Here is a 144,179-nt window from a genome sequence, read left to right as displayed (position 1 = left end):
TCAGTAAACTATCGCAAGAACAAAAAAACCAAACACCGCATATTCTCACTCATAGGTGGGAATTGAACAATGAGAACACATGGACACAGGAAGGGGAACATCACACTTCAGGGACTGTTGTGGGTTGGGGGGAGGGGGGAGGGATAACATTGGGAGATATACCTAATGCTAGATGACGAGTTGGTGGGTGCAGTGCACCAGCATGGCACATGTATACATATGTAACTTACTGCACATTGGGCACATGTACCATAAAACCTAAAGTATAATAATAATAATAATAATAATAATTACAATAAAAGAAAAAAATAAATAAATAAATAAATAAATAAAAAAAAAAAAAAAAAAAAAAAAACCAATCCTAGCATGATCGGACCCTGTCTGCCACCCTCTATTCCTTTCCTCTTGCTCATTGTGCATCAGGCATCTGGGCTTCTTTTCTGCTTCTGTAAATGCCAAGTGGTTTCCCTCTTCAGGACCTTTGCACATGCTCTCCCCTGCCTGAAATGGACTTCCTATACCTCCTGCCATAGCTGGATTTTTCTCATGTTTCAGACCTCAGCTCACACATCATCTCTGCAGAGAAATCCTCCCTCATCCTGTGAAGAGGGAATCATCGTCCTTTTCATTGCCTCGTCCTGCCTGGTTCTTTCAAAGCAGATATCACACTAAAAAATCAGCTTGTTATTTATTGAACTGCTTGTCTGTATGTCCTCCTCCCAAACGCACGGCGAATCAGAACAGAGACTCCCTATGGCAGGAGTCCCATCTTGTTCATTCTCAGAACCTAATATAGTACTTGGCACATAGTAGGCACACAACAAATGTCATTAGAATGAGAAAGTATCAAGGGGCCAGGCGCGGTGGCTCATGCCTGTAATCCCAGCACTTTGGGAGGCCGAGGCAGGTGAATCACCTCAGGTCAGAAGTTTGAGACCAGCCTGGCCAACATGGTGAAACTTTTGTCTCTGCAAAAAATACAAAAGTTAGCTGGGCATGGTGGTGCACACCTGTAATCCCAGCTACTTGGGAGGCTGAGGCAGGAGAACCGCTTGAATTTGGGAGGCAGAGGTTTCAGTGAGCCAAGATTGTGCCACTACACTCCAGCCTGGGTGACAGAGTGAGATTCCATCTCAAAAAAAAAAAAAAATGAATGAATGAATAAGTATCAAGGAAGGGAGATTTTGTGATTTGCCACCTTTACATGGAAAGCCTACTTAACATTGACATTTTCTATTTGATGGTATTTTTATAATAGGAAATTGAAACTGAGCTAATTAAAAAAGAATAAGGCTGGGCATGGTGATTCATGCCTGTAATTCCAGCACTTTGGGAGGCTGAAGAGGTAGGATCACTTGAGGGTAGCAGTTTCAGACCAGCTTGGGCAACATACAGAGACCTCTGTCTCTGTAAAAATAACTTTTTTTTTTTTTTTGAGACAGAATTTTGCTCTTGTTGCCCAGGTTGGAGTGCAGTGGCATGATCTTGGTTCACCAACCTCTGCCTCCCAGGTTCAAGCAATTCTTCTGCCTCAGCCTCCCAAATAGCTGGGACTACAGGCATGCACCACCACACCTGGCTAATTTTGTATTTTTAGTAGAGGTGGGGTTTCTCCATGTTGGTCAGGCTGGTCTGGAACTCCCGACCTCATGTGATCCACCTGTCTCGGCCTCCCAAAGTGCTGGGATTACAGGCATGAGCCACCTCGCCTGGCCAAAAATAACTTTTAAAAAATAAACCAGGTGTGCCAGGCACAGTGGCTCATGTCTGTATTCCCAGCACTTTGGGAGGCTGAGGGGGCCGGATCACCTGAGGTCAGGAGTTTGAGACCAGCCTGGCCAGCATGGTGAAACCTCATCTCTACTAAAAATACAAAAATTAGCTGGGCGTGGTGGCAGGCACCTGTAATCCCAGCTACTCAGGAGGCTGAGGCACAAGAATCGCTTGAACCCAGGAGGCAGAGTTTGCAGTGAGCTGATATCAAGCCATTGCACTCCAGCCTGGACCACAAGAGTGAAACTCTGTCTTGAAAAAAAAATTAACCAGATGTGGTGACACACGCCTGTAGTCCCAGCTCCTCCAGAGGCTGAGGTGGGAAGATCACTTGAGCCCAGGAGATGGAGGCTGCAGTGAGCCATGATTGCCCCACTGCACTCCAGCCTGATCAACAGAGCTAGACCTTATCTCTAAAAACAAAAAACAAAAACAGAAAAGGGTCAGGCGCAGTGACTCACACCTGTAATCCCAGCACTTTGGAAGGCTGAAGTGGGTGGATTTCCTGAGGTCAAGAGTTCAAGACCAGCCTGGCCAACATGGTGAAAGCCTGTCTCTACTAAAAAATACAAAAATTAGCCGGGCATGGTGGCAGGCACCTGTAATCCCAGCTACTCAGGAGGCTGAGGCACAAGAATTGCTTGAATCCGGGAAGCAGAGGTTGCAGTGAGCAGAGATCATGCCACTGCACTGCAGCCTGGGCGACAGAGCAAGACTCCATCTCAAAGAAAAAACAAAACAAAAACACTAAAAGGAACATTTCAGCTGCTTGTCAAGAGACTGGACATGGAGGGGCAAGAGTTGGAGCAGGACATCTGGTGAGGAGCTGCCACATCAACATCTTTTGATCACTCCAGGCCACGTTTTGAGTGGGGCCTCCGCTAGAATGTGGCCCAGCCTCAGATGCCTTAATTCTGACACTCAGTGCCGGTAGAGGCCCTGTGAGGTCACACTGTGGAGGCTTCTTGGGAAAGTGTTGGCTCTAAAATCAGCATCTTGGTTCATTCCTTTGATGCTGGAGACAATGACCTGTATCTCCTCATATGTCTGCTCAAGACTGTTATAAACAGGGTGGAGTGTCTCTTAGTCTAGGAGCTTGGGCTGCTCTGGAGTTTGCACAAATACAAATAATCATCACATGCTCTCAGGCCACGTGTCTTGGTTATGACCCAAAACAGCCCTTCAGCAGTGGACGTCTACATAGTGGAAGTTCCCAAACACCTCTTTTTTTAAAAAAAATATAGAGACAGGGTCTCACTATATTGCCCAGGGTGGTCTTGAATTCCTGGCCTCAAGAGATCCTCCTGCCTCAGCCTCCCAAAGTGCTGGGATTACAGGTGTGAGCCACTGAATCTGGCCCTTTTTTGTTGTTTTTAGACAGGGTCTTGCTCTGTCACACAGGCTGGAGTACAGTGGCATGATTACAGCTCGCTGCAGTTTCAAATTCCTGGGCTCAAGTGATCCTCCTGCCTCAGCCTCCTGAGAAGCTGGGACCACAGGCATACAGCCACACCCAGCTAAGTAAAAAAAAAAAAAAAAAAATTCTGGAGACAAGGTCTCACTATATTGACCAGGCTGGTCTTGAACTCCTGATCTAAAGCCATCCTTCTGCCTCCGCCTCCCACCTTGAACACCTCTTTTCCCCAGTTTGAAAATGAAATCCACACTTTGAGAAGAAGGAACAAATGGGGAAGACAGGAAGCCAAGAAGCCAACCAGGCTTGCCTGGATAAACACTAAATCCCTTACATTGGTTTTACTTCAATGATACAGCTCATTAAGAGTTGTTGATTTTGTTAAGTTCCTATTTGGCAAGTGAACAGTTTCTTCCTCGGTAAATTCGAACATCAAGTGTCTATTCTGTGATTGAATGAAGCAAATATTTTACACATGGGAAACCACTGTTAAATCATTGTATTATAGAAAGGGATGAACGGGACAGGGGCAAGGCAGGGGTGGATGTCAGTGCCTGTGTCCCTGTGCTCCCCACCCACCTCCTCTGTCCCTGCTTCCCATGGTGTTTGTCAAGGGGCACAGTGTGCTGAAGATGGGGTTACCAGGTGGCATATCCAGAAGACATCATTCTCAGCTACATGGAATCCACTTACTTTGATCTAACTTCTTTACTCATAAAATTCATTAAACATTCACATCAGCAGCTCCTGAATATCTAAGCCAATTGTTAAACATAGTGATGTTACTGGATTCTTAAAACAAGCTGGAGGCTGGCCGGGCACAGTGGCTCACACCTGCAATCCTAACACTTTGGGAGGCTGAGGGTGGATCATCTGAGGTCAGCAGTCAGAGACCAGCCTGGCCAACATGGCAAAACCCCATCTTTACTAAAAAAAAATACAAAAAAAATTAGCCAGGCATGGTGGCAGGCCTGTAATCCCAGATACTCTGGAGGCTGAGGCAGGAAAATCGCTGGAACCCTGGGGTCAGATGTTGCAGTTAGCCGAGATCGCACCACTGTACTCCAGCCTAGGTGATAGAGCAAGACTCCGTCTCAGAAAAAAGCAAAACAAGTTAGAGAAGGGTTTTTTTTTAGCTTCATTTTGAAATTGTGAAGACAGGCAGTGAGAGTGAGTGAGTTGTCCAAATTCAGGCCACAAGCTGGAGAGCATGCGATTCCTGGCCTTTTGCAGCCAGAGTGTGTGGGCCAGCTGTGTGGTGGTGTGCACTCCCACCTCCGTCTGCCGGCACTACCATGTACCACGTCTGGCCTTGTCACCTGGAGACCTGGGAGTCTTCTTTTGTTTTCCCTGACTTTTGTCACCAGATCTGCTTACTTGCAAGTCCTGTTGGTTGTGCCCCTCCCCGCCTTTCTCGTCTTCCTCCTTTTTATCTTGGTCATTATTTCAACCCAGCTAGAATCATATCTGGCCCAGATTACTGCATTAGTTCCTAGTTGGAGTCCTTTAAACTCTCTTTTTTAAACAAAGATGGCTGAACAGGTGGCTCATGCCTGTAATCCAAGCACCATGGGAAGTTGAGGCAGGAGGATCACTTGAGGCCAAGAGTTCAAGACAAGCCTGGGCATCAGAGTGAGACCCCCATCTCTACAAAAAAAATTTAAAATTAGCTGATGAAGGAAATAATGTATACAGTGGTCCATTTCCAAGACAAAGTGCCTTAAATCAGATTAGGTCAGCAAACTACAGAAGAAACAGGGTATACACGGCTCGGTGCAGTGACTCACGCCTGTAATCCCAGCACTTTGGGAGGCCGAGGCGGGTGGATCATGAGGTCAGGAGATCGAGACCATCCTAGGTAACACGGTGAAACCCCGTATCTATTAAAAATACAAAAAAAAAAATAGCTGGGTGTGGTGGTGGGTGCATGTAGTCCAAGCTACTCAGGAGGCTGAGGCAGGAGAATGGCATGAACCCAGGAGGCGGAGGTTGCAGTGAGCCGAGATTGCGCCACTGCACTCCCACCTGTGCGACAGAGCAAGACTCCATCTTAAAAAAACAAACAAAAAAAACACCTAAAGCCCCTACCCAACAACCAATAGGTGATGTCCAGAAAGATTGTGACCCCATAGTACTCAGCCTATGTATGAGGAAACGGGAGGGACCTGCACACAAGAGGATAAATTGCTTGTTGAAACTGTTCTGAGTGTGCCTACCTATCAGACACCCGATCCTGCAAGACTATCATTAAAACTCTTACTTTCGCTGTTCTCTGGGTACCTGAGTCCATTCTTTGTGTTTGGACAGGTAAGTTTGTTTCTCACACTGGGCGTGGTGGTGCAACCTCCACCTCCCGGGTTCAAGTGATTCTCCCTTCCTCAGCCTCCTGAGTAGCTGGGATTACAGGCACCCACCACCATGCCCAGCTAATTTTTGTGTTTTTAGTAAAGACAGGGTTTCACCGTGTTGGCCATGCTGGTCTCGAGCTCCTGATCTCAGGTGATCTGCCTGCCTCGGGCTTCCAAAGTGCTGGGATTACAGGTGTGAGCCACCGTCCCTGGTCCAGTTGTGAAGTCTTATACAGAGTATCAATCAGTCTTGATTGTATTGGTTTTGAATGTATTTGTTTTACTTAAAGAGTAAGTTGCTGGGCGCGGTTGATCACGCCTGTAATCCCAGCATTTTGGGAGGCTGACGCAGGTGGATCACTTGAGGTCAGGAGTTTGAGACCAGCCTGGCCAACATGGTAAAACCCTGTCTCTACTAAAAATACAAAAATTAACCAGGCATGGTGTTAGGTGCCTGTAATCCCACCTACTCCGGAGAGTTTGAGGCAGGAGAATCACTTGAACCCAGGAGGCAGAAGTTGCAGTGAGCTGAGATCATGCCACTGCGCTCCAGCCTGGGGGATAGAGTGACACTCTGTCTCCAGAAAAAAAAAAAAAAGGGAGGGAAGTTGTATCTAGAGGAATTAAATGAAATTTGATGCTAAGAGATAAAGGGAGAAAATTGAGAGTGTGAAAAAGCAACATTTAAAGAGTTTAGCTGGTGTTTTTATCAGAAATAGTGTTTCTTGGACTCTTCTCCATTAAAAAAGTGGCCAGGTATAGTGACTCATTCCTGTAATCCTAACACTTTGGGAAGCCAAGGCAGGAGAAAAGCTTGAGGCCAGGAGTTCAAGACCCAGCCTGGGCAACGTAGCAACACTCCATTGCTCCAAAAAGGATTTTTTTCAGATTAGCCGAGTGCAGTGGCACACACCTGTAGTCCCAACTACTTGGGAGGCTGAGGTGTGAGGATCACTTGAGCCCAGGAGGCAGAGGTTACAGTGAGCCAAGATCTCACCACTGCACTCCAGCCTGGGTGATAGAGCAAGGCCCTGGCTCTAAAGGAAATTTTAAAGATTGCCCTCGGAATTAAGATTAATATGTATTCCCTGTGGTTTCCAGGGTATCAAAAAAAAAAAAAAAGGAGGCAGAAAGAGAAGAAGAAAAGGAAAATTCGAGCAAGAATGGAAGAAGGGCTGGGCGTAGTGGCTCATGCCTATAATTTCAGCACTTTGGGAGGCCTAGACGGGCGGATCACCTGAGGTCAGGAGTTCTAGACCAGCCTGACCAACATGGCCAAACCCCATCTCTACTAAAAATACAAAAATTAGCAGGTCATGGTGGCGGGTGCCTGCAATCCTAGCTACTCGGGAGTCTGAGGCAGGAGAATCTCTTGAACACAGGAGGCAGAGGTTGCAGTGAGCTGAGATCATGCCATTGCACTCCAGCCTGGGCGACAGAGCAAGACTCTGTCTCAAAAAAAAAAAAAAAGTTTTCTGAGCCCGGGTGCAGTGTTTCATGCCTATAATCCCAGCACTTGGGGAGGCACTTGTTTCATGCCTATAATCTCAGCACTTGAGGCAGGCAGATCATTTGAGGTCAGGAGTTTGACACCAGCCTGGCCAACATGGTGAAATCCCATATCTACTAAAATACAAAAATTAGTTGGGTGTGGCAGCAGGTGCCTGTAATCCCAGCTACTTGGGAGGCTGACAAAGGGAGAATCACTTGAACCCGGGAGGTGGAGGTTGCAGTGAACCAAGATTGCGCCATTGCTCTCCAGCCTGGGCGACGAGTAAAACTCTGTCTCAAAAAAAAATTAAAATAAAAATAAGTCAGTAAAATAAATAAATAAAAATACAAAAATTAGCTGGGCGTGGTGGTAGGCACCTGTAATCCCAGCTACTTGGAAGTCTGAGGCAGGAGAATCACTTGAACTAGGGAAATGAGAGGTTGCAGTGAGCCAAGATCGCTCCATTGCACTCCAGCCTGGGCAACAAGAGTGAAACTCTATCTCAAAAAAAAAAAAATATATATATATATATATATATAGTGAGAGAGAGAGAGAGAAAGTTTACCTCTACTTGATGAGCCAAGTCTCTTCAGTGTGTGAAAAATAAACGCTTTTTTTTTTTCCAGCCACCCCAGACTTCTGGGAAAGGACCCTGGAGCTGTGCCCAAGCATCCCAGCCTTTGCCCTCAATTGCAAACAGAGTGGAGTGTCTCTTAGCTTAGAAGTTTGTGCTGCTCAAGAGTTTGCACAAATACAAAGTTGAGAAATACTCCTTGCTGAAAGGGGTGTAAAAGGCAAAGGACAAACCGGTTGTCCTCTGAAGTGGAGACATTTCTATTCTATGTTGGGCTATGATCTTGGAGGATGCAGGCAAGGAACGAGTTTTGCTGGTTTTTCAGTGACAGACTCCTTGTAGTAAGAGAGGCTCTTCTCTCTCTACCTGGTGAGTTATTTCATCTCTTTGGTACCCATTTCCTCATGTTTAAACTTAGGAGTGAAACCACATGTCCCCTAAGATCCTTTTCTCTTAGCTGTTCTGTGAGTTAATTAATGAGATTTGTTTTCCCATTAGCATACATCCAAAAAGGTAATCAGCGTAGGTTTTCCATGTTTCCTGGAATCTTGTAATTGCCCCAAATGAAGTGGGAGTATTTGGAGGAGAAGCCCTTCCTTGCTTCCTTTATTTCATTTTTAGAGACAAAATCCCTGTCACCCAGGCTGGAGAGCAGTGGTGCAATCCTGGCTCACTGCAACCTCCAATTCTTGGCCTCAAGTGATCCTCCCATCCCAGCCTCTGGAGTAGCTGGGACAACAGGCTCACACCACCATGCCCAGCTAATTTTTAAAATTATTTTGTAGAGACAGGGTCTCTCTATCTTGCCCAGGCTGGTCTCAAACTCCTGGCCTCAAGTGATCCTTCTGCTGCAGCCTCCCAAAGTGCTGGGATTACAGACATGAGACATTGTGCCTGGCCCTTCATTGCTCTTTAATAACCTTAATTCTTTTGAATATCTTTAGAACTACAGTGGTTTTGTCTTTTGAGGCTAGAGTTGATTTCCATAAATAGTCATTTTGAGCCAGGTCTTTTGAATAAAGTGAGTGGCCAGAGATGATGCCACAACTTTGGCTAACACAGTTTCCCAAGGATCACGCCATGAACTCTAAAATGCTGTGTGCTGGTCACTGGGCCACAGTTCACTCTTCTTGCCAAATTCAGAATTGCAAATGAAAACTTTATTTTATTTTATTTATTTATTTTTTTTAGACAGAGTCTCGCTCTGTCACACAGGCTGGAGTGCAGTGGCGTGATCTCAGCTCACTGCAACCTCTGCCTCCCGGGTTCAAGAGATTCTCCTGCCTCAGCCTCCCATGTAGCTGAGATTACAGGCATGTGCCACCATGCCCAGCTAATTCTTGTACTTTATTTATTTATTTATTTATTTATTTACTTATTTATTTATTGACATGGAGTCTTGCCCTGTCACCCCGGCTGGAGTGCAATGGTGCAATCTCAGCTCACTGCAACTTCCATCTCCCGGGTTCAAGCGATTCTCCCTGCCTCTGACTCCTGAGTAGCTGGGATTACAAGTGCCCACCACCACACCCAGCTAATTTTTGTATTTTTAGTAAAGACAAGGTTTCACCATGTTGGCCAGGCTGGTCTCAAACTCCTGATCTCAAGTGATCCACCTGCCTTGGCCTCCCAAAGTGCTAGGATTACAGGCATGAGCCACTGCACCCAGCCTAATTTTTGGACTTTTAGTAGATACGGAGTTTCACCATGTTGGTCAGGCTGGTCTCCAACTCCTGACCTCAAATGATCTGCCTGCCTTGGCCTCCCAAAGTGCTGGGATTACAGGCATGAGCCACTGTGCCCGGCCGATTTTTTCTGATATCAAAGGAATCACCAGGGTCTTCACTTTTGATTCATTTATTTTCTTGGTTCTGAAATATTTTTTTAAAATATGGAATGCTTCATGAATTTGTTTGTCATCCTTTCACAGGGACCATGCTCATCTTCTCCATGTCATGCCAATTTTAGTATATGTGCTGCCGAAATAAGCACTGGTTCTGGATTGATTGATTGATTTGTTTGTTTATCTGTTTTTGAGACAGGGTTTCACTGTGTCTTCCAGGCTGGAATACTGTGGTATTATCATGGCTCACTGCAACCTCCGCTCCCCAGGGCTCAAGCAGTCCTCCTGCCTGGGCCTCCCAAAGTGTTGAGATTACAGGCATGAGCCACTGTGCCCAGCCTGGAATGTTTAACTGCTGACTTTGATGCCTGGTTTTGGTTGTATTAGACACTCCCACTACTTTTTTCTTTAAAAATTACTGGTTTCTTTAGCTCCTTAAAAAGATCTTTGGTGAAAACTAGCAGAAGGCAAGAAATAACTAAAATCAGAGCAGAACTGAAGGAAATAGAGACACAAAAAACCCTTCAAAAAATTAATGAATCCAGGAGCTGGTTTTTTGAAAGGACCAACAAAATTGATAGGCCGCTAGCAAGACTAATAAAGAAGAAAAGAGAGAAGAATCAAATAGACGCAATAAAAAATGATAAAGGGGATATCACCACCGATCCCACAGAAATACAAACTACCATCAGAGAATACTACAAACACCTCTACACAAATAAACTAGAAAATCTAGAAGAAATGGATAAATGCCTCGACACATACACCCTCCCAAGACTAAACCAGGAAGAAGTTGAATCTCTGAATAGACCAATAAAAGGCTCTGAAATTGTGGCAATAATCAATAGCTTACCAACCAAAAAGAGTCCAGGACCAGATGGATTCGCAGCCAAATTCTACCAGAGGTACAAGGAGGAACTGGTACCATTCCTTCTGAAACTATTCCAATCAATAGAAAAAGAGGGAATCCTCCTTAACTCATTTTATGAGGTCAGCATCATCCTGATACCAAAGCCGGGCAGAGACACAACCAAAAAAGAGAATTCTAGGCCAATATCCTTGATGAACATTGATGCAAAAATCCTCAATGAAATACTGGCAAACCAAATCCAGCAGCACATCAAAAAGCTTATCCACCATGATCAAGTGGGCTTCATCCCTGGGATGCAAGGCTGGTTCAACATACACAAATCAATAAATGTAATCCAGCATATAAACAGAACCAAAGACAAAAACCACACGATTATCTCAATAGATGCAGAAAAGGCCTTTGACAAAATTCAACAACCCTTCATGCTAAAAACTCTGAATAAATTAGGTATTGATGGGACGTATCTCAAAACAAAAACAGCTATCTATGACAAACCCACAGCCAATATCATACTGAATGGGCAACAACTGGAAGCATTCCCTTTGAAAACTGGCACAAGACAGGGATGCCCTCTCTCACCACTCCTATTCAACATAGTGTTGGAAGTTCTGGCCAGGGCAATCAGGCAGGAGAAGGAAATACAGGGTATTCAATTAGGAAAAGAGGAAGTCAAATTGTCCCTGTTTGCAGATGACATGATTGTATATCTAGAAAACCCCATTGTCTCAGCCCAAAATCTCCTTAAGCTGATAAGCAACTTCAGCAAAGTCTCAGGATACAAAATCAATGTACAAAAATCACAAGCATTCTTATACACCAATAACAGACAGAGAGCCAAATCATGAGTGAACTCCCATTCACAATTGCTTCAAAGAGAATAACATACCTAGGAATCCAACTTACAAGGGACGTGAAGGACCTCTTCGAGGAGAACTACAAACCGCTGCTCAATGAAATAAGAGGATACAAACAAATGGAAGAACATTCCATGCTCATGGGTAGGAAGAATCAATATCGTGAAAATGGCCATAATGCCCAAGGTAATTTATAGATTCAATGCCATCCCCATCAAGCTACCAATGACTTTCTTCACAGAATTGGAAAAAACTAGTTTAAAGTTCATATGGAACCAAAAAAGAGCCCGCATCGCCAAGTCAATCCTAAGCCAAAAGAACAAAGCTGGAGTCATCACGCTACCTGACTTTAAACTATACTACAAGCCTACAGTAACCAAAACAGCATGGTACTGGTACCAAAACAGAGATACAGACCAATGGAACAGAACAGAGCCGTCAGAAATAATGCCACATACCTACAAGTATCTGATCTTTGACAAACCTGACAAAAACAAGAAATGGGGAAAGGATTCCCTATTTAATAAATGGTGCTGGGAAAACTGGCTAGCCATATGTAGAAAGCTGAAACTGGATCCCTTCCTTACACCTTATACAAAAATCAATTCAAGATGGATTAAAGACTTAAATGTTAGACCTAAAACCATAAAAACCCTAGAAGAAAGCCTAGGCATTACCATTCAGGACATAGGCATGGGCAAGGACTTCATGTCTAAAACACCAAAAGCAATGGCAACAAAAGCCAAAATTGACAAATGGGATCTAATTAAACTCAAGAGCTTCTGCACAGCAAAAGAAACTACCATCAGAGTGAACAGGCAACCTACAAAATGGGAGAAAATTTTTGCAACCTACTCATCTGACAAAGGGCTAATATCCAGAATCTACAATGAACTCCAACAAATTTACAAGAAAAAAACAAACAACCCCATCAAAAAGTGGGCGAAGGACATGAACAGACACTTCTCAAAAGAAGACATTTATGCAGCCAAAAAACACAAGAAAAAATGCTCACCATCACTGGCCATCAGAGAAATGCAAATCAAAACCACAATGAGATACCATCTCACACCAGTTAGAATGGCAATCATTAAAAAGTCAGGAAACAACAGGTGCTGGAGAGGATGTGGAGAAATAGGAACACTTTTACACTGTTGGTGGGACTGTAAACTAGTTCAACCCTTGTGGAAGTCAGTGTGGCGATTCCTCAGGGATCTAGAACTACAAATTCCATTCGACCCAGCCATCCCATTACTGGGTATATACCCAAAGGACTATACATCATGCTGCTATAAAGACACATGCACACGTATGTTTATTGCGGCATTATTCACAATAGCAAAGACTTGGAACCAACCCAAATGTCCAACAATGATAGGCTGGATTAAGAAAATGTGGCACCTATACACCATGGAATACTATGCAGCCATAAAAAATGATGAGTTCACGTCCTTTGTAGGGACATGGATGAAATTGGAAATCATCATTCTCAGTAAACTATCGCAAGAACAAAAAACCAAACACCGCATATTCTCACTCATAGGTGGGAATTGAACAATGAGAACACATGGACACAGGAAGGGGAACATCACACTCTGGGGACTGTTGTGGGGTGGGGGGAGGGGGGAGGGATAGCATTGGGAGATATACCTAATGCGAGATGACGAGTTGGTGGGTGCAGCGCACCAGCATGGCACATGTATACATATGTAACTTACCTGCACATTGCGCACATGTACCATAAAACCTAAAGTATAATAATAATAATAATAATAATAAAAGAAAAAAAAATTCTATCAGGAAAGTAGAATGAAGATATGATTTAATAAAGCATGTCTAAGAATTCTAGGGAAAAAAAAAAAAAAAAAAAAAAACCCTAGAAGAAAACCTAGGCATTACCATTCAGGACATAGGCATGGGCAAGGACTTCATGTCTAAAACACCAAAAGCAATGGCAACAAAAGCCAAAATTGACAAATGGGATCTAATTAAACTAAAGAGCTTCTGCACAGCAAAAGAAACTACCATCAGAGTGAACAGGCAACCTACAGAGTGGGAGAAAATTTTCCCAACCTACTCATCTGACAAAGGGCTAATATCCAGAATCTACAATGAACTCAAACAAATTTACAAGAAAAAAACAAACAACCCCATCAAAAAGTGGGTGAAGGACATGAACAGACACTTGTCAAAAGAAGGCATTTATGCAGCCAAAAAACACATGAAAAAATGCTCACCATCACTGGCTATCAGAGAAATGCAAATCAAAACCACAATGAGATACCATCTCACACCAGTTAGAATGGCAATCATTAAAAAGTCAGGAAACAGGTGCTGGAGAGGATGTGAAGAAATAGGAACACTTTTACACTGTTGGTGGGACTGTAAGCTAGTTCAACCCTTGTGGAAGTCAGTGTAGTGATTCCTCAGGGATCTAGAACTAGAAATACCATTTGACCCAGCCATCCCATTACTGGGTATATACCCAAAGGACTATAAATCATGCTGCTATAAAGACACATGCACATGTATGTTTATTGCGGCACTATTCACAATAGCAAAGACTTGGAACCAACCCAAATGTCCAACAATGATAGACTGATTAAGAAAATGTGGCACATATACACCATGGAATACTATGCAGCCATAAAAAATGATGAGTTCGTGTCCTTTGTAGGGACATGGATGAAATTGGAAATCATCATTCTCAGTAAACTATCGCAAGAACAAAAAAAGAAACACTGCATGTTCTCACTCATAGGTGGGAATTGAACAATGAGAACACATGGACACAGGAAGGGGAGCATCACACTCTGGGGACTGTTGTGGGGTGGGGGGAGGGGGGAGGGATAGCTTTAGGAGATATACCTAATGCTAAATGATGAGTTAATGGGTGCAGCACACCAGCATGGCACATGTATACATATGTAACTAACCTGCACATTGTGCACATGTACCCTAAAACTTAAAGTATAATAATAATAAAATAAAATAAAATAAATACGAAAAAAAGATCTTTGGTGTTTTATATATCAAAATATGCGAGGCCAGGTGTGGTGGCTCATGCCTGTAATCCCAGCATTTGAGGAAGCCAAGGTGGGAGGATCTCTTGAGCCCAAGAGTTCAAAACCAGTCTGGGCAACATAGTGAGACCCCTGTCTCTATAAGAACTAAAAAATTAGCTGGGCACGATGGTGCATGCATGTAGTCCCAGTTCTTAGAAGGCTGAGGCAGGAAGATTGCTTGAGCCCAAGAGGGTGAGGCTTTAGTGAGCCATGATCATGCCACTGCAGTCCAGCTTGGGTGACAGAGTGAGACCCTGTCTCAAAAAAAAAAAAGAAAAAAAAAGTAGATTAATAATTGCAGAAACATTTTCTATGCTGCAGATTACTTTAAAAATTAGACCTAATCTTGGCCAGGCATGGTGGCTCACGCCTGTAATCCCAGCACTTTAGTAGACCAAGGCAGGTGGATCACTTGAGGTCAGAAGTTGGAGACCAGTCTGGCCAACATGATGAAAGCCTGTGGGTAAAAGTAAAGTTGGGTGCAGTTGCTCTCCCTGGATTCCTTGATGCTTTTAATACCCTTAGTCCTCTACCCCACTCTGAGCCACACTGACACTTGTGCACCAAGGTGCGTGGTGTGGCCCCAGTGCCCACGGGATCGCTTGTAAGAACTGCTCCTTCAACCCCTACCTGTGGCCTTTCCTCCAGGGTGCAGTCTGGTTCCTGATGTTCACACCACGCTCCTTCTCACCAGGGTGCACAGGCATCACTGCCTACAAAACATTTGATTGAAACCTGTTCCTGGTGGGGCCACCTTACCTGTCCAGGATGGCTTTCTCTGAAGCCAGTTCTCCCACCACAGTGGAAGTAAAGAAAATTATGAAAATTGGCCAGGCACGGTGGCTCATGCCTGTAATCCCAGCACTTTGGGAGGCCAAGTGGGGCAGATCACTCAAGGTCAGGAGTTCAAGACCAGCCTGGACAACATGGCAAAACCTGGTCTCTAATAAAAATACAAAAAATTAGTCAGGCATAGTGGTGTGCGCCTGCAATCCCAGCTTCTCAGGAGGCTGAGGCAGGAGAATTGCTTGAGCCTGGGAGGTGGAGGTTGCAGTGAGCTGAGATCACGTCACTGCACTACAGCCTGCGTGACAGAGCAAGACTCTGTCTCAAAAAAAAAAAAGAAAAAGAAAATTATGAACACTCTCTCTTGAATATATGGGCATCTCCTGAACAGGGAGGTGGTTGAGGGGCGGTCCTGGCAGGTGGCACAGGGAATCCTGGCAGAGCAGCAGCGGGGACTTCAGTGTATTCAGTGTCTGGACCACAATGGTGCCCTTTGTCACAAGCATCCATCTACATTCACTGACTTATATGGGGGAACCTGGGGAAAAACCAATGATATGGTTTGGCTGTGTCCCCACCCAAATCTCATCTTTAATTTTAGCTCCCATAATCGCCACGTGTTGTGGCAGGGACCCAGTAGGAGGTAATTGAATCATGGGAGTGCATTTTTCCCATGCTGTTCTCATTGATAGTGAATAAGTCTCAGGAGATCTGTTTGTTTTATAAAAGGGCAGTTCCCCTGCACATGCTTTCTTGCCTGCCACCATGGAAGATGTACCTTTGGTCTTCCTTTGCCTTTGGTCACAATTGTGAGGCCTCCCCAGCCATGCTGAACAGAGAGTCCATTAAACCTCTTTCCTTTATAAATTACCCAGTCTCAGGTATGTCTTTGTTAGCAGCATGAGAATAGATGAATACAATCAACTTCAATAGCTTAAGTGGGTCTAGCTACCACTCCAGAAGAGATACAGGATTATAAACCATGGTGGCATCCACACAGTGCTAACTCAGCATATGTGCAGAGTATATGAGCTGTGGGGCTATGGTGGGCTCCACCTAGATTTCTTTCTTTTCTTTTTTTTTTTTTTTCTTGAGATAGAGTCTTGCTCTGTTGCCCAGGCTGGAGTGCAGTGGCACAATCTCAGCTCACACTGCAAGCTCCACCTCCCAGGTTCACGCCATTCTCCTGCCTCAGCCTCCCACGTAGCTGGGACTACGGGTGCCCGCCACCACGCCCATCTAATTTTTTGTATTTTTAGTAGAGACGGGGTTTCACCATGTTAGCCAGGATGGTCTCGATCTCCTGACCTCGTGATCCACCTGACTCGGCCTCCCAAAGTGCTGGGATTACAGGCATGAGCCACCGCACCCAGCCTTCCACCTAGATTTCAAAACATGTATTGAACAGCTGGGAGCCCCAGGCAGAAGTTTGTCACAGAGGTGGAGCTCATGCCTGTAATCCCAGCACTTTGGGAGGCCGAGGAGGGCAGATCACAAGGTCAGGAGATCGAGACCATCCTGGCTAACATGGTGAAACCCCATCTCTACTAAAAAAAATACAAAAAATTAGCCGGGCATGGTAGCGGGCACCTGTAGTCCCAGCTACTCCGGAGGCTGAGGCAGGAGAATGGTGTGAACCCAGGAGGCGGAGTTTGCAGTGAGCTGAGATGGTGCCACTGCACTCCTGCCTGGGCGACAGAGCGAGACTCCATCTCAAAAACAAAAACAAAAACAAAATGTCTGCCTTATATCTGTCCTACCATTGTATTTTGGAAGCCCCCTTTTTTTTTTTTTAAATTTCACAGGCTCACAGCTGTTGCCTCAGAATGAATTGTGCCGTGGGTCTCACCCATATCTGATTTTGATGAGACTCTGAACTTTAAACTTTTGAGTTGGTCCTGAAACAAATTAAGACTTTTGGAGCTATTGGGATGGAATGAATGTATTTTGCAGGTGAGAAGGACATGAATTTGGGTGGTTGGGGCAGAATGCTATGGTTTGAATGTATCCTCCAAAGTTCATGTGTTGGAAACTTAATCCCCAATGCAACAATGTTGAGCGGTGCAACCTTTAAGAGGTAATTAGGTCACGAAGACTTTTGCCTTCAGGAATGGGTTAATGTCGTTATTGTGGGAGTGGGGTTCATTATGATGTGAGCGAGTTCCTTATGAGGGCTGAGTTCCGCCCCCTTCCTGCTCTCTCTCACCATGTGATACTTTCTGCCATTGTCCAATACAGCAAGAAGGCCCTCACCAGATGTAGCCCCTCTACTCGGACTTCCCAGCCTCCAGAACCCTGAGTCAAATAAATTTCTGTTCATTATAAATTACCTGTTATAGCAGCACAGAATGAAGACAAGTGCCTCTGAATTATTCACCTGGTTTAAAAAATGCAGAATTTTTAGTGTCTCCGAGAGCTCTGAATCTAAATCTCTGGATATCTAAACCTCTGGATATGTAATTTTTAACAATTTTCCGGTGATTCTTAAGCATATTCAAATTTGAGAACTGCTGCTCTATGCCCAATATCATTTTAACCTGGAAAATATGCACTCACCAACCATTCAATGTTATTACCTGAGTTTGCCTGATCATAAAGGTCACTAGAGGGCTTGATAAAAAACCAAACACCGAATGTTCTCACTCATAGGTGGGCATTGAACAATGAGAACACATGGACACAGGAAGGGGAACATCACACACTGGGTCCTGTTGTGGGGTTGGGGGAGGGGGGAGGGATAGCATTAGGAGATATACCTAATGCTAAATGACCAGTTAATGGGTGCAGCACACCAACATGGCACATGTATACATATGTAACAAACCTGCATGTTGTGCACATGTACCCTAAAACTTAAAGTATAATAAAAAAAAAGAACTAAGAAGTTACATAGTATAATATACCATGAAAGTAAATGTATTTAATAAGAGAAGAAATGGAAAATATCAAATAAAGCAATATAATAATTTCAAAAAATATATATATACACATTCTTAGGTTGCTCTGCTGGTAGAAATCATGAATGAAACAAAGCCCAGGAATTTACATTTATTTATTTATTTGCTCTTTTTGAAATGAAGTCTGTCACCCAGGCTGGGGTGCAGTGGTGCGATCTCAGCTCACTGCAACCTCCACCTCCTGGGTTCAAATGATTCTCTGGCCTTAGCCTCCTGAGTAGCTGGGATTACAGATGCCTGCCAACATGCCCGGTTAATTTTTGTATTTTTAGTAGAAACAGAGTTTCACAATGTTGGCCAGGCTGGTCTCAAACTCCTAACCTCAGGTGATCCACCCACCTTGGCCTCCCAAATTTCTGGGATTCGAGGTGTGAGCCACCATGCCCAGCCAAGAATCTACATTTAAATGCAATTGTTAAATGTTCTTCTAAGTAACTGTGTACACATTTATCTATTTTGTGGAATTACTGGAATATAGATCAGTTAAATTTTGGATAGCTTTAGCCCAATATGATAATTTTAGTTTTTGAATAGCAGTTTATTTTAAGCCATTGCTTCCAGAAGAATTTAATCTGATCCAATGTTGCATTTTTCTTTCACCCATAGAGACAAGAATGAAGATAATAGCTATAGCATTTATTGAACATTAACTATGTGCCTGTCACCATGTAACTGATTCTCCTCAAACCTTCTGAGGCATGGACCACTGTACTACTGCCATCCCCATTTTATGGAGAAGATACTGAGGCAAAGGGGAGTTAAGTACCTTGCCGGGCACAGGCAGTTATTAACGCGGTAGAGCTGGGATTCCAAACCATTCTTGTAAGCAATGCAACACTGCATCTCTGGACTTAATCCAGACCAATTTCTCTGATGCTCAGAAGTTGCCTGCATTAAATGCGCTTTTGTGAAATTCCCTCCTTCCTTCCTTTCTTCCTTCCTTCCTTCCCTTCCTTCCTTCCTTTCTTCCTTCCTTCCTTCTTTTTTTTTTTTTTTTTTTGAGATGGAGTCTCTCTCTGTCACCCAGGCTGGAGTGCAATGGCACAAACTCTGCTTACTGTAACCTCCACCTCCTGGTTCAAGCGATTCTCCTGCCTCAGCCTCCCGAGTAGCTGCAATTATGGGTGGCCGCCACTACACCCGGCTAATTTTTGTATTTTTAGTAGAGACAGGGTTTCATCATGTTGGCCAAGCTGGTCTCCAACTCATGACCTCAGGTGATCTGCCTGCTTTGGCCTCCCAAAGTGCTAGGATTACCGGCATGAGCTACCACGCCCAGCCAAAATATATTTCTTATATAAAAGAGAAAGTTTTCCTTGTGCTGTGTTCTACTCATGGTTAAAAGGTTCCTAAAATGGGCCTTGTTCTTTTCTCTTCTCCTTCTTCTTCTCTAGAGCAGCTAGAAAGAAAGACACTTGTTCTTAACCCAAATAGGCCTCTTCTAAAAATGTTTTCTATATTGGTGAGACTAATTAAACTGGAAAAGATCACCAACTAAATGATGAAACAAGGTAAAGCCTTTTGCTAATTATTTTTGAATAAATTATTCCTGGCTGAGCACGGTGGCTTAAGCCTGTAATCCCAGCACTTTGGGAGGCTGAGGTGGGAGGATCTCGAGGTCAAGAGATCGAGACCATCCTGGCCAACATGGTGAAATCCTGTCTCTACTAAAAGTACAAAAATTAGCTGGGTGTGGTGGCACATGCCTGTAATCCCAGCTACTCAGGGGGCTAAGAAAGGAGAATCACTTGAACCTGGGAGGTAGAGGTTGCAGTGAGCTGAGATGGTGCCACTGCACTCTAGCCTGGCGATAGAGTGAGACCCCATCTCAAAAAAATTATTCCTGGGCTCCCTATGACTTGTTGAGGAATTGCAAGATACTGGGAAGTCTCTAATTAGGGAGTTTTAGAATAAACAGAAGTATAAACATTCATAGGAGTTAGATTTGAAGACAACTGCTTTTAACACACAGACCCACCAGGAAGTGAGCATCTTGGTGGGGGTTATTTATTATGTGTTTTAGTTTGAACAGAGAACATGCACATTCATTAGCTCAAAAGTGTTCTTGTCCTCGCATAGTGAAGGAAATGTGTGCAAGATAAGGATGAATGTGGTATGCAGGGAGATCCAGGCACAGCTGGCGTTTGGCTTTGCTGATGGCTGCAATGTGGACTGTGGACTGTGGGCAAATTAACTCACCACTTTTTGAATGGCCTTTAGAGAGAAAATCCTAAAAAGATTCCAGGACTTGCAGCAGCCACACAGGAGATTGAGTATTCAAGGGAATAGAATGCTGGAGAACACAGAGACAGTTAGGTTAACTAAAGAAGATGAAAAATTAGGCTGGGCACAGTGCTTCATACCTGTAATCCCAACACTGTGGGAGGCTGAGGCAGGAGCATCACTTGAGCCCAAAAGATTGAGGCTGGCCTGAGTGACATAGTGAGACCCCCCCCGTCTCTACAAAAAATAAAAAGAAATCAATTGGGTACAGTGGCATGCACATGTGGTCACAGCTACTCAGGAGGCTGAGGTGGGAGAATCACTTGAGCCTGGGGAGGTGACACCCTGTCGAGGAGGAAGAGGAGGACGAAGAGGAAGAAGGAGGAGGAGGGGGAAGAAGAGGAGGAAGAAGAAATAGAAGAAGAAGAAGAGCTGGGTGCGGTGGCTCATGCCTGTAATCCCAGCACTTTCGGAGGCTGAGGTGGGCAGATCATGAGGTCAACAGATCAAGACCATCCTGGCCAACATGATGAAACCCCATCTCTACTAAAAATACAAAAATTAGCTGGGCGTGGTGGCATGTGCCTGTAGTCCCAGCTACTCGGGAGGTTGAGGCAGGAGAATCACTTGAACCCAGGAAGCAGAGGTTGCAGTGAGCTGAGATTGTGCCACTGTGCTCCAGCCTGGTGACAGAGGGAGACCCCATCACTGAAAAAAGAAAGAAGAAGGAGAAGGAGAAGGAGTAGGAGAAGAAGAAGAAGAAGAAGAAATGGTCTCTGAGCAGCCATGAGGAGTAGGAAGATAACCCAAGCTACCTCTCACTGGGTCTATGGGGAAAATATTGATTAAGGCAGAGCAGGTCTTCAGAGAGAGACTAGGTTTGGTGAGTATGAGATTCAAAAAGCTAGAAGGGAATGAGGATATTTAAGTTACTCTTATTGCATAATATATAACCCCAAAACTTTAGGCGCTTAAAATAATCTTTTTTTTTTCATGGTTCTGGGAGTTGACTGGGTTCAGGTAGGTGATTTTCACTCGGGGTGTCTCATGCTGTTGCAGTGGCTGGGGCTGGAGTCTTCATAAAGCCTTCTTCAGTCCCATGTCTGGCAACTGATGTTGGCTGTCATGTGAAACCTGTGCTGGGACTGTTGAATGGAACATCAAAATGTGGCCTCTCCCTGTGATCTGGGCTTCCTCACAGCATGGTGGCTGGGTTCAAAGAGCAAACATCCCAGGAGGACCACGGAGAAAAGTGTCCCCTTTCATGACCTACCTTGAATCACTTCTGCCAGTCACAGACCTTCTTGAATTCAAGGGAAAGGAGCACAGACCCGGCCTCACCATGGGAGCAATGTTAAAGTTATGTTGAAGAAGAGCACATGCTATTATTATTATTATTATGTCTTGCTCTGTCACCCAGGCTGGAGTCCAGTTGTGCAATCTCGACTCACTGCAACTTCCACCTCCCAGATTCAAGTGATTCTCCTGCCTCAGCCTCCCGAGTAGCTGGTATTACAGGCACATGCCACCACACCCAGCTAATTTTTGTACTTTTAGTAGAGATGGGGTTTCACCATGTTGGCCAGGCTGGTCTCAAACTCCTGACCTCAGGTGATTCACCCGCCTAGGCCTCCCAAAGTGCTGGGATTACAGGTGTCAGCCACCACACCTAGCACATGCTATTAGTAAAAAGTCAGAAAACAGTCAGGTGAGATGGTTCACGCCTGTAACCTCGCACTTTGCGAGGCTGAGGTGGGCAGATCACTTGAGGTCAGGAGTTCGAGACCAGCCTGGGCAACATAATGAGACCCCCATCTCTATAAAAATAAAAAATTGAAAGAAAACAAAAGATGTTGGCGAGGATTCAGAGAAAAAAGGAATGTAAATTAGTACAACCATTACAGAAAACAGTAGGGAGATTTCTCAAAAAACTAAAAATAGAACTGCAATCCAACCAGCAATCTCACTACTAGGTATCTACCCAAAGGGAAAGAAATCAATATATCAAAAAGCACCTGTACTCATATGTTTATCACAGCACTATTCATAGTAGCAAAGATATGGAATCAACCTAAGTGTCCATCAACGGATGATTGGATAAAGAAAATATGGTACATGTACACCACGGAACATGACCTAGCCACATGAATGAAATCATGTCTTTTGCAGCACTGTGGATAGAACTGGAGGCCATTCTCCTCAGTGAAATAATTCAGAAACAAAGTCAAATACTGAATGTTCTCACGCATGGGAGTTAAACAATAGGTACACATGGGGAGCAACAGATATTGGAGACTCCAAAAGATGGGAGGATGGGAGGAGGGTGAGGGGTGAAAATTTCCTATTGAGTACAGTGTTCACTATTTGAATCATGGCTACACACAAAGCCTAGACCTCAGCACTCCACAATATATGCATATAGCACTCCACAATATTTGCCCCTGGTCCAGTTGTGAAGTCTCATACGGAGTATCAATCAGTTAATGTTCTCCCTTGGCTTTGAATGTATTTCTTTCACTTCAAGAGTAAGTTGTCAGGCGCGGTGGCTCACACCTGTAATCTCAGCACTTTAGGAGGCCGAGGCGGGCAGATCACTTGAGGTCAGCAGATCAAGACCAGCCTGGCCAACATGATGAAAACCTGTCTCTACTAAAAATACAAAAATTAGCCAGGCATGTTGGCAGGCACCTGTAATCTCAGCTACTCAAAGGGTGAGGCAGGAGAATCTCCTGAACCTGGCCGATGGAGGTTGCAGTGAGTCGAGATCACACCACTGCACTCCAGCCTGTGTGACAGAGCTAAAAAAAAAAATTTTATAAAAATAAAAATAAATAATTTTTTAAAAAGAAGAGCACACGGGATGGCAGAACTTGTTGCAGCCACCTTGGAATATAGAATCTGCCACAGAGGGCAAGTAGAAAGTATGTCAGAGTTTAAGATTTCAGAAATCTAGCCATCCAAAAGGATCACAAGAGCCATTCCTGTAGTGGCTTTGGGGAGTGGAAGCAAAGGTCATTAGAGCTGAGAAAGACGTGGGATGATGAGTCAGGCGAATTGCATGCTCATCCACGTGGACGCTGACATCCTCAGGAAAGCAGAAGGACTTCAGATAACAGAGGGCAAAACACGATTTCATTCATTTTTTTTTTTTTTTTTAGAGACAGGGTCTTTCTCTGTCACCCAGGCTGGAGTGCAGTGGCGTGATCATAGCTCACTGTAGCCTTGAACTCCTGGGCTCAAGCAATCCTTCCGCCTCGGCCTCCTGAATAGGTAGGGCTACAGTGTGTGCCACCGCGCCTGGCTAATGTTGTATTTTTATTTTTTGTAGAGATGAGGTCTTGCTATGTTGCCCAGGCTGGTTGATAACTCCTGGCCTCAAGCGATTCTCCCACATTGGCCTCCCAAAGCATTGGGATTACAAGCGTGAGCCACTGTGCTCTGCCTCAAAACACTCTTTTAAAAGCTTTTGTTTTTTTTTTCTGGAGTGGTGAAATAATTAATCTCTGTGGTGAGGACTTCTTTTTTATTTGGGAAAAGATATTTGCTGTGGGCCTATTGTTTCTGCAAAAATACTAGTAGCTAACATTTTTTGAGTGTCCATTCATTCATTCATTCAAAAAATATATATGAGGGCCAGACGTGGTGTCTCACACCTGTAATCCCAAGGCCAAGGCGGGTGGATCACCTGAGGTCAGGAGTTCAAGACCAGCCTGACCAATATGGTGAAACCCCATCTCTACTAAATACAGAAAAAAAAAATAACCAGGCGTGGTGGCGCACCAGGCTACTTGGGAGGCTGAGGCAGGAGAATCAGTTGAACATGGGAGGTGGAGGTTTCAGTCAGTAGAGATTGCATCACTGCCCTCCAGCCTGGGCAACAAGAGCAAAACTCTGTCTCAAATTAAAAAATAAAAATAAAAATAAATGAGGGCTTATGAGGCATCAAAGGTCATTTATAGAATGTTCTTAGCAATTTAATTCATGATAGCTAAAAATGGGGCAGATGTCCATCCGTAGTAGAATGGGCAAGTAAAATTGTGGATATCTAATATAATGGACTATTATACAGTAATGAAAAATAACAATCACTATTTGCAATAGCATGGGTAAACCTCCCAGACCTATTGAAGAAAGAAGCCAGATGATCAAGAGATCTCATCAACTGAGTAAAGGAATCTGCAAGAAGGGAAGCTGCAGGAGTCCACTTAGATTTATTAAAATCATTAGGGATGTAGAGTGAGGTTTTTGTTTTTTGTTTTTGTTTCTTAATCAGTGTGTCACTCTGTCATCCAGGCTGGAGTGCAGTGGGGCAATGTTGGCTCATTGCAGCCTCAATCCACACCCCTGCCCCAAGTCCTCTGGCCTCAATCAGTCCTCCCACTTCGGCCTCCCAAGTAGCTGGAACAACAGGCATGCACCACACCTTGCTAATTTTGTATATATTTTTGCAGAGATCAGGGCTCCCTACGTTGCTCAGGCTGGTCTTGAACTGCTGGCCTCAAGCAATCCTCCTGCCTCAGCCTCTCAAAGTGTTGTGAGCCACCCCACCTGGGCAGAGTGAGGATGTTTTTGAGGACTGTGGTAGATAGCTTCCTCATATTCATGTCCTGTGTAATCCTCTCCCTTTGAGCATGGGCTGGACCTAGGGACTATTTTCGTTTCCTTTCTTTCTTTTTTTTCTTCTTTTTTTGAGATGAAGTTTCTCCTTGTAAGCCAGGCTGGAGTGCAATGGTGTGAGCTCGGCTCACTGCAACCTCCACCTCCCAGGTTCAAGTGATTCTCATGCCTCAGCTTCCCAAGTAGCTGGGTTTACAGGCATATGCCACCACATCCGGCTAATTTTTGTATTTTTAGTAGAGACGGGGTTTCACCATGTTGGTCAGCTGGTCTCGAACTCCTGACCTCAGGTGCTCTACCCACCTCAGCCTCCCAAAATTCTGGGATTACAGGTGTGAGCCACCGTGACTGGCTGGACCTAGGGCCTATTTTCTAAGTAGCAATAGACTACGTAAAAGTAATGGGATGTCACTTCTGGGATTAGGTTTCAAAAAAGGACTGTGATCTCACTCTCATTTTCTTTTTCTGTCTCTTCCTCTTTCTCCTCCCTCTCCCTGGGGTAAGCCTGCCGCTTCTTACCAAGAGGTGCAAGTGGACAGGAACTGATGTCTCCAGCCAACAGCCAGAGAGGACCTGAGGCCTGCCAGCAGCCATGGAAGTGAGTTTGAAAGAGGACTCTGAAGCCTTGAGAGAGCTGCAGCCCTGGCTGACAGCTTGATTGTATCCTCCTGAGAGCCTGAGCCAGAGGACACAGCTAACCTCACCCAGATTCCTAGCCCACGGAAACTGTGAGGGAAAAAAAAAGTTTATTGTTTATTAAGCTGCTGAATTCGGGGCGATTTTTACCCAACAATAGATAATGAATACAAGGATATTGCTTATTACTCAAAATCACTATATAAAGCCCCTGAAAAATTGAAAGCTGCAACCAGGGAAACACTGAAAATCTCCAAGAACACTGTGTTTCTTCTTAAAGACAGTGAGAAAAGCACATACATCTGTTTTCCTTTTAGTTTTGGCCACCAGGAAGCTCAGAGCCAAATTTATGATGCAATTTTAATAACTATGTAAGCCCCTATGGCCTGCTTATCTGTGTTCTTCTTCCTGGCCTTTCATTTTATTCTGACTTTTCTTTTTTTTGTCCTGATTGTATTAGCTCATCTTTATTTTTCTATATTATATGAGTTATGGTAAGCCACTTCAAATTCAGCTTACGGAGAAGCAAGGCATTCGTAAATCTTTTTTTTTTTTTTTTTTTTTTTTTTTGAGACTCTTACTCTATTGCCCAGGCTGGAGTGCAGTGGCATGATCTTGGCTCACTGCAACCTCCACCTCCCGGGTTCCAGCAATTCTCATGCCTCAGTCTCCCAAGTAGCTGGGATTACAGGCGCCCACCACGACACCAGGCTATTTTTTTTTGTTTCGTTTTTTGTATTTTTAGTAGAGACAGGGTTTCACCATGTAGGCCAGGCTGGTCTCGAACTCCTGACCTCAAGTGATCCACCAGCCTCGGCCTCCCAAAGTGTTGGGATTACGGGCGTGAGCCACCGTACCCGGCCTATAAATCATGTTTTAAAAATAGTTTTTAAATTTAAAACACAGTTTTGCACATAAAAAAAAAGTTTTGCATAGGTCGAACAGAGAGTCCCCGGGGGTGGTGGTGGGAAGATCAGGTCATAGGAGTGTGGCTCTGGAGCTCCAAGCATTGGCCAGGGTTGATTTGGATTGGGTCAGAAATATACAAGGAAAAAGGGAAAAAGGATGGCAATTGATTGCCATCCCCAGAGGGAGGGGCCGAGGGTTCGCCCAGTAACCCACAGTGGCATCCTTGCAATGTGCTAGTTACACCGCTCCTCTAAGTCCCTCCCGCACTGGCCCGCTCGGCCCCGCCCCTCTCTGGCCCCGCCCCTCTCTGGCCCCGCCCCTCTCTGGCCCCGCCCTTCCCCGCCCCTCTCTGGCCCGGGCTCCACCCCTCGCGCGCGTCGGGCCGCACCGCCTCAGTCTCCGCCCGCCGATCCGGCCTCCCCGGCGGTTGCGCACGCCACCCCCTCCCTCCGCGCCCGCGCGCGCCTTCCCCGCCCCGTCCGCCTCACTCCTTTCGGGGCGGTTGGGCCGCGCGCCTGTGGGGGCGGGGCCCGGAGCAGGTTACCGAACCAATGGGGCGCGGCGGCGGCGGCGGTGGTGGCGGCGGCGGCGGAGGCGGTGGTGGCAGTGGCGGCGGCTGGGTCGGGCCCCGACGGGCGGCGGCGGCTGAGGTGGAGGCGGAGGGAGGCGGCGGCGGCGGCGGCGGCGGGAAGATGGCGGCGCCCGTCCTGCTGAGAGTGTCGGTGCCGCGGTGGGAGCGGGTGGCCCGGTATGCAGTGTGCGCTGCTGGAATACTGCTCTCCATCTACGCCTACCACGTGGAGCGGGAGAAGGAGCGGGACCCCGAGCACCGGGCCCTCTGCGACCTGGGGCCCTGGGTGAAGTGCTCCGCCGCCCTTGCCTCCAGGTAGCCGGCTTGGGGGAGTGGGCCGGGAGCGGCCGAGCGGGGCGAGGGCGGAGTCTGGGGGTGGGGAGCGCGCGGCGGGAGCTCAGGCCTGGGGGCGGCGGGGACCGGGCCGTTGGGGGACTGACGGGGTCCGGTCGGGGCCGGGCGGGGGGCGGCGGGGCTCTCCTGCCCGGGGGGCGGCCTGAGCCCAGGCCGCGGGGCGGAGGTGGCGGGGCCGCGAGGCAGCCGGGGAGGGATGAGGTGGCAGAGTGCAGCCGGGAGGCCGGGGCGGACGCGGAGCGGTCGGGCGGGCTGGGGCCGGGCTGTGCAGAAGCGCGAGGGGGCTGCGGAGGGTGGGTCCAGGCTGGCTTGACAGGTTTCCTGGTTCTCAGGAGGCGGGCCGGGGGTGTGGGACCTTGTCCGCCGCAGCCGTGAGACCAGCGGCAACCTCTTGTCCCCCTGATCGCTGCAGCCGAGGCTTTGGGGCCGGCGCGGAGACAGGGGGGTTGCGTTTCCCACTGTCTTCCTGGTGCTAGGACAGGTGTTTCCGTGGTCAGGCCTCTTTGTACTCCAGCGCTAGTGAGAATTTGCAGACTTACTGGGACGGTGACATTTGCTGGCAAACACGAATTTGACCCTACTCTGGAAGAAGATACCGGCACTTAACATATCTGATTTCTTGGATTCCCTCTCGTATGTTTCAGTGTGCCAGGAGAAGGAAATGGTGTGAGTTTGGGTCTAGTTTAAGCTTCATTGGAGTACAGAACAAGTATGTTATGTATATGGTGGTGTTTTAGGCATTGGGATGACTTTTAAACGTTGTTGCCTATTAGTATAATAGGATACCCACAACAGATTAAAAACACACCCTTTGCTAAACTGGAGCGATTGGTTTGTGTTACTGATCATTTTAGTTTTTTCTTTAATGTTGTAATTGGTTTGTCTGTTATGTTTTATTTTAATGTATTACATTTTCCTAGGCAAGTTACTTTGAAAAAGGGGGGAATTTACATTTTAAAAGTGGCTGCTTTTTTTTTTTAATGGGGCGATTAAAAACATAACAAAAGTCGAAGGAATGATTTCAAAATGGATGCGTTACCATTTTAATAGAGACTATGTCTGATATTTAGATGTTTGTTAACAGTAGTCACATTTGAGCGATTTCTTCCCCTCCTGTTGATTGGTAAATTGGTATATATCAGAAATGTATAGCTCACTAGTTTATTTCAACTCATATATTGTTGATTACATGAACAAGGTAGCACTGGAGTTTCTCTTGTTATTGGTTACAAACTTCAGGGAGCTGATCTTTCCACTTAGCCTTTTTCATGGACCAGGTACTCTGTCTCATTTGCTCTTAAACCAAAATCCTGTCGCTTTTTAGAGGGTAAATAATTGTCATAGGGCCAAATGAAACATTTTAAAAATGCATTTAAAATGTAGGTATCAGTTTACAGGAGAAAATACATAGATGTGACAAAAAGCTCACATTTGTTGTTGGTTATTCAGAACAAAGTTAATAGGCTGATTAGACTCTCAGATACACTTTGAGAACATTGAGTGTCTTTTATGCAAACACTGTTATGTTATTTCAACTTTCAGAAAGGACTTTTAAACTTACAAGTACCTTCCACCCAAAGTTAGTTGAATGAATAAATATTTAAGGAAAACATTATGCAGCAGCACATTTCGAGTATTTTAACAAACAAGAAGAACTAAAAATGACTTTTGATCCTAGTTTAATATGGAATTTAAGCAGAATTATTACCAATTTTAGATTTTTTTTTTTGAAACAAGTCTATAATAAAATGGACCTTTTAATATTGGGGCATGGAAAGAGTGCTTACTATATGCTTAAGTTCTTTTTTTTTTTTTTTTTTTTTGAGACGGAGTCCTGTTCTTGTCACCCAGGCTGGAGTGCAGTGGCATGATCTCGGCTCACTGCAATCCCCGCCTCCCGGGTTCAAGTGATTCTCCTGCCTCAGCCTCCCGAGTAGCTGGGATTGCAGACATCCGCCATCATGCCCAGCTAATTTTTGTATTTTTAGTAGAGATGGGGTTTCACCATGTTGGTCAGGCTGGTCTCGAACTCCTGACCTCAGGTAATCCGCCCACCTCTGCCTCCCAAAGTGCTGGGAATCAAGCATGAGCCACCGCGCCTGGCCTGCTTAAGTGCTTAAAATTGACTTTTCTTGGCCGGGCACAGTGGCTCACGCCTGTAATGCCAGCACTTTGGGAGGCCGAGGCAGGTGGATCATGAAGTCAGGAGTTCAAGACCAGCCTGGCCAACATGGTGAAACCCTGTCTCTACCAAAAATACAAAAATTAGCTGGGTGTGGTGGCATGTGCCTATAGTCCCAGCTACTCGGGAGGCTGAGGCAGGAGAATTGCTTGAACCTGGGAGGCAGAGGTTGCAGTGAGCCAAGACCACACCATTGCACCCCAGCCTGGGCAACAGAATGAGACTCCATCTCAAATAAATAAATAAATAAAATATAAATAAATAAATAATTTTTAAAAATTGGCTTTTCTTTAAAAAAGTGTATTTAGCATACACTGTAAATATTCTCATATCCTGCAAGAGCTGCATGTTTGTGCATAAAACATCAAGTAGTATATTAAAAGTATGTATAAGTACATGTAAGACTAAAGGTAACTGGATCTCTTTATAGTTTTAAATGTGAATTTAATATGTTGTGACTGAAAGTGATGTTTCATTGTGTAGCTGTGGACATAAAATAGTTTAACTTAGTTGCTTGCCAAAGGAGGGTAGGTAAAAATAAGATTTGCTAATAAGAAGAGTAAATAACTTATTTGCCATGTATACAGTGAAATTAAGAAATTTGTTCAATTTGATCAGCCTGTTTATAAACTACTTGCAAAAATCAAGTAGCTTATAAACTACTCATTTAATAAAGGAATTTACAAATCAACTTGTTTTGCAGGTAGTTTATAAGCAGGCCGATCAAAATCACATATGTATATATACATATATAATCACATATATGTACATATATAGACTCATTTTCTTTTGGAAGTGCGTAGACAAAACATCATTGAAAGTTTTTATTTTGTCAAGCTGAAAGAGACTTTTCTTTTTTTTTTTTTGAGACGGAGTCTTGCTCTGTCGCCCAGGCTGGAGTGCAGTGGCGTGATCTCGACTCACTGCAACCTCCACCTCCCGGGTTCACTCCATTCTCCTGCCTCATCCTCCCGAGTAGCTGGGACTACAGGCGCCCGCCACAATGCCCGGCTAATTTTTTGCATTTTTGGTAGAGATGGGGTTTCACCATGTTAGCCAGGATGGTCTCGATCTCCTCACCTCGTGATCTGCCCTCCTCGGCCTCCCAAAGTGCTGGGATTACAGATGTGAGCCACCGCGTCTAGCCTGAAAGAGACTTTAAATGAAAGCTGATTATTGGACACCTCAAGTTAGTTTCTTTTGAGTAGTGATTGCCGTGTAGCAGTAGTACTCAAATATGTGACTCTTTTAGGAAAAGAAAGTTTGAGCCCAGAGGAAAGTTAACAGATAAAGATTCTGAAGAAAGTCATCTTCCAGGATCCAGAGTCAGCATGTGGTTTTGGATTGCTCAAACTCACTTTATTCTCATTTCACAATCCCTAAATGTCTTAATCCAAACACAATAAGGTAGAGATTAATGAGAGAATCTTGAGAGGCAGGTGCTATCTGTGTGTAAAGTCCTCTATTATTTTGGGGAGGCATAATGATGGAAAGTTCCAGATTTTATATTTCTAAAGAAATATTTCACTGAAATTAGTAGGCTACAATAGAAATGCTGATTTTTCAATTCCACCAGGTACAGGCAATAAAAACAATAACACAACACTATCCCTGTCACCATCATTTCATTTAACAAAAAGATATTTCCATTCAAACAATTTGCAAGAACAGAATCTCTCAGAATAAAAGATTTTTAAATGGAATCATTTAGCTATATGGAAAAGCTTACTTTCAGACCAGCCTGGCCAACATGCTGAAACTCTGTCTCTACTAAAAATACAAAACGAGCTGGGTGTGGTAGCATGCACCTGTAATCCCAGCTACTCGGGAGGCTGAGGCAGGAGAATCACTTGAACGTGGGATGCGGAGGTTGCAGTAAGCCGAGATCGCGCCATTGCACTCCAGCCTGTGTGACAGAACGAGACTCTGTCTCAAAAAAAAAACACAAAAGTTTACTTTCGTGTCCTTACTTTTTCCTGTTTTCCCATAAATCGGTGAAAACTCTGCTGCAAACCTGCACCAGCCTGCCAGCTAACATTAAGTTAGCAGTCCCTGCCCCCTTGGTTTGGTACACTGAGCTCAAATCTAAGGGATCTGGGTGGGCTTCCACCTCTCCCAGTTCTTAGACTTGTGGCCTTATCTTCATGGTGCCTCAGTTTCTTATGTTAAATAGGGATTTTAACACCTACTTAGGGCCTGATGCAATGGCTCACACCTGTAATCCCAGCACTTTGGGACGCTGACACCTGGCAGATCTCTTGAGCTCAGGAGTTTCAGACCAGCCTGGGCAACAGGGCAAAACCGTGTCTTTACAAAAAATACAAACGTTAACCGGGCATGGTGGCGCATGCCTGTATTTCCAGCTTCTTGGGAGGTGAGGTGTGAGGATCACTTGAGCCTGAGAGGCTGAGGTCTGCAGTGAACCATGATGGTGCCACTGCACTCCACCCTGGGTGGTAGAGAGAAACCCTGTCTCAAAAAAAGAAAAACAAAAAAACCTACTTTGCCAGATTAGTGTTATGATGAAAAGTGATACATGTATGTTTCTGAAATAAAGCCTGTCCTCAGTTATAGTTGTTACCATTGATTGGAGATGTTCTTTTTTTTTCAGTTTGATAATAAATGCCTTTAAGTTTCTTGTACATACTTGTTTATACGTTTAAACATTAATTGTTTTAATGTAGTTTTTTGCTGACTTCATGGCATAGTATAAAGACGTGTTCATTTAAAACAATTTTGAAGTTGTGCAAGAGAAACTAATATGCAGAATTTTTTTTTTTTTTTTGAGATGGAATCTCGCTCTGTCACCCAGACTGGAGTGCAGTGGCATGATCTCAGCTCACTGCAACCTCCACCTCCCGGCTTCAAGCGATTCTCCTACCTCAGCCTCCCAAGTAGCTGGGATTACAGACCCACCACCATGCCCGGCTAATTTTTGTATTTTTAGTAGAGACAGGGTCTTGCCATGTTGGCCAGGCTGGTCTTGAACTCCTGACCTCAGGTGATCTGCCTGTCTCAGCCTCCCAAAGTGCTGAGATTATAGGCATCAGCCACTGCGTCCGGCTGTAATATGCAGAATAGTCTATGTAGGTATTTTCTATATATTAGACCCCCTCTAAGAAGGGTTTCTATGTAAGAATAGTACAAATGATCTGGAAAGGTTAATAGGCTTGACAAATCTATGTTTCTTAAAACTGTAAAAATAGTCCGGTTGTCCTATGGTATATGTTCTATACATATACAGGATTTCAGTAAAAACAGGGGTCCTGGAACCAATGTATAGAACATATACCATAGGGGATTGGTTCCAGGACCCCTGTTTTTACTGAAATCCTGGCATACTCAAGTCCCCACTGTGGGCCCTGCAGAACCTGAATGTGAAAATTTGGGCCTCCATATATACAGGTTTCGGTCTGCATTTGGTTGAAAAAGATCCGCATATAAGTGAGCCCACGGAGCTTAAACCTGTGTTGTTCAAGGGTCCACTGCATTTGAAAATCAAGTCCATAAAAAAGTTGCCTTATTTTACAAAATGTTGGATTACTACTTCTCCCATATCTTAAAAAAAAAGTACCATCTATTTACTACCCCATTGAGATAATAAAACTTTTAGAATTAGAATAGAACCTACGGCTGGGCATAGTGGTTCATGCCTGTAATCCCAGCACTTTGGGAGGCTGAGGTGGGTGGATCACCTGAGTTCAGGAGTTCGAGACCAGCCTGGCCAATATAGTGAAACCCCCTGTCTACTAAAAACACAAAAAATTAGCCGAGCATGGTGGTGGGCACCTGTAATTCCAGCTACTCGGGAGGCTGAGGCAGGAGAATCACTTGAACCCGGGAGGTAGAGGTAGCAGTAAGCCGAGATCGTGCCACTGTCCTCCTGCCTGGGCAACAAGAGGGAAACTCTGTCTTAAAAAAAAAAAAAATAGAACCTAGGAGTATTTACTGCTCCTTGCTTTGTCTGAGACTCAGAGGTTAAGATAGCACAGGTAGTAGCAAATTTTGAGACTTGACACCTGGCTTCCAGAGTAGTTATTTAAAGTCCCCTTTGCACCCCCATTTTAAAAATTAAATTCTTGGCTGGACGCAGCGGCTCATGCCTGTAATCTCAGCACTTTGGGAGGCCGAGGTGGGCGGATCATGAGGTCGGGAGATCAAGACCATCCTGGCTAACATGGTGAAACACCGTCTCTACTAAAAATACAAAAAAAATTAGCCAGACATGGTGGCACACGCCTGTAGTCTCAGCTACTTAAGAGGCTGAGGCAGGAGAATCAGTTGAACCCGGGAGGTGGAGGTTGCAGTGAGCCAAGATCGTGCCACTGCACTCCAGCCTGGGTTGACAGAGTAAGACTCTGTCTCAAAAAAAAAAAAAAAAAAAAAAAAATTAAATTCTTGTCTAGGTAATGCATTCGCTGCTTCGGATTTGAAAGATAACCAAGCATGTACAGTGAAAAGTCTCCTTCATATCCCTTCCACCAAACAGACAGTTCTCCCTCTCAGGAGACCGCTGTGAAACTTTTCAGAGCCGTTTGACACATAGACAAACATCCATGTGACCATATGATTCCTCCCTTTTTTTAACATGGGAGTATCACGTATGCGTCCTGATTGATAGCCTGCTTTTTGCTTGGCATTTGTTCCATTGCTCCCATACTTTAAATGCTTGTGTTCGTATTTAGTGAAATGTTAATAACTGCTAGTACGTAAAAGAGAATTTGTTCTAGTAGTTTTGACTAACCAAGGTAAATTTCAGAAATAAAATTCTTAACATTATCATTGTTTCTTGGTATGGAAATTTCAGAAGCAGGTTGAACTGAAAAGAGTCCAAGAGGAATAGAGAAATATCACAAGGAAGTGAATCTGGACTGTAGTAGAGATAAATGTTAATACTTACAGATAATGCTACTATGTGCTAGGCAGTGTTCTAAATGTTTTGCATATATTATTGAAGTCTCTCAACAGTCCCATGAGGCAGGTAGCTTTTATCACCATAAAATGGTGAGAAAACTGAGCCACGCAGACTAACACTTGATCCAGGTAGTACAGTGGCAGGGGCCTGATTCTAACCCAGGCAGTCTGGCTCAAGAGTCCAAGCTCTTTACCACTACTCTGTCTTCCTTTCTTCCCTTCTTTTTTTCTTCCTTTCCCTCCCTCCCTCCTTCCTTTCCTTTCCTTTCCTTTCTCTCTCCTTTCTTTTCCTTCCTTCCTTCCTTCTCTTTCTTTTTCCTTCCTTCTTTTATTTTTCCTTCCATCCTCCTTCCTTCCTTGCTTCCTTCCTTCCTTTTCTTTTTCTTTCCTTTCCTTTTTTTTTTCTTTCCTTTCTTTTCTTTCTTCTTTCATTTTTTGAGACATTGTCTCACTCTCTCTCCCCAGGCTGAGTGCAGTAGTGCAATCATGGCTCACTGCAGCCTCAACCTCCCTGGGTCAAGTGATCCTCCCACCTCAGCTTCCTGAGTAGCTGGGTCTACAGGTGCACACCCCACCACCCTAGCTAATTTTTTCTATTTTTCATAGTGACGAGGTCTCACTTTGTTGCCTGAGTTGGTCTCAAACTCCTGGCCTCAAGCAGTCTTCCTACTTGGCCTCCCAAAGTGCTGAGATTACAGGTGTGAGCCACCATGCCCAGCCTTTTACCATTACTTTAAATTCCATTTAGATCTAACATTGATAGAGTGATAACCATATCAACCAGATTTTTAAAATATGCAAACAATGGTGCCAGTTTCTGTATCTGTGTGACAAAAATATATAGAGTTTGTATTACAGCTTTTACCTGTTTAGAGCACTCTTTGGAAAGGCAGGGAAATTACTGTGAAGGTATTGGTATTCCAGAAGTAAGTTCCTGGAGTGTTTGCCTTCTAAGGTGTGAGGACGTGGTTTGTCACACCCAGTTAGCTAACAGATAGACAGTATAGTGAGCTGTCCGGAAGACTTAGCAGGTTAGCCTAGGGAGGAAGGAGAAAGGGGTTCTGGGCACATGGAGGGAGGGGGAGGGAAAAGAGTTTGTTTGAATCTGTCCTAGGTTGGGGTAGCTTTTTCTGAGAGAGGCCTTGTCATGTGGACCTGCTGCATATAAAGACAGGAGAATTGGACCTGAGGTGTGGGTGCTAGCTAAAGCGCCACACAGATCTGGGAATTTAAGAGGAGTTCATTTCCTCAATCATTAGGAAAAACTTGAAAGGGTAGCAAACTGTGGTCATTTGAGAAGAATAGCAAGTGGTCATATTTGAATGTAACATACTCAACTGGGTTGGGAAAGAACCAGAATCTAGATCTTGCCCATAACAAGTGCAAAACCAGGCGTTCTTGTAAACCATGTACTCTTGTAAACACTGATAAGACATAGCACTGAGTCCTGGGCTTTTCTTCTATAAAGTTACTGTACAGGCTGAGGATCCTTAATCCGAAAATCCAAAATCTGAAATGCCCCTATGAACATTTCCATTGAGTGTCATATTGGCACTCAAAGTTTTGGATTTTGGACCATTTCAGATTTTGGACTTTCAGATTTGGGATGCTCAACTGGTATATAATGCACATATTCTGAAATCTGAAAAAATCCTAAATCCAAAGTAGTTCAGCTCCAAAGTGTTTCAGATAAGGAATACTCAACCTGTACTACATTGTACTAGGCTTGTATTAGATTCTCAGTTTTCAAAATTTGTGTCTCAGAATCCCTGTTCTCTGTCAATGAAACAGGGATTTCATACACTTTTGATTCACATTTTAATGTTTTAAACTTTAAAATATAATAAATGTTTATACACACTCAAATGCGTCTCATGCTAAATTTTAATATATTAGAGACAACTGATTTGTACTGCCAGGTTATCTCAAGAGAGTTATACTGAGTGAAAACAAGTGAGAACCCTAAAAGGTTACATACTGTATGATTGCATTTATGTAACATTATTGAAATAACAAACCTGCAGAGATGGAGAACAGATTTAGTGGTTGCTAGGAGTTAGGAATGGGAGGTGAGGGGTGGTGTGGTTATAAAGTGGTAGCATGAGGGAGCTGTGTAGGGAGGGAACAGTTCTGTGTCTCAGGTGTGATTATACAAAGCTGCAAATGTGATAAAAATTTCATACAACCACACACACACGTACTGCATATAAATCCTAGCAGACTCAAGTCCCATTTTGCATACAAAACTGGTGAAACCTGAATAAACTCGGGATTGGAGGAATTTGGGCGAGGGTACTTGGGACCTCCCTGTGTACTTTTTTGTACCTTCCTGTGATTTATAATTATAGTAATTTTAAAATAAAAAGTTGGCCAGGCACGGTGGCTCATGCCTGTAATCCCAGCACTTTGGGAGGCTGAGGCGGATGTATCACCTGAGGTCAGGAGTTCAAGACCAGCCTGGCCAACATGGTGAAACCGCATCTCTACTAAAAATACAAAAATTAGCCGGGCATGGTAGTGGGTGCCTGTAGTCTGAGCTACCTGGGAGGCTGAGGCAGGAGAATCACTTGAACCTGGGAGGCGGAGGTTGCAGTAAGCTGAGATCATGCCACTGCACTCCAGCCTGAGCGACAGAGCAAACTCTGTCTCAAGAAAATAAAACAAAATAGACTAGGTGCAGTGGCTCACGCCTGTAACCCCAGTACTTTGGGAGGCTGAGGCGGGTGGATCACCTGAGGTCAGGAGTTGGAGACCAGCCTGACCAACATGGTGAAACCCCGTCTCTACTAAAAATACAAAATTAGCCGGGCATGGTGGTGCATGCCTGTAATCTCAGCTACTCGGGAGGCTGAGGCAGGAGAGTTGCTTGAACCCAGGAGGTGGAGGTTGCAGTGAGCCAAGATCACGCCATTGCACTCCAGCCTGGGCAACAAGAGTGAAACTCCGTCTCAAAAAAAAATAAAATAAAAAAGTAGAAAAGAAAAAAAAAAGTGCATTTAGAATATTTGAGAGAAAATAAGCAAAAGGAAGAAAATGTAAATTATCTATAATGCTTACACCCAGGACAACAATCCTTGGCATAGAATGTCTCACTTTGTGTATAGAATTGAAACTTTTAAAATGCCATTTTATTTTTTAATTAAAATTTTTTCTTTCCTTTTTTTTCCTCCTCAGAAAGGATAAAAATGTTATCGATTAGTAAGACTGTAGCTTTATGTTGATATTTTGAAATTTTAGGCTAGTGCTTGTTTGTTCATGTAACATTATATAAGCACATTCAGTACTATTAGAACTGTTGCATTATGCAATAACATGACTGCCTAATGCATGTATCAGGATTAGTACATATTGTAAAGTTTTTATTTTTTACCAAAATGTTTACGACTACCAAGTATTCATTCCTTAACACTGTTATATAATTAATTTAGAAATGTTTTACTTTTAAAACTTCTGGACAGATGTAATTAAATCCTTAGATAACATTAATGTACTATTTAAAAAACACACACAAAACATTATCATTTGCAGAACATGCTTTATCATCTATTCATCTTTGTGAATCAGGTTTTTCTTGATACCATGCCATCAAAACAAAACAAATTTGACATAAGACTGCCCAATCATCCATAATTTAAAGTTGGTGTTCATCAGAAGAATTTTATTGTTCTCATTATACATGTTATATATTTGAGCTTCTTTTTTTTTTTTGGAGATGGAGTCTCACTCTGTCACCCAGGCTGGAATGCAGTGGTGCCATCTCGGCTCACTGCAACCTCCACCTCCCAGCTTCAAGCGATTTTCCTGCTTCAGCCTCCTGAGTAGCTGGAACTGCAGGCATGTGCCACCATGCCTGGCTAATTTTTTTTGTGTGTATATTTTTAGTAGAGATGGGGTTTCACCATGTTGTCAGGCTCGTCTCGAACTCCTGACCTCAAATGATCCACCCCTCCCTCCTTGGCCTCCCAAAATGCTGGAATTACAGGCATGAGCCACCACACCCGGCCACATTTGAGCTTTAAAATACATTGATAGAATAAAACACTGCTTTAATCTTTTTTTTTTTTTTTTTTTTTTTTTGAGACGGAGTTTCATTCTTTCACCCAGGCTGGAGTGCAGTGGCGGGATCTCGGCTCACTGCAACCTCTGCCCTCCAGTTTCAAGTGATTCTCCTGCCTCAGGCTCCCGAGTAGCTGGGATTACAGGCACCTGCCACCAAACCCAGCTAATTTTTGTATTTTTAGTAGAGATGGGGTTTCACCATGTTGACCAGGCTGGTCTCGACCTCCTGACCTCATAATCTGCCCGCCTCGGCCTCCCAAAGTGCTGGGATTACAGATGCGAGCCACCCCACCCAGCCTAATCTGTTTCTTATGTTATAGATGCACATAAAATTTCATTTATAAAAATGTTCTTGTACTACAATATTTAAAGCTATTGAATTATGATTCATAAGTTTTATTTTGTAGTTAGCATCTCTAACTAGGGGAATTTCAGGGACACTGTTGGCTGTCTTGTGATTACCGATCCTTTTAAAAACTCACTGTATTTGAGAAGTAAAGTAGTAGAAAATCTGTGACAAAATCGGGAATTAAATTAGACAGTATACTCAACTCTACTGTGTCTAAAGAGTTTGATTAATTTCTATACATTGTGCCAGTGGTTAAGATCTGGGACTCTAGAGTCAACCTGAGTTGAAATCTTGGCTCCGTCACTTGATCTCTTGTCTCAGTTTCTTCCTCCATAAAATGAGGGTAGTAATAGTGTTAACTCATAGGATTATTGTGAATATGAAGTGTACCAGTACATGTAAATAGTCCTGGTGTCTGGCATAAAGGTACTCATAAAACATAGTTACTATTATTTTAGAGCATGGTTTAGATCTTACTGCATGTTTAATTTGTCTTTTCCTCACTTAACATATCACAGCAGGGTACGGTGGCCATAATCCCAGCGCTTTGGGAGGCTGAGGCAGGTGGATCGTCTGAGGTCAGGAGTTTGAGACCAGCCTGGCCAACGTGGCAAAACCCCGTCTCTACTAAAAATACAAAAATTAGCTAGGCATGGTAATGCACACTGATGGTCCCAGCTACTTGGGAGGCTGAGGCAGGAGAATTGCTTGAACTGGGAGGCAGAGGTTGCAGTGAGCCGAGATCATGCCATTGTACTTCAGCCTGGGCGACAGAGTGAGACTGTCTCAAAAAAAAGAAAATATTACCACTATTTTCCCATGTTGTTAAAAATTCCACCAGTAATGGAAGAGAATATTAGGTGCCCTGTGCCCTTGCCAAATTGGGCATTCTCATTTTTTAGATATTTGCCAATATGATATATGAAAATTGTCATGTTATTGTTTTGATTTGCATTTTCCCCAAGCATCAGCAAGATTTAATGGTTTCACATTTAAAAAATTTATTTTTTAATTTATAATCACCTTGTTTGATAATGAGGTTTTCATGTTTTTATTAACTGTGTTTCTTCTCCTGCCTGGATAAATTTTAGAATTTTTCACATTGATTTAGACGAATGCTAGTACAAAGGTTTTTTCAAGTCTATGATAATTTTAATGATTTTTCTTGGTAATTTTTGTCTGTAGATTCAAGTTCAGACAGGCATTTCCCATTCTGATATCGTGTAAATATATGTAATTTGTTAGTTCTGAAAAACATGACTTCTTTAATCTCCTAGAATGTAGTTTACTGGGTGTTACATGAGTCTACAACATAATTTTTGTACAGACAAAAATTTTGCATTTCTTCTGGATATTGCCTGTTCATACCTTTGCCCATTTTTTCCCTTTCTGGGTTGTTTATCTTTTTTTCTTGTTGCTTTATAGGAGTTCTTTAGATGTCACAATGGTTAATCTTTTGTTATATGTGTTACACATTTTCTCTTCATTTGTTATTTGTCTTTTAATTTTGTTTATGGTGTCTTTATATAGAAGTTTTAACTTAGGTGGTCACATCTTTCACTTAAAATTCTTCATTATTCAACTGGAAAATCTTTCACATATTTATAGTTTTTTTTTTCTGATTTAGCAAAATCTCTACCATCCGAAGATTATCTTTAAAAAATTTTCATATATTTTATGTGAAAAAATTTTTTTCACACTGAGCTCTTTTAGTTTGTATGGAATTTCCTTTTGTGTCTAGTGTAAGGGTAGGGATCTAAATTTTTCCTAAATGGATAGGCTTTTGCCTCTCTCAGTTCATTGACTTGTTCATATTTCAAATGCCACAAGGCTTTCCTGCATACATAAGGCCTCTTTCTGGATGCTCAGTTCTGTTCCAGTGACAGGTCTGTCTGTGTTTATTCCATTGCCACCCCTCCCCCGTGGCTTTTTATAGAAGTTTGATATCTGATAGGGCAGATATGCTCATTTTCAAATTTTTCTTTGCTATTCTCATGAATTTACTGTTTCCGGTGAATTTTAGAATAATTTTGATGAGTTCTAAGACAAATCCCACTGAGATTTTGATTAGAATTGTGCTAAATTTATAGATGAATATGGGAAGGAGTCAGTTCTCACTAGCAGGTCTTTCCATCAAGGAGCATATTGTATCTGTTTATTCTGGAGTTGCCTCTCTGATAATGGTTTTAACCTAGATGCTCATTGTGGCATTGTTTTGTTCTAAACACATGTATTACAAAGATAGTATTAGAGTAAATTAGTTGAGGGAAAAGCCTTATATCATCTATCCTTGTTTTCATTTCTCTTTTCACCTTTACTTTTGGTCTAAAGAGACTTTATCATGATATATGGTATATGTATACTCAGGTTCTTGTAATAATCAGCAGTATATTATGATCTCTTTTTCTTGTAGTCATTAATTTAATGATTAAGGACCATTTAATCAAGTTGATAACTGTACTTAACTCTTATTGTTAGATAGGAAGGGTGTTTCCAGTTTCTGAGGGTACACATTAAGATAGTGCCTTTACTTTTGTTTTATTTGAAAAATGTTTCAGGAGGGGTTTTATTTTTTCGAAAAACACCTTTGAGGTAATACGTAATTGTTGTGAAAATGTCATACAATATTGCAGCACATAAAGAAGAAAGTGCCTTTTGAGAAGGTGAGAGGTTTTTTTTTTTTATTTTAATTTTTATGTTTTTGAGACGGAGTCTCACTCTGTCGCCCAGGCTGGAGTGAGTGCAGTGGTGCGATCTCGGCTCACTGCAACCTCCACCTCCCGGGTTCACGCCGTTCTCCTGCCTCAGCATCCCGAGTAGCTGGGACTACAGGCACCCGCCACCACGCCCGGCTAATTTTTTATATTTTTAGTAGAGACGGGGTTTCACCGTGTTAGCCAGAATGGTCTCAATCTCCTGACCTTGTGATCCACCCACCTTGGCCTCCCAGAGTGCTGGGATTACAGGCGTGAACCACTGCACCCAGCCGAGTTGTTTTTTTTTTTTTTCTGAGACAGAGTCTTACTCTGTCGCCCAAGCTGGAGTGCGGTGGCACTATCTTGGCTCACTGAAACCTCTGCCTCCTGGGTTCAAGTTATTCTCCTGCCTCAGCCTCCCAAGTAGCTGGGATTACAGGTGCACGCCACCACCCCTGGCTAATTTTACGTATTTTTAGTAGAGACGGGGTTTCACTGTGTTAGCCAGGATGGTCTCGATCTCCTGACCTCATGATCTGCCCGCCTCAGCCTCCCAAAGTGCTGGGATTACAGGCGTGAGCCACCATGCCCGGCCTGGAAGGTAAGAGTTTTGTTCTCCAAACTTTCAGTCATTGGAGTGCCTCCTTGTTACTTTTGCCATATGCTTGTATCATCTGTACTGTTAATTCATAACAGTTTTCTTAAAATTTACTAAAGAAACCCAAAAATCCTTAGTGATAAGAGCTGTGAACTCATACATTGATCTATATTAGATAAATACATAACGTTGATATTATGTACATTGCTGTATATTAAAGAAATATAACATTGATGCATATTAAATAAATGAGTTTTTCAAAAGTATTTATACTTTATGACACACTGGCACAGTGAGTGGAAGTGTACGTTCTGAAATCAAGGTTTGGTGGTTTTAGATCCTAATTGTGCTATGTCCTCCCTCAGTGATACTAGATAATAAACTTAAGCCTCCACTTCCATTTTATTTGTTAAATGAGGTTAGTATGCCACCTGCCTTGTAAGGTTATTGTAAAATTAAACAGCAAGTGTACAAGCAGTCAGCACAGCCCTAGTACATAGATGTTGCACAAATACTAGCTATCATTCAATAGAATAATTTGTAAATACCTTGCACCTCCTTCAAAGTTAGTTCTCACACAAGCATCTCATTTTTAAAGTGTTTACATAGTATTCATTGTAAGAATGTATTGTGATTTATGAAACATAGCCTTTTTAAATTTTTTTCTGTCATTTAAAAAAAAAAGCAACAAATAACAGGATTGCTTCCTAATATGTATCACCATATTTCCCTCCCAAAGGACTGTACTAATTTGCTATTCTATCAGTTTAGACTTTATCACTTAAATATTTGGTGAGGGGTGATAGTGGGTTTAAAAATAAAAGTTGTTTTTGTTTTAGTTAACATTTTATTATTATTCACCAGCCATTAAGGAACACATTAATTACTATTTATTCTTTCTGGTTGAATCTGTGCAATTTTCTGAGAAGTAGGTAAACCCCCCCCCCGTGTGTGTATATGTCTGTGTGTGTGTGAGATGCAATTTGTGTGGTGCTAGAAATTGAGAAATTATGGTAATTTCTTATTATTCTGGTCAGGGATCCGTGGAATATCAAAATTGTCTGCAATCTATAGCCACTGTTTTCAAGTCTGTAGGGTCCCTGGGAGAAATATTTATATTAAATATTTGCTCTGACAAATGGACAACAAAAGGACTCTACGTTTTATTCTTTACTAGGACTTGGGCACCAAACTCCAGGATAGAAGACTGAAATGAACCCAGCTGGTTCAGGTGGAAATGCTGTTTTTTGGAATCTAGTTAAGCTTAAATTGTTTCAAACTAAAGCAGGCCATGAGATGAACCCTTTTCATCTTCCCAGTTCTTAAACACGCTGAGATCTTCCCCACATTTCACTCCTTTCTGTCAGTTGCCACAGGTCATGTAACCAGAGTGAGCCCATTTGCCCTGGCTGACTGTTGATCTGGCCTTGGACACCTGTCCTGGCCTCTTCTACCCAAGCTGTAGGTTTGACCCTGGCTCTCCCTTACTGCGGGGGTGAGGGGGGTGCAGGGGGGAGTGACAACCTTCTTAACCACTTCAGTCACATGAAAGAAGCAGAAAAGTGAGCTCGCATCTGTGTGCTGACCTTTTAACAGTGATGCTGCCCAGTAGCACTCAGACCGAATCAGTGTTCTCACATCTGCCTTCCTCCTTCCTGAGAATTAGGAGAAAGAAGAGCTCAGCCTTGATTTCTTACCTCAAAAGACAGCACAAAAAAACTTGCAGCCATTCTCAGAAGTATTGGTTTTCTGTTGGGTTGTTGCTTGTGTCAAGTCAGCCAGAAAGAGGTGGAGTAAAAACTGGCCTGCTGAGTAGTACACATAATCCATGTCCCTCCCTAACCCCCCAACTACACATCAACCTGCAGGGAGTGACTTCTTACTCTTGAGATGCTTTTCCTCTTGCTTAATGGTTCGTGACAGTTCTTCATTTTCCTCCTACCACTCTCAATTTTTTTTTTTTTTTTTTTTTTTTTTTTTTTTTTTTTTTTTTTTTGCTGGCTTATTCTCCTGTATCTGGCCATTAAATGTTGATGTCCCACCAAGCAGCCTTAGGCCCTTCTGTCATTCTTCTTTCCCTTAACAGTCACAGCCATGTCCATGGTCTCACTCATGGGTGAATCCAACATTTTTATCTCTACCCCAACCTCTGCTGTTGAGTACTTCATTTGCTTATATCTAATTGCCTACTAGACATCTCTACTTGGATGTCCCAAAACTAGTAAATTCAGTATGTCCAACATTTATTTCATACTCTTCCTCCAAAAATGCTGTTGGCTATCTCAGTGAAAGACATCACCACCTAAGCAATTGTGCAAGTCAGAAACCTGGGACTTGTCCATGATTCTTTCTCTTCTTCCCCTCCCCCACCAAATTCAATCAATCACCAGGCCCCATTGATTGTTTTTCACCTTCTTTTATTGTGAACTATAACATACAGAAAAATCAATGAGCGGTGCATCTTTTTGTTGTTGTAATCACCAAAGTATAACCCTGTAACCAACATTCTGGTCATTAAATAGACCAATGCCAGCACTCCAGAAAGCCCTCCCTTAACTTCCCCCAATCAACTATATGCGTCCCCCTTCTCAAAAGTTACCTCTGTCCTGACTTTTATGAGAATCATTTTCTTACTTTTCTAAGATCGCACCCAAACTCGGTAGTTTAGTTTTGCTATTTGAACTTTATATAAATGGAACCATTTAGTTTGTTTTCTTTACTTGGCTGCTTTCACTCAGTGTCATTTTGTGAGATTCACCTGTGTTTTATGGAGCTGTAGTTTGTGCATTAGTCATTGCTGAATAATACTCTATTATGAATATAACACAATTGATATATTCATTCTCTCTGTTTTTGTTTTTGGAGACTGAGTTTCACTCTTGTCACCCAGGCTGGAGTGCAATGGCATGATCTCAGCTCACTGCAACCTCTGCTTCCTGGGTTCAAGCGATTCTCCTGCCTCAGCCTCCCAAGTAGCTGGGACTACAGATGCACACCACCACACCCGGCTAATTTTTTCTTTTTTTTTTTTTTTCTGAGACAGAGTCTTGCTCTGTTGCTCAGGCTGGAGTGCAGTGGTGCGATCTCGGCTTACTGCAAGCTCCACCTCCCAGATTCACGCCATTCTTCTGCCTCAGCCTCCCGAGTAACTGGGACGACAGGCTCCCGCCACCACGCCCGGCTAATTTTTTTGTATTTTTAGTAAAGACGGGGTTTCACCGTGTTAGCCAGGATGGTCTCTATCTCCTGACCTCGTGATCTGCCCGCCTTGGCCTCCCAAAGTGCTGGGATTACAGGCGTGAGCCACCGCGCCCAGCCCCTAATTATTGTCTTTTTAGTAGAGACGGCATTTCACCATGTTGGCCAGGCTGGTCTCGAACTCCTCACCTCAGGTGATCCACCTGCCTTGGCCTCCCAAAGTGCTGGAATTACAGACGTGAGCCACCACACCCAGCCTTCACTCTCTTTTTGATTGATATTTATCTCCAGTTTGCAGCAATTGTGAGTACTGCAGCTATAAACATTTTTGTATATCTTCAGTTTTACTTGGTAATGCCAGACTATTTTCCAAAGTGGTTGCACTGGTTTAGATTCCTACCAACAATGTGTGAGAATTCCTGTTTATCCACCTCTTTGCCAAGGCTTAGAATTGTCAATCTGTTAAATTTTATTAACCATTCTGGTAGGTACATAATGGGTTTTTGTGTGTAACTGAGGTATATGTCATACACAATAAAAACAAAAATGTACAGCCTGAAGAGTATTTTACCTATAAATGTATCTATAACCATTACCCAGATGAAGATATAGAATATTTCCATCACCCCAGAAAGTTCTTTCATGGTAATTTCCAGAAAGAAGCTGCTATTCTAACCACACTGTTTTGACTTTGGCCACTATACATGTGTTTGGCCTGTTTTTGAACTTCATATAAATGGGCTCAGACAGTAAGGACTCTGCTGTGTCTGGCTTCTTTTGCCCGGCATAATTTTTTTTTTTTTTTTTGCAATTTATCCAACTTGGTGGTAGTATCAGTTACTCTTTTTTTCTCGCTGTGTTCTGTTGTATGATTATATTATCCTTTGTTTATTCATTTTCTTATTGATTGTTTCTAGGTTTTGGCTATTGTGAATTAAGCTGCTATGAACATTCTCGTATGTACTCATTTCTCTTGTGTATATATCTAGGAGTGGATTTCTGGGTCATGGGATAGGTGAGTGTTTAACTTTATTAGAAACGAGAGAACAGTTTCCCAAAGTGGTTGTACTAATTAACACTCCACTTTGGTTTTAATTTGCATTTCCCTGATTACTAATGAGGTTGATCAGCCTTTTATATGTTTTTTGGCCATTTGGATATCTTCTCTGTGAAGAGCTCATTGAAGTCTTTTGGCTAATTTTCTGGTTGGTTTGTATAAGGGATAAATATATTGATCCCCTCCCCTCCCTGCCCCATACCTGTGTTGCATGTATCTATTACTAGCTAGTGGCTGTCCTTTCCTTTTTATTCTCTTAAAGGTGTCTCTTCACTAATGGATTTTTTTTTATTTTTGTTTTTAATTATTATGGATACATAATAGCCATACATATTTATGGGGTAGATGTGGTATTTTGATGCAAGCATAGAGTGCATGGTTATCAAATTAGGGTAGAGTACCCCATCACCTGAAGCATTTATCATTTCTTCATGTTAGGAATATTCCAATTCTAGTCTTTTAGTCATTTTGAAATATAAAATAAATTATTGTTAACTGTAGTTGCCCTATTGTGGTACTGAACACTAGACTTACTCATTCTTTTTAACTGTATTTTTGTGCCCAGTCACCAATCCCTCTTTATTTCCCACTTCCCTTCCTGTCCTCTACTCTATCTACATGGGTTCAATTTTTTTTTCTTTAACTCCCACATATGGGTGAGAACATGCAACATTTGTCTTTCTGTGCCTGGCTTATTTCTCTTAACATAATGTCCTCCAATTTTATCCATGTTGTTGAAAATGACAGGATTGCATTCATTCTGATGGCTGAACAGTACTGCATTGTGTATAAGTGCCACATTTTCTTTATCCATTCATCTGTTGATGGACACTTAGGTTAATTCCATATTTTGGCTATTGTGAATAGTGCTGCAATAAACATGGGAGTGCAGAAGTCTCTTTGATACACCAATTTCCTTTCTTTTGGGTGTATACCCAGTAGCGGGATTGCTGGATCACACGGTAGTTCTGTTTTTAGTTTTTTTGAGGAACCTCCACATAGCAATTGTACTAATTTACATTACCAACAACAGTGTACAAGGGTTCCCCTTTTTCCACATCCTCACCATCGTCTCATCCATTTAAACTGGAGTGAGATGATACCTCATTGTAGTTTTGATTTGCATTTCTCTGATTAACGGAAATTCTTAATTTTAATGTAGTTGAATGTTTCTGCCTTTTCCTTTGTAATTGGGGGTTTTTGTATCCTGGTGTGAAGATAATCTACATTATTTTCTGTTACTGTTTTGCCTTTCTCATTTAGATCAACAATCTCTGGAATTTTTGTGTGTGTGGTATGACATGGGGTCAGTTTGTTATCCTAGATGACATGAAGATGATGATGATGATGTTTAGTTCCATTTATTGAAAAGGCCATCTCCTCCTGCTTTGTAGAGCTACCTTGGTCATAAATTAGGTAGTTGTGTATACCAGAATTTGCCTGCCTCTTCTATTCCTGTTTATCTTCCCCCAGTGACCCATTGTCTTAAGTACTGTATTTCAGCAATTCTCAAAGTGTGGTCCCAGGACTATGCAGGTTTCCTGAGACCCTTTCAGAGGCCAGGTCAAAACTATTTTGATAGTAACACTTGGTTGTTTTTTGCCTCACACTCATTCTCCCTCAAGTGTACAATAGGGTTTTCCAGAGGCCGCATGAAATGCAGTGTTGCAACAGATTGAATGCAGAAGCAGATAAGAGAATCCAGCTGTCTCCCATCAAGCCAAACATTAAGGAGATTTCCAAAAAATATCAAACAGTGCCACTCTTCTCTCTCATTTTTTAAATTTGTTTTGGAAAACAGTTATTTTTCATTAAAGTGTTATTTATGTTAGCATATAATAGATTTCTTGTTATTTTTAAATGAATGAATTGATATTTAAAACTTTCCTGTTTGGACATGGTGTGGTGGCTCATACCTGTAATCCAACAGTTTGGGAGGCTGAGGCGGGCAGATCACCTGAGGTTAGGAGTTCGAGACCAGCCTGAGCAACATGGTGAAACCCTGTTTCTACTAAAAATACAAAATTAGCTGGATGTGGTGGCACATTCATTTAATCCCAGCTACTTGGGAGGCTGAGGCAGGAGAATCACTTGAACCTGAGAAGTGAGCTGAGATCATGCCACTGCACTCCAGCCTGGATGACAGAGGGAGACTCCATCTCAAAAAAGTAAAAATAAATAAATAAATTTCCTGTTTTAATTTCTAATGTGATAAATATAATAGGTATATGCCACTGCACTCCAGCCTGGATGACAGAGGGAGACTCCATCTCAAAAAAGGTAAAAATAAATAAATAAATTTCCTGTTTTAATTTCTAATGTGATAAATATAATAGGTATAATGCATGTTAACTAAAGCATTTTAGAGTCTCAATAGTTTGCAGGAATGTCAAACCAAAAAGTTTGAGAATCACTCGTCTAGTTTTATGTCTTGATATCCAGTGGATAATAAATCTTGGTTATGTGTGGCCCTGGGCCCTGTGCATTTCCACATACATTTTAGAATCAGCTGTGATGTTCCACAAGAATACCTGTTAGGATTTTGACTGGAATTGTGTTGAATCAGTTTGGGAATAATTGATTTTTTTTTTTTTTTTTTTTTTTTTGAGACGGAGTTTCGCTCCTGTTGCCCAGGCTGGAGTGCAATGGTGCGATCTCGGCTCGCTGCAACCTCCGCCTCCCAGGTTCAAGCAATTCTCCTGCCTCAGCTTCCTGAGTAGCTGGGATTACAGGCACCTACCAGCACGCCCCACTGATTTTTGTATTTTTAGTAGAGTTGGGGTTTCACTATGTTGGCCAGGCTGGTCTCGAACTCCTGACCTCAGACGATCCACCTGCCTCAACCTCCCAAAATGTTGGGATTACAGGCATGAGCCACTGCGCCCAGCCAAAAACATTTTTTTTTTTAAATCTACACCTGCTGTAATGGGAATTTGAAATCTTTATACTATTGAATCCTCTGATTCATAAACATTATTTCTCCATGTGTTTTGAACTTTAATTTTTTTTCTCAATATTGTTATACAATTTTCTGTATAAAGGTTTGCACATTTTCCAAACAGAATTTTTGAAGGAAAAAATTCTACTTAGAAATAAATTGGGGCCGGGTGCAGTGGCAGCACTTTGGGAGGCCAAGGCAGGCAGATCACGAGGTCAGGAGATCGAGACCATCCTGGCTAACACGGTGAAACCCCATCTCTACTAAAAATACAAAAAATTAGCTGGGCATGGTGTAGTCCCAGCTACTGTAGTCACCTGTAGTCCCAGCTACTCGGGAGGCTGAGGCAGGAGAATGGTGTGAACCTGGGAGGCGGAGGTTGCAGTGAGCCGAGATCGCACCACTGCACTCCAGCCTGGGCAACAGAGCGAGACTCCGTCTCAAAAAAGAAAAAAAAAAAAAGAAAAGAAAAGAAATAAATTGGCCAGTCATAGTGGCTCATGCCTGTAATCCCAGCACTTTGAGAGGGCAAGGCAGGAGGATCACTTGAGCCCAGCAGTTTGAGACCAGCTTGGGCAACACAGTGAGACCCTATCTTTACAAAGAAAAAGTAAGAGAAACTTAAGAATTAACAAGAAAATGAAAGATATTTCTGAAAAATATTGCAAAACTTTACTGAAGCTCATAAAATAATTGAATAAATGCTAAAACATATTTTGTTCTTGAATAGGATAGCTCTCACATTTGTAAGATGTCAGTATGTGCTCTAAGTTGCTGTATTTTATATTGTTAGAAAGATACTTTTTTTTTTTTTAACCTTTTATGAAAGTTAAGCTACGCCTTAAAGCTGATGACATCTTCCAGGTACTTCTGGCCGTGTGGTAATTATGAAGTTAGGTTAGGAGCATCTTAACCAACTTACTTTACATAACTTTACTTTCATTATAAGCACAAGTTAGATGGGATATGAAAACAGAAACATTTAAGTCTAAAGAAGCTATTTCAATTGGCATAAAATAACTGTGCATCTTACATTGAAAATGTATTAAATTTAGTGAAATAGGCCAGGCACAGTGGCTCATGCCTATAATCCAGCACTTTGGGAGGCTGAGGTGGGAGGATCACTTGAGGCCAAGAGTTGGAGACCAGCCTGGGCCATATAGTGAAATGCCATCTGTGGAAAAAAAAAAAAATATATATATATATATATACACACACACATATATAATTTGTGAATTTAAAGTAATCCCAATTAATATCTCAATAGGCTTTTCAAAACTTGATTCTAAAGTTTATATGAAAGAACAAAAATGAAACTTTTCACAAAAATTATGAAAATCTGTTCATGAAGGAGGTATTAGTGCTGTGAAATACTAAAGTGTATGTTGAAGCCAAACCAATTTGAGCATCAGATCACTGGCACAGAGTTGAGAGCACTGAAGTAGCCTCATCTACAGAAATGTTTTATGTGGTAAACAGTGGTATATGTGATGAAAATAGTGAATTCCTTAGTAAATAGTATTGGATGAACTGAGTAGCCATTGGGAAAAAAAGAAAACTATCTTGCTATCTTACTTCTTTTTTTTTTTTTTTTTTTTGAGATGGAGTCTCCCTCTGTCCAGGCTGTAGTGCAGTGGCGTGATCTCAGCTCACTTCAACCTCCGCCTCCCAGGTTCAAGCGATTCTCCTGCCTCAGCTTCCCAAGTAGCTGGGATTACAGGTGCCCGCTACCACACTCGGCCAACTTTTTTTTTTGTAGTAGAGACGGGGGTTTCACCATGTTGGCCAGGCTCGTTTTGAACTCCTGACCTCAAGTGATTCACTCATGTCAGCCTCCCAAAGTGCTAGGATTATAGGTGTGAGCCACCACGTCCAGCCACTATCTCACTTCTTTTGTTTAACATGTCTATGAGATTTATTTATGTTGTATATTGCAGTTCTTCTTTAGGCTATCATATTTTATCTGTTTTACTATTGATGAAAATTTTGGTTGTTTCTATATTTTGGCTAAAGTGAATAAAACTGCTAAGAACATTTTATACATGTTTGGTAGACATAAATACTCATTTTCTGTTGGAATTGAGTGGGACTGCTGGGTCATAGGTTGTATGTTTGTTTAGTTTTGGTATATATTGCCAGTTTTCCAGAATAATTGCAACAGCTTACACTCCTACCAGCAGTGTAATAGGTTCCACTCCTATCTTCCCCTCCCTCCCTCCCTCCCTTTTCCTCTTCCTTTTCTTCTTCCTCTTTCTCTTCCTGCCTCTTATGATTCTTCATCATTCAACTTGAGACCTTGCATACAGAAAAAAAGTTGATGAATTTGCATAAAAACAGACAAGCTGCTGGGCCTGGTGGCTCACGCCTATAATCCCAGCACTTTGAGAGGCTGAGGCAGGCTGATCACTTGAAGCCAAGAGTTCGAAACCAGCCTGGCCAACAAGGTGAAACTCCATCTCTACTAAAAATACAAAAATTAGCCAGGTGTAGTGACACATGTCTGTAATCCCAGCTACTTGGGATGCTGAGGCAAGAGGATCGCTTGAACCCAGGAGGCGGAGGTTGCAGTGAGCCGAGATCGCACCATTGCACTGCACTCCAGCCGGGGCAACAAAGCAAGACTCCTCATCTCATAAATAAATAAATAAACAAACAAACAGACAACCTAGACATGGCAAAAACTAGTATAAACAAAATTGGGACTCCAGTGATAAGCTGGGAAGAAATAGTTGCCAAGCAGCATGTTCAAAGGGCTAATTTCCTTTAAAAAGCAGGATCGCTTGCTGATAGAAAAGACCAACAACTCAGTAGACAAGTGGGCACATTCAGAGACAGTTCAAAGGAAAGACAAGTGGCTGCTAAATGTATGAAATGATCCTCAGTTGCAGTCAGTGTAAGAGTTAAGCAAATTGAAACTATACTGAAAGCATTTTATTTTTTTTTATTTTTTATTTATTTATTTTTTTAATTTATGAAGTATTTATTGATCATTCTTGGGTGTTTCTGGGAGAGGGAGATATGGCAGGGTCATAGGATGATAGTGGAGAGAAGGTCAGGAGATAAACACATGAACAAAGGTCTCTGGTTTTCCCAGGCAGAGGTCCCTGCGGCCTTCTGCAGTGTTTGTGCCCCTGGGTACTTGAGATTAGGGAGTGGTGATGACTCTTAAAGAGCATGCTGCCTTCAAGCATCTGTTTAACAAAGCACATCTCGAACCGCCCTTAATCCATTTAACCCTGAGTTGACACAGCACATGTTTCAGAGAGCAGGGGGCTGGGGGAAAGGCCATAGATCAACAGCATCCCAAGGCAGAAGAATTTCTCCTAGTCAGAACAAAATGGAGTCTCCTATGCCCACCTCTTTCTACACAGACACAGCAACAATCTGATCTCTCCTTCCTTTCCCCACACTTCCCCCCCCTTCCTTTCAACAAAACCGCCATCGTCCTCATGGGCTCCCGATGGTCGCTGTCTCTTCGGAGCTGTTGGGTACACCTCCCAGACAGGGCAGCCGGGCAGAGGCGCTCCTCACCTCCCAGACAGGGCGGCCGGGCAGAGGCGCTCCTCGCTTCCCAGACGGGGCCGCCCGGGCAGAGGCGCTTCTGGCTTCCCAGACGGGGCCGCCCGGGCAGAGGCGCTCCTGGCTTCCCAGACGGGGCCGCCCGGGCAGAGGTGCTCCTCACTTCCCAGACGGGACCGCCCGGGCAGAGGCGCTCCTCACTTCCTCCCAGACCGGGTGGCAGCCAGGCAGAGGCGCTCCTCACCTCCCAGACGGGCGGCGAGGCAGAGGCGCTCCTCACTTCCCAGAGGGGGCGGCCGGGCAGAGGCGCTCCTCACTTCCCAGACCGGGCGGCCGGGCAGAGGCGCTCCTCACTTCCCAGACGGGGCGGCCGGGCAGAGACGCTCCTCACTTCCTCCCAGACGGGGTGGCGGCCGGGCAGAGGCGCTCCTCACCTCCCAGACAGGGCGGCCGGGCAGAGGCGCTCCTCACTTCCCAGACTGGGCGGCCGGGCAGAGGCGCTCCTCACCTCCTAGACAGGGTGGCCAGGCAGAGGCGCTCCTCACTTCCCAGACGGTGTGGCGGCTGGGCAGAGGCGCTCCTCCCTTCCCAGACGGGGTGGCAGCCAGGCAGAGGCGCTCCTCACTTCCCAGAGGGGGCGGCCGGGCAGAGGTGCTCCTCACTTCCTCCCAGACGGGGTGGCGGCCGGGCAGAGGCACTCCTCACCTCCCAGACGGGGCAGCTGGGCAGAGGTGCTCCTCACTTCCTCCCAGACGGGGTGGCGGCCGGGCAGAGGCACTCCTCACCTCTCAGACGGGGCGGCCGGGCGGAGGCGCTCCTCATCTCCCAGACGGAGTGGCCAGGCAGAGGTGCTCCTCACTTCCCATATGGGGTGGTGGCCGGGCAGAGGCGCTCCTCACTTCCCAGACGGGGCAGCCGGGCAGAGGCGCTCCTCACTTCCTCCCAGACGGGGTGGCGGCCAGGCAGAGGCGCTCCTCACCTCCCAGACGGGGCGGCCGGGCAGAGGTGCTCCTCTTCTCCCAGACGGGGCGGCCGGGCAGAGGTGCTCCTCACTTCCTCCCAGACGGGGTGGCGGCCAGGCAGAGGCACTCCTCACCTCCCAGACGGGGCGGCCGGGCAGAGGTGCTCCTCATCTCCCAGACGGGGCAGCCGGGCATAGGTGCTCCTCACTTCCTCCCAGACGGGGTGGCAGCCGGGCAGAGGCACTCCTCACCTCCCAGACGGGGCGGCCGGGCAGAGGCGCTCCTCACTTCCCATACGGGGTGGCGGCCGGGCAGAGGCGCTCCTCACTTCCTCCCAGACGGGGTGGCGGCCAGACAGAGGCGCTCCTCACTTCCCAGACGGGGTGGCTGGGCAGAGGCGCTCCTCACTTCCCAGACGGGGCGGCCGGGCAGAGGCGCTCCTCACTTCCCATACGGAGTGGCAGCCGGGCAGAGGCGCTCCTCACTTCCCAGATGGGGCAGCCGGGCAGAGGCGCTCCTCACTTCCTCCCAGACGGGGTGGCGGCCGGGCAGAGGCGCTCCTCACTTCCTCCCAGACGGGGTGGCGGCCGGGCAGAGGCGCTCCTCACTTCCTCCCAGACGGGGTGGCGGCCGGGCAGAGGCGCTCCTCACTTCCCAGACGGGGCGGCCGGGCAGAGGTGCTCCTCACTTCCTCCCAGACGGGGTGGCGGCCGGGCAGAGGCGCTCCTCACCTCCCAGAGGGGGTGGCCGGGCAGAGGCGCTCCTCCCTTCCCAGACGGAGTGGCCAGGCAGAGGCGCTCCTCACTTCCCAGAGTGGGCGGCCAGGCAGAGGCGCTCCTCACTTCCCAGAGTGGGCGGCCAGGCAGAGGCGCTCCTCACTTCCCATAGGGGGTGGCAGCCGGGCAGAGGCGCTCCTCACTTCCCAGATGGGGCAGCTGGGCAGAGGTGCTCCTCACTTCCTCCCAGACGGGGTGGCGGCCAGGCAGAGGCGCTCCTCACCTCCCAGACGGGGCGGCCGGGCAGAGGCACTCCTCACCTCCCAGACGGGGCGGCTGGGCAGAGGTGCTCCTCACCTCCCAGAAGGGGCGGCTGGGCAGAGGCGCTCCTCACTTCCCATATGGGGTGGCAGCCGGGCAGAGGCGCTCCTCACTTCCTCCCAGACGGGGTGGCGGCCAGGCAGAGGCGCTCCTCACCTCCCAGACGGGGCGGCCGGGCAGAGGTGCTCCTCATCTCCCAGACGGGGCAGCCGGGCAGAGGCGCTCCTCACTTCCTCCCAGACGGGGTGGCAGCCGGGCAGAGGCGCTCCTCACCTCCCAGACGATGGGCGGCCGGGCAGAGGTGCTCCTCACTTCCCAGATAGGGCGGCCGGGCAGAGGGGCTCCTCACATCCCAGACGACGGGCGGCCAGGCAGAGATGCTCCTCACTTCCTAGACGGGGTGGCGGTGGGGCAGAGGCTGTAATCTTAGCACTTTAAGAGGCCAAGGCAGGAGGCTGGTAGGTGGAGGTTGCAGCGAGCCGAGATCACACCACTGCACTCCAGCCTGAGCACCATTGAGCATTGAGTTAGCGAGACTCCGTCTGCAATCCCAGCACCTCGGGAGGCCGAGGCAGGCAGATCACTCGAGGCCAGGAGCTGGAGACCAGCCCGGTCAACACGGCGAAACCCCGTCTCCACCAAAAATACAAAAACCATTCAGGCGTGGCGGCGCGCGCCTGCAATCCCAGGCACTCGGCAGGCCGAGGCAGGAGAGTCACAGGAGCCCGAGGCAGGGAGGTTGCAGCGAGCCGAGATCATGGCAGTACAGTCCAGCTTCGATAACTGCGGGAGACCGAAAAAAGAAGGAGAGGGAGACCGAAGAGAGGGAGAGGGAGAGGGAGAGGGGGAGGGAGAGGGGGAGGGGGAGGGGGAGGGGGAGAGGGAGAGCTGAAAGCATTTTAAAAATACCCGATTAACATGATTAAGAAGTTTGATTAGCTGTTGACTAAGGTGTAGGAAAATAGCTACTTTCGTATGTTAATGGTAAGATTCTAAACTCTATGGAGAGCAGTTGAATAATATCCATTAAAATTTAAGAATGCACATACCTTGTGTAGTATAGTATGGTTTAGATCAGTTGTGGTGTATTTACACAATAGGATATTATAGAGCAATAAGAATGAATGAATTACAGTTCACCCAACATGAATGACTCACAATCATGTTGGATGAAAGAGCCAAACACAAATATAAATTCAAAAAAAGACAAAATTGTGGTGTTAGAAGTCAGGGTAGTATTACTCTTGGGGAGCTCACTGGATGGAGATATGAGGGGCTTTTGGAGGCTTATAATCTTTTTTTTTTTTTAAATCTCTGTGTTAGGTGGAATTATATTGAGAAAATTCATCAAGCTATGAACTTAAGAATTATGTTCTGTTCTGAATGTATGTATGCTATACTTCAATACACATTTTAATGTAAATAAAAAGTGTGCATACATCAAGTCACACATCACACACATCACACAATCACACATAAAGAATGCACATACCTTTTGTTTTAGCAGTTTCATCCTAGGCATGTAACATATATTTACACACACTCTTGTATATGTGGGGCTTAAAAATAGCATGAAGGTATTCATTGCTGTGTTTATAAGCACAAAAACTCGTGCAAAACCTAATTACCTATAAGTAGGGAACTGGTAAAATAATTGATATAGTCATACAGTAAATTTGTAGCAGGTTTTTTTTTGAGACAGAGTCTCGCTTTGTCACCCAGGCTGGTGTGTAGTGGCACGATCTCGGCTCACTGCAACCTCTGCCTCCTCGGTTCAAGCAATTATCTGCCTTAGCCTCCCGAGTATATGGGTTACAGGCGCCTGCCATCACGCCCAGCTAATTTTTGTGTTTTTAGTAGAGACGGGGTTTCACCATCTTGGCCAGGCTGGTCTTGAACTCCTGACCTCGTGGTCCACCTGCCTCAGCCTCCCAAAGTGTTGGGATTACAGGCGTGAGCCACTGTGCCCGGCCAGGTAGCAGCTCCTAGAAGGAGTAAGGCAGTTGTATATGAAGTAATTTAGAAAAGTCTCTAAGATACATTAAATGAAAAGACCAAAGTGTGTGAACAGTACATGTAGTGTGCCACTGTGTATGGGTGTGTTTTATCTCTATAGGCATATATTTGCAAGCATATATAATTAGAATATATTTGGAAAGATGGGAAGATATACTAACACTGGCTGTCTCTGAGGAGTGGAACTGAGTGGCCAGAAGGCAGAATTGGGTGACACTTTCTGTACTAATTTGTGACTTAAAATTTTTTTAAATTTTTAATTGTGATAAAATACATATAGCAAAACTTACTATCTTAAACATTTTTAAGGGTACAGCTCAGTAGTGTAAAGTATATTCATATTGTTGTACAACCAGTCTCCAAAACTTTTTCATAGCCATTAAACAAGTACTTAATACTTCCCCTACACTTGGCAGTCACCATTCTACTTTGTTTCTATGAATTTGACTACTCTAGATAGCTCATGCAAGTGGAATCATATAGTGTTTGTCCTTTTGTAACTGGTTTGTTTCACTTAGCACAATGTTCACAAGGTCCATACTATTTTGTGACTTTTGAATACTTTACTTTGTTTATTACCCATTTTCAAAAGAGCATTAACGTAAAAAGACATGACCTTATTCAGAGCTGGTTAATTACATGGTAAAAAGTTGATGGCTGGCGTGTCTTATTCATTTCAACCAATATTAAATGCCAGTTTGGGCAGCAAAACAACTTTCTGCCAAAGCGCCATTTGAAGCCTGGTTTATGACATGTTTCTCCTTTTGTCATCTTTGGATGCCACCCAAAATGCAGGCTCAATGCCCCAGCCTCTTGACTCTGTTCAACAGTTTCCCCCCTTGGCTTATTGTCCAACTTTGGCCTACTTTTCCAAATCCACCTCTTTATCCCAGGAACAAGCTGCTTCTATGCCAAGGGCATGGCTTCCTCTTTGCAGATTGTCTCATATCTCTGACCTGGAAAAAAGGGGATTTTTCATTCTGCTAGCTTTTTAGTGCTGCTTTGAGATCATTATTCTAGAGCCCTCTGCAGTAATGTTGTTTCTCATGGATTGAAATTCGTTGTTTCCAGTGGGATTTTTGACTAGATGTGGAAACAGAAGGACAAATTGAAATGACTCTGAAGCTTATGGGAGGACTGAGTATCATTATCTGGCACAGAGGGAGAAAGGCAGGCTCTAGGTGGAAGATGTGTGACTTGCTTTTGAAAACAGTGGTGTGAGATTCTGGCCTGCGAAAACAGCTGGAGTTATGAGTTAGAAATTAAAAAATAGCTTTGTGCCAGACATGGTGGCTCACGCCTGTAATCCCAGCACTTTGGGAGGCTGAGACAGGCGGATCATCTTAGGTCAGGAGTTTGAGACCAGTCTGACCAGCATGGAGAAACCCTGTCTCTACTAAAAATACAAAAATTAGCTGGGCGTGGTGGCACATGCCTGTAATCCCAGCTACTCGGGAGGCTGAGGCAGGAGAATCGCTTGAACTCGGGAGGCAGAGGTTGCAGTGACCCGAGATCACACCATTGCACTCCAGCGTGGGCAACAAGAGTGAAACTGTCACACACACACACACAAAAATAGCTTCGTGTGTGTGTGTGCGCGCATGCGTGTGTGTGTGTGTGTATTGAAAATACAGAAAAATAGCCATGTGTGGTGGCTCATGCCTGTAATCCCAGCACTTTAGGGGGCCGAGGTGGGCAGATCACAAGGTCAGGAGATGGAGACCATCCTGGCTAACACGGTGAAACCCCGTCTCTACTAAAAATACAAAAAAATTAGCCAGGTGTGTTGGCGGGCACCTGTAGTCCCAGCTACTCGGGAGGCTGAGGCAGGAGAATGGCATGAACCCGGGAGGGGAGGCGGAGCTTGTAGTGAGCTGAGATTGCACCACTGCACTCCAGCCTCGGTGACAGAGCAAGGCTCTATCTCAAAAAAAAAAAAAAAAAAAAGAAAAAATATAGAAAAATAAAGAAAATGTTACCCACAAAACAGATTATCATTCTTAATACCTTAAGTGAATTAACTGCTGTTTTTTCCTCTGGTTGTATGTGTATAAAACTACATATATAGCTGGGCATGGTGGCTCACGCCTGTAATCCCAGCACTTTGGGAGGCTGAGGCTGGTGGATCACTTAAGGCCAGGAGTTCGACACCAGCCTGGCCAACAAGGTGAAACCCCATCTCTACTAAAAATACAAATATTAGAACTGGGTGTTGTGGCACATGCCTGTAGTCCCAGCTACTCGGGAGGCTAAGGCATGAGAATCGCTTGAACCCCAGAGGCAGAGGTTGCCGTGAGCCAAGATTGCGCCATTGAACTCCTGCCTGGGTGACAGAGCAAGACTCTGCTAAAAATAATAATAAAAATAATAATAATAGAAGTACATACATAAACTTTAAAATGTAGTAGAAATTATATTTTGTATTCACCCTTTTCCCCTCTGTGAATGAAGAAGTCCAAGGCCAGTCACGTAGTACTTCCGCAAAAGAGGTTATGAATGAATTTGTGGGACTTGTTGAAATTTCACAGGTGAGATCCTACACAGATGGAGAAGAAAATGCGGCAAGAATAGGATTTTGGAAACTTGCCTAGAACTTTCAAGATTCAAGAATCAGAAATGATAATCAAAGAGGTAGGATAATTAAGAGTTTAGTGTCAAACTAAGAAGAGCAAATTCCAAGAAAAAAAGGAGGAAAAATTTTGTTTGTTGTTATAAAGAGGTAGAGCTGGATGAAGACTAAGCATTTAAATACTAAGTCGAGGGCATAGTGGCTGGCACGTGCCTATAATCCTAGTGCTTTGGGAGGCCTAGGCGGGAGGATGCCTTGAGACCAGGAGATTGAAGCTGCAGTGAGTTATGAGCCAATGCACTCCAGCCTGGGTGAGAGTGAGATCTTGTCTCAAAACAGCAACAACAACAAGATACAAATTGAGAAACTGTTACTTGATTTGCGATATATATTCTGTCCAGCAGTGATAGAATAACAAGGACTGGATTTACCTTGCTATTTTAAGCAACAATATATGAAATAGCAATTTGTAGACATTGGGTAACAGGCAAAGCAAGACTGTGGTCACTGAAAGCTGGGAAACAAACCTACTGAGCTCTATGGTTGCCCCAATTTTTTATCTGGAGGTAGTTTTCAGGCTGCAGAGCAGGGATGGGGAAGCCAAATAGAGCATGGTGTCTTAGAATTGGGAGGACAAGATGGGGGTTGGCGGGGAGGGAAGGTTGTCATCATTCATGGGGCAGAGTACCAGAGAGGTGGGAGTTGTACACAGAACTCCAGAGATAGGTGGAGGAGTCTCCTGAAGTCTGGTTGAGTCCTGATCTACAGGTATATGAGAGGAGAGCACCTGAGGCCAGAGAAAGAACCCCTCTGGAAAGCAGCAGGCCAAACAATTCCTGGGACTCACACAGAGCTGGGAATAGTCTGTGTTCCCATTAGCCAGAGTATATGCAAGGGCATCAAAAGGGCATTGTAATGAGGCTAAATTCGCCCTAAGTTAAAGGCTACTCTGGACCTACTCTAACAATGAAAAAGCAAGTCTTGGAAGATACAGCCGATTTAAAGAACCTTACCTGTGGGTGAGAACAAAGTCCAGCCCTATTTAAAGAAAAACACAAAATCCAACACTCAAAACACAAAACTCATAATCTTTGGCATTCAGTAAAATGACCAGGCATGCAAAGAACCAGGAAAATGTGATGTAATCAGGAGAACAGTCAACAGAACTAGATCCAGAAATGACAGAGATGATGGAATTAACAGACGAAGACATGAAAACAGCAATTATAAATATGCTGTCGGTTCAAAAAAGTAGAGGAAATGGTTAACATAATGGAAAGAGAAGTGGAAGGTGTATTTTAAAAAGACCCAAACAGAACATCTAGAGTTGGAAATAAAATTTGAAATACAGCGATGGCATTAACAGAAGTTGAGTCACTGCAAATCAGTGGACTTGAAGACAGCAATAGAAACTGTCCAAAATGAGAACATAAAGAAAAATGGAAAAATTGATAGAGCATCAATGACTGTAACAAGGACAATTGTTAGAGATACAAATAGTCTAACATATGTGTAATTGGAGCCCCAGAAAAGAGGGAAAGGGGAGAACAGAAAAAAAAGATTGTAAAAAATAATGACAAGAAAATTCTCAAATTTGATGAAAACTATAAGCCCACATATTTAAGAATCCCAAGGAGAATAACTATAAAGGGAACCACACCAAGGCACATCATCATCAAACTGTTGGCAACCCATTATAAAGAAAAAATCTTGAAAGCAGGCAGAGAAAAAATACACATCATGTACAGAGTAACAGAGATAAGGATTATAGCAGACTTCTCATCAGAAATTTAGCAAATCGAAATACAATTGAGAGACATCTTTAATTTTGTTTATTTATTTATTTATTTATTTTGAGATGGAGTTTTGCTCTTATTGCTCAGGCTAGAGTGCAATGGCGCGATCTTGGCTCACCGCAGCCTCCACCTCCCGGGTTCAAGTGATTCTCCTGCCTCAGCCTGCTGAGTAGCTGGGATTACAGGCATGTACCACCATGACTGGCTAATTTTGTATTTTTAGTAGAGACAAGGTTTCTCCATGTTGGTCAGGCTGATCTCGAACTCCCGACCTCAGGTGATCTGCCCGCCTTGGCCTCCCAAAGTGCTGGGATTACAGGTGTGAGCCACCATGCTTGGCCTTCATTTTTTTTTTTTTTTTTTTTTTTTTTTTTTTCCAAGACAGATTCTCACTCTTGCCCAGGCCGGAATGCGGTGGCATGAACTCGGCTCACTGCAACCTCTGCCTCCTAGGATCAAGTGATTCTCTTGCCTCAGCCTCCCAAGTAGCTGTGATTACAGGCGCCTGCCACCACGCCTGGCTAATTTTTTTATTTTTAGTAGAGACAACGTTTTACCATGTTGGCCAGGCTGGTCTCAAACTCCTGACCTTGTGATCTGCCTGCTTCAGCCTCCCAAAGTGCTGGGATTACAGGTGTGAGCCACCGTGCCCAGCCTGGAGACACATCTTTAAAGTGCTTTTTTAAAAAGACTACTGGGGCTGGGTGCAGTGGCCAACACCTGTAATCCCAGCACTTGGGGAGGCAAGGCAGGAGGATTTTGAGACCAGCCTGGGTGACATGGCAAAAGCCCATCTCTACAAATAATGCAAAAATCAGCCAGGCATGGTGGCGCGCGCCTGTGGTTCCAGCTCCTTGGGAGACTGAGGTTAGAGGATCGCTTGAGCCTGGGAGGCAGAGGCTGCAGTGAGCTGTAATTGAGCCACACTGCACTTTAGCCTGGGTGACAGAGCAAGACCCTGTCTCTAAAAAAAAAAAGGCCTACTGGAACTTGTTGCCAGCAGACCTGCACAAGAAATGTTGAAGTTATTCAGGCAGAAGGCAAATGGTTTAAAATGGAAATTTAGATCTTCACAAAGGATTGAAAAGTGCTAGAAATGGTAATTGTGGGAGTAAACAAAAGAATTTTTTTTTCTGTTTTATTCTCTTTAAAAGGCGGCTGCGTTGAAGGTGATTGCTAACAGGTACAGGATTTCCCTTTTTGCACGATGGAAATGTTCTGCAATTAGTGGTGATGGTTGCACAACATTGTGAATTAAAGAAATAGTAGCTTTAAAAAGATAGTTGCTTAAAGCAAAAATAATAATGCATTATAGATTGTATAACACATGGGAATAAAAGTTATGACAATAGCCCAAAGAATGGAAGAGGACGGGAAGGGTATAAGAAACCTTAGTCAGGTTATTTATTTATTTATTTGAGACAGAGTATCACTTTGTTGCCCAGGGTGGAGTACAGTAGCGCAGTACCGGCTCACTGCAACCCCTGCCTCCTGGGTTCAACAAGGTTCAACAAGCCTCCCGAGTAGGTGGGATTTCAGGTGTGTGCCTCCACACCCAGCTAATTTTTGTATTTTTAGTAGAGATGAGGTTTCACCATGTTGGCCAGGCTGGTCTCAAACTCCTGACCTCAAGTCATCTGCCTGCCTCAGCCTCCCAAAGTGCTGGGATTACAGGTGTGAGCTACCGTGCCTGGCAGAAACCTTACTAAGGTTCTTAAGCTGTACATGGAGTGGTATACTTCATCTGGAAGGCAGACTGATAGTTAACAATGTATAATTTAAAATCTAGAACAACTACCAGAAAAATTAAAGAGGTATAGCTAATAAACTGATAGTGGAAATAAATAGAATTCTAAAAAGTAGTTAATCTAAAAGAATGCCAGACGTGGGGAAAGAAACAAAGCACAGATGGGATAAATAGAAAAAGACAGCAAAATGGTAGATTTAAACAGAGTCATGGATCAATTATTACATTAAATGTAAATGGTCTTAAAAAATTCATTCGGGTTAAAAATACAGGAGAAGATAAAAATCTCCATTTTCACCATCATTAAGTATACTTCTTTCCAGTTGATTTTTGTCTGTGTGTATATATGTGTGTATACATTTGTTCCTGTGTATGTATGTTATACACATTGTATACATATTATGTGTGTATATATATATACACGTGTATATACATATATATATACACGTGTATATACATACATATATATACACGTGTATATACATACACACACATGCCTGTATATATGTATATGTATACATATAGGTATGTATATATACACATACATACACACATATGCATACAAATGCAGGTGTATACACATAAATAATGTGCAGTTTTTAGAAACAAAATTGGAATCATGCTTTTTGTTTCCTTTAACTTTTAATCGTGAAGATTTGGACCTGTAATAAAATATTTGAAAACAGCTTTTAATGTCTGTATAGTATTCCACTGAGTGCCACATTATAACTTGTTTCATTCTAGATAATTTGTCATATAAGTTGTTTTAAATTGGCGTTTTTTGTTTTTTTTTTTTTTTTTGAGATGGAGTCTCGTTCTGTCGTCCAGGCTGGAGTGCAGTGGCACGATCTCAGCTCACTACAACCTCTGCCTTCTGGGTTCATGCCATTCTCCTGCCTCAGCCTCCCACATAGCTGGGACTACAGGTGCCCGCTACCACACTCAGCTAATTTTTTGTATTTTTAGTAGAGACAGCGTTTCACCATGTTAGCCAGGATGGTCTCAATCTCCTGACCTTGTGATCCGCCCTCCTTGACCTCCCAAAGTGCTGGGATTACAGGCGTGAGCCACTGTGCCCAGCCAAATTTGCCATTTTAAATAATATGAGTATTCTTGTATACTTCTGTGTAAATCTTTACATCATTGATTTTTTGGCTGTATTCCTACAAGTGGAATTGTCAAATTTACATCTAGAAAATTTAAACAATTTATGTTTCCACTACAAATATATGGAATTGCCCATTTAACCTTATGCTTGGTCCACGTGTGGTATTAGTGTAAAAACATCACCACCCAGATTTTTCAAAAACTTGATTACCCCAGACACCCAATCCTCACCGTGCTTGTAGGATACTTACTTTATCTCTGAAATCTTTGAAATTCTATCAAAATCTCTTTGCCTTAAATTTGGCTAAAACATAAAACGTATACATTTATTTTTTCCTTTCCTTCTCTTCCTGCGCCTTTTCTTCATCAATCTAGTTTTCTTCATTCACTTCTTTGGTTACTACTTCAGCTTCATTGGTTCTAGAATGTGAACGTTTTGAAGATACATTCTATGTCTCCCATATTCTCTGTTGTATCGTGGCCATAGTATACTAGATGCTCAATAAATTTTTCAAAAAGGCCAGGCACAGTGGCTCATGCCTGTAATCCCGGCACTTTGGGAGGCCAAGGTGGGCAGATCACCTGAGGTCAGGAGTTTGAGACCAGCCTGGTGCTGGTGGTCTCAACTACTCGGGAGGCTGAGGTGGGAGGATTGCTTGAGCTCAGGAGGATGAGGCTGCAGTGAGCTGTAGTACCACTGCACTCCAGCCTGGGTGACAGAGCAAGACATTGTCTCAAAAAGAAAAAAAAAAGGAGTATGGTGAAATTTTTAGTAGTATAAAGTTAGGTCTAAGAGTTTTATTTGCAAAGATTACCATGTGGGAGTAATCTCTAGACATTTTTGACTTCCTGGCCTATTTTGTAAGACCCCCAAAGGTGGAGAACTGGATCAGAGAAACAAGCAGAGCTTGAATACACACTGCCTATTTTTGAGAGGACCACAAATTCAGAATGTGAAAGAATTGGAGTTATTCCTTTCCTTAATTACACTTTGGAGTTTGGCCCTAGGGACCCAGAAATGAATGTGAGTTCCTCTTCTCTAGGAGTCCAGTTTAATGCTAGACATACATGGTAATAAGCAGAGTCTGTGCAACAGAAATCAGTGGCGTGAAAGTAAAGGGGAAGAGATCCATAATTCGTGGTTGACTTGACGTTTTCCACTGATGGACCAGCATGGGTTTTATGCAGAATGAAGGGCATTTGAGATTTCATTTTGGGGCCATAGGAGGCTATAACCTGGGATGGGTAAAAAAATTATAAAGCAGTGCTTATGCTCAGGTTGGAGACCTTGAACTTGTACTGGTGCTAATTATGGGTTTTTTCCTAGTAGTATTTACAGCCCCTATACAAGGGTGGAAAATGAAACTAGTGTATTTACTCAAAATAGGTGACTTGAAGGAAAATGGGATGAAGCAAAGTAGTGCTTTATAATCAGCCCCAGTTTTCAGGATAAGACTGCTAGAGACTCATTACTTTTCACATTATAATGTGAAATTAATCATTAGAACCTTAAGTAAAAATGGAGGTTTTTGGCCAGGCTCGGTGGCTCATGCCTGTAATCCCAAGCACTTTGGGAGGCCGAGGCAGGCACACCATCTGAGGTCAGGAGTTTGAGACCAGCCTGGCCAACATGGTGAAACCCCGTCTCTACTAAAAATACAAAAATTAGGCATGGTGGCGTGTGCCTATAATCCCAGCTACAACAGAGGCTGAGGCATGAGAATTGCTTAGAACCCGGGAGGCGGAGGTTGCAGTGAGCCGAGATCATGCCATTGCACTCCAGCCAGGGTGAGACTGTCTTAATAAATAAATAAATTAAATAAATAAATGGAGGATTTAAATATCTTTCCTCATACCAAAAACTATTCATGGTAGCAATATTTCTGACGGCCCCTGGCATCCTTTTGTTACTAGCTAGGAAGAGAAATGTAGATTGCTTTCACAGTCCAGAATGACCCTCCCTAGGCCTCCCACTGTTCAGTTGTGATTACTGTCAATAAACACCACTGTGAATAATACGGTTTTGTTTCATTTTGTTTTAATCAGAGAGAAAAGGTTTTAATACTTTCTCTGTGACTAGGTAGGCTAATGATCTACAGATCTTTGAGCAGGTGTTTAATTATTTTTCAAGTTCAAGTTCACTTGAACTTCAGGGAGTCTGAGATTACAATGAGAACATTTGGTTATTTCCAATGACAGTTTTACTCAGCTGGTTAACCTAAGCAATATAGGTTTTGTTTTCAAGATCTTCCCTCATCAGTTTTTTTTTCCCGTATCAAAGACAACAGTTTCAATGGAGTGAACACTGGATTAAGTATGAAAATGTGCTGTGGTCCCAGCTTTGATTACTTACTGGGAAAACAAGCAAGCAGTGTGTCAGATCTGTTAACTCCTTTGATACACAGAGGCCACAACTGCTCTGCTCATGAATATTGACAGTTAAGACATTTTCCTATACCCTTCAAACTTGTATTAGTAGAATCTTAGTTAATAGAAATTTATTTGGCTGGGTGCGGTGGCTCATGCCTGTAATCCCAGCACTTTGGAAGGCCGAGGCGGGCAGATCACCTGAGGTCAAAAGTTCGAGACCAGCCTGGCCAATAAGGTGAAACCGCTTTCCCTACTAAAAATAGAAAAATTAGCCGAGCATGGTGGCGCACGCCTGTAATCCCAGCTACTTGGGAGCTAAGGCAGGAGAATTGCTTGAACCCGGGAGGCAGAGGTTGCAGTGAGCCGAAATCGCGCCACTGCACTCCAGCTTGGGTGACAGAGCGAGACTCCATCTCAAAAGAAAAAGAACAGAGATTTATTCAAGATTATTTATCTGGATTTAATCTGTTGACACAAACTCAAAATTCAAGTAGCTACTTAAGGCTAGCCTGGTATTTCTCAAACCACTGAAGGCAGAGTTTTTAAAATTTCCAGTCCAGGCCAGCCATGGTGGCTTGTGCCTGTAATCCCAGCACTTTGGGAGGTCGAGGCAGGCGGATCACGAGGTCAGGAGATGGAGACCATCCTGGCTAATATGGTGAAACCCCGTCTCTACTAAAAATACAAAAAATTAGCTGGGTGTGGTGGCATGCACCTATCTTCCCAGCTACTCAGAAGGCTGAGGCAGGAGAATTGCTTGAACCTCGGAAGCAGAGGTTGCAGTGAGCCAAGATCGTGCCAGTGCACTCCAGCCTGGGCGACAAAGCAAGACTCCATCTCAAAAAAAAAAAAAAAATTCCAATCCATTGTAGACTGATATGTTTGCAAGATGAAGTATTAAAAAATAAGTAAAAACATCAGATATGTAAAATACAAGCTCATGTAATTTATTCAGCTGAATTATGTTTTAATAATATCAATACAGAGAGCTGTGAGTTTCATGAAGGAAAAAGCGGGGAGGGTGTGAGAAGAATAGGGAGCGACTGCTAATGTTTACAGGGTTTTCTTGGGGGCTGATGAAATTTTCTAAAATTGATTGTGAGAATTGTTGCACAACTCTATACATAGACTAAAAAATGCTGAATTGTACCCATTAAAAAAAATAATAATATCAATACAATACAGGCTGGGCACGGTGGCTCATGCCTGTAATCCCAGCACTTTGGGAGGCCAAGGCGGTTGGATCACCTGAGGTTGGGAGTTCAAGACCAGCCTGGCCGACATAGCCTTGGCCTCCCAAAGTACTGGGATTACAGGCGTGAGCCACCGCGCCCAGCCTAATTTTTTTTTTTTTTTTTTTAGTAGAGACAGGGTTTTGCCATGTTAGCCAGGCTGGTCTCAAACTCCTCGCCTCAAGCGATCCACCCACCTTGGCCTCCCAAATTGCTGGGATTGCAGATGAGCCACTGTGCCCGGGCACAGCATCACTTTCAAGTGACAATATAAAGCTAAGCTTTGCTATGTTTTGATTTAATAATACTCTTAAGTAGAGAAACCATTGTTACCGAGATGTCGTGATGGGAATGGAAGAAGAGATCTTAAAAACAATTTCACCAAGTTCAGGATATGGACTTCCAATTGTATTCAAAATAAAGCAAGTCTCCTTAATCCTTTATCTTTCAGCATTAGCCAATTGTAACAGTTTATGCCATGAAGAGTTAAATTATCTTTAGGTGAAGGAAATAGATTTGGTTCTATTACATTTCCTGTGTGTGGATCTCATTGGTTGGAAAATTAAATTTCAGAATGTTCTGTTTCATTTATAAGGTATTTGGTGATAATCTGTCGAAACTGTTCTTGGAAGCTTCTGACTTTTAGCCTTTTGTGTGTGTGTGTGTGAGAGAGACGGAGCCTTGCTCTGTCACCCAGGCTGGAGTGCAGTGGTGCAATCTTGGCTCACTGCAACCTCTGTCACCCAGGTTCAAGTGATTCTCTTGCCTCAACCTCCTGAGTAGCTGGGATTACAGGCATGTGCCACCATGCCCGGCTAATTTTTATATTTTTAGTAGAGACAGGGTTTCAGGATCTTGGCCAGGCTGGTCTTGAACTCCTGACCTCATGATCCACCCACTTCGGCCTCCCAAAGTGCTGGGATTACAGGCATGAACCACCGTGCCTGGCCTTGTTTTTGCCTTTTAATCTTAGCTGTTGTTAAAAAGCCTGTTGCTTTCCTTCCTTGTAAGGAAGTATTAGGATAATTAAAAGTAACAAGTTGGCTAACCAGTTCATATCTTTTAAAAGTTGGAAACAAACTTGTTTCTTACCTTGCCGAAGCACTGAGTCTATTCTGTAATTCAGATTTCTCCTCAGTACCATTGTTTTAACACGAACATTGTTTTAACATTAATTCACTAACAGTATCCTTTTCTATTAGCACATAATAAAGAGAATAATCATTAATGTGTATTTGCATTCTCATGATTTTTATTATGACACTACACACATACTGTTTAGTTCAACTGACATTTTTTGTACCAAGACCACACACCAAGCAGTGTGTGATTTTCTTTCTGGTGCAAGCTGCTTAATCTGGGGAACTACTCCAGAATGTTTTCTTGTCATTGCAGCTGTGCTATCAGAACATTCTTGTATACAAAATTCCAGACCAGTTTTATTGCCAACGTAATTCTCATCGTTTTACCCAGTTCAGAACTAGTTGTGTTTGTTGGATGTAAAACTGAGAAAAAGAATTCTTCCTTCACATCACCATCATCTTTGGATAGCACATTAGCAATATCTGTGCGCTTGTCAAGGTACAATGAAAAGCACTTTGCAAGTTTTTTTTTGTAAATTGGTGTTCTGTATCATTAGTTTCCAAAGGTAGCAAGCTGTGCTTTCATTGGAAAGTGCAGATTTACCCTTTGATGTAAGTAATATTCACTTGTTCTTGACAATAGCATTTTCATTTTAGCAATCCAAAGTGCTGGGACAGGAAGCATCTAAAACATTTATGGATAAAATACTGATCATCTGCTTCTATTAGCCTTTAAAATTTAGTACTCTTTCAAAGAATTCTCTCTGTGTTGAGCTTATGTCTGTACATTTGGTTTATAAATGCCCCTTAAATTTTGATGATTTTGTTGCTCCATTAACCAGTATATCTCTGCAGTTAACACACTGTGACATTACACTTCACCATTAATTATGGCTACAACCCTGAACTCAGTATATGAGGGCTCAGCCCCACTCCTGAGTGAAAGTGGTGTGGCATCTTTTGGTCTTCATCTCTTTGGATTCACTTCCTTCACCGTCCTATGGTTTACTATATTCAGAGGCATGTCTTTTCCACTGAAAAGATGCTGCAAAATCAACTGAAGTTTGTTTATCCATATGTAAATTTGGTTAAAAAGAATGTAAACTTCATTTCTCTAGTTTAACTCATGTTAAATTAGAAATTTAAATACAGGCTTAAAATGAAAATGTTTGCAAAATTAAGTAGTTAAAAAATGAATAAACCCATGCATTTTCTCAGATTTTTGTATACATTTAGGTAGTTGGTAAAATAGGCATAGCATTTCCCATGTAACTTGATTCTGCCATACCTGCCTAGTACATGTCATGCCATATGCACCTCCCCATGTGAGCTTGACAGCACCTAGATAGGTTATTACTCTCTGTTCAGCAAGACAAATCACTGGTCGTGCACTTGCATGTCATGGCATTGTTGAATGTGTATAAAAGTTTTGTTTGTTTGTTTGTTTTTAAACAGAGACAGCATCTTGCTATTTTGCCCAGGTTAGTCTTGAACTCCTGGGCTCAAGCAGTCCTCCCACCTCAGTGTCCCAAAGTGTTGGGATCACAGGCATGAGCCACCATGCCTGGCCTGTACAACTTTCTAAACGGTTATTCTCAGTTTCTGGATTATCCCATCGTGGATTCATAACAAATAATTCATAGACCAGCACTGGTTTGTGGTTTTGTCTGATAGGCATTTTGCTCTGACTGGATGATTGTATCATTCTTAGAAAGTTATAGGCTTTACATGCATTAAGTCCATAGAAAATAGCTAGTTTCACTGCATCTTTTTAAAGGATTTATTTGATACCTATTATATCAAACAACAGGGCACATTACCCACTATTGACGTATAATCCCATAATATAATATCAAGGTAAAAGGGGGAGGACTGATTGAGCCTGGAAAACAGAGGTTGCAGTGAGCCACTATCGCACCATTGTACTCCAGCCTGAGTGACAGAGCGAGACCCCATCTCAGGGAAAAAAAAAAAAAAAAGAAATGCTGTAACTTTATATTTCATCGTATTGCACTCTAATTTTCAAAAGCTTGACAATGCATTCATTTATAGGCGTCTACTATTTTAACTAGAATTTCAGAACATTTAAAGTAGGCATGAGCTGTGCGTAAATGTTTCTGAGGTGTGAATTTACAAAAGTAGCTTATATTAGTGGAGCTGTAGAATATTGTTTCTTCTCCAGGAAGCCACCAGGAACCATATATTGTGTGCTGGAGCTTGTGGCTCTTTCCGAGCTCACAGTGTTGACAGCTGATACATTTCAGTGCATGTAACATCCTGTGTTTCTCAGCTGGCTCCATCACGTGTCAGTTTCTTCTGATTTGTGTAATGGATTAATGAGAATAACCTCATGAAGCATCTGCATGTTGAATCTTAATGCACAAAGGCCCATGTAGCAGGCAGTATGTTTCTCAACAGCTGACTGAGGAGGACTCCAAGGAAGCTTTACTGACACCATGACTAGGTTTGTCGTTGCTTGTACCCTTCGAAACTGGGCACTTAAGGCCTAGTGTGTAAGAATCTAGTACATCAGTGCTTCTCACATTGTGATGAGGAAATACTCCCCCCACCCATCAGGTGGGGATCTATGCTTTGTAAAATACAATTGAAACAAAGTACTAGAAAAATTCATTTTAAAAGATAAAAATAAAAAATATAAAAAGTATATGCCACATTTTTATTAATAGATTCAATACATAAAATTACATTTTAGTAAATGTTACAACATGGGAAAGTTTTTCTTTTCCATTTCTGTATGTATTTCATCATGGACTAGTAAACAGTTCCAGGAGCAGCACCGGTCCATGGAACCCACTCTGAGTAGCACTGTGGTAGTTACTGAGCCTTGCATGCCAATCTGTCTGTGTTACTGGCAAGATTAGGTAGGGAGGTGTGGGTATCTCAGAGAGCTGGTAATACTGTCAGCAGCAAAACTGCAAACGAAAGAGCATCCTGTGGGGCTGCTCCCTCCACAGATCTGAAATGTATATGTCAGAGCCCATCTTGGCTGCTATAACTATGAAAAGTTAAATTTTGATGAAATATAAATCATATTCTTTATTCTGATAGTGAATTTTCTGTAGAGGAAGATTGCTTCTCTGAGTCCTGGGAACGTTCCTGGTTCCCTTCTTTAGCACTGTTGCATAGACCCTTTGTTTTTTTCGTGTAACATGTCCTTATGGAAGGAGATCTGGGCCTGTTATTCATTGTACTTCAGCAGTCAAATAGGAGCTGAGGTGTTCTCCACCCAGATCTTCACACACATATAACATTCTGTGCCATTAGAAGGGAAAAAAGAGGCAGGCGCGGTGACTCACACCTGTAATTCCCATACTTTGGGAGGTTGAGGCAGGTGGATCACTTGAGGTCAGGAGTTTGAGACCAGCCTGGCCAATGTGGCGAAACCCCGTCTCTACTAAAAATACAAAAATTAGCCGGGTGTGGTGGTGGGTGCCTGTAATCCCAGCTACTCGGGAGGCTGAGGCAGGAGAATCGCTTAAACCTGGGAGGTTGGAGGTTGTGGTGAGCCGCGATCGGGCCACTGCACTCCAGCCTGAGCAACAGAGTGAGACTCTGTCTCAAAAAAAAAAAAGTAGGGGGTGGTAGTGGGGGTGAGGTGTGGTGGAATGAGAATATTCAATTACCAGGATGAACATTCAGAGGTCTGATTGAAATTATATGGATGAAATCACTAAGGAAAATTTCTGAGTAGTTCTTTTGATGTGGCTTTTTGTGCCAAAATAAACTTTTAGGGCCTCCCTCCAGTACTAGGTATATGGGAGAGTTTCCAAAGCTGCCAAAACACAGAGATGGAATGACTACAAGTGGGAATTGGAATGGCCTCTTGACACACCTTAGACTCCAACCCTTACTTCTTGAGTTTAGAGACATTATAAAAAAATAAAAATGTGTCTTGAATTTGGTGCAGTGTATTAATATAGAGACGCTAAATCTTCAGTGCCTTTATTTTATTTTTAATTTAATTTTTTGAGACAGGGTCTCACTCTGTCACCCAGGCTGGAGTGCAGTGGTACAATCCTGGGCTCAAGCGATCCTCCCACCTCAGCCTCCTGAGTAGCCGAAACTACAGGTGTGCACCATCATACCACCATGCCCAACTACTTTTAAACATTTTTGTAGAGGTGAGGTCTCACTTTGTTGCCCAGGCTGGTCTCCAACTGCTGGACTCAAGTGGTCCTCCCGCCTTGGCCTCCCAAAGTGCTGGGATTACAGGCGTGAGTTACCGCGCTCAACCCAGGCACTTCTTTTTTGCCACTGTCTCTCCTATCCCTTCCCTCTATATCCTCTGTAAATAAATTGTCCTGCATCCTTAACCTCCCCATCTTTCCCTTTGCAATCTTACCTCAATGAAACTCACCTCTTCTAGCACTGCTTTTTAATGGCAATTACTCATTCTCTCACAGCCCATATACCATGGAGTCCAAGAGAGTGGTAACAGCATTCTTTCTGCTTCCCCTTGCTGTTTTCAAGCTAATTCTTTTCCATCCTTATATTGTTTTATTATTTTCATTCTTAGAATTCTCTTGTTTGCATCTACTTACTCTCCCTCTGGCTGGGTGTTGTGGCTCAAGCCTGTAAGTCCAGGACTTTCAGAGGTTGAAGCGGGAGGATAGCTTGAGACCAGGAGATTGAGACCAGCCTAGGTAACATGGCAAGACTCTGTCTCTACAAAAAATAACAAAAATTAGCTGGATGTGGTGGCACATGCCTTGTGGTCCCAGGTACATGGGAAGCTGAGGTGAGAAACTCACTTGAGCCTAGGAGTTCGAGGCTGCAGTGAGCCATGATTGTGCTACTGCACTCCAGCCTGGGTAACAGAGCAAGACCGTGTCTCAAAAAACAAAAAAACCCACAAATACTTACTCTCCCTCTTTGGTTTGTAATTTGTGATTGTGAGCTTATTTTCTTTCTTTCTTTTGTTTTTTTTGAGACAAGAGTCACACTCTGTTGCCCAGGCTGGAGTGCAGTGGCTAGATCTCGGCTCACTGCAAGCTCCGCCTCCCGGGTTCACGCCATTCTCCTGCCTCAGCCTCCCGAGTAGCTGGGACTACAGGCCCCTGCCGCCATGCCTGGCTAATTTTTTGTAGTTTTAGTAGAGACAGGGTTTCACCGTGTTAGCCAGGATAGTCTCGATCTCCTGACCTCGTGATCCACCCACCTTGGCCTCCCAAAGTGCTGGGATTACAGGCATGAGCCACCGCACCCGGCCTTTGTGAGCTTATTTTCTGAACTCTTTTTTTTTTTTTTTGAGATGGAGTCTTGCTCTGCCACCCAGGCTGGAGTGCAGTGCTGCAATCTCGCCTCACTGCAACCTCCACCTTTTGGGGTCAAGCGATTATCCTGCCTCAGTCTCCCAAGTAGCTGGGACTACAGGTGTGCCCAGCCTGATGGTACCTTTAATCTGTAATTCTCCCTTCGTCTCTCCATCCCTTGCAGTTTATTAAAGAAACCAGTTTTTTTTGGTTTAGTTGAGTTTCCTACCATCTGGAAAATTGGGAGTTAGATCTAGAGGTTTGATAGTAGAGGCATGATAGGGGGTGAGGCTATTTATATTCAATGCCTAAATCCACTAATTTATTAGGTGTTGAAAAATGGTGCTATTCCATCATTCATTCTTCATGTATTAGCTGCAATACTTGTATAAGAAGAAACCTCCTGGCTGGGCGCAGTGGCTCACACCTGTAATCCCAGCACTTGCTGAGGCGGGCAGATCACTTGAGATCAGGAGTTCAAGACCAGCCTGGACAAAATGGTGAAACCCCATCTCTACTAAAAATACAAAAATGAGCTGGGCATGGTGGTGTATGTCTGTAATCCCAGCTACTTGGGAGGCTGAGGCAGGAGAATCGCTTGAACCCAGGAGGCGGAGGTTGCAGTGAGCCAAGATCGCGCTACTCTACTCCAGCCTGGGCAACAGACCATGACTCCGTCTAAAATTAAAAAAAAAAAAAGAGGAAACATCCTTTTTGTCTACTGCTTGATTACCCAGTGATACAGTTTGTATAGAGAAGGCGGGTTATGTGCCTGGTTTTTTTCTCTTTATTTGCCAGTTTTGAAAATAATGAGTTGGTTCCCTAGCATTTCCCATGTTGACCAATTAGTTTGTATTATTAGAGAGTCATAGAATTTAAACGTGTTTGATGTGCTTCAATCCATTGTGGTTATTATTCTTATTGACACCCAGACTTCTCTGCTTTCTTCTAAGTCCTTTTCATCTGACTTCCATCGCCTTCTATAGCTTCCTTGTTTGGTATGACCAGATGTTCTTGGTTCATCTTGTGCATTTCCTGCCCCCTACCTGAAACTAGCCATTTCTCTGAGGAGTCCTAGATTCTTTTAGGGGGAAATGGAATTAGAAGATCACAACCTAGATCTTATTGCTATCGATTGGTCATTGTTTGAGATATAGGAAACATCTTTTTTTTTTTTTGAGATGGAGTTTTGCTCCTTGTTGCCCAGGCTGGAGTGCAATGGTGCAATCTCAGCCCACCGCAACCTCCACCTCCCGGGTTCAAGTGATTCTTCTGCCTCAGCCTCCTGAGTAGCTGGGATTACAGGCATGTGCCAACATGCCTGGCTAATTTTCTATTTTTAGTAGAGACGGGGTTTCTCCGTGTTGGTCAGGCTGGTCTCGAACTCCTGACCTCAGGTTATCTGCCCACCTTGGCCTCCCAAAGTGCTGGGATTATAGGCATGAGCTACCAAGCCTGGCCTGAAATATCTTTTTTTAGGATAACAGTACATGATTATCTTTAAAACACTCCCAATTAAAATTCAGGACTTCAGAGTGTTTATTTTATCTCCTATATCTTATCCCTTTTCTTCTACACCAGGAGTTTCAGGTCTCAAGGATGTTAGATGATAGTATTAGCATATCACGTAATTAGTCATTTACTTAATTCCTCATTTTACAAAGTGAGACTTTGTCCCGTGCACCAAGAGCCCCAACGAGACAAAAAAGTGTCCTGGTTACTTTCTCACACCTCTTTTTTCTTTATCTTCACATTCCTAATCCAATTGGTGATAAGTCCTGTTGATTTTACTTTAATGTTTCTCATCTCCACCCCTTCCCTCCACCTTTTCTCTGTGCGTTGATTTAGGCCTTCATCGTTCTTCTAGGTTTCCTATCCTTTCGTTCTGCTGTGCATGTGGCTATGAGGGTGTAGTGTAAAGTGCTTTTTGCCTGTGTAGGACAGTCGGAATTCCTGTAAGTCTCTCCATGATTTGTCTTCTGTCTACCTCTCCCTCCTTGATACACTATACTCCAGGCATTGGAAGTAACCTGCAGTTTGCCAGACTTTTCATGTTCCTCTGCCTTTGCTCAGCTACTTACTTATTGGGTCTCACATGCCCTTTCCTCTCCCATGATAAATTTTTCCCAACATTTTATTATGAAAAATTTGAAACATACAGAAAACTTTAAAGAATTTTTTAGAGAATGCTTGTATATCCACCACTCAGATTCTACCATTAACATTTCACTTGTACTTGCATTTTTATTTGCTATACAAATATCTACCCCTGTATCCATCACTAAAAACTTTCTCCTAAGTACTTTAGCATGCATATCATTAGTTCATTATTTGCTTACATTTTCTTTTGAGCCAAAATACACATACAATGAAATACACAGATTTGAAATGTATATTCTCTGAATTTTAATGAACGTGTACCCCTAAGTAAGCCAAAACTCTGTCAAGTTATATAGGGTGGTGGCTTTGCCTACTAGGGAGCATTTGACAATGGTCTGGAAATATTCTTGGTGTCACAACTGGGCAGGGTAGCGGTAGGTTAGTACTGACATCTAGCAGGTAGAGTCCAGGGACAGCTACAGTGACAGTTCTTTCTCAATAGTGCCACTGTTGATGAGCTTTGATACTTTGCTACTACATTACTACAACCCTAAAGGTTTCATCATGCCTCTTGCCAATCAGTTCCCTACCCCGCAACCTCCTAGAGATAATCATTGTGATTCTTTTGTTCTACTACAGTTTTCCTTGTTCTAGAAGATCATATAAATGGAATCAAACATTGTATACTTAATGGCATTATTGCCTAGAAAGGGAAACATTGCCTGTAACTCTTCAGGAAATGCAAAGTTTTTCCATGGATTATAAAAGAAATCCCTTGGAGGGTTTCACATAAAGGACACAGAGATATGTAGATAATATTTTCAGCAACACTGCCAGAACAAATTAAGCAAAGGCATTCGTATGACCATTTCCTTTTGAAATTACTAAGACATAATGCTGACATGAAACTTACTGCAAGCGCTTTTGCATAGGAGAGACATACTGTCCAAAGACATAGTTTTCTGGTGGTCTGGGTTGATTTAAGAGTCCAACCTAGAGAAATGAATGGTTGGGATGATCTTCACTTTCCACAAAGGGCACTTTTCCCAGCCAGGTGTCAGTAACACATGCATAGCATCCATTTCAAGGTGCTTTCTTGCTTCATTGCAGGTAACCTATGATGTCAGTTAAGGGGAAAGCCACCAAATTTGGAGATCAAATAAGAGGTAACTGAGAAAATATATGTTGCGTTAATGTTAGCTATGCAATTTTTTCTCAGAGGTGGTATATGAGAATATCTGAAGGCAAAGGAAGATTCTTTAAAAACCAACACAACAGGCCGGGCGCGGTGGCTCCCATCTGTAATCCCAGCACTTTGGGAGGCTGAGGCAGGCAGATCACTTGAGGCCAAGAGTTCAAGACCAGCCTGGCCAACATGGTGAAACCCCATCTCTACTAAAAATACAAAAATAATCCAGGTGTGATGGTACGTGATTGTAATCCCAGCTACTCTGGAGGCTGAGGCACGAGAATTGCTTGAATCCAGGAGATGAAGGTTGCAGTGATCGCGCCACTGCACTCCAGCTTGGGTGACAGAGCAAGACCCTTTCTCAAAAAATAAATAAATAAGTAAAAATAAATAATAATAATAAACTAAAACAACAGCATAGCTGTGGTTCCACTCCAAGAGAAGCTCAGGTCCCCATAGTCCTACACTATCTGTTCATCCTTGACAGCTCTGATGGCTAATAGTCATATGTTTATTAGTCATTGATTAATGGATTGATGCATTTATTAAAGGTTACTTGTTGATGTCGTTCAGTCTCTTGACTTTAAATACCAAGCTATGTGCTGACCACTCCAAAATTTTTATTTCTAACTTAACTTGCAAATTCATATATCCATTTGCCTCTCTGACATTTCCACTTAAAAGGTAGTTCAACTTGTGTCCAAAACTGAATTCCTCATCCTGAATTCCTGGTCTCTGAAGCCTTTTCTTTCCTAACTCAGAAAATAGCAACTTTTCTTCCCAGCTAGTAAAGTCAGAAACCTCTGTGGCATCTTAGACCATTTTCTTGCCTCACGCTGCACATCCAGTCTGTGAGCAAGTCTTGGTGGCTCTACCTTCAAAATATATCCTGGGCCTAACCAGTTTTCACCACCTCCACTGCGGTCATCTTGTTTTAAGCTACCATGTTCTCTGCTGGGATCATTGCAGTAGCGGACTGAGTTTATTTCCATCCTTCTTCCTCATAGTCTATTTTCAATACTACAGCCAGAGTGACCTTTTAAAAATATAAACAGTGGCCAGGCCGGGCACGGTGGCTCATGCCTGTAATCCCAGCACTTTGGGAGGTAGAGGCGGGCAGATCATAAGGTCAGGAGATCGAGACCATCCTGGCTGACACAGTGAAACCCTGTCTCTACTAAAACTACAAAAAAATTAGCCAGGTGGCCAAAACCACCCCTTGGATGCCCATTTCATTCAGAGTCAAAGTCATCATCATGTCCTAAAGACCCCATGATCTACTGCTACCCTTGCCCCAGTGTTTTTTTCTTGTATCTCCTGTTACTCTTCCCTTCTTACATTTGCTTGCTCTGTTCCATGCATCCTGGCTTCCTGGCTGTACCTCACACCTGCCGGGCATGCATGACTTGCTTTCTCACCTCAGCGAGGCCTCCTCGCCTCACCACCGACTTTAAATTTTGAATGTAAGTTTAGATTGCAGTTCCTTCAACCCTGTACTCGTCTTTCCCTGCTTTGTTTCTGTTTGCTTGTCTGCTCGTCTCTCTCTCCATGAGAGGGTAGACACCATGAGGACATACAATGTCTATTTTGTTTATTGCGTTCCCAGCACCTGATATCATGCCTGACAAATGGTGGGCACTCAATAAGTATTTTTTAAATAAATGATTGGGTCTCTCCCACCTGCTGGACCCTGCTAGACACTGGGGACTCACTGCTGAATGATCCTTCTCCTCCTGGAGCATAGCCTGGTACAGGAGACACCGTAATTGATTAACACATAGATTCGTGTACATAATTTGAGATAGAAGCTCTTGAGAAAGGAGCTTTGGTTGTAGGAGAGGATAAAATAGAAAGCTAACAGGAGGAGTGGGGAGGCTCCTTCTTGGCCAGGTGTCAAAAGCTGGGATCTGAAAGATGAGAATTAAGTAGCTTCTGTGGTGTCGTGTCCTTTCTCTTTCCTACATTGTTTTTCTCTCTTTTAAAAATTAAAGATGGGCCAGGCACGGTGGTATGCGCCTGTAGTCCCAGCTTCTTGGGAGGCTGAGGTGAGAGGATTGCTTGAGCCCAGGGGTTCAAGGCCAGCCTGGGCAACATAGTCCCTGTTTTTTAGAAAAAAAAGAGAGAAAGGAGGAAGAGAGGGAGGGAGGAAGAAAAGAAGGGAGAGAAGGAAGAAAGGAGAAAGGAAAGAGAAAGAAAGAGAAAAAGGAGAAGGAAAGAAAGAAGAAAGAAAGAAAGTTAAATATGGGTCTTTCTACACATTGACCACTTTTATTAATCTTTGATTTGTACTATTTTTGTTTCCTTTTTCATAGACTGCTTCTCTTACATTTATTAGTATCTTTTACTTTGGGGGGTTTTAACTGGCTGTTATTTTTGTAACTTTTTGAGATTGATACTTAGAGCACTAATGCGTGAAGTTATGGTTATAATTTCTCTCTAAACATTGTTAGCTACATCCTACAAGTGTTGATAGTATTTTTAGTAGGCATTTTATAGACCTTTTATATGTTCAATTTAGAATATATTTGGATTTAAAGCTAACATCTTAGGATTCCTATTTCTCCTACCAGTGCCATGTTCATTTTTCTCTTTCCTTGCCTTCTTTTGGATTAATCAAACATCTTATTCCATTTCCCCCCACTGTATTATCTTATTCATATACATTAATTTACCTTTTAGAGACAAAGTCTTGCTGTGTCACCCAGGTTGGAGTGCAGTGGCAAGATCATAGCTCACTGCAGCCTTGAACTCCTGGCCTCAAGCAGTCTTCCCACTTCACCTTCTCAATTAGTTGAGATTACAGGTGCGTGCCACCATGCTTAACTAATTAAAAAAATTTTTGGCCAGGCATGATGGCTCATGCCTGCAATCCCAACACTTTGGGAGGCCAAGGTAAGTAGATCACGAGGTCAGGAACTCAAGACCATCCTGGCTAAAATGGTGAAACCCTGTCTCTACTAAAAATACAAAAAATCAGCCGGGTGTGGTGGCGGGAGCCTGTAGTCGCAGCTACTTGGGAGGCTGAGGCAGGAGAATGGCGTGAACCTGGGAGGCAAAGCTTGCAGTGAGTGGAGATCATGCCACTGCACTCCAGCCTGGGTGACAGAACCAGACTCCATCTCAAAAAAAAAAAAAATTTTTTTTAGAGACAGGTCTCACTGTGTTACCCAGCCTGGTTTCAAACTCCTGGCCTCAGGGATTCTCCAACCTTGGCCTCCCAACATGCTGTGATTACAGGCATGAGCCACCTCGTTTCTTTTAAATCATTACCCTGCAGGTTATACCATGCATGCATCCTTGGTTTATTGAAGTCTAATATAATTAATAGTTGTATCACTTTTCTATCAGTGCGTGGACCTTTGGATATTTAGGCTTCATTTACTACTCACATACCTTTTTTGTCATTATTGTCATTTATTTTAATTCTGCATATTTTTGACTCCACAAGACATTTTGTTTGACATAGTCAGTATTCGTTTAGTCTCCCTCGTATTTCTCCTTTCAATCATTATTCTCCCTCTATCTTTGCAGTGCTTCTGTCTAGGATCATGTTCCTTTTTTTTTTTTTTTTTTTTTTTTTGAGACAGAGTCTTGCTCTGTCACCCAGGCTAGAGTGCAGTGCACTCGCGCAGTCTTGGCTGACTGCAACCTCTGCCTCCTGGGTTCAAGTGATTCTCCTGCCTCAGCCTCCCGAGTAGCTGGGATTACAGATGTTCTACACCACCACTCCTGGCTAATTTTTGTATTTTTACTAGAGACGGGGCTTCGCCACATTGGCCAGGCTGGACTCTAACTCCTGGCCTCAGGTGATCTGCCCGCCTCAGCCTCCCAAAGTGCTGGGATTACAGGCGTGAGCCACTGCGCCCAGCCAGATCATGTTTCTTTTGCCTGAAGAACTTCCTTTGGTGTGAACAAATTCAGTTTTCATTCATCTGGAGAAGAAATTGTTTTTAACCTTCATTTTCAGCCGAAATGTAGACTTGCACCTGGAATTGTGAATTGACGATTCATTGTCTTTTAGCTTTCTTTCTTTCTGTTGGTGTTAGCTGTCAGTCTTAGTTTTGCTGCTTTAAGAGTGCTGTGTTCTTCCCTGCCTTCTCTGGCGGCTTTTAAAGATGGCTAATTTTCTTTTGTTTTCAGAAAGTTTACTGTGTTGTGCTTGCAAAAATATTTATGTGTCCTGCTTGGGCTTCAACTCTTCTTGAATCTATAGCTTAGTGTGTCTCTTCAATTTTGGAAAAGTTTTAACCATTATCTCTCTCCCTCTCCAAATTTTGCTTTTGTCCTATTCTTCCCTCTGTTTTTGCTGATGATAAAGTAGAGCACTTGATCATAGGAAAGGTAACTGAGTTGGAGTTATTAAGGACATAATTGATGTGCTTGTTAGTCTGTGTGAGGCTGACATCTCTTAAAAAGATGATAGGAGCAGGGTGCAGTGGCACTTTGGGAGGCCAAGGCAGGTGGATCGCTTGAGCCCTGACGTTCAAGACCAGCCTGGGCAACATAGCAAGACGCTCTCTCTCAAAATCACAAAAATTAGCCGGGTGTTGTGGTGCATGCCTGTAATTCCACTTACTTGGGAGGCTGAGGCAGGAGGATCACTTGAGCCTGGGGAGGTCGAGGCTGCAGTGAGTTGTGATTGCACCACTGCACTCCAGCCTAGGCGACAGAGACTCTGTCTCAAAAAGAAAAAAAAAAAAAAAAGATGATAGTAATTGGGGAGGAGAGAAAGACTGATAAGTAAGGAGTGAAACAGCTTCCTTGAATGAGAACATGTGAGGGAGTGACTCTAAGTGTGATTATGAGGTTGGCAGGTGGCAACAGAGAGCGGTGGCTGGAGCATATGTAGTTATATGGAAACACACCTCCAAGAAGCAGGAAGATTTGCAAGAGGGAAAGAGGAGCAAACTCCTGACAGCAAAAATGAAAAGGAAGGAGGGTATTTTCCTTCCTGGCCTTGACAAATTAGGAGTGTGAGACCAAAAAGTGTTTCCAGCTGAATGGGCTGCAAGAGAATTCATATTGTCAGGGAAGAGCGAAAGAAGGCAGAAATATTTTTCTAAAGTTAATAGCTTATTGATCAATGAGCAGGGATTTCACAGGACAGAGCTGAGAGGTTTGGGACAGGAGAGGAATGAGAAATTAGATTTTAATGGAAAGTACAGAGCAGTGTGGGTTCTTGTGATGATAGGTGACTTAGGAAGCCTCACCTTCTGGCAGTGACAGGTAGAAGGGATGCTTCGAAGCTAACGGGATCGGTCTTGCTAGTTTCTGAGATATGGATGGGTAGTTGGATTTCTACTCTGATTACAAAATCTTCCCCTTCCAATATAGCAGTGCATGAGGTGGTTTTAATGTGTTGAGACTTAAAGCCTGTAGCAGAGGGTGACCTAGCCAGGGTAGGCTTCCCAGTAAGGACTGTGAGATCAGTATGTTCTAATATCTTCATACATGGCTTACTGAGGCTGGGCATAGCAGCTTCCCAAGGTTTTTCAAGGTTTTGAGATTGTAAAACCCAAAGCTAGACCCTGGACCAGGTTCAATGCACCAAGTTAAACACCCATTGTGAGGCCTTTAGTGGCCAATCAGCCACTTAGCAGCAAACTCATCTTTGCCTTCTGTTAATCTGGACGCTGACTTTTCATCCTAGAATGGCACACTCTATTGATAGTGACATTATACTGCAGTTGGCCAGCTGTTTCCGTTAAGAGCCAGAAAGCAAATATTTTAGGCTTCACGGGCCACAGGATCGTTGCCAAACTAACTACATGACTATTCTATAATATTATAGTTTGAAAGCAGCCAGAGTAATACAAATGTAAATGGCTGTTTTCTGATTAAACTTTGTTTACAAAAACAAGCAGTGGGCTAGATTTGGCCATGAGTTGTAGTTTGCCAACCTCTAGTCAAGTAAAACCTCCAGGGTATTCCTCATTGGAACCACTGTTAGACTTTGACAGTACACTTCATGGTAAACTTTTTATGTGACATGTGGTCTTCAAATTGGGTGAAAATCTATCTAGTAATTTTTGCAGATGTGGTAACAAATGATGAAGTGCTTAGTTTTTATATGGACTATAAATATTTGTTACTCTGTATTCTATGAATTTTTTCTCAGCATTTGATATAGGATATTATGTTCTTCCTTAGATTCTCCTGTACCTTCCTGTTACCATTCTCTCTCCTGGTTCTCCCCCGACTCCAGCTGTTTTCCATCACCTTCAGGGGTGCTTTCCCTCCTGTTGGTCCTTCGCTTAACTTGTGGTGTTCCCTAGTACTCCATCCGTAATCTTCCCTTTCCCTCATATTCTCCCTAAACATTCTTCTTCATGGCTATCATGTTTAGAACCATACTTCTAAATCTGCACTTCAGACCCATCTAGAAACCTTCAGGTTTTTATTTTGGGCTGCTTATTGGATGGAGTTATCTGTGTGACTTGGAGGTATGTGAAAACTCAACATGTCAAAACTCAACTCAGTCATCTGTTCTTCCTCCTGTGTTCTTTGTCCCATGAATGGCCTCACTGTCTATTCAGTCATCCTGGAAACCCGGGAGTCAGTCATTCTTCCTCAATTCAGCCAGTTGTCAGATCCTGTCAGTCTTACTTCTTCAATCTTCGGATCCATCTTCAGTGCTCTAAACTCTTACAGTCTCCGAGTTGGTCTCACTCTTTCCAATTCTGACCCCTTCAATCTGTGCTGTATACCAATGCCACAGTGACTGTTAACCCCCTTAGGCAGAATTCAGCCTCTTCATTTGAGTCCATGGGTACTTTGCAGTATTTAATACATTATATTATGTTTCAGAGTGTGATGTTTCTCCCTGTTCTTTAAGCTTCTTGAGGGTAGGGGCTGTCATTCAGTCACAAGAAATAGGTGTTGGAAGCAGTAAGGGCTTTGAGGTTCTCTATATGTTAGGTTGGTGCAAAACTTCAAAGCCTTTACTGCTTGTAACACCTATTGCTTATTATATAGGATTTGATAAAATTTGAGTAAGTGCATTTTAGATTCCAGGATAAACATAATAGATTTAATGCACGTGCTTATTTCTATACCCTTAGGAAACCCCAAGGAAATGAGAGTAAAGGAATACAAGAAATTGTATAAAACCACAGGACAAAAAGAATGAGAAAATAGGCAGAGTCCAAGAACACTGGCAGCCAAGCGTCTTCATTCCAATCTGTACCCTAGAAGTAGGAGGCTAGTGGAAATGATTTTTCTGAGAGAAGTATTTTTTTTCTAGAAAAAAATATGTACAGATATTGACCTTTGGGGACCACTAATGATATAATTAACTCTCTGCTTAATTATTCACCTATGGTAACATCTGTAATTATTCACCTATGGTAACATATGTTGGATGTTGACAAAGCCACACTCAACAAGAATTCTATTCTGCCTTTAAATTTTAATGAATTATTATTATTTTTTTTTGAGACAGAGTCTCACTCTGTCGCCCAGGCTGGAGTGAAGTGGCACAATCTTGGCTCACTGCAACCTCCGCCTCCTGGGTTCAAGCGATTCTCCTGCCTCTGCCTCCAGGGTAGCTGGGACTACAGGCACCCGCCACCACGCCCAGCTAATTTTTGTAGTTTTAGTAGAGATGGGTTTTACCATATTGGCCAGGCTGGTCTTGAACTCCTGACCTTGTGATCTGCCCGCCTCAGCCTCCCAAAGTGCTGGGATTATATGTGTGAGCCACCACGCTTAGCCTAATTAATTTTTAAAATTAATTTTTAAGCTTCAAGGGAACACTTACATACTGCTGGTGAGAATGTAAATTAATACAACCTCTTTGGAAAACAGTATGGAGATTTCTTAAAGAACTAAAAGTAGAACTACCTACCATTTGATCCAGCAGTCCCACTCCTGGGTATCTACCCAGAGGAAAAGAAGTCATTCTATGAAAAAGACACCTGCACATGCATGTTTATAGCAGCACAATTCACAATTGCAAAGACATGGCACCAGCTTAAGTGCCCACTGGACCAATGAGTGAATAAAGAAAATGTGGTATATATACATCAGGGAATACTACTCAGCCATGAAGAGGAACAAAGTAATGTCTTTTGCAGCAACTTGGATGGAGCTGGAGGCCATTATCCTCAGTGAAGTAACTCAGGAAGGGAAAACCAAAAACAGTATGTTCTCACTTATAAGTGGGAGCTAAGCTATGAGTACTCAAAGGCAAACAGTGTAAATACTAGATATACTAGACTGTGGAGATTCAGAAGTGGGAGGTTGGAAGAAAGGTGAGGGATAATACACATATTGTGTGGCCAGGCATGGTGGCTCACGCCTGTAATCCTTGCACCTTGGGAGGCTGAGAAGGGCAGATCACTTGAGGCCAGGAGTTCAAGACCAGCCTGGCCAACATGGTGAAACCCCATCTCTACTAAAAATACAAAAAATCACTGGGCATGGTAGTGGGTGCCTGTAGTCCCAGCTACTTGGGAGGCTGAGGCAGGAGAATCATTTGAACCTGGAAGACAAAGGTTGCAGTGAGCCAAGATCATGCCACTGCACTCCAGCCTGGGCAACAAGAGTGAGACGGTGTCTCAAAAAAAGGAAAAAAAAAAAAATCATAATGGGTACAATGTACACTAAGTGGGTGACAAGTGTACACTAAGTGGGTGACAAGTGTACTAAAATCTCAGAATTCACTATATGTAGGATGGATATGGATTCACTATATATAGTGGATTCTGGGATTTTATATATTGTATAATTCATCCATGTCAACCAATAACCTCTTGTACCAGTGAGAAACAAACTCACCTGTCCAAACCCAAAGAATGGACTCAGAGACCAGGAAAACAGCGAAAAGTGAGACTTTGAATGGCAGCCTTGCAAGATAAGGTGTCTGGTGGACAGACACACCCAGCACAGTCACAACAAGCCATTTATCCCTCGTGTGCAGGTCCCTCCCCCAGTTGCTCATTGGCTGAGTACTACAGGGTTACAATCTTCCCAGACGTCGCCTGTTGGTAGTTGGATTAAGATTTCAAGTATGTTCTTTAGGATCTTTCTGCTGCATTTTATTGTAGCCCACCATGCATTGCAACCGTCTCAGCACTCTCCAAACATTTCTTTTGGACCTAGTGGCTGCACTTAGCTGATAAGAAAGGGTACAATTATTTATGTTGCAAGATAGCCTAAACTAAATTCTTTGGTGGGGTGGGGAGAGGGTAGTTAAGGGGACCCCAACTGATAGGCGCCTGGCTGCTGGGTGAAAGGGAAGGCAGGAAGGAGGAGGGGGCGGTGTTGGCTCAGTACACTCTGCTTCTTTATCTCTTCATTTCTGTGAAGTCTGTTTAAACCTATACTAAGGCACTTAGAATTGAAAGTGGACTGCCACATATAGGTTATTTTCTACATGCCCCAAGAACTATTGAATTTTTTTTTAATGGGAAGAAAATTTTAAGCTTCTATACAGTGATATTCACTATTTGGTTTACAGTTTGTTGAGTTTAGAGAAACGTATGTAGTCATGTAGCCACTATTAGCATCAACATCAGAACAGTCCCTCCCCCTGCCTTTTTTCTTTCTTTCTTTCTTTTTTTTTTTTTTTTTTCAGATGGGGTCTCACTGTGATACCCAGGCTGGTCTTGAACTCCTGGGATCAAGAGATCCTCTCACTTCAGCTTCCCTGATAGCTGGGATTACAAGCATGTGCTCCTGGCGTAGAACAATTCCCTTTTGTAGTCAACCTTTCCCCATCCCTAACTCCTGGCATGCGTTTATTCTCTACCCTCATAGTTTTACCTTTTCCAGAATATCACTTAAATGGAATTTTATAGTGTCTAGTCTTTGAGTCTGGCTTTGTTCATTTATGTATTTGAGATTTATCTGTTTCATGTAGTGATACATGAAACAAATCCTTTTTATTGCTGAGTGATAGTCCATGGTATGTACCAGTGTATTCATCCATTCACCCATTGAAGGATAATTGTGTTGCTTCCGTGTGGGACAATTATAAATAAAGCTACTATAAACGTTTCCAAACAGGTTTTTGGGTGAGCATAAATTTTTGCTTCTCTTGAGTAAATGGGGTTGAGAGGGTGAGGATTGCTGGATCGTATGATAAGTATATGTTTAACTTCACAGGAAACTGCCAATTTGATTTCCATACTATTCTGTGTGACCACCAGCAATGTGTGAGAGTTTCAGTTGCTCCACATCCTCACCAGTACTTGGGTGTTTATTTTGTTATGTTTATTTGCTCTTCTGGTGGGTGTGTAGTGGTGTATCATTGGGATTTTCATTTGCATTTCTCTAATAACTAAAGATAATGGGCATCTTTCCATGTGCTTATATGCCATCTATATATATTTGGTGACTTGTTTGTTTAAATCTTTTGCCTTTAAACAAATTAGATTGTTTGTTTCCTTATGGTTCAGTTTTTAGGAGTTTTTGAAAAAAGAGGGCTGGGCGTGGTAGCTCACGCCTGTAATCCCAGCACTTTGGAAAGCTGAGGCAGATGCATCACCTGAGGTCAGGAGTTCGAGACCAGCCTGGCCAACATGGTGAAACCTCATCTCTACTAAAAATACCAAAAAAAAATTAGCTGGGTGTGGTGGCAGGCGCCTGTAATCCACCTATTCAGGAGGGTGAGGTGGGAGAATAGCTTGAACCCTGGAGGCAGAGGTTGCAGTGAGCCGAGATCGTGCCACTGCACTGTAGCCTGGGCGACAGGGAGACTCCGTCTCAAAAAATAAAATAAAATAAAAATAAGTTGTGTCTGTTTCTGAGCTCTGTATTCTTCTCTGCTGATCATTGTGTCTGTCCTTTCACCACTACCATGTGTTCACCGACTTTATTTTTCAAAACTGTTTTGGCTTTTCTAGTTTCTTCACTTTTCTGTGTAACATTTGTCACTATCTAAAAAAAAAAATGCTACTGATATATATATATGTATGTGTGTGTGTGTGTGTGTGTATATATATATATATGGTTTTTTTTAACTTTACTTTTTAAAAAGTTTTTTTGTAGAGACAGGTTCTCCTGGGCTCAAGTGATCCTCCTGCCTCGGCTTCCCAAAGTGCTGGGATTGCAGTTGTGAGCCACCATGCCTGACCCCTACTGATATTTTGGTTAGCTTGCACTGGGTGCGTAGATCAATCTGAGGATAATTAATATCCTAAAAATATTTAGTCTTCCAATCCACAAACACAGATCTCTATGTATATAGGTTGTCTTTATTTTTATCAATGTTTTATAATTGTCAGCTATAAATACTACACGTATTTTGTTAGATGTGTGCCTATGTATTTGTGTGTGCTATTATAAATATTACAAATATTTTTATTTCTAATAGTTCATTACTAGAATAAAGAAACATAATTTTGATTTTGTATATTGGTCTTGTGCCGGGCAACCTTACAAACTTCTTAATTCTAGAAGCTCTTTTGTATTTTCCTTGTGTAGAAATAAATGAAGACCACTCAAATGAGGATGAGTAAAGCTATTATTCAGAGCTTGCTATAGGAAGGTCATCAACCACTACTATTTGCATTTGGCATAGACTTAAATGGGATTCTTAAAGAGGAGCGTAAAAGCTTTAGAGTGGAAGAAGGAAAGGACTTCAGGTGTGCCCTGACTGGAAGTTGTTGGTGTGGAGGAGCTGGAAGCAAGGCTCACTAGAAGTGAGTCCTCCTGTGTGATTGGTTAGGGGAGCGTATTTGGCTTGCTGTGCTTGGTCCTAAATTGGAAACAGCAAAAATTAGGGAAGCAGGCAGTTATTGATCAAGCATTGGCTGTTTGGGACTGATTGCTACGGCGGTTGTAGTTTGGCTTCCTTGGTTGGTGGCTGCAGAGGTTGTGGGTCAGAGTTCTGTAAATATATATGGTTTAGGCATCGTCCATTTTTGTATTCAGTCTCACTTGGGATTTTCTGTGTAGACAATCATGCCATCTACAAATTGAGTTTTATTCCTTCTTTTCTGATCTGTATGCCTTTGATTTTTTTTTCTTCCTTTATTTTACTGGCTAAGGGCTTTCAGTACAATGTTGAGTAGGAGTAGTGAAAGCAGACATCCTTGCTTTCTTCCTATCTTAGGGAGAAAGAATTTCGTCTTTCCCCATTGAATGTGATGTTAACTGTAGGAGTATTTTAGATGACCTTTATCAAATCAAGGAAAATCGCCTCTCTTCCTAGCTTTCAGAGAGCTTTAATCATGAATAGATGTTGTATTTTGTCAAATATATTATCTGCATCTATTAAGATGATCATGTGGTTTTTCTTCAGTCTGTTAACATGATTAATTACACTGATTGGTTTTTGAATGTCAGACCTGCCTTGCATTTCCAAAATTAATCCCACCTGGTCACGATATATTATCCTTTCTGTATATTGCTGGATTTGATTTACCATATTTTGTTGAGGGGTTTTAAGAGTCTATTTTCATGAATGATATTGGTCTATGGTGGGGTTTTTTTTTCTTTTTTTCTTTTAATGCTTTTGTATGGTTTTGATGTCAGGGTAAAGCTAGCCTTACAAAATGAGTTGAGAAGTGTTCCCTCCTCTTCTGTTTTCTGGAAGAGATTGTGTACAATTGCTATTATTTTGTATATATTTGGTAGAATTTGCTAATGAAACCATCTGGACCTGGAGTTTCTGTTTTCTTATAAGATTTTTAACTAGTAATAGGAATATTCAGATTCTGTATTTCTTGAGTGAGTTTTGGTATTTGTGAATTTCAGAGTATTGGTGCTTTTCATCTAAGTTGTCAAATTTATGGGCATAGAGTTCCTTTATTATCCTCTTAATGTATATAACTGTGTCTAGTGATATCCCTTCTTTCATTTCTGATATTAATACTTTGTATCTTGTTTTTTTATTCTTTTATCAGAGGTTTATCAATAAAGGTTAGCTAGAGGTTTATTGATTTTCTTTTTCTTTTTTTGAGATGCAGTCTCGCTCTGTGTCCCAAGCTGGAGTGCAGTGGGGTGATCTTGGCTCACAGCAGCCTCTGCCTCCCGGGTTCAAGCAATTCTCATGCCTTGGCCTGCAGAATAGCTGGGATTACAGACATCCACCACCATGCCCGGCTAATTTTTATATTTTTAGTAGAGACAGGGTTTCACCATGTTGGCCAGGCTAGTCTCGAACTCCTGACCTCAGGTGATCCCCTGGCCTCAGCCTCCTAAAGAGCTGGAATTGCAGGCATGAGCCACCATGCCCAGCCCATTTATTGATTTTCTTGATCATTTCAAAGAACCAGCCTTTGGTTTCATTTATTTTCTCTATTGTTTTTCTGTTTTAAATTTCATTTATTTCTGCTCTAAGTTTTGCTTTGCTTTTCGTTGTTCTGCTTGCTTTAGATCTAAATTGTTCTTTGGGTTTGTTGTTGTTGTCGCTTTGAGGCAGGGTATCATAGTGTTGCCCAGGCTGGAGTGCAGTGGCACAAACTCAGCTCATGGCAACCTCTGCCTCCCGGGTTCCAACAATTCTCCTGCCTCAGCCTCCCAACCAGTTGACATTACAGGCACCCGCCACCACCTCCAGCTAATTTTTGTATTTTTGGTAGAGATGGGGTTTCACCATGTTAGCCAGGCTGGTCTCGAACGTCTGAGCTCAAGTGATCCATCCACCTTGGCCTCCCAGAGTGCTGAGATTACAGGGTGAGCCACTACACCTGGCCTGTTCTTTTTGTCATTTTTTAAGGTGGTGGCTTGGAGTAATAATTTTAGACCTTCCTTTCTAATATAAGCATTTTAATGCTATAAATTTCTCTCTCAGCACTACTTTAGCTGCATAACACCAATTTTAATGTTATATTTTTATTCAGTTCAAAATTTGTTATTTCCTTGAGACTTCCTCTTTGATCCATGAATTTTTTTTAGAAGTCTATTGTTCAGTTTTCAAAGAGTTGAACATTTTGCAGATATCTTTCTGTATGAGTTCTAGTTTAATTCCATTATGATCAGGGACACACTTTGTATGATTTCAGTTATTTTAAACTTGAAGTTTGTTTATGATATGTTTATGTTTTGTTTAAGATGTGGTCTATCTTGATGAAACTTCCATGTGTATTTGTAAAGAACGTGTGTGCAGCTGGGCGCAGTGGCTCATGCCTGTAATCCCAGCACTTTGGGAGGCCAAGGCGGGTGGATCACGAGGTCAGGAGTTCAAGATCAGCCTGGCCAAGATAATGAAACCCCATGTCTACTAAAAATACAAAAATTAGCCAGGCACAGTGGCAGGTGCCTGTAATCCCAGCTACTCGGGAGGCTGAGGCAGGCAGGAGAATCGCTTGAACCCAAGGGGTGGAGGTTGCAGTGAGCCGAGATCGCGCCACTGCACTCCAGCCTGGGCAACAGAATGAGACTCTGTCTCAAAAAGAAAAAAAAAAGTGTGTCGGCTGTTGTTGGGCGGAATATTTTGTAAATGTCAGGTCAGGTTGCTTGATGGTTCTCTTCAGACCTTCTGTATCCTTTCTGATCTTCTGCTCACCTGTTCTGTCCATTACTGAGAGAGAGATTGAAGTCTTTAAGTATAATTGTGGATTTTTTCTTTCTTTCAGTTTTGTTAGTTTTTGTTTCATTTATTTGGGAGTTCTCTTATTAGATGCCTGTATATTTAGGATTGTTTTGTCCTTTTGGTTAATTGATCCTTTTACCGTTATATGTCTCTTTCTTCCCTGGTAAGTTCCCTTGTCCTGGAGACTACATTTTCTGGTATTAATACAAGCATGGTACCTTTTTTTTTTTTCTTGTGCAAAGTTTATACAACATAAAGTTTACATTTTAACCATTTTCTGGATTTCCTTTGATTAGTGTTTGTATGATGTAACTTGTTTCATCTTTTTACTCTTAACCTATGTTATTATATTTAAAGTGAGTTTTTTGTAAATAGCATATACTTGGATCTTTTTTGCTTTTCAGTTCAGTTTGACAATGTGTGTCTTTTATTGGTATATTCAAAGTATATTACTTTTAATATAATTGTTAGTATGTTTAGATTTAGGTCAACCTCTCTGTTTTGGTTTGTTCTTTCCCCCATTTCATGCCTTTTAGATATTGGTATTTTTTGGTATTTTATCTATTGACTTTTTATTTTTATCTCTGTGAATTCTTATGTGGTAGCTCTAGAGATTACAGTATGCACACATAGCCTTTCATATTCTAGTTAGATTTTATATTTAACAACTTTAAGGAGAATATAGAAATCTTACAACTATTAATATAAAGATTCCTTAATCCTCCCCCGCCTTATGTTATAATTGTCATTTGTGTTATATCTACCTATATTGAAAACCCCACTCCACAATGTTACATTTGCTTCCAACAATCTTAAGTTTTTAAATTGAAAAAAAAAATTTTGATACATCTTTAGTCAGTTTTCTAAAAATTTTAATGTAATTTAGCTGCGTGTGGTGGCTCATGCCTGTAATCCCAGCACTTTGGGAGGCTGAGGTGAGAGGATCACTTGAGGCCAGAAGTTCAAGACCAGCCTGGGCAACATAGTGAGACCCCCATCTCTTCAAAAAAAATCATTTTATTGTAAATTGACAGTCAATAATTGTATATATTTATGGAGTACAACATGATGTTATAATTTACCAGTATAATATGGAATAATTAAATCAAGCTACTTAACATATCCATCACCTCAAATACTTATTTTTTATGGTTGAGAACATTCGAAATTTATTCTCTTGGCAGTTTTGAAATGCAGAACACACTATTATTTACTATGTTCACTATGCTGTGAAATAGATCTCAAAATAAAACTTATTCCTCCTGTCTGAGATTTTTGTATCCTTTGACCACCATCTCTTCATTCCTCCCACTCCTCCAGCCTCTATAACCACCATTCTACTCTCTGCTTCTATGAGTTCAATCGTCTTAGTTTCCACATGTTCGTGAAAACATGCAGTATTTGCTTTCTGTGCTGGGCTTATTTCACTCAGCATAATGTTCTCCAATTCCATCCACGTCACCAATGACAGAATTGCCCTCGTTTTAAAGGCTGAAGAATCTTACAAATGTTAAAGCACTTTAGATATTAAAAAAAAGTCTAGGCCGGGCTCAGTGGCTCATGCCTGTGGTCCCAGCATTTTAGGAGGCCAAGGTGGGCAGATCACGAGGTCAGGAGTTCAAGACCAGCATTGCCAACATAGTGAAACCCTGTCTCTACTAAAAATACAAAAAATTAGCCGGGCATGGTGGCGGGTGCCTGTAATCTCAGCCACTCAGGAGGCTGAGGCAGGAGAATCACTTGAACCCGGGAGGTGGATGTTGCAGTGAGTGGAGATCGCGCCACTGTGCTCCAGCCTGGGTGACAATGTGAGATTCCATCTCAAAAAAAAAAAAAAGGTCTATTGTATTTACCCAGATATTTACCATTTCTGTTTTTCTTCATTTCTGAAATTTCATATTTCCCTCTGGTGTCATTCTCCTTCAATGTGAAGAACTTCCTTCAGCATTTCTCATAGTGCCAGTCTGGTGGTAGTAAGTTCTCTTTATTTTCTTGCTTCTGGAAGTGTCTGATTGTTCTTGATCCCTCAAAGAGATCTTGAGGGATGTAGAATTCTCAGTTGACAGTTCTTTTCAGTACTTTAAAGATTTCGGCCTCCATGGTTTCTTTTTTTTTTTTTTTTTTTTGAGACGGAGTCTTGGTCTGTCACCAGGCTGGAGTGCAGTGGCGTGATCTTGGCTCACTGCAACCTCTGCCTCCCAAGTTCAAGCAATTCTCCTGCCTCAGCCTCCCGAACAGCTGGAATTACAGGCGCGCACCACCACGCTCATCTAATTTTTGCATTTTTAGTAGAGACGGGTTTTCTCCATGTTGGCCAGGATGGTCTTCGATCTCCTGACGTCGTGATCCACCCGCCTCGGCCTCCCAAAGTGCTGGGATTACAGGCATGAACCACTGCACCTGGCCCCCTCCATGGTTTCTGATGCAAAATTGGTAGGCATTTGAATTCTTGTCTGCTTGTATAATGTGTCATTTTTCTCTGGATGCTTTCAAGAGCTTTTCTGTCTTTGGTTTTTAGTAGTTTGGTTATGATGTGTCTGGGTGTGGCATTCTTTGAGTTTAATCAACTCTCATGTTAACTGAGTTTTTGAATCTATAAATTTTTATATTTGGCTAAATTTGGGAGTTATTAGCCACTATTTTTTCATACTTTTTTGTGCACCAATCTCTTTCTTTCTCCTTCCAGAAGTCCAGTGAAATAAATGTGAGACCTATATTTAACAATATTAAATATAGGACATTACCAAAACATTGTCCTATATTTCAGATTGATATTTAAGATTGTTCTTTAAGTCTCTATTCTTTTTTTTTTTTAACATGTTTTTCCTCTCTGTTGTTCAAATTGGTTAATTTCTGTTAATCTTTCAGCTCACTGAATCTTCCCTTTGGTATCTCCATTCTGCTATTGACCTCATCTAGTGGATTTTTGATTTCAGATCTTATATTATTTAGTTCTGTAATTTCCTTTTTTTTTTTTTTCAAATGGTTACTTTTTCTCTGCTGAGAACTTCCATGTTCCCAGTCATTTCTCTTTACTTTCACTTGTGGAACATAGATGTAATAACTGTTTTAAATCTTATTCTGATAATTCCAGCATCTGTGTCATCTCAGGGTTGACATCTGTTCATCGTTTGTTTCTGTTGAGAATTGGTAACATTCTTCTGGTTCTTTGTATGTCATATAATCTTGGAGTGCATCGTCAGTGTATTTTGAAGATTATGTTTAAGAGTCTGGGTCCTGTTAACATCTGGAGAATGATGATTTTGCTTTGTTTTAACAGACAATCCAGTTTCACAAGCTCCACCTCTCCTTCTGTGGGTGATGGGTTCAATGCCAGTTTTATTTTAAAAGCGTTTGCTATCCTGTTCGAGTTTGCCCTCATGTGCGCCTCTCAGTGATTTGTCTGCAATTTGAGTGATGGTTTATATCGTAGTTTATTTCTGAGAGACTTTGCTGTGCCTTTGGGGTCTATTCCATGCATGTGCCACTTGGGTGAGTCTGAGGCTTGTGTTAGTTCCTACACAGAATTAAGGAATTCCCTTCTCTGGTCCTTTCCTTGCTGGGATTTTCTTCCCCGTCTCTGGCTCCCAGGCACCCCTTTCGCTGTTTGTCTTGCTAGAAAGATGGGTTTCTCTCAGACAGTTTTAACCTCCTTCTCTGTCACACAGTTCCATGTGACTGGCTTCACCCGAAGAGTGAGGCAGTGAAAGAAAAGAGAAGAAACAACAGGATTCCTCTTACATGCTTACGGCCACAGAGACCCGTTCTCTCATTTCTTCCAGGGAAGTAGACAGGCTTTGAGGTGCCTGGACTGCTGGCCAACCTTTAGGCAAGGCCAAGAGGGAAAAAATAATGAATGTGAAAGTACGCTGTCATCATGCTCTCCAGCCCACATGGATCTCTTGTCCTCATCCTCTGGCCAGAAAGTTTTATGGGTTTTGTTTTATTTTGTTTTGTTTGTTGTTGTTGTTGTTGTTGTTTTTTTGCTGTCTGACCCCTTACACACCTTACCCTTTGGGCAATTCTGCAAAGAAGAGGGGAAAAGAACCCAAGAAACTCCAATGTACTAGTTGATCTTCCAGTTTTTACTCCTCTCCTCTATCAACCAGCTATTTTTCCTTTTCAGAATCCTCAGTTGCTTTTTGTGTTGTCCAATTTTTAATTGTAATCTGTCAGGAAGAGCAGCTTGTAGTGGGTATATTCCATTTTATCCAGCACTGGAATTGGCATTCAGATTTTTTTTTGTTTTATTTTGTTTTGTTTTTGAGATAGTATCGCATTCTTTTAGGCTAGAGTGCAGTAGCACAAACACAGCTCACTGCAACCTTGACCTCTGGGCTCAAGTGATCCTCCCACCTCAGCCTCCCTAGTAGCTAGGACTACAGGTGTGTGCCACTACATCCAGGTAATTTTTTTTGGTGGTTTTGTTTGTTTATTTGTTTCCGTAGAGGCAGGGTTTTGCCATGTTGCCCAGGCTAGTCTCAGACTCCTGGGTTCAAGCAATCCCTCCAACCTCAGCCTCCCAAAGTGCTGGCATTAGAGGTGTGAGGCAGTGTGCTTGGCTGACACTCAGATTTTTAATGCCCTGGTCTTACAAATGAATAGACAGTTAATGGTCCTCAAACATTTGAGAAAAGTCTCTAGTATGAGAGACAGACACATATGGACGTATGTCCAAGGAACTCAGAGCAACCAAAAATTGAAGTAGCCAGAAATAAACTTAAACATAAATTATTTGATTTCCTTAGATCTAAGAAAAAGTGATATCCTTAGCTGGGTGCAGTGGCTCGTGTCTGTAATCCTAGCACATTGGGAGGCTGAGGTGAGTGGACCATTTGAGGTCAGGAGTTCGAGACCATCCTTGCCAACATGATGAAACTCCGTCTCTACTGAAAATATAAAAATTAGCCAGGCGTGGTGGTGGGTGCTGGTAATCCCAGCTACTTGGGAGGCTGAGGCAGGAGAATTGCTTGAACCCAGGAGGTGGAGGTTACAGTGAGCAGAGATTGCTCCACTGTGCGACCAAGCGAGACTCCATCTCAAAAAAAAAGAAAAAAGTGATATCCTTAAAACAAGGTGCTATTTATGTAAAAGGAATAATCAGAGACTAAGAGACAACACATAAAATTAAACATATGTTAGCAATAAGTTTAATAAATGAATTTAACAGGCTTGGGAGAGTATATCATGGTAATCTCCTAGAAATGGAGTAAAAGGAAAAAGAGGGAAAATAGAAGAAAAGATCAAAGAAAATTAGAGGGCCAACATTTGGCTAAGAAATGTATGAAAATTTCCTAATATTGAATAATGTGAATTTCTGCATTGAAAGAGCCCTTCACAGTGAATGACTGAACTCCCACAACAAGGCACATCCTTTGTGAAATTCAAGAACGCCCAGATTAAAAAGAAGATTCTTAGAGCAGAAACAGGTCACATTCGAAGCTCAGAATAGCATCAGAATTTTCAAGAACCAACTCTGAAAGCAGGATGGTGGAAGAGTATCCTTAAAAATGTTGAGAGATTTGTGGCCTTCAATGCTGCCGAGGAAGCATCGTTCAAGCCTCTCTTCCCACTGCGTGCATGTCTAAGCCAGAGTCTCCTAAAGAGCCCGAACAACTGCAGAAGCCTTGAAACAGCCGAGTCCGGGGAGCCCTTCTGAACCATGGGGAATGCTCATGACTATGTGCTCCTAGACCCAGACTCTAAGCACTCCGGGGGCTTTGGGTTGGTCATCTGCCACTGTGGAGGAGATGGATGCAGCCATGAATCACGGCCATACCAGGTGGTTGGAAGGGCTGTGGAACCTCAGAGAGCTGTCTGAAGAGAAGATTCTCAAAGACTGGGTGCCCATGTGACTGTGGAAAAGATATTTGTTGGTGGCATTAAACAGGACACTGAAGAACATCACCTAAGAGATTATTTTGAACAGGATAGGGAAATTGAAGTGATTGAAGTCACAACTGACTGAGGCAGTGGCAAGAAAAGGTCTTTGCTTTTACAACCTTTGATGACCGCGACTCCGTGGATAAGATTGTCATTCAGAGATACTATCCTGTAAATGGCCACGGCTGTGAAGTAAGGAAAGTCCAGGTTGCAGCAAGACATGGCTGGTGGCTCATCCAGCCAAAGAAGTGAAAGGGGTCCTGGAAACTGGTGGTGGTCGTGGAGGTGATTTGGTGGAAGTGACAAGTTTGGTCATGGTGGCTTTCGTGCCAGCCATGATGGTGGTGGATATGGTGGCAGTGGGGATGACTATCATGGATTTGGTAATAATGGAAGCAATTTTGGATGTGGTGTAAGTGACAGTGATTTTGGCAGTTACAACAGTCAGTCTCAAATTTTGGACCCATAAAGAGAAAAAACTTTGGAGGCAGAAGCTCTGGCCCCTATGGTGGTGGAAGCCAATATTTCGCCAAACCCTGAAACCGAGGTGGCTGTGGTGGTTGCAGTAGCAGCAGTAGGTATGGCAGAGGCAGAGGGCATTAATTACTGCAGGAAACAAGGCTTAGCAGGAGAAACAAGGCTTAGCCAGAGCAGCAACAGGGAAGCCGCAGGTTACAACAGATTTGCAAACTCAACCAGGCACAGTGGTGGCAGGGCCTAGCTGCTTCAGGGATATGCTTCAGACAGTACTCTTGTGTATGGGCAAAAGACTCGAGAGCCGTATTTGGGCTGTAATTGTATAACAGGGCATTTTAGTTTCTGTTCTCTGGAAACTGAAAACAATCCAACAAAGAATTTTAATGTAGACTGTTTTTGCACCCATGCTGTTGATTGCCAAATGTAATAGTCTGATCATGACGCTAAAGAAATGTGTCTTTAAAACATTCTGAGGGAAAATTGTCATTACTTTTTTTAGTTTTTATGTTTTTGTGACAGGGTCTCACTCTGTCGCCCGGGCCGGAATGGAGCGATGTGATCCTGTTTCACTGTGGCCTGGAACTGCTGGACTCAAGCAGTCAGCCTACCCCAGCTGCCCGCCACCACACCTAGCTACTTTTTTTATGTTTTCTAGAGATGGGGTCTCACCATGTTGCCCAGGCTGGTCTTGAACTCCTGTCCTCAAGCAATCCTGAGCCTCCCAAAGTTCTGCAATAACAGGCATAAGCCATCACACCTAGCCAGAAACTTATTTTTAGTGTATAATTACATACCCAAACAATCAATCAATTATGATAGCAGAAGAAAGAGATTTTTAGATGTCCAGCATCTCAGAAATTTGACCTCCAGTGTGTATTTTCTCAAGGAAAGAAACTATTAGAGGATTGTGCCACCAAGTAAAGTAAACCAAGGAGAAATGGAAGACACCAAATATAAGAAATGGAAGATTCAGTGTGGGGAAGAGATTGGAAGTCTTAGGACGACAGCTGCAGCAGGCCCAGAGAGTAGCCAACCCGAACCATGTCATCCAGAGTGCTCCAGGAAGGCAGGGGCTCCAAGAGAGATGTCTTCAGAGAAAGATGCAAATCATAGATTTCTTCACATGGTTGATCTTGTTTAAAGTATTGCTCAGAAGGGGTTCTGAAGACCAATAATAGTGACATAGAAAGCTAAGCAAACAAAATATAAATTCGTAACTCCATGAAAAGCAATTTTTGCTCAAAAGGAAATATGATGACAGTTAATTATAGATATTTTTGTGATGGACAGTATAACATGTCCCTGGAAAAATTTATTTTCTACAGAATTGAGCCCTAAAAATACCAGAGCAAGGAACCTATAGCTTAAGAGAGTCCTAAACAACATATCAAGTAAAAGAGAATGAGAGTGGGGATTAAACTATATAGTGTCTAGGAATGCTCACTTGTAAATCCTTAGAGAAACTAAGGATAAAAGCTGGGATAGTTAGGGCTTTTAGAGGAAAGAAGAGGTGTTTAATTGCATTGGGGCACAGACAGGGGCTAGCAAAGTTCTATTTCTTTTTTTCTTTTCTTTCTTTTTTTTTTTTTTTTTTAAGACAGGCTCTCACTCTGTCACCCAGGCTGCAGTACAGTGGCACAATCATAGCTCACTGTTTGCAGCCTCAAACTCCTGAGCTCAAGTGATCAGCCTTATGAGTAGCTGGGACTACAGGCATGTGCCATCACGCCCATCAATTTTTTTTCTTTCTTCTTTTTTTAGGTAGGGACAGAGTCTCATAATGTTGCCCAGGCTGATCTTGAACTCCTGGGCTTAAGCAGTTCTCCCATCATGGCCTCCCAAAGTGCTGGATTACAGGCATGAGCCACCATGCCATGCCAAAGTTCTGTTTCTAGATGTGGGTGTGGCTATAAGGGTATGTGCCTTGTAAAAAATAATTTTTAAAAATACATTATTCAATGTATTTTTGTACGCTTATTTCATTTTATATTTACTATATTGTTTGGTATATTACGATGTTAATATAATCTTTTTTAGAAAGACCCCAGGAGAGTGGTTATTCTGAGGGAGGAGGGGTAACTGGAAGAAGGGAATGGGGGTTGGGTGCCTCTGAGGTGCTGCTGGTATTGTGTTTCTTTTTCTTAAGTTTTTTTTTTTTTGAGAGTTTTGCTCTGTCACCCAGGCTGGGGTGCAGTGGTGTGATCTCGGCTCACTATAACCTCTCCCTCTCGGGTTCAAGCGATTCTCTGCCTCAGCCTCCCAAGTAGCTGGGACTATAAGGCGAGTGCTACCATGTATTTGAGTAGAGATGGGGTTTCACCATGCTGGCCAGGCTAGTTTTGAAATCTTGGCCTCAATTGCTCCACCTGCTTTGGCCTCCCAAAGTGCTGGAATTACAGGCGTGAGCCACTGCGCCCAGCCATATTGCTGTTTCTTCATCCGGCTACTGATGCATGCATGTGTTCAGCTCATAGAAATTAACTGAACTTTATACACCTGTACTATATGATGTATAATGATGCTCCAATAAAAAGTATTTTTAAAAAGTACCAGAGGTTATGGGACAGGAATGGGGCAGACCACTCAAAACTAATGTAACCTTGTGACCAGAGGATGAAAGCAATGATATTTCTAGTAAAACTACTGGCAGAGTTTAAAGACTTGTTGGCCAGACACAGTGGATCATGCCTGTAATCCCAGCACTTTGGGGGTCCGAGATAAGCGGATCATGAGGTCAGGAGATCGAGACCATCCTGGCTAACACGGTGAAACCCCGTCTCTACTAAAAATGCCAAAAAAAAAAAAAAAAAACTAGCCTGACGTGGTGGCAGGCGCCTGTAGTCCCAGCTACTTGGGAGGCTGAGGCAGGAAAATGGCGTGAACCCGGGAGGCAGAGCTTGCAGTGAGCCAAGATCACGTCACTGCACGCGCCAGCCTGGGTGATAAAGCGAGACTCCGTCTCAAAAAAAAAAAAAAAAAAATTGTTGATTTTTTCTTTTTCTTTCCTTTTCTTTTTTTTTTTTTTTTTTTTGTATGCTCTTTCACCCAGGCTGGAGTGCAGTGGCGCAATCTCGGCTTGCGTCCTGAGTTCAAGCGATTCTTCTGCCTCAGTCTCCCAAGTAGCTGGGATTACAGGCGCCTGCCACCACGTCCGCATAATTTTTGTATTTTTAGTAGAGACGGGGTTTTGCCATGTTGGCCAGGCTGGTCTCGAACTCCTGACCTTAAGTGATCTGCCTACCTCGGCCTCCCAAAGTGCTGGGATTCCAGGCATGAGCACTTGTAACATGCTGGGGAAAATGTTGTCTCGACCGTGCAACTTGGTGTTGTGTTACTGTCATTCTTCTATTTACCGATCGCCTATGACTTGATTCACTCTACAGAATCTTGTTAGAACAGATCATTCTGGGCTCTGTGTCAGACAATATAGTGATAACCATGTAAACAATATATACTGATAGAACCAAAAGTTTTGATATAAGTACAAATTATGGTATAACTGGGAGGGGGATAGGGAAGTGAAAGTCTACCAAATCATAGTCTAGTTTAGCATACAGTGATAGATAATCCAAAAATAATAAGTGGCCAGGCCTGGTGGCTCATGCCTGTAATCCCAGCACTTTGGGAGGCTGAGGTGGGAGGATCACTTGAGCCCAGGAGTTCGAGACCAGCCTGGCCAACATAATGAGACCTCGTTTCTACAAAAAAAAAATTAAAAATTAAAAAATATGAATAAAACTAATAAGGCATTTTTGTGAAAAGAAATTTGTGGGTAAATACTGAGAGAAACCACTAAAATGAGTTGCTTCTAAGGAGGATACCTCAGGGGTCAGAGGAATGCTGCTTTTTGTTCCAAGTCTTGTAGCACTATCTGATTTTTTAAACTATATATAACTGTAATAACATTAAAAATAATGTAACAAAACAGCAACGTACCAAATAAGTTTACAAATCTTCCACTAAGTTCCTCAGAACATCTTACATGTACCGTTCTAAGCCTCGCAAATGTTTCTCCCACCTTTTTAGACTTTCCAAGGTCCAATCCTTTTTAATGGTAAGGAGTTTGAGACCAGCCTGGCCAACATGGTGAAACCCCAATTCTACTAAAAATGCAAAAAAATTAGCTGGGGTAGTGGCAGGCACGTGTAATCCCAGCTACTTGGGAGGCTGAGGCAGGAGAATCCCTTGAACCTGGGAGGTGGAGGTTGTGAGTCGAGATTGTGCCATTGCACTCCAGCCTGGGCAACAATAGTGAAACTCTGTCTAAAAAATAAATAAATAAAAATAAAGAGAAGATTATTGTTTTAAAGAATAAGTGTTGATATTCTTAAAATAAAGTGGTAAAAGCAAGATAATGGCATATTTATTAGTAACAAAAATTTAAACAACAAAGAAAAAAGCAAATGATTTCCAAAATATCAATAACGAATCAGTAAATAAAGGTAATCAGAAGTTTAACTTCCTTGTGGCTGGGCACGGTGGCTTGTGCCTGTAATCCGAGCACTTTGGGAGGCTGGAGTGGGCGGATCACTTGAGGTCTAAAAAATACAAAAAATTAGCCAGGTGTGGTGGAACATGCCTGTGGTCCACCTACTCGGGAGGCGGAGGCAGGAGAATCACTTGAATCTAGGAGGTGAGACCAACCTGGGCAACATGATGAAACCCTGGCTCTACCAAAAATAAAAAAAATTAGCCCGGTGTGGTGGTGGGAGCCTGTAATCCCAGCTACTCAGGCGGCTGAGACAGGAGTCTCACTTGAACCCGGGAGGCAGAGGTTGCAGTGAGCCGAGATAGCACCACTACACTCTGGCCTGGGTGACAGAATGAGACCCTGTCTCAAAAAATAAAAATAAATAAAAGAACTAAAAGTAATTCTCAAGTGTTCAGTATGTACAGGTGGAGATGAAACAAGAAAGGCATAATTTTTGAAGCTGGGTGATGGGTACCTGGGGTTTTTTTGTTTTTTGGTGTGCATTTTGTTTTTATACCTTTTCTCTTTACCATAGCAAAATGATACATGGGTGTTTGTTACACTCTTGTGCTCACTTTGTGTATGTGCATTTGAAGTTTTCTATTATATAATAAAAAAATTTTTTTTTAAAAAAGCAATATTTGGCTGGCCACAGTAACTCACACCTGTAATCCCAGCATTTGCGGAGGCCAAAATAGGTGGAACGCCTGAGCTCAGGAGTTCGAGACCAGCCTGGGCAACATGATGAAACTTCATCTCTACCAAAAATACAAAAATTAGCCAGGCATGGTGGTGGATGCCTGTGGTCCCAGCTATTCGAGAGGCTGAGGAGGGAAAATTGCTTGAGACTGGGAGGTGGAGGTTGCAATGAGTGCAGATCACACCACTGCCCTCCAACATTATTGACAGAGTGAGATCCCATCTCAAAAAAAACCAAAAAAACAAAAAAACAAGCAACATTCTGGCTTACCATATTAAAGAGTCAAAAGATAATATTTAGGGCTGGGTGCGGTGGCTCACGCCTGTAATCCTAGCACTTTGGGAGGCCAAGGCGTATGGATGACCTGAGGTCAGGAGTTCAAGACCAGTCTGGCCAACATGATGAAACCCCATCTCTACTGAAAATACAAAAATTAGCTGGGCGCAGTGGCGGGCGCTAGTAATCCCAGCTACTCAAAAGGCTGAGTCAGGAGAATCACTTGAACCCAGGTGACGAAGGTTGCATTGAGCTGAGATTGCGCCACTACACTCCAGCCTGGGCGACAGAGCGAGACTGTCTCAAAAAGAAAAAAAAATAGCAATGTAAACATACTATTTAGAAATGTGGAAGTAAATAAGAGTGAAAACAGGGCCGGGCGCGGTGGCTCACACCTGTAATCCCAGCACTTTGGGAGGCCGAGGCGGGTGGATCATGAGGTCAGGAGATCGAGGCCATCTTGGCTAACACGGTGAAACCCCATGTCTACCAAAAATACAAAAAAATTAGCTGGGCGTGGTGGTGGGCGCCTCTAGTCCCAGGCACTTGGGAGGCTGAGGCAGGAGAATGGCCTGAAACTGGGAGGCGGAACTTGCAGTGAGCCGAGATCGCACCACTGCACTCCAGCCTGGGCGACACGAGCGAGACTCCATCTCAGAAAAAAAAAAAAAGGTGGAAACAGTTAACAGACATCAAAGTGGATGCCTCTGGGGATGAGACTTGACTTGGGGAGGGCTGGAGGAGGGAACATCTCTGTATTAGAAGGCTTTGATGTTATTTTATTTTGAAACCTTATACATGTATAACTTTGATAATATATTCATTTGTGGATTGCCACATTGTTTTCGAGGAAAATACCCATGTGATCTTACATGAATAATCAGGCATAGACCAATGCTTTGAATATATAAAAATTCTGTTTAGCCATGATAATTTTGGCAGTATGCCACTTATTTCTGTTGCCAAAGGCAGTGATTTAAATTGGAATTGCTGCCTGGAATGAGTAGGGCTAAGAGGTTTGATTGCATATAGTTTCCCTGTCTGTACTCTGGCCCCCAGCAGTTTGTTCTTTATGCAACAGCGAAGAGTGATCATAAATAAGCTTATCTCACTCTCCGGTTTGAAAGCCACTAAGCGTCTTTCATTGCAATTAGAATAAAAATCAAACTCTTCCGCACGGCCTACACACAAGGCCCTATGCAATGTAAATGACTGGATTCGCGCCCAGTTCTCCTGTCAGTCTCCTCAATCACCATCCCCCAGCCTCGATGGCCTTCCTTGGCACACCCGCAGCTCATTCCTACCTCAAGGCCTTTGACTTGCCATTGCTCATGCGACCGATTGCTTACCATCACTCAGGATCTCATTCAAAACTTAATTCCTGGAAAAGGTCCTTCCTGACCATCGAGCTAGAGGAGCTTGCTGCACCCCTTCTCTGCTCACAGCTATGGATCTCCAAGTGTGGTCTTCAGACCAGAAGCGTCAGTATCGCCTGCAAGCATTTCATTTTGTGTTGTGTTTTCTCTGGAAATGCAGAGTCTTAGGCCCCACCACAGACCCACTGAAGGAAAAGCTACATTTTAACCAGACGCCAAAGTGATTGTGCTTTAAAAATTTCGGAAGCACTGATCTAGAGTTTCCCCTTCTAATTTTCCTGTGTATCTGTTACAAGGTGTGTCCATTGCTGCAGGTAATCTGGCATGTGGTTACCTGTTTATTATTTCTCTTCCCTAAATAGAATTTAAGGTCCACAAGGGCATCACCTTGTCTGGCTCGTTCACTTCTGGATCCCCAGCACCTAGCACACAGTACATGCTCAATAAGTGTTTAGATGAGTGAAAGAATAAATGAATATAATGGAAATTATTTTATGTTCTTTGAAATGTATAACTGAAGGCTAGGTGTCATAGCTCAGCCTGTAATCCCAGCACTTTGGAAGGCCAAGGTGGGAGGACTGCTTTAGTCCAGTACTTCGAGACCAGCCTTGGCACATTGGCAAAGCTGCAACTCTACAAAAAAATACAAAAAAAAAAAAAAAATAGCTGGGTGTAGTTGTCTCAGCTACTTCGGGAGGCTGAGGCAGGAGAATCACTTGAACCTGAGAGGTCAAGGCTGTAGTGAGTCATGATTGGAATTGCACTGTAGCCTGGGCAACAGAGGAACATCCTGCTCCAAAAAAAAAAAAAAGATTGTGTAATTGTACAATGAAAATCTTCATGGCTTTCACTTGTTTGTAAAATCGGGGTAATTTTTCTCTCCCAACATCACCGTTATGCAGGGGTTTCATCCTATATCTTGGGCATCGAGTGCCATTAAACTGTTGTGGTCCGTGGAGAATCACTTATTTATCCTTGCTTTGGGGCAGTTGTCTTCAGATCCAAAGTTTAGATTTTGTTTAGAGTGCTTCTCTACTGACTTAACACTATAACTGGGGTTTTTTTTTAATATTTAAGAAGCACTCTCATTCAATCCAGAGTTAACATTATCTTTAAAGGTTTTTTATTCAAAATGAATGTTAGTTTGATATTTGTATCAAGTTTTATCAAATAAGTTAACAATTTAAAAAAGAAAATCAGGTTTTAAAAATGTTAAGTCAAATGCAAGATTTAAAGTTAAATTGCAAATAAAAACTGATAGGGCATGTAATGTATCCGGTTTTTTACATCTGAGATAGGATTCCAGGAAAGACCTACAGTTTCTGATATTATCCTGCATTTTTTTTTTTTTTTTTTTTTGAAATGGAGTTTTGCTCTTGTTGCCCAGGCTGGAGTGCAGTGGTGCAGTCTCGGCCCACTGCAACTTCTGCTTCCAGGGTTCTACTGATTCTCCTGCCTCAGTCTCCCAACTAGCTGGGATTACAGGCGCACACCACCATGTCCGGCTAATTTTTTGTTTTTTGAGTAGAGACAGGGGTTTCACCATGCTGGCCCGTCTGGTCTCGAACTCTTGACCTCGTGATCTGCTTGCCTCGGCCTCCCAAGGTGCTGGGATTACAGGCATGAGCCACGGGCCTGGCCCTATATTTAAAAAATACATTCCCAGTATATTTCTTAATGCATATCCTGGTGAAATTTGTGAAGAAACAACTTTTCAATCTATATTCTTTGAGTGAATAAATAGCACCCCTTACATCTATGGCTTTCAACTGGGGGCACTTGTGTCCCAGCGGACGTTTGGCAATGGCTGTGACTGCATTTTTGGTAGTCACACCTGGGGTGGAAGAGTACTGGCAACACCTAGTTGGGGGAGCCCCGGGGTACTGTTAGTTATGTAATGCATAGAATACCCCACAGCACAAAGAATTATCTAGCCCAAAATGTCAGTGGTCCACTGTTAAGAGACCCTGGCTTAAGCATAGAGAAGTCTCCTTCTGCAAATACTAATGCCATTGGAAAACGAATACTTTGCCCTACCTTCTGGAGAAGAGAATATATAGAAATTGGCAACTGAGAGATTCAGATGGGTATACTGGCACCTTTAGATATGTTCATTTTAGATGACTATTTCTAATCAGAAATCTAGTGACTGGCCTCCCTCTCTTTGGGGCAAATCACTCTCTCAACACAGGACATTTAAGACATTTGACAACTTAGTTGATTTTAGAATTGGATAACGTTCTCAAATAATTATACATTTTTTAAAATAGGGAAATTCAAATATAGGGTTACTGGTTTTCCTTATTTTACAGATGGGGTCGAGGATTTGGTCTTTTGGGTTCCATTTTTGGAAAGGATGGTGTATTAAACCAGCCAAACAGTGTCTTTGGACTTATATTTTATATACTACAGTTATTACTTGGTAAGTATTTATCAATACAAAAATGTTTGTTATATTCCATTTAGTACTTTGTGTCTTTGCCCTGAAGGCTTGATGTTAAATAAAAGCATGTGTTATTTATAGAACCACTAGTGTGTACAACATTTTTGTGTTGTGAAAACTTGATTCACTAAGATTTTTATTATATTAATGTTGAATTTGTGTCAATTGCTGTTTAATCATGGAGAGCAGTATCTCATGATGTCCAGAAAAACCAGTCCCATTCCAGGAAATTATCACTCCCATCTTCCCTGTTAACGTTTTTCCTTATTTTATAGACTCTGTAGCCTTGAAAAATATCATATATTAAGGGGACATTAACAAGAAACCGTATTCATAATCCCATCACCTTTACATATCCACTATTTCTACAGTCTTCTGCTTTTTTAAAAATAATTTGGGGGCCAGGCGTGGTGGCACACGCCTGTAATCCCAGCAGTTTGGGAGGCCAAGATAGGCAGATCACCTGAGGTTGGGAGTTTGAGACTAGCCTGGCCAACATAAAGAAACCCTGTCTCTACTAAAAATACAAAATTAGCTGGGCGAGGTGGTGCATGCCTGTAATCCCAGCTACTCATGAGGCTGAGGCTGGAGAGTCACTTGAACCCAGGAGACGGAGGTTGTAGTGAGCTGAGATCACGCCATTGCACTCCAGCCTGGGCAACAAGAGCGAAACTCCGTCTCACAGAAAAGAAATTAATAATAATAATAATAATAATAATTAATAATAATTTGAGGCCAGGTGCGGTGGCTCACGCCTGTAATCCTAGGACTTTGGGAGGCCAAGAAGGGCAGATCACTTGAGCCTAGGAGCAACATGGTGAGACTCTGTCTCTACAGAAAATACAAAAATTAGCCAGGTGTGGTGGCACACACCTGTAGTCCCAGCTACTTGAAGGGCTGAAGTGAGAGAATTGCTTGAGTCCAAGAGATGGTGGTTGCAGGGAGCCGAGATCGTACCACTGCACTCCAGCCTGGGGGACAGGGCAAGACCCTGTCTCAAAAACTAATAATAATTTAATGTGAACTGTGTTTCAACATAGTGTCATTTATCCTAAGTGTTATTGTTAACATCTAGGTTTCCCACCTTTTACTTCCAAATAATGCTGCAGTGATCAACTTTGTTTAAAGACCTCCTACTCCTTCCTTCTTTGAATTATCTCCACAAAATAAATTTCCAAGCATAGGATCAAAAAACACAGATATTTTCCATTTTAATCAGTGTTACCAATTTGCTTTTCCCTCAGTTCTTTGGTTTCCCTGAAGCTCCAGCAGTCTTTATTTTTAAGACGTGCTTTGTAAAATTTCTTTTTTTTTTTTAAATTGTAATGATAATCTTCACCTGGAAAAATTGCTAATAGTTACACATTAGTACCTATTACTTTAAATTTTACTCTTTTTAATTTCCTTTTATTGCCCATTTAGTTATTGGATCCCGATAATAGTACGTTTTTGTATGCGTTACAAACATTTTATGCATTCTTTATCCTTTTTTGTTAGTGTTATGAATTTGTATTGTATTAAGTTTTTAGATTTTTAGAGTTAAATCCATTGTTGCCTCTGCATTTTATTTTTCTTCTTTTTTGTAGATCTTGTTGCATACCAGTGCTTTTGTATTTTAATTGTTAATATTCCATTACCTGTCAGCTCTTTTGATTTGGTTCATTAAAAATACATGTAACTCTTCTATCTGAAATTGATTTGTTATGAGGCAAATTATAAATCTAAATCATTCTCAGTAGTTCTGTCGAGTTTGCCCAGTTCCATATCTATGTATTTATCTTGCAGAAGTACAAAGATGTGTGCACAAGGATATTCATAGCAGTACAGTGTAAAATAGCAAAAAAAAGGAGGTAGGTTAGAAATAGGTAATGGTTGAATAAATTAGAAAATATTGTGAAATACTATGTAGCCATTAAAGGAAAAAAGAGATCTATATTTATATCCTAGAAAGATAAAGACACTATTTAGTGAAAAAAGCAAATTTTGGTATAATAGGTATAGGATAAACGTGTTTGTATACATGCATGTAAATGCACAGGAAAGGGTCTGGTGGTTGGGGAGGAGGGAGAAATTTCACTCTGTATTCTGCATATTTCCATTTTGCTGGATTTCTGGAGAAGAATATGAAGTATAAGCCCAAACGCAAGACATTTTCCCTTAAAGGCAAAGAACCTAAAAACAGCCTTTGACTAGATTAACTTTTGAAGACAGAGGTGTGACAGCCAAATTTCTGTTTATACCATTAATTTACTGCCATGGTGTGTGCATTCATATGTGTTTTTTCATTCGCATTTTTTGACTCATTTAGATGTTTCACGTGCCTTTTAATGTTGGTGTCTTCATGGGAGGCACATTTGAACTAACCTAGCAGTTTCCAGAGCACAGCATCTGTACTCCCTTCTAAGCTGTTTGAGATACAGCATTTTTAATTTAATTTTTTCATAGGTAATCCATTCACGTGGTTCAAAAGTTTTTTAAAAAGGACTGGGCACAGTGGCTCATGCCAATAATTCCAGCATTTTTGTAGGCCAAGATGGGTGGATCACGAGGTCAGGAGTTCAAGACCAGCCTGGCCAACATGGTGAAACCCCATCTCTACTAAAAATACAAAAATTACCCGGATGTGGTGCCACACACCTGTAATCCCAGCTACTTGGGAGGCTGAGGCAGGAGAATTGCTTGAACCTGGGAGGCAGAGGTTGCAGTGAGCTGACGTCGCGCCATTGCACTCCAGCCTGGGTGACACAGCGAGACTCCTTCGGGAAAAAAAAATATATATATATAAAATGTTACACAAAGAAAAATCTATCCCACCCCTTCCCTTTTTGTCTGGTTTCCAGTGCTCCTCAGCCCCGACTGGTAGCTTGTTATTGTCTCTTTATGCATATACGAGAAAGTACAAATATACAATCTTAATTTTCCTTCTTTTTAAAATATAAAAGGCAGATACTATACCCACTGTTATACAGCTTGCATTTTTTTTGCCTGATGAATATATCGTGGTGATTTTTCCATATCAGTATATTAAATGTCTTCATTCTTTTCTACAGCTGCAGAATAATCCATTGCATAATTGTACCATCATTTATTTAGAGTTACAGCACATTTTAAATTCCATTGGGAATTTGACCCTGAGCCACACGTACCTAGCTGCATTACAGTAGCATTTAATGGATATCTGGTATTTATACACTATTCTAAGTGCTTTAACCCTGCATTATCTCAGCTCATTTAATTGTCCAGCAGTCTTAAGAAGTAGGCATGATTGTTATCCCAATTTTACAGTTGAGAAAAGAGAGGCATGGAGGAAGAAATAACTTGCCTGTATCATTTTGAAATTAACTTCCTTAGATAAAATTAAGACCACATTGATTTTGAAATGTTAGTTGTTTAGCATAGGTGAAGTCAGCAAACTTTTTCAGTAAAGGGCCTGGCAGAAAATAGGCTTTGCCAGTTGCCGCAGCCACTCAACTCTTCTAGTATGAAAGCAGTCACAGGCATTACATAATGAATGACATTACATAAATGAATGAGCATGGCTGGGTGCCAATAAAACTTTATTTACAAAAGCAGGTAGCTGGCCAGATTGGCTAGTCCCTGCAATAAGTAATTCAGCAGCACCTTAGTCTTGAAGTGCCCTATGAAAGCATCTAGTCCCGCGGCTGTGCTGCAGCCGGCCAACAGGCGTCTTCTTGTTGCTTTGCTTTTTGCCAACAGGGCCCAGGGTTTCAGCTCTTTAATTGACTTCTTTAAACCTGCTCTCACCTGTTATTTTGTTCCTGTTTCTGTTATCCTTATCCATGAGTTATTGGGTAGGAGGGTAGTTTAACATACTCTGCCTTCTCTGTCCTTGAAAATAAATGCACATATTCTCTATACTGTTGCCTATAAGAAACTAAAAACAATACATGTGAAGATAGAGTCCAGAATTCAGGTGCCTTTTTTTTTTCCTTTTTTTTTTTTTTTTTTTGAGACAGAGTAAGACTCTGTCGCCCAGGCTGGAGTCCACTGGTGCAATCTCATCTCACTGCAACCTCCGCCTCCCTTGTAGCTGGGGTTGCAAGTGTGCAATACCATGCCCAGCTAATTTTCTTTTTTTCTTGTACTTTTTAGTAGAGAGGGGGTTTCACCATGTTGGCCAGGCTGGTCTCAAACTCCTGACCTCAAATGATCTGCCTGCCTCAGCCTCCCAAAGTGCTAGCATTACAGGCATGAGCCACTGTGCCTGGCTTCAGGTGCCTTTTTGTATTGAGAGCCTGGATTTAGCACACATGTCCACCATTTTTCTTGATCAGGTTTGACCCACATGTAGCCAACGGGCAAAATGTGGTTTCCTTTATCCACCAGGGTGAGCCCTTCCTGAAATGTTTATCAAGAGTTTCTTTTTCTCTCTTCAGCAGCTTGTTGGTATAGTCACCTCTCATTGTGGATTTTTAATCAATTTGATCTAAACATGGAAAAGCAAATTTTACTTTCCACAGATGGGCAGGATGTAGTGAAAGGCCAGAGAAGGTTCTCACCAAATGTGTACAGCTCAGAAGAAAAAGGTTGTGGTCCTCATGTCCCTTTATTCATTTGGTGTCTTGGGGCTGTTGATGTTACAAGTCAGCTTCATTGCTTAATGTAATTGTGAGATTGCATGTTTTCTTTGTGTGCATATTTTCAACTAGGCTAGTTTGTGAAATTAGTAATATTTCACCTGAAAGATTGAGAAATCGAAAACATTGCAGCTATAAAACTGGCATTTGGCCGGGCATGGTGGCCCATGCCTGTAATCCCAGCACTTTTGGAGGCCGAGGCGGGTGGATCACCTGAGGTTAGGAGTTGGAGACCAGCCTGGCCAACAAAAAATCAGCCAGGCGTGGTGGCACTTGCCTGTAATCCTGGCTACTTGGGAGGCTGAGGCAGGAGAATTGCTTAAACTCAGGAGGTAGAGGCTGCATGAGTCGAGATTGTGCCACTGCACTCCAGCCTGGGTGATGGAGTGAGACTCCATCTCAAAAACCCCAAAACCTGGCATTTGATCTGCAGAGTCAACCTGTATAATTTTAACAAAACAGACCAATATTTCTGTTCTCAATTTTCAGAGTTTGGCAGGAAGGTCAGTATTCAAACACTGCAGCAAGTCACACGGTGTTAGTCCTTGTCACTCAGAAAGCCTCTCTCCAGCACCAAGGCCTGATTGAGCCCGCGTCTCTTCTCTTACAGGCATGACAGCAAGCGCCGTGGCAGCTTTGATCCTCATGACGTCCTCCATCATGTCAGTCCTGGGGTCCCTGTACCTGGCCTACATTCTGTACTTTGTGCTGAAGGAGTTCTGCATCATCTGCATCGTCACGTACGTGCTGAACTTCCTTCTTCTCGTTGTCAACTACAAACGACTAGTTTACTTGAACGAGGCCTGGAAGCGGCAGCTGCAACCCAAGCAGGACTGATGCCCGACAGACTCCACCCTGACAGTCTCAAGCCCCTTTCCATTCAGTTTATTTTGCAGCAGGTTTTTATTATTATTATTATTATTATTCACAACAGACACTTTCCCTAAGAATCTCAAACTGATTTTTTAAAATCCTGTAAATTAGAAGGGGCCCTCACTATTTTCTGTGTCAGTCTTCATTTTAAATATGGATACAAAAAGGATACGCCGAGCCAATCAAAGACAAGCTTTAACTTTACTTTGAAGATGTTTCTGAAATGATAAAATGTAGCCCTAGCCCCCTGCCCTCAATTGTAAAGTGAGCAACCATTGCTAGTAATTCTTTAATGTGTATAAATTCAATTTCAGGTATAACAAATGTGATCATGACATGAAAATATTCTAGAATAGATACCGTATTAAATATTGCCATGTTTACAATATGTAATATGTTTTTAGCCGATGGATTTAAACATGTAGATTCAACTAGAATCCATTTATGTGATATTTGTAAATAAAGGTAGAAATATTAGATCCATTTCTGCAGAACTTACTGTACAGTTTAGTTGGAGTGTAGCACTGAAGAACTGTCAGCTCAGCGTTGACTGAGGAGATAGTGAAAATAGCCTATACACAGCATCTTGTGAAAAGTACTGGCAGCCGTGGTTGCAGCAAATAATAGGGTGAAAAAAAAATAGGGTGGTCGGTTCCCTTTTCATCTCCCTCTTCTGAAAGGAAAAAATTGAATTGGAACGTTCAAGTCCGGTTTGTGTTCAGTCATAAAACGGCCAATTGTTAACCTTACAGAATGAGTCATGTGGCCAGACCTTCAAGTCCAAGGCCTTCAGGACACTAAGGATGGGAAAATGGGTATTTTTCTTTGGAGAAAAGCTGGAAATATAAACATGGCACTTTTAGGTAAAGTTTCTTCCACCAGTTGAATTTTCATGCAGATATTTTTCCTTAACGGTGGTGCCAGTCAAGCAAAGAGTATTAGGATGGGAAAGACCAGTCCAAGCCCCGTCACTCCAGAGTGGGAGCCAGTGTTCTTGCTAATTGTTTCTTTCTGCACTAACCACTCGGATGTCTAATTTAATTGTTTTGCCGTCAAATACTGGATTTGTAACCTTCAGGGCTGACATGCTGCCCAGTTTGCTTCATCGGGAGAATAGCAACAGGTAGACACATCTCAAGGCTAAATCTGCTCATGTCGCCACTGCTCTCATAATGACACACATGCAGTAAGAAGAATTTTGTAAGGGGATTTGAGTACACCCAAATGAAATTGTGACAGGATGTTTGTATGGTTAACATCTGATATCAGAATGTTAAAAGTGCCTTCTGTCTTAAATCTCAAACCAAATATTTTGTGTGTTGACCTTGGGCAGAAGAAGTGTCCTTCCCTCCTTTCTTCACCGTCAGGTAGAAAACCTGCACTCTGCAGAAGGGTCCTGTGTGATCATTTAATCCTCTGGTTGAGAAGCAGCAGTAATGTTTTTGCTTCCAACCTGATTAATCATTTTATGTTAAAAATAGTCAGTGAGACCAGTATCTCTTGAGTGCTTTATTTGCCTTCTCTTTGAAGGGAGGGGACAGGCTCTGCTCTGTAAACTCAAATGTGTAGAGTCAGCAATTCCGTAGCTTCCAACTGACTCAGAATTGATGCAACGTAGGTCTTCTGGCCCGAGGCAGGTATCAAGTCCAAATTGTAATGAACTTTTCACCAGTTTCAACCAGTTTCTTAAAAGAGAGCTTAAGTCAAGATTTCATCAAGACTTGTGTTTTCCTATGAATGTGAATCTTTCAATGGCTGTTGGAGTATGTATGTACTGTTCTTGTATTCTGAAGTAGTTAAAGAACTCTAGAAAGTACTGATTGGCCATCTAGTGTCTATGGAGAAAGAAGTCCTCACGTTTGAGGGCTGTACAGTGAGGCCATCTTGTAGCAGCGCATCCAGCTCTACCAAGGCAGTCCTCTGGTTCTTTTTTCTAAGCTACAGTGGAAATGGCCTAATGGTTAAAACTGTGGTATACATAACATCAGTTGTGCTAAACAAGTTCCTCGTGTCCCAATATCCAATGGTTTTGCGTCCTATTTTGTATCAATCAACAGAGTATAGTTAAAGCTTGTCTTGATGTTGCATTCTTGCAAATGTCTTCAACTCTTACCTGAGAAAACATGGGAAAATGGTCAGCCAGACCCTTCCAGTTTTTCCTTTGCTTTTCTAAGCCTCGAGGAAACCACTGTTTCAGTTGTATAAAAATTTTTGCCACATTCCTATGGCCCAGTCGAATTAATATCTTTTTTCTCACTGAGAGAGGAACACGTACTGCCTGTCATAACAGCATTCTAATGCCAGTATCTCAGTAACAGAACCCTGGTGGGTGTTAATTGGGTGTTTTTTGCCCTGGAGAATTCAGATTCCCTTCTATACCTCCTATTCTGCCCAGAAGAGGGGGGAATCACTAGTGTTATAAAATTAGAAGATTGTTTTGCCTCTTTTAGACTGAATATTTGAACACTGCAGCATTACTAGCCATCAGTGTTAAAGGACAGACAAGGGGAAACATTTGTTTTTAGCAGTAATTCCATGCTTCATCTTTTTTAAGTGATTTGTTCCAAATGAAGCCATTTATTGACTTGATGTTCACAAATATCATTTGAAGAAATAAGAGGAATTGGGGTTAGATGATAAATTCTAGGGAATCTAGGTGATTTGGAGGATTTCATTTGGTTTTGCATTACAGCTAGTTGCTCTCACTAAAGGTAAATTTCTGGCGAAATAACTCAGGTTTAACTAGCTGTGTGCCCAGAATCACTGTTCCTTCATACATGTGTCCTCTCCTTAAATTCATTACTTTCAAATGATGTTCAAAGTATTGACTATTTTCATTCAAAGAGACTACATTCGGCTGGGCACGGTGGCTCACACCTATAATCCCAGCACTTTGGGAGGCCGAGGTGGGTGGATTACCTAAGGTCAGGAGTTCAAGACCAGCCTGGCCCACATGGTGAAACCCCATCTCTACTAAAAATACAAAAATTAGCCAGGCGCAGTGGCACACCCCTGTAATCCCAGCTACTCGGGAGGCTGAGGCAGGAGAATTGCTTGAGCCCGGGAGACAGAGGTTGCAGTGAGTCGAGATCGTGCCGCTGCACTCCAGCCTGGCCGACAGAGCGAGACTGCCTCAAAAAAAAAAAAAGAGAGACTACATTCAAAGAGGACCAAGACTACAGTGAAATTAAAATTATTTGCTGGCTGGGCATGTTGGCTCACACCTGTAACCCCAGCACTTTGGGAGGCTGAGGCGGTTGGATCACCTGAGGTCAGAAGTTCGAGATCAGCCTGACCGACATAGTGGAACCCTGTCTTTACTAAAAATACAAAAATTAGCTGGGCATGGTGGCGGGCACCTGTAATGCCAGCTCCTCCAGAGGCTGAGGCAGGAGAATTGCTTGAACCCAGTAGGCGGAGGTTGCAGTGAGCCGCGATTGCGCCATTGCACTCCAGCCTGGGCAATAAGTGAAACTCTGTCTCAAATAAAAAAAATAAAAACTATTTGTTGACTTTTGTTTTTCCTTTAGTTTTTAAAAAGACTATTTGCAAAAGTACAAAGTTATCTTCAGCAATTACTTCATAACTTAGATTGGTACCAAGAGTGACAGGAGATTTTGTCTTGAAGATCATTATTAGATGCCAACAAGGAGACCCACTGTGATTTCTGGTAACCTATTTCGGGAGAAAGACCTAATGACCTAATACGCAATTTCTGTCCTCATGTCTTTTTCTCTAACACACAAGCATGGGTGAAACATTTCAGACACCTCAGGCAGCACTTACGGTTTCTAATTGTGAGAACTACCCTTCTATCAAACAAAAGGGGCAAGGGTGGGAGCCCCGGCTACTTGGTTAAATATTTTTTACTACAAATTCGCCCAGAAAAGGTGAAATGTTTTGTTATAAAACTGTATTAAGCATGGCCTAAGTATTAGGTATATGATCTGTGTAGTATGTTCCATCAGAAATATTTCTTACTAGTGCTTTAAGCTCCAGAGTAAACATTCATTTAAAATGGAGTTCACTGGGCAGGTTTCCCCTTTAATCTAGATAGAAATACTCTTTATCAGAGATTTAAGGCACTGTTTTGCTAACCGGTAAATAAAACCAAATGTAAATATGTAAGAATGTTTATTTGTTGCACATAGCTTTTTTGGTATAAAATAAATGTAGAAGTTACCTGTGGAAGTTGTGCTCCCATTATTCTTAAACTGCAGGGTTGCATTCCAAAAGAGCTGAAATGAAGTCTTTTTAGACTCGGTAGGAGCCTTATATTCTTGAAGTCAATACTATAACCTCATTTCTAAGGTATACAGGGTTGATTCTTTCTCCCTTAAATCATATGTAACTTGCAGAAGATTCAGAGTCCTCAGACCTCTAGTTCTTGGAATTCCTGTGGGTTTATGGTGTATGTGATTGTCAAAAATTAATGACAAACTGTGTCACTGCCTACAGTCTGTGAACACTCAGAATGTATTCATGAGCTGTTTTTCCGTAGTTTTACTTTAGCTTACCTTGAATACTCCATGTACAATCCTCTAAAAAGGTAGCATCGGCAAGAAAGATGAATCCGTTGGAAATACAGCTGAGCCATACTTCACGGAATAGAACAAGTGTGTTCTGTGCTGGAGCTTAAGACCTGTGGAAAGGGACTGCCCCCACTGGGTGCAATGGCTCACGCCTGTAATCCAGCACTTTGGGAGGCGGAGGCGGGCAGATCACTTGAGGTCAGGAGTTCAAGACCAGTCTGGCCAACATGTTGAAGCCTGCCTCTACTAAAAAATACAGAAAAATTAGTCAGGATTGTGATGTGCGCCTGTAATCCCAGCTATTCAGGAAGCTGAGGCAGGAGAATTGCTTGAACCAGGAAGGCGGAGGTTGCAGTGAGACAAGATCACGCCACTGCACTGCAGCCTAGGCGACAGAGGAAGGCTCCATCTCAAGAAAAAAAAAAAAAATCGACTGCCCCTAATTTGTAAACCATTTAAATGTGTCTATTACATTTAACTTTTCTTAATGTTTGTCAGCTAAGTTTTATTCATTATACTTTGACATACTGGAACACAAAACTTGATTCCTTTGAAAAACTAAAGAGAAGTTGATAAAAAAATATATAGAAGCCCTAGATTCCTAATTGGAACTGACTACACTCTCATTTTTAAAAAATGGACTGAGGATGCCTAATAAAACCAGGTGAAATTAACTTTATCATGAAGCTTGCACAGGAAAGCTAAAAAGGAGGGTCTGTGTGGAGACACGGGGCTCAACCACAAGAGAGGGGAAATCAAGTTCTATAGCAAGAACCATATTGGAGGTCGGGCACAGTGGCTCACGCCTATAATCCCAGCACTTCTGGGGAGGCTGAGGCGAGTGGATCACCTGAGGTCAAGAGTTCAAAACCAGCCTGGCCAACATGGTGAAACCCCATCTCTACTAAAAATATTTTTTAAAATTTAGCGGGGAATGGTGGCAGGTGCCTGTAGTTCCAGCTACTTGGGAGGATGAGGCAGGAGAATTGCTTGAACCCCAGAGGTGGAGGTTGCAGTGAGCCAAGATTGCGCCACTGCACTCCAGCCTGGGCAACGGAGCAAGACTGTCTCAAACAAAACAAAACAAAACTGTATTGGTTCATTGTCTTTCAACTGACTGGACACCGAAAGGAATATTTTTCCAAAGCATATACTTCAAATCAGAATTGATGCACCATCCTTGCCTTCCTGGAGCCTGGGAAGACAGGGAGGACAGATTCCTTAAGGAAAGACTGTGCTCTGGGAGGGGGCAGGTGGTGTCATTTTGAAGTGTAAAGGCATGGAATGCTGATTTGTAGGCAGAGTTGTTTAAGGAGGTCTTGTCACATTCAGTGGCATCCATTATGATAAAGCCAATGGGCTTTTACACTCATCTGTCCATTTCTGTCAAGACCCTATGGCTGAGGTCAGAACAATGTTCTGGGAGAACCAGTTACCTCTAACCTTCCAATTCAGACACTGCCAGCTTAACTATGTGGACACTGGCACACAGACCCTGTTAAGTGCTGCAACGACAGCATTTCTATGAGTTTGTTGGTACATGTGGGACTTTAGCTCATCCGAGGAGTCGAGCAGCAGCTGTGAAAGTCTTGTCCTCACTCCCTGTCCAGGCTGGCCCCGTGTGCTGCACAAACATGGTGGCCCTAGGAGCATGGGGCTATTCCTGCAGACGCCCTCGGGAACCAGCTGCTCTGAACGTGGTGGGGGTGTTGGAGCAGCAGTTTCTCAAAAGTCCACACACAGTTAAGGCTCTGAAAACAGCGCGACGCACAGAAATGATTTCAGATGCTTTTCAGTAGCCACTTTCATGCCAACTCTTTATTTCCGTACTAGAAAATCTTTTATTTCCACCTTTAGTGTTCCCTGCTAGCACAGATGACCACAAAACCCAGGCCAGAAACGTTCTGGTCTGCCGTGAACAGTCCAGGAGGCACTTGTTCTGCTGCTGTGGAAGCTGCCCTGACTCGGGGAGTAAGGGACGCGCAGGTGGTGTCAGTCTTGCTCAAGTAAACGGGCTGTTTTCCAAACATTGTGACTTGGCTACTGAGTGGGGATACCTGGTTTCATTGGCAATCTTCCAGTATCTCTCTCGCAAAAGGAACGCTGCACTTTTTGGTTGTCTCTGTCGAGTGAAGATCCCCTTTTTATTCCCCAGCACTCTCGTCAGTGCTAAAAAAAAAAAAAAAAAAAAAGACACAAAGCGATTCAGATGACTTCTGATGGGTCAAGTTAGAACCAGTCTGGAGCCAAGGTAGGCACTAAATAGAAATGTCTTTTTTTTCTTTTTTCTCCCTGTTGCCCAGGCTGGAATGCGGTGACATAATCATAGCTCACTGCAGCCTCAACCTCCTGGGCTCAGGGGATCCTCCTGCCTCAGCCTCTCCAGCACCACCATGCCCGGTAATTTTTTATTTTTATTTTTTAGTAAAGATAAGCTCTCATGTTGTCTAGGCTGGTCTCAAACTACTGGGCTCAAGCAATCTGCCCTCCTCGGCCTCCCTAAAGTGCTGGGATTATAAGCACAAGCCACCACGCTCAGCCAAATGTCCTCTTACAGTTTCAGGATGCTTGCTCTGAAGTGACAATTTATGGGTTGAAATATTTAAATACCACTGCTCTGCCCAAACACCCAGGTTCTCTGGTGTGTTAATTTCTAGTATTCTAGTCTCTTAGGGGAAAAACCCAAAACAGTGGCCAGGTGTGGTGGCCGACACCTGTAATCCCAGTGCTTTAGGAGGCTGAGGCAGGTGAATCACCTGAGGTCAGGAGTTCAAGATCAGCCTGGCCAACATGAGGAAACCCCATCTCTATTAAAAATGCAAAAACTGGCCGGGCACATTGGCTCATGCCTGTAATCCTAGCACTTTGGGAGGCCAAAGCAGGCGGATCACAAGGTCAGGAGTTCAAGATCAGCCTGGACAATATGGTGAAACATCATCTCTACTAAAAGTACAAAAATTATCCAGGCATGGTGGTGGGTGCCTGTGGTCCCAGCTACTCAGGAGGCTGGGGCACAAGAATCGCTTGAACCCAGGAGGCAGAGGTTGCAGTGAGCTGAGATCGTGCCACTGTACTCCAGCCTGGGCGACAGAGTGAGACTCCATCTCCAAAAAAAAAAAAAGCACTAAAAGTTGATCTTTTACTTACAAACTAAGGTTTACATGCTGGGTACCCAGCTGTCTGGTAACTGGGTAGGCAGAGGGCTGGGGGTATCTGGGACAGTTACCCGCCTGTTCGAAGAGATAGCGCCTAGTGGGAGCCAGGGTCCTGACCAGCCACAGGTCCCTGCATGGGACCTACTCATGGAGTTCAAAGTCCACCGGGGCTGACGTCCAGCTTTGCAGCACCCACCACCAGTGGTCATTAGCCCTGAGCTGAGCCTGGTGAGGAGCACAGCTGGCAACGACCTGTCAGGGCTGTGCTTTTAGGACTTTCTCTGTCCCCAGTAAGACCACCACTAAATGGAAATGTTAAATGGAAAGGAGGCCTTCCCCACCAAAAAGTTCAAGACTCTTTCTTCCATAAGTGAACACAGGCACCGCCAAGTACTTCATCAAATGCAGCCCTTACAACACCCACAAGGAGATGGCATTATCCCCCCTGGACAGGCTTATGAAAAGCTTAGGTGACTTGCCCAACGTGATGCAGCTCATTTCTTTTTTCTTTTTAAGACCGAGTCTCAGCTGGCCATGGTGGCTCACGCCTGTAATCCCAGCACTTTGGGAGGCCTAGATGTGCAGATCACCTGAGGTCGGTAGTTCAAGCCCAGCCTGACCAACATGGAGAAACTCCGTCTCTACTAAAAATACAAAATTAGCCGGGTGTGGTGGTGCATGCCTGTAATCCCAGTTAATCAGGAGGCTGAGGCAGGAGAACTGCTTGAACCTGGGAGGTAGAGGTTGCAGTAGGCTGAGATAGCACCACTGCACTCCAGCCTGGGAAACGAGCAAAACTGTCTCAAAAAAAAAAAAAAGAGTCTCACTCTATCGCCCAAGCTGGAGTACAGTGGTGTGATCTTAGCTCATTGCAACCTCCATCTCCCAGGTTCAACCGATTCTCATGCCTCAGTCTCCCAAGTGACTGGCATTACAGGCATGCGCTACCACGCCCGGCTAATTTTGTATTTTTAGTAGAGACGGGGTTTCTCCATGTTGGCCACGCTGATCTCAAACTCCTGACCTCAGGTGATCTGTCCGCCTTGGCCTCCCAAAGTGCTGCCATCACAGGCGTGAGGCACCGCGCCCAGCCTGCAGCTCATTTCTTACCACATAAAGCCTCGCGCCTCTCCACAAAACTGCCATCAGGGATGTCCCCAGAAACCATTTATCACAGGTGCCATGCAGAGGAGAGCTTTCTGTTCTCCTTTTCCCTTTACCTCTTCCTTCTCACCTCATCTTGTTCATTCATTCATCCGTATTCCATTCTCACTTTTAAGCTTTACCTTCCAAAGGCCTGTCTTCCCCTATGAGTAATGTATTATAATTCCCACCATTACCATATACTTCTCCAACCCACCAAACTGCTATCTTCAGTTTATGGTTAAGTCCACAAACTAAGAAGAAATGGGACACATTCACTGCGAACTTGGCAGCCCCTCATTCATCCTCACATGAGAACGCAGCTGTTATTCTCTTTGAAGACCAATCTTGTGTTTTAAAGACAAGTCTCACTCTGTTGTCCAGGCTCTCGTGCAGTGGTGCAATCATAGTTCACTGCAGCCTCCAACTCCTGTGCTCAGGTTATCCGCCTGCCTCGGCCTCCGAAGCAGCTGGGACTACAGGCACACACCACCACACCTAGCTAATCTGTTTATTTTTTGTAGAGATGGGGTCTTGCTATGCTGAACAGGCTGGTCTTGAACTCCTGGCCTCAAGTAATCCACCCTGGCCTCCCAAAGTGCTGGGATTACAGGAGTGAGCCACCATGCCCGGCCTGAAGACTTAAATGCTGCCAAATTCAAGATGCGTTGTGGCTGGGCACGGTGGCTCACGCCTGTAATCCCAGCACTTTGGGAGGCTGAGGCGGGCGGATCACGAGGTCAGGAGATCAAGACCATCCTGGCTAACACGGTGAAACCCCATCTCTACTAAAAATACAAAAAATTAGACGGGCGTGGTGGCGGGCACCTGTAGTCCCAGCTACTTGGGAGGCTGAGGCAGGAGAATGGCGTGAACCCAGGAGGCAGAGCCTGCAGTGAGTCGAGATCATGCCACTGCACTCCAGCCTGGGCGACAGAGCGAGACTCTGTCTCAAAAAAAAAAAAAGCATTGAAACTCACCTGTATTTGGTGAGCCTGCTTTTCGCAAGTAATATACAACAGACTGAAATACCTTAAGCTTGTCAGGCTTTGTACCCTTCTATGGAATAATAGTTTATTCCAAAAGAAATCCATGAGGAGGACCCGTTTTTCCTTCCTCCTTGGCTACAAAATAGACACGGAAAAGGCAAGCCAGCCATTTCCGTTTCACTGTAGTCACTGACTCTCCTGTTCGCTTTTTGACCGTATTTGGGAGGCGGGGGCCTGATTGCTTTCCTGCTTCCTAAACACAACTTACTTTTCCTAGAAAATTCTCAACGCAACCTACATGGATGAAACCAGCTTCCCCACTTTGTTTCCAATATTCTTACAATCGAAATGGCCAGAACTGGAAAGGCAACCTGAAAAAATAAGGACGGGTACATTATCCCATGAGCCAAACTGCCACTTACACTGTTCAGTCATGAAATCGGCAAAATTCCAAATGAGCTCTCCAACCACGTATTTTCTGCGTTTTTGATCCAGACCCAGATGGTACTGCTCTAGCAGACTTTTCTGGTACTCTTCAGTGAACATCAGAGGTGGATCCTGGGATTCAAGGCAAAGAGAATGTAAGAGTCAGAACTGGCAGAATTGTAAATGTTAGATAAAAATAAAGATCCACTTGATGGTGATCAAAATATCTGTCCTCGCAGGGGGCTATAGTGACTGCAGGACTCACTGATGCTGGGGTAAAGACAGCCAAGAAATGATATAATCCAGAATAAAAAAGGAGGTTTAAAAGAAAACCAACCTTAATGAGCAACTGATTTATAAACGTAATTTGATATTTGTTTCACATTACTTTTCCACCTCTATCTACTGATACAGTCTTAAGGCTAAACTATACTACAGGTAAAAATGTGTCTTTCGGTCAGGTGCAGTGGCTCATGTCTGTCATCCCAGCAATTTGAGAGGCTAAGGTGGGAGGACTGCTTGAGCCCAGGTGTTCAAGCCCAGCCTGGGCAACATAGCAAGACCCCATCTCTACTAAAAGTACAAAAATTAGCCAAGCCTAGTGGCACACATCTGTGGTCCCAGCTACTTGGGAGGCTGAGGTTGGAGGGCTGCTTGAGCCCCAGAGATCAAAGCGACAGTGAGCTGTGTTCACACCACTGCACTCCAGCTTGGGTGACACAGTGAGACCCTCTCTCTAATAAACATAAATACATATATATATAAATTAAATTAAATGAAACTCAACCAAACCGGGCTGGGCATGGTACCTCAGGTCTGTAATCCCAGCACTTTTGGAGGTCGAGGCAGGATTTCAAGACTAGTCTAGGCAACACAGTGAGACCCAGTCTCTACAAAAAGTCAAAATATTAGCCAGGCGTGGTGGCGCACGCCTGCAGCTCAAGCTACTTGGGGCTAAGGAGGGAGGATCGCTTGAGCCCAGGAGGTTGAGCAGTGAGCTGTGATTATGCCACTGCACTCCAGCCTGGGCAACAGAGTGAGGCTGTCTCAAAAAAAAATTTCTTTAATTAAACAAAATCAATTCAGTTATCCTAGTCATATAACAAGACCTCAGTAGCCATGTGTAGCTAGTGTGTACCATTTCAGACGGTGCAAATATAGGACATTTCCATCATTGCAAGAGTTTGTTTTTTTTTTTATTTTTTGAAACAAGGTCTCACTCTGTCACCCAGGTGGGAGGGAGTACAGTGGTGCAATCATAGCTGAATGCAGCCTCGACCTACTGGGCTCAAACAATCCTCCCACCTCAGCCTCCCAAGTAGCTTGGACTACAAGCACTCATAACCATGCCCAACTAATTTTAAATTTTTTGTAGAGATGGGGTCTATGTTGCGCAGACGGGTCTCAAACTCCTGGGCTCAAGAGACCTTCTGACCTTGGCCTCTCAAAGTGCTAGCATTCCAGGTGTGAGCCACCACGCCCAGCACTGCGGAGGTTCTATCAGCACTGACCTAGACCCTCTCAAGAGTTTAAGAATTCAGAGCTGGGGCTTGGCACGGTGGCTCATGCCTCTAATCCCAGCACTTTGGGAGGCCAAGGAGGGCAGATCACTTGAGGTCAGGAGTTCAAGACCAGCCTGACCAACATGGTGAAACCTCATCTCTACTAAAAATACAAAATGAGGTGGGCGTGGTGGCACATGCCTGTAATCCCAGCTACTCGGGAGGCTGAGGCACGAGAATCGCTTGAACCAAGGAGGTGGACATTGCAGTGAGCCGAGATCACGCCACTGCACTCCAGCCTAGGCGACAAGAGCAAAACTCTGTCAAAAAAAAAAAAAAAAAAGAATTCAGAGCTGGTTACCTTTTCAAAGAGGATGAGCAAGCGAACATATCCAAGAGCCACTTCCCCTACTTGACTAGTTTGCAGAAGTGGCATTCTGTAAGCACGATAAATTTAAGGGTGCAAACAGAACAGCGCAGGCCACTGTGGGTGGCTGTTCCCTGTGTGTCAACCAGGAGCTGTGACAAACAAGTGTGAGCTGGCTGGAGTGGGAATGAGGGGCTGGATGGGGTTCAGGAATCCACATGAAAAAAAAAAACCTCACAAGACAAACCAACATATCTTTGGTGAGGAGGACAAAAAAATGAGATGGATTAAAAAAATGAGGACAGGCTGGGCATGGTGTCTCATGCCTGGATTCCCAGTACTTTGGGAGTCCGAGGCAGGACAATCACATAAGGTCAGGAGTTCTAGACCAGCCTGATAGTGAGACTCCATCTTTACAAAAAATTTAAAAATAGGCTGCACATGGGGGTTCATGCCTGTCGTCCCAGCTACTCAGGAGGCTGAGGTGGAAGAATTGCTTCAGCCCTGGAGTTCAAGGCTGCAGTGAGCTATGATGACACCACTGCACTCCAGCCTAGGCAACAGAAAAAGACCCTGAAAAAAAGAAAAAGAAAAAAAGGCTAGCACAGTGGATCACGCCTGTAATTCCAGCACTTTTGGAAGCCAAGGCAGGAAGATCAATTGAGTCCAGGAGTTGGAGACCAGCCTGGATAACATAGCAGACCCTATCTCTAAAAAATAAAAATTAAGAAAAAGGATCTTTTAGTTGGTGATTATGGTGCCCACATGGGCATTCCAGGCAGAAGAAACAGCTCAAGCAAGAGCAGGAGAGCAAGCGAGGGCAGTGGAAACAGATCAGTGGCTGGGAGTGAGGGGAGAAGGGATGAAAACCCAGGAGAGAGCAGAGGACACTGAGTGTCCTGACCAGAGGTTAGGGCTTTGTCCTGTGGGCCTGGGGGAGCCAATGACACGACTCCCAAAATTTTCATCTGTGGCTGGCGCAGAGGCTCACACCTGTAATCCCAGCACTTTGGGAGGAGGCAGATCACTTGAGGCCAGGAGTTCAAGACCAGTCTGGGCAACATGGCAAGACCCCATCTCTACAAAAGTAAAAAAATTAGCCAGGCGTGTTGGCATGTGCCTATGGTCCCAGCTACTCAAGAGGCTGAGGTGGGAGGATCACTTGAGCCCAGGAGGTTAATGCTGCAGTGAGCAGTGATCGCACCACCACACTCCAGCCTGGGTGACAGAGAGATCTGGTCTCAAAAACATATACATATTTGGATTTGTTAGGAAGACCACTTGGGCACGGGTGATAGGAGGCTGTCTGGTAACAAAGCCAGTAAGGAGGCCACCTCTGAGGACCAAGCGAGTGGGGCACAGGCCTGGCTGCTGGCGGGGAGGGAACGTGGATGGGGCCGTGGGAGGAGAGCCCAAAGCTGAAGCGAGGGGAGCAGTGCAGTGGGCGCAGGGCAGGCTGGAAGAGGCGAGTGACATCTCTGCCCTGAGACAACACACAAGCAGAAAGCTCAACACTGCTTACCTGGTGAAACCCTGCAATCGTTTCCGCTCCATACTCGCTCTGAATAATGGGCTTCTGATACTTCTTATACCAGTTCTCAAACTGGGTGGCCAGCTGCAGCTGAATCAACTCCAGGTGCCCGTAGTCATGATACCAAGAGTAGTAGCTGTTCAAACAGATCACGTCCACATACGGAGCCTAGGAACAGAGCAGCAGAGCCCATTCAGCACCCAGAAGACAGCATGACTCAGCGTTCACACACTGCGGGGGTCCCTCTGGCAGAGAAGGTAAGGGGGGATGTAATCCCAGCACTCTGGGAGGCTGAGGCAGGAGGATGGCTTAAGGCCAGGGGTTCAAGACCAGCCTGGGCAACACAGCAAGACCCTAGCTCTACAAAAAATAGTAGTAAAAAAATAGCAGGGCACGGTGGCTCATGCCTGTAATCCCAGCACATTGGGAGGTCAAGATGGGAGGATCGCTTGATCCCAGGAGTTTGAGACCAGCCTGGGCAATATTGCAAGACCTCATTTCTACCAAAAAAAAAAACAAAAACAAACACCTAGAACAGGAACAGCTGCCTCCTGGGACTGAGAACATCCAAGTGCACCAATTTAGATCCTGAAATTACCCTGCTCCATAGGCAGGAAACATGGTCACAAAGTGGCCCAAAGGAGGCAGGCCTGTGACTCCGTGCTGATGCTCACAACGTGCACAGCTGGGAAGGGCTGTGAGAGGCAGAGCAGCTGCCAAGGCGCAGTCCTCAGCCAAAGCCCAGGGCCCCCGCCATTGGAACTGACTCCTCTCCAGGCAGCACTCCCATCACTGGGCTTCCCCTCACCTTGCCCTGGAGAAGTGCTCCCACTCGAGGGGCCGATGCAGTCATTCTCACAGAAAATTTTTTGTTTTGTTTTCGAAACAGAGTCTCGTTTTGTCGTCCAGGCTAGAATGTTAGTGGTGCGATCTCAGCTCACTGCAACCTCTGCCTCCCACCATCAGGTGCTTCTCATGCCTCAGTCTCCCGAGTAGCTAGGATTACAGGCGTGTGCCACCACGCCCGGCTAATTTTTTGTATTTTTGGTAGAAACGAAGTTTCACCAGTTGGCTGGGCTGGTCTTGAACTCCTGACCTCAAGTAATCCGCCTGCCTCGGCCTCCCAAAGTGCTGGGACGATAGGCGTAAGCCACCATGCCCGGCTGTCACAGAGAATCTTGAGGCAGCTTTCACAAGGCAGCACTGTGGACTGAAGATGGCCTGGAAAAGTCGCTCCAAGGACCAGGGCAGAGAAGACCGAGTAGGACCACCCCAAGCTTCAGCATAGCGGTGCTTACAGTTGAGCACCAGGGGTTTTTGTGTCCAACTGGCTAGTTTCTAACGCGTCCTGAACACACTTCTTTCTCGTAAAAATGCTGGCCGGGTGCAGTGGCTCACGCCTGTAATCCCAGCATGTTGGGAGGCCGAAGTAGGCAGATCACCTGAGATCAGCAGTTTGAGACCAGACTGGCTAACATGGCAAAACTCCATCTCTACTAAAAAATACAAAAATTAGCTGGGTGTGGTGGCATGCACCTGTAATCCCAGCTACTCAGGAGGCCGAGGCAGAATTGCTTGAACCTGGGAGGAGGAGGTTGCAGTGAGCTGACATTGCACCATTTCACTGAAGCCTGGGCAACAGAGCAAGACTCCATCTCAAAATAAATAAATAAATAAAGAATGCTAATGTCAGCCAGGCACTGTGGCTCATGCCTGTGATCGCAGCACTTTGGGAGGCCAAGACAGGAGATCACTTGAGCTCAAGACTTTGAGACCAGCCTGGGCAACACAGTGAGATCCCACCTCTACAAAAAGATATAAAATGAGCCAGGCACAGTGGTGAAAACCTGGAGTCCCAGCTACTCGGGAGGCTGAGGCAGGAGGATCACTTGGGCTCAGGAATTCAAGGCTGCAGTGAGCTGTGATCTCACCACTGCACTCCAACCAGGTCAACAGAGTAAGACCTTGCCTCTACAAAAGAAAAAGAAAAACTCAAGTTCCAACCCTGGACTTACTAAATCAGGATCTCAGACTGCAAAGATCTGGCATTTCATAAAAACTTCCCCTAGAGCTCTAAGCTCCCTTAAACCTTTGACATTTTATGAGTCTATTAAATCGAAGTGCAAAAAATGCTGAGTCCAAACTGAGCAAACAAATCCCATCTCCCTATGCCCAGCCTCCTTGGATTGAGAAAGCCACACTGCCTGGCGAGTAAGCAGGGGGAGAATTCTCATTAACCCAAAGACCATCTGTGAAAACAGACTGGCTGCGGCCGGGTGTGGTAGCCCACACCTGTAACCCCAGCCCTTTGGGAGGCCGAGGCAGGAGGATCGCTTGAGCCCAGGAGTTGGAGACCTGCCTGGGCAACATGGCAAGACCCCGTTCTCTATCTTTTTAAGTAAAAAAGAAAATGAAATAAAACCCAGACTGGCAGTGCATGGTTCTTTCCAGCTGTTCCCATGAGCAGGCTTCAGGACAAGCCCAGGCAAAGGTAGGGAGAAGTGGGGTGGGGACCCCCAGGCTCACCCCCTTGTCTGCTGCATAGTTAGAGTTGCTCACAAAGGTCACAGGCCGGGAGGGGTCCAAGGCTTTGGTGTGAGCGATCACCATCCTGTCCAGAAAAGGCAGAAGAAACAGGTTCCGTTGGTCCAGGAATGGCTCAGACACCCTCCCATCCTCTCTGTCCCATCTTCCACCGCCAGAACACAACACGGGGTCAGGTACGATGGCTCACACCTGGAATCCCAGCACTTTGGGAGGCCGAGGCAGGCAGATCACGAGGTCAGGAGATCGATACCTTCCTGGCTAACACGGTGAAACCCCGTCTCTACTAAAAATACAAAAAATTAGCCGAGTGTGGTGGCCGGCGCCTATAGTCTGAGCTACTCAGGAGGCTGAGGCAGAAGAATGGCGGGAACCCGGAAGGCGGAGCCTGCAGTGGGCCAAGATCGCGCCACTGCACTCCAGCCTGGTGACAGAGCAAGACTCTGTCTCAAAAAAACAGAAAAAAAAAAAAAAAAAAATTAGCCAGGCATGGTGGCGCACGTCTGTAATCCCAGCTACTCGGGGAGGCTGAGGCATAAGAATCACTCGAACTCGGGAGGTGGAGGTTGCAGTGAACCAAGATCGTGCCACTGCTCTCCAGCCTGGTCCACAGAGCAAGACCCTGTCTCAAAACAAACAAACAAAAACAAAGGGGAAAAAAAACAAAGGCATGGAGCCGCTGCTGTCTTCCCTAACTTGAGATGTATTTGATTTAAGGGCATATGATCCTCTAGTCCTAGACCGAGCTCTCTAACATCACTCTACCCCCAATCTCCGAATCCTATCCCCCCAGAGTAGTCGTCACCCTTCCAGGTACACAGAGCTGAGGTCACTGGGCTGGACACTGGCAAAAATGAGGTTGACTCCCTGAAACAGCTCTTGAACACAGGAGGTGGATGGATGCAGATTTGGGAGGGATATTTATTAATGCATCAAGCAAACAGGGAGTGCAGGCTGGGAGGTAGGCATGGGGCTAGGTGTGAGGTGCACAGCAGTGACTCAAATCTAAGTCCGCAGGTCCTGGGCAGTGGGAGTGGAGACGCTTGCACAGAGAAATGGTGCAAGTGCTGGGCAAGGGGACTCACGCCTAGAATCCCAGCACTTTAGGAGTTTTACTAGAGACCAGGAGTTCAAGACCAGCCTGGATAACATAGCAAGACCTTGTTTCTACAACAAATTTAAAAATTAGGGGCGGGCATGGTGGCTCACGCCTGTAATCCCAACATTTTGGGAGGCCGAGGCGGGTGGATCATGAGGTCAAGAGTTTGACACCAGCCTGGTCAACATGGTAAAAGTCTATCTCTACATAAACATACAAAAAAAACCTAGCTGGGCATGGTGGCATGCGCCTGTAATTCCAGCTACTCATGAGGCTGAGGCAGAAGAATTGCTTGAACCCAGGAGATAGAGGTTGTAGTGAGCCAAAATTGCACCAGTGCTCTCCAGCCTGGGCAACAGAGCAAGACTCCATCTTGGGGGAAAAAAAAAAAATTTAAACTTAGCCTGACATGGCTGCACACACCTGTGGTCCCAGATATTTGGGAGGCTGAGGCAGGCAGATAACCTGAGGTTGGGAGTTCGAGATCAGCCTGACCAACACGGAGAAACCCCATCTCTACTAAAAATACAAATTAGCCGGGTGTGGTAGTGCATGCCTGTAATCTCAGCTACTCGGGAGGCTGAGGCGGGAGCATCACTTGAACCTGGGAGGCAGAGGTTGCGGTGAGCCGAGATTGCGCCATTGCACTCCAGCCTGGGCAACAAGAGGAAAACTCCTTCTCAAAAAAAAGTAAATAAATAAATAAGAAGAAATGGCCCTTAGAAGGAAAGAAAAACCCAACAGAGGGACCCATCTGTGCTCAGAGCTCCCGGCACCTGCCCCAGGCCTCCACAGTACAGACTGTTTATTTTTGTTTTCGTTTTTTTTGAGACAAAATCTCTCTGTAGCCCAGGCTGGAGTGCAATGACATGATCTCAGCTCCCTGCAACCTCCACCTCCTGGGTTCAAGCGATTCTCCTGCCTCAGCCTCCCAAGCAGCTGGGATTACAGACGCCCACCTCTGTGTTCTGCTAATTTTTTTATTTTTAGTAGAGACAGGGTTTCAATATCTGGTGGCCAGGCTGGTCTCCAACTCCCGACCTCAGGTGATCCACCCACCTTGGCCTCCCAAGTGCTGAGATTACAGGCGTGAGCCACCGCACCCAGCCTAGACTGTTGTTGAAGCCTGTTTTCCTCTTCTCTTTCCTCAGTTCATTTCTTCTTTTACGCCCTCCCCCATCATTGCTCTGCCCATCCGAAGGCTGTGGCTGGCACAGGTCGGAATAGAACCCCCTAGCCTCAAGTTCCAAACCCACACTCTTCCACAGCCAGGCTCTCAGATGGGAAACTTCAAAGCCTTGTGACAGCCTGGCTGAACCTCTCCAGCCTGGGTGGCTCCCTCCAAATCCTGCTCCAGAAAACAGGCATTTCCTCTGGCCACCTCCCAAAGAAGCCTTTCTGTCAGGCACCTGCTCCTGGAAGCCTGTAGTCTTCCCCTTTACAACAAAGGGCCTGTCCATCCAGTCCTGCTGAGCACGCCCCTGTGCCCCCGAGCTCTGAATTGTCCTTGGCCCAGGCTGCAACATCTTCTCAGAGCCTTCTGCCTGCTGCAGACTTGGCTCAGCCCAAAGCACTGCATGAAATTGGGGTGTGCTGTATGAGTCAAGAAGCATTTCTACCACCTCTCCTGCCTCTACCCCAAGTGAAAAATCCAACTCTGAACGCTGAGTTAGAACTGCACGATTGTAAGGACAAAAAGGGGCCAGGTGTGGTGGTTCACACCTGTAATCCCAGCACTTTGGGAAGGTGAGGCAGGAGGATCACTAGAGGCCAGGAGTTCCAGGCCAGCCTGGCAAACATGGTGAAACCCAGTCTCTAATTAGCCGGGCACGGTGGCTCACGCCTGTAATCCCAGCACTCTGGGAGGCTGAGGTAAGTGGATCTCCTGAGGTCAGTAGTCCAAGACCAGCCTGGCCCAACACAGTGAAACCCCATCTCTACTGAAAAATGCAAAAGTTGGCCTGGCGTGGTAGCTCACGCCTATAATCAGAGCACTTCAGGAGGCCAAGGCAGGCGGATCACGAGTTCAAGAGATCAAGACCATCCTGGCCAAAATGGTAAAACCCCGTCTCTGCTAAAAATACAAAAATTAGCAGGGTGTGTTGGTGTGTGCCTGTAATCCCAACTACTCAGGAGGCTGAGGCATGAGAATCACTTGAACCTGGGAGGTGAAGGTTGCAGTGAGCCAACATTGCGCCACTGCACTCCAGCCTGGCCGCAGAGTGAGACTCCATCTCAAAAAAAGAAAAAAAGGAAAACTTAGCTGGGCATGGTGGCACATGTCTGTAATCCCAGCTACTCGGGAGGCTGAGGCAGGAGAATTGCTTGAACTCAGGAGGCAGAGGTTGCAGTGAGCTGAGATCATGCCCCTGCACTCCAGCCTGGGCAATAGAGGGCGACTCCGTATCCAAAAAATAAAAAATAAAACAAACAAAAATTAGCTGGGCATGATGACACACATCTAGAATCCCAGGTACTTGGGAGGCTGAGACAGGAGGATCATCTGAGCCTGGGAAGTCGAGGCTGCAGTGAGCCAAAACTGCACCGCTGCACTCCAACCTGGGCAACCAGAGTGAGAACCCATTTCGAAAAAAAAAAAAACAGGCCCAGCACAGTGGTTCATGGGTGCCTGTAATCCTAGCTACTCAGGAGACTGAGGCAGGAGAATCACCTGAACCCGGGAGGCAGAGGTTGTAGTGAGCGGAGATCACCCCACCGCACTCCAGCCTGGGTGACACAGTGACACTCCATCCCAAAAATTAAAAAAAAGAAAAAAAAAAGAACAAAAAAGAAAACCACAATTTGGGTGGGTAGGTATTTGGTCCCCTGAATGTCCCGGTATGGACGGCCTTCCCACTGGGCTGGACAGGAGGCTGATCTTGAACAGAACACGCCCACCCAGGCCAGCCACTCGCCAGGGTCTCCTTCCCAGTCTAGCCAAGGGCAGGCAGGGAGCACTCACTTCAAGTAGTAGCCGGCAGATTCTAGGTGGGATGCAGGCTCATTGGCCACAGACCACATCACAACCGCGGGGTGGTTCTTGTCCCTACGCACCACTTCCTCCATCACCCGCATGTGGTGATGCAGAGACACGTTGTTGAAGAACTGCCTGCGGGCCAGGAGGGAAGGGACAGAGGGTCATGCTGAGGCCCCCGGGCTGGGCAGGCGGAGCAGGTGCACGGCGGGGACTCACGGCAGCGCCAGGCCCACGCCGGGACACTCATCGATGACCACAATCCCATGGCGGTCACACATCTGCAGCACTTCCTCCGCGTAGGGGTAGTGGCTGGTACGGAAGGCGTTGGCACCAAGCCAGCGAAGCAGGTTGAAGTCCTTCACCAGCAGCGGCCAGTCGAAGCCCTTCCCTCGGATCTAGGGGATAGCAGAGCCAAGTGACCCCTGTCCCTGTCGAAGCTGCACTTCCTCCGAGAGCCAGGACTCTGGAGAGCCACCCCATGAGCCCCCTCTCCATTTGGAGCCATTTGCCTCATTGCCTTGAGCTGCCCTCAACTGCAGGACACAGGGAAGGCGAAAGTGGAGGGTGACCAGAAGCAGCCCCCACGAGGACCCAGGAGCCCCAACGCACGTCCGCATCCTCGTGCTTGTTGACGCCGTGGAAATAGAAAGGCTTCCCATTGATGAGGAACTGGCTCTCGGTGACAGCCACAGTGCGGATCCCCACAGGGAGCGAGTAGAAGTCAGACACAGGCCCCAGTGACGTCTGTGCAGTCAGCCGCACCTACGACAGCCAAAGCACCAGGTGTGAGCACCCTGACAGCCTGAGCCCCATCCGGCCTGCCCTCTGGCAGGAAGGCCCCTCGTGCACCCCAGCAGCCGCCTCTGGGCCTGTAAGCAGAGATGCAGCGATCAGAGGCTCTGCCCTTCCCTGGCTGACCCTGGGACCTGCCCTTCAAAACGCGGCCTTCCCTTTGACCAGACAAGGTGGCTCATGCCTGGAGTTCCCACACTTTGGGAGGCTAAGGCAGGAGGATCACTTGAGTCCAGGAGTTGAAGACCAGCCTGGCGACAGACTGAGACCCCATCTCTATAAAAAAAACTTTTTTTTTCCTCTGAGACAGTCTCAATCTGTCCCCCAGGCTGGAGTGCAGTGGTGTGATCTCAGCTCACTGCAGCCTCTGCCTCCTGAGTTCAAGCAATTCTCCTGCCTCAGCCTCCCAAGTGGCTGGAATTACAGGTGTTCACCACCATGCCCAGCAAATTTTCAAATTTTTAGTAGAGATGGGGTTTCACCATGTTGGCCAGGCTGGTCTTGAACTCTTGGCCTCAACTGATCCACCCACCTCAGCCTCCCAAAATGCTGAGATTAGAGGCATGAGCCACTCTGCCCAGCCTACAAACATTTTTTCTTTAATTAGCCAGGCATGGTGGTATGTGCCTGTAGTCCCAGATATGCAGGAGGCCAAGGGAGGAGGATTGCTGCAGGCTGAGAGTTCAAGGCTGCAGTGAGCTGTGATCAGGCCACTGCACTCCAGCCTGGGTGACAGAGTGAGACCATCTCAAAAAAAAAAAACAAACAAAAAAAACTGGGCCTCCCACCAAGGGTGAGAAACATCAGAAAGCTCAGAGGACCATGCCTGCCCATCCACCTCTCTTGGGCTCCTGCTGAAGCCAGGGTCACCAGATGGGAGCAAAAGACCTCCCTTAGGCATGTCCCAAACCACCATTACCTCCAAGGAGTACAGATAGGCGGGGCGTTCGTGCATCAGGTATGGCCACCAGAGGCTGGCACCCGGCACCTTCAGCTGGCCCTGGGTCCCAGTCCCGTTCGCCACGACTTTGTTTTCTGCATCCAAAAGACGCGCTTCCAACTCGAACAGGTTACTGCCCTTGACAGAGATCTGGTAATTCACCAGCCCTGCAAGAAACAAGAGAGACCAGGGCTGAGGGAGGGACACGACCTGAGTCACACAAACGGGAGCACCCTGCAGCCACCGCTGCCAGGCAGCCATTTGTTTCTGTTGCTTTTTTTAAATTTAATTTCTTAATTTTTTTTTGAGATGGAGTCTCACTCTGTCCCCCAGGATGGAGTGCAGTGGCATGATCTCGGCTCACTGCAACCTGCACCTCCGGGGTTCAGGTGATTCTCCTGCCTCAGCCTCCCAAGTACCTGGGATTATAGATGTGCACCACCATGCTTGGCGAATTTTTATATTTTTAGTAGAGATGGGGTTTTGCCATATTGGCCAGGCTGGTCTTGAACACCTGACCTCAGGTGATCCACCCGCCTTGGCCTCCCAAAGTGCTGGGATTACAGGTGTGAGCCACCACACCTGGTGCTTTTTTTAATTTAAAAAAAGATTTTTTTGCCAGGTGCGGTGGTCACACCTGTAATCCCAACACTTGGGGAGGCTGAGGTGGGAGGATCGCTTGAGACCAGGAGTTCAAGACCAGCCTGGGTAACATAGGGAAACCACTTCTTCCCTGAAAATACAAACAATCAGCCGGGCGTGGTGGTGCGTGCCTGCAGCCCCAGCAGCCCCAGCTACTTGGGAGGCTGAAGTGGGAGGACTGCTTGAGCCAGGAGTTCGGGGCTGCAGTGAGCTATGATCCTGAGGTACGGTAGGTAGTCAAGAAGTGACCGTGTCCTTCGGACATGCCAACCACGGCACTGAGACACGTGATGTATGAACAAGCATGTACAGCTACTACGCATGTGCAACCAGAGGACAGCCCAGAACGAGCTTACAGTAACACCTCTTCCCAGCTCCTTACGAATTCATCATAGAAGACTCGCAGAAAGGGAGTTTCCCCAGTAATAATCGGCGCTGTCTCATCCTTGCGAGCAGCCTGTCCTGAATTGTGTGTCTCAGGGTGAACTGTGCATTTTGCACTTCACTATTTTTTTTGAGATGGGGGTGTCGCTCTGTCGCCTAGGCTGGAGTGCAGTGTTGCAATCTCAGCTGACTGCAACCTCCACCTCCCGGGTTCAAATAATTCTCCCATCTCAACCTCCTGAGTAGCTGGGATTGCAGGCTCACACCACAATGTCCAGCTAATGTTGGCTAAGCTGGTTTGAACTTCTGAGCTCAAGTGATCCACCCATCTCGGCCTCCAAAAGTGCTGGCATTACAGGCATGAGCCAGTGCACCCAGGCTATTCTAAACTTAACTTCCAAAATACTTTTCCTTGGCAATAAATTGCTCTGTGGTGCACTGTCTTTGCTTTGTGATTCTTTTTTAAATTCTTTTTTATTCATTTATTTTTTTATTTTTTCTCAGATAGGGTCTCACTATGTTGCCCAGGCTGGTCTTGGACTTTGCAGCTAAAGCGATCCACCCATCTTGGACTCCCAAAGTGCTGGGATGACAGGCATTAGCCACCACACCCAGCCTAAATTCTTTTAAACTTAGAACCGCGGCCCCACAACAGCTGTCAATAATCTCACCACTGCACTCCAGCCTGGGCCACAGTGCAAGGCCTCATCTCAGAAAGAGAAAAAGATATATATTTTATTTTTATTTTTATTTTTTGACATGGAGTCTCGCTCTGTCCCCCAGGCTGGAGTGCAGTGATGCAATCTCGGCTCTCTGCAAGCTCTGCCTCCCAGGTTCACGCCATTCTCCTGCCTCAGCCTCCCGAGTGGCTGGGAACCCTGCCACCATGCCCGGCTAATTTTTTGTACTTTTAGTAGAGACGGAGTTTCACTGTGTTAATCAGGATGGTCTCGATCTCCTGACCTCGTGATCCCCCCGCCTTGGCCTCCCAAAGTGCTGGGATTACAGGCGTGAGCCACCACGCCCGCCCTGAAAAAGATATATTTTTAAAAAGAAAAAAACTTAAAACAAAAATTTTTCTTAAATACAGACCGAGCGCTGTGGCTCATTCCTGTAATCCCAGCATTTTGGGAGACTGAAGCGGGTGGATCCCGAAGTCAGGAGTTGAACCAGCCTGGCTAACATGGTGAAACCGCATCTCTACTAAAAATACAAAAATTAGCTGGACGTGGTGGCACACGCCTGTAATCCCAGCTGCTCAGGAGGCTGAGGCAGGAGAATCGCTTGAACCGGGGAGGCGGACGTTGCAGTGAGCCAAGAGCACGCCACCGCACTCCAGCCTGGACAACAGAGCGAGACTCCATCTCAAAAAAAAAAAAAAACAACAGGGTATCCCAGCTGGGCACAGTGGCTCACGCCTGCAACCCTTGCATTTTGGCAGGCCGAGGAGGGTGGATCACCTGAGGTTAGGAGTTCAAGACCAGTCAGGCCAACATAGTGAAACCCTGTCTCTACTAAAAAAAATTACAAAAATTAGCCGGGCGTGGTGGCGGGTGCCTGTAATCCCAGCTACTCGGGAGGCTGAGGCAGGAGAATCGCTTGAACCCGGGAGGCAGAGGTTGCAGTGAGCCAAGATCACGCCACCACACTCCAGCCTGGCGACAGAGCGAGACTCCAGCTCAAAAAAAAAAAAAAAGAAAAAAAAAGAAAGACAGGGTCTCCATCTGTTGACCAGACCAGAGTGCAGTGGCGTGGTCATAGCGCACTGCACCCTCGACCTCCCAGACTCAAGTGATTCTCCTGCCTCAGCAGCTGGGACTACTGGCACACATCACCATCGTTGGCTAATTTTTTAATTTTCTGTAGTGATGGCCTCGCTATGTTGCCCAGGCTGCTCTTGAACTACTGGCCTCAAGTGATCCTTCTACCAGGGCCTCCTTGCAAAGTGCTGGATGACAGGCACAAGCCACCATGCCCGGCACCCCCGAAGCTGCCTGTTCCTTGAGCATGATGTGTAGCAAGGGGAGATGGAGTGAGAGCAGCACCAGAGAGAAGGGACAGGATTGCCACCCCGAGCTGTGTGACATTAGGCCAGACCCCGCTTCTCCAAGTGAGGTCAACCACACAGGTGATTTCGGGAGCCCATGTCCGCTCACACAGGTTGGATTTTAGCTTCATAGGTGGATGGGAACCTGTGAGGGTGTAGAGATGCTGGGAGCACCTTTTTCCTGGGAGAGCTTTCCAAACAGGGAACAAATAGAGCGACCCTGGGCCCCGCTGAGGGAGGATCCTACCAGAAGCCCTCACCACTGTCTTGCTCCACGCCGGTGGTGACGGTGATGTCATCGATGTAGGTGGTGGGTGTCGTGTACAGAAGTACAGACCGCTGCAGTCCCGCGTAGTTGAAAAAGTCAAAATATGTGTTCTGGACAAAGTAACCCTTGGGATACCTAGGATGGGAGGACTGTGGTTCGCTGGGCCCTTGCCCTGGGTCCACTGACCTCAGCTCACAGGCCTCCCTGGCCTCCCCAGATCCAAGGCCTCCACTCTGTGAAGGCCACCCGGTCCCTACCAGGAAGACCACGGGGTGGGGCGGGAAAGTGGGTGTGTGCAATGGAAGCAGGATGGTACCCACTTGGAGGTGTCGTTCATGTACTGGATGGTCCCTGGTGGCAGGGTGGTGGGGGTGAGTGTGTTGTTGATGGCGATAGTGATTCGGAGCCGGGAGGGCAGGGGCCCCACCTGGACCAGGTTGCTGATGTCGGCCTCGAAGGGGAGGTAGCCCCCCTCATGCTCTAGCGTGTCGACCCCATTCACCCACTGCAGACACAGGAGATACGGGGAGGGGGCGGCAGGTCAGGGCATGAGGAGGGACTCTGCTATCGGGCACTCTCTCACATAACCTGCAGCATAGGGCTCCGGGGCCTTCCAGCCAGACGGGAAGAATGACATCCCAATGGGGTAGATCAGGCCACCTATCCCCCTATACAGGGCACAGCCCCCAGGGCAGGGCAGGACCACCCACCACAGCAGACATGCTGTGGGTGAAAGCTGGAGGTCCCATGCTGTTCAGCAGCTGTGCCCACCCACCCGCCCTGCCTGCTCCTGACCACACTGACCACGATGGCATAGGAGTGGGCACTGCCAATCCTCAGCACCACTCTTGTGTGCAGGTCCTGGGTCCATCGCTCCGGCAGGATCACCTCCCGTTCGTACCACACCCAGCCGACAAAATGCCGCAGACGCCAGTCCTGGCTGATGTCATTGAAGCTGGAGGGAACTGGCATGTCCAGGGTGGGGCCTGACTGTGGAGAGAAGAGCCGGGCTCAGCTCCTAGGCCCCCAAAGGGGTCCAGGACCAGTGTGCTGCACAGCTGTGCCCCCAGGCCTAGCACAAGCCCTGACACATAGTGGGGACTCTTGGCAGAACAGACAGATAACTTGCTGATGACAGGTCAACTGCCAGGGCGGTTTGTGAACCTGGGCCAGTGGGGCCAGGAGTTCCTCCTCAGAGTGGATGGGGCCCAATATCTCCTGAGACAGGAGCGAACCCAGGGCCACATCCCAGCCAGAGGCAAGAAGGTTCAGACCCGTGACTAAGAGGCAGATGGCCACTGCCTGTCACAGGGAGGACGGCTGGTTGGAGGAATGGGGGGAGCTTTGCTTAGAACACTGTCAGTGGGGCGCACACTGGCACCCAGCCCCCTCCTCTCTCCCTCCTGTACTGAATGCTGCAAAGTCAGAAAAAGAGGATGTAGACCAGGCAAAAGCGGCCCAGACCTCACCCAGTTCCACTTCTCTGCTGACCACATCCAAGTCAGGAGGGGAACAGGGGTGGCGTCCTCGGCCTGATGTCACGTCCTGTCCTCTATCTGAACCTTGAAAACCAAGGGACTTCCTGCCTCGGCAGAGCTGACCTCAGGACGTCTAAACTGTCACCTCCTCCCAATCCCCGGGCCCAGCTCTGTGCAGTGCATGCCGCTGTGGCCAGAGAAGTGTGTGGGTGGCTCATGCCAGTAATCAGCGCTTTGGGAGGTCAACGTGGGAGGATGGCTTGAGGCCAGGAGTTCGAGACCACCCTGGGTAAATAGTGAGACCCTACATCTTTTTTTTTTTTTTTTTTTTTAAAAAAAAAAAGAAGTTTTTTTGTCTGTTTTTTTGTTTTTTTTTTTTTTTTTTTTTTTGAGATGTAGTCTCACTATGTCGCCCAAGTTGGAGTGCAGTGGCATCCTGATCTCAGCTCACTGCAACCTCTGCTCCCGGGATCAAGCAATTCTCCTGACTCAGCCTCCCAAGTAGCTGGGATTACAGGCATAAACCATCACACTTGGCTAATTTTTACATTTTTAGTAGAGATAAGGTTTCACCCTGTTATGTTGGCCAGCCTGGTCTCAAACTCCTGGCCTCAAGTGATTCGCCCGCCTTCGCCTCCCAAAGTGCTGCGATTACAGGTGTGATCCACCGAGCCCAGATAATTTTTTTTTTTTTTTTTTTTTTTTTTAATTAGGCAGGCGTGGTGGCACCAGCTAAATTGCAAGGCTGGGGCGGGAGAATCGCTTGAGCTCAGAAGTTAGGATGGCGCCACTCCGCTCCAGCCTGGGAGACAGGTGCAAACCCAGTCTCAAAAAAATTTAAAAAAATTAAAAATAAATATTGAAAGGAAGGACACTGCACAGACTCAGCCTTCGCCTCGGGAAAGGGCTCGGCAGGAGCCTTTTCTCCTCCTGTCTAATCCGCCCCAGCCCTCCAGGGTGCTCCCGTTCCCCCGTCCCCCAACCCGGCGCCCACAAGCCCGTTGACCTTTAACCTCCTGCGGGCCCCCAGCTCGGAGACGCCCAGGGGAAGGAGCCTGCGGGGGGCCCGGGCTCCCCTACTCCCACCGCCGGGCTTTCGGGCGCCTCCCAGCCCTGCCCCGAGATCGCACCTCCCGCAGCGGCCGCCGGTACCACTGCTCCTCGAAGCCCCGGCGTCGGTTGTCAGAAAAGTCGGCGCGGAAGCTCCAGAGGCCGTCCAGCTCCTTGCGCTCCCGGGACCGGCTCTCCTGGGGGTACAGCATCCCGCCCTGCAGCCCTAGCGCGCAGCCCCACAACAGCGGCCCAAACGCCGCCCAGGCAACCGCCGACCGCCGGGCCATGCTTCCCGGTCCCCGGCTCCGTCGCTCCCGCGCTCCCCCGCTCGGCCACCGTCTGCGGCGCTAAGAAAAGCGCGGGAGGTGCCCGTAGGGCGGGTCTCCTGACGCGCCGGTGTCGTGATGCTCCTGAGGCCATCCGCGCCATCTTGGTTCAGGATGAGTGCCAGGCCTGGAGGGGCGGGGCCGGGCGCTGCCCAGTGGGGCTTGTGGCTGGAACCTCAGGCTAGGCCTTTGGGGAAACGGGACCCTCACCCTCAGCCCCAGCCAATAAGGGCGAGGTCTGCTCCCCACCCCGATCCAGGCTGGACGATCCAGGGCCGCAGGCCAGAACAGAACCCCTGAGAGCGGTGGGATCCCCCTGTTTCTTCAAGGAGCACCTCCACTTGCTTTTCCCAGCAGCAATTCAAGGAGACCCCAGCGGAGCCTCTTCCATGCCTGTCTGATGCAGCCTCTTGCAGGGATGCACGTCCTTGGGATGCGGCCATAGCCTTGACCCTGGGCTTCTGGAGCCCTGACCTTAACCCAGGGGCCAAGAGCTTCCTCTTGGTGTTGCGGGCACATAAAGATTCAGGGAGAGAGGCCAAGTGCACTTTGGGAACCCGAGGGGAGGGCAGATCAATTGAGGTCAGGAGTTCGACACCAGCCTGGCCAACAGATAGTGAAACCCCATCCCTATTTTGTAAAAATACCAAAAAAAAAAAAAAAAAATTACCGGGGCGTGATGGTGCGTGCCTGTAATCCCAGCTACTCAGGAAGCTGAGGTAGGAGAATCGCTTGAACCTGGGAGGCAAAGGCTGCAGTGAGCCGAGATCGCACCACTGCACTCCAGCCTGGGCAACACAGGGAGACTCTGTCTCAAAAAAAAAAAAAAAAAAAAAAAAAAAAAAAAAAAAAATTGCAAGGAAAGGGTGCCCTGCGGGACCCCACTTTACTCCAGTATGGAAGTAAAGTGTGGGAGAGGTAGAGGAGGAGATCTGGAGACAGCAAAGGAGACATAGGTTTATGGAGGGGACTTTCATACAGGGACGGTGCAGTGGCCATTGCTGGACATGAGAACCACTACCATTTGTAAAAAGCATGCAGCTTACATAACATTTTCAACTAGCATCCTCGACCTGTTATTGGTGGAGTTCCGGGTGGTGAATCCCTACACATCAGCAACAACCTCAATTCTTGCCTCCTCAGAAGAAAGAATTGCACTGAGGGGCATAAGGCAGAAAGCCAGAGGGAGGCAAGCTGCAGAGCAGTAGTAAAAGTTTATTAAAAAGCAGGCCAGTGCCGGGCGTAGTGGCTCACGCCTGTAATCCCAGCACTTTGGGAGGCGGAGGTGAGCCGATACGAGGTCAGGGGTTTGAGAGCAGCCTGGTCAATATGATGAAACCCCATCTCTACTAAAAAATTAGCTGGGCATGGTGGCATGCGCCTGTAGTCCCAGCTACTCGGGAGACTGAGGCAGGAGAATCGATTGAAGCCAGGAGGCAGAGGTTGCAGTCAGCCAAGATCACACCACTGCACTGCACTACAGCCTGGCGACAGAGCAAGACTCAGTCTAAAAAAACAAAAGCAGGCCAGGCAAGGAGGCTCAGGCCTGTAACTCCAAACTCCAGCACTTTGGGAGGCCAAGGCGGGAGGATCACTTGATGTCAGGAGTTTGAGACCAACTTGGCCAACACGGAGAAACCCCATCTCTACTAAAAACACAAAAATGAGCCAGGTGTGGTGGCAGGCACCTGTAATCCCAACTATTCAGGAGGCTGAGGCAGGAGAAATGCTTGAACCCAGGGGGCAGAGGTTGCAGTGAGCTGAGATCACGCCACCGCACTCCAGCCTGGGCTACATAGTGAGATGCCATTTCAGGAAAAAAAAAAAAAAAATTATTAAAAAACTTTAGAACAGGAAGGAAAGAAGGAAAGCACAACTTGGAAGAGGGCCAAGTGGGTGATCTAAGAAACCAAGTGCCTTTGCTGGGCGCAGTGGCTCACGCCTGTCATCCCAGCACTTTGGGAGGCTGAAGCTGGCAGATGACCTGAGGTTGGGAGTTCGAGACCAGCCTGACCAATATGGAGAAACCGCATCTCTACAAAAATTACAAAATTAGCTGGGCATGGTGGCACATGTCTGTAATCCCAGCTACTCGGGAAGGCTGAGGCGGGAGAATCGCCTGAACCGGAGATTGCAGTAAGCCGAGATAGCGCCATTGTACTCCAACCTGGGCAACAAGAGTGAAACTCCTACTCAAAAAAAAAAAAAAAAGAAAGAAAAAAGAAAACAAGTGCCCAGCTTGACCTCTTGATGCAGGGTTTCATGGATTGGCATCCTTCCAGGATCTTGCCACTCCTGATTCCTTAGCTGGGGCTCTGAACATACATTCTGCTTAGACCATAAAGTCATTCGCAAGGTGCACAGCAATTACGGATGTCAGGTGTCTCTGCCATACAGAGGGAGCCCTCATGTCCTAGGAACCTGGCCTGGACACAATTGTTTGTATGATTACTCCCCCACCCCCTTTCTTCATGCTCATCAAATCCACCTTCTGAAAATGGACCTCAATACTGGAAATGGAGTCCCCAACGTAGTGAAAATAAATACATTCTGGGAACTGACAAGGCCTAAAGGCTTTTTCCCAAATGCTTACATGGTTTTTTTTTTCATATTTTCTTTTTTTAAATTTTACTTTTATATTTCATTAGTGAAATGTTGACATGCTTAAATTAGAATACAGTTCACTGTTTATGAGGCAGCTTTAGGCCAAACTTAACGAAAGTAAGAAAAAGTAGGATGCAGACGTTTATACAGTATGTAAAAATCAGTAATTCAGGCCAGGGGCAGTGGCTCACGCCTATAATCCCAGCACTTTGGGAGGCAGAGGTGGACAGATCACCTGAGGTCAGGAGTTCAAGACCAGTCTGGCCAACAAGGTAAAACACCATCTCTACTAAAAATACAAAAATTAGCCAGGCATGGTGGCAGGTGCCTGTAATCCCAGCTACTAGAGAAGCTGAGGCAGGAGAGTCACTTGAACCCGGGAGGTGGAGGTCACAGTGAGCCAAGATCACACCACTGCACTCCAGCCTGGGGGAACAGAGCAAGACTCTGTCTCAAAAAATTAAAAAAAAAAAAAAAGAAAAGATAAAAGAGTGAGAATCACTAACTGCCACGAGAATGGCACC

The 144,179-nt window shown here is 44.2% G+C and overlaps 2 protein-coding genes and 1 non-coding gene across 7 annotated transcripts; 1 reads left to right on the top strand and 2 right to left on the bottom strand.

The window, feature by feature from the left end:
- Positions 1–9,486: 9,486 nt before the first annotated feature.
- LOC112134562 (U6 spliceosomal RNA) lies at positions 9,487–9,593 on the bottom strand. Its single transcript, XR_002915963.1, has one exon. It is a non-coding gene; the product is annotated as a U6 spliceosomal RNA (small nuclear RNA).
- Positions 9,594–26,755: 17,162 nt separating this feature from the next.
- VKORC1L1 (vitamin K epoxide reductase complex subunit 1 like 1) lies at positions 26,756–117,047 on the top strand. 2 transcript variants are annotated; one of them, XM_024250147.3, is made up of 3 exons: positions 26,756–27,248; positions 107,255–107,364; positions 112,594–117,047. In XM_024250147.3, the coding sequence occupies exons 1-3, from the start codon at positions 26,914–26,916 to the stop codon at positions 112,818–112,820; spliced, it is 672 nt and encodes a 223-aa protein (XP_024105915.2). In that variant the 5' UTR covers positions 26,756–26,913; the 3' UTR covers positions 112,821–117,047. The 2 variants fall into 2 exon arrangements, with proteins under 2 accessions (XP_024105915.2, XP_024105916.2); XM_024250148.3 differs by lacking the exon at positions 107,255–107,364.
- A 2,130-nt stretch (positions 117,048–119,177) lies between these two features.
- Positions 119,178–141,083, bottom strand: GUSB (glucuronidase beta). Of its 4 annotated transcripts, NM_001133252.1 has the most exon segments (12): positions 119,189–119,557; positions 123,098–123,233; positions 126,493–126,669; positions 129,028–129,112; positions 133,107–133,253; positions 133,338–133,516; positions 133,731–133,883; positions 134,833–135,020; positions 138,187–138,329; positions 138,515–138,699; positions 138,999–139,184; positions 140,803–141,059. In NM_001133252.1, coding segments are annotated over 12 exon segments (1,956 nt in total). In that variant the 5' UTR covers positions 141,013–141,059; the 3' UTR covers positions 119,189–119,390.
- Positions 141,084–144,179: the final 3,096 nt, after the last annotated feature.

This window comes from Pongo abelii, chromosome 6 (assembly GCF_028885655.2).
Source record: "Pongo abelii isolate AG06213 chromosome 6, NHGRI_mPonAbe1-v2.0_pri, whole genome shotgun sequence".
Lineage (NCBI taxonomy): Eukaryota > Metazoa > Chordata > Mammalia > Primates > Hominidae > Pongo > Pongo abelii.
This window is presented reverse-complemented; position numbering and strand designations above follow the sequence as displayed.

Bases quoted from the DNA above. Each gene is read 5' to 3' on its own strand.
- VKORC1L1 (XM_024250148.3), top strand. From the start codon at position 26,914: ATGGGGCGCGGCGGCGGCGGCGGTGGTGGCGGCGGCGGCGGAGGCGGT. The intron at 27,249-112,593 runs GTAGCCGGCTTG...CTTCTCTTACAG, and splicing joins TCCGCCGCCCTTGCCTCCAG to GCATGACAGCAAGCGCCGTG.
- GUSB (XM_054559025.2), bottom strand. From the start codon at position 141,012: ATGGCCCGGCGGTCGGCGGTTGCCTGGGCGGCGTTTGGGCCGCTGTTG. The intron at 138,700-138,998 runs GTCAGTGTGGTC...CTGTGTCTGCAG, and splicing joins CCCACTCCTATGCCATCGTG to TGGGTGAATGGGGTCGACAC. The intron at 133,517-133,730 runs GTGCGTTGGGGC...GCTATCCCCTAG, and splicing joins ACAAGCACGAGGATGCGGAC to ATCCGAGGGAAGGGCTTCGA.